The following is a 140,915-nucleotide window of genomic DNA, read 5'->3' as shown; positions in this document are numbered from 1 at the left end:
TGCTTTGTATCTCTTTAATGCCAATTCCAAATGTCATTTACTGTTTAGACTGTCTCACTCACAGTTTTCCTTTGTTATATACAGCAGCACAGACATTCAAGGTCTCATATCCAGGCTGGGCGATGGATGGCCATTTCCTCACTAACCCTCTTTTAATAGACTGATATATACTGGATCCAGTCTGTCAAATAATTTTGCTTTATTAATGACCTTCCTGATATTCTCTCTGAAAGTTGTGTTACATTTTACACTGTAACGCTTAATAGATGAGAGTACCAGCTAAATACATTGGTAGTAAATCCCAGACATTTCAAACCCGTTTTCCTACTGCAGCCAAGCCTATTGCCTTATTTCTTTACCCCTTAATCTGGTTAGAGAGAACACTTCCTCTCTCTAAAACTTTATTCTGTACATTTATTTTCTTACCACTGTGGGGAAGCAGGGGCAACTCTTGGCTCTTAGATTTAAAAGTTAGTTTATTTAGTAAGTGGAAGTTAACTCTGTCCCAATATCCTCATAATCTCCCCCTCCATCTCCAGTTTCCTCCCTCTCTGCTCCCTCTCTGCTCCCTCCCTGTCTCCCCCTCTCCTACCCCTGTTCCAAAGTACAGCCAGACAGGCCTAACCAAGCCTCCCACTGAATGGGTTTGACTCCTGACCCCGTCGCCAAGACAACTGGAGTGGCGAGGCGGAATGTCTTGTGAGACAAAAGTGCCGAGCTGAGCTGACATTGTATCCCACTTCAGACTGTTTGTCCAAGGGCCCTAAACTTTGACCCAGAACCCTAGAGAGAGAGACAGAGAATGTACACACACACCATAGGCTGTGATGTATCTAAGGCTGTACACTCAGGGTAAAGTACCCTCAAAGCAGACCCCTTGACACAGATAAACATACAAAAATTGTTGCTGAGTCATTGAGCTTTGGAGGGGGACTCTGAGAGTAGTGTTTTATGGCATAACAGGGGAGGATATATGGATTCTCATACTGATATCTGTGTCATTGAGGAGTAGGATAAGTAGTGCATTTATAGCCCAGTAGATTGTGGATGCGTCCATACGCTTAACAACCTGTCCTGTTTGATTCAGTGGAGAACGTCAGCTCACATCCTCTGAATCATCACACACACACTCAATTCCCTGCCCATCCAGACTTGTGCTCAAACAGAAGTTGTGTGCGTGGGTGTGTGCGTGCTAGGTGAACAAGCCCTTGACGGTAAATAAGCTGAATGGTCAAATAAAACACCGGGACTCTGGTTCCTCTTAGACACAAGTCTGTTAAACCCACCTGACCTTCAGCAGCTGTGGCCAACGTGTAGTGTAGAAACTCAGCCTTTCACAACCTTGTTTATACCAGTGAGCTACGATCCCCTCTCTTAGGAGGACTGCTTAGACTGAAACTAGAACATGAAATCTGACTACATGACAGAGAGTGTGTGGGTCAAATCAAATCAAATGTTATCGCAGGTGCAGCGAAATGCTTATGTGTCTAGCTCCAACATTGCAGTAATATCTAGCAATACAAAACAATACACACAAATCCCCCAAAATAAAACGAAAGGAATTAAGAAATAACAGAACGAGCAATGTCAGAGTCCGGAATATAAATATATATGATGGTGTGTATAGGCAGTATGGACAGTATATGAATAGAAAAGGTGTGTACAGCAGTAGTTATATAGGATGAGCCTTGACTAGAATACAGAATATACATATGAAGTGGCTGAAACAGTATGTAAACATGATTAACGTGACCAGTGTTCCATGACTATGTACATGGGGCAGCAGCCTCTAAGGTGCAGGGTAGAGTACCGGGTGGTAGCCAGCTAGTAACAGTGACTATGTACATAGGGCAGCAGCCTCTAAGGTGCAGGGTAGAGTACCGGGTGGTAGCCGGCTAGTAACAGTGACTATGTACATGGGGCAGCAGCCTCTAAGGTGCAGGGTAGAGTACCGGGTGGTAGCCGGCTAGTAACAGTGACTATGTACATAGGGCAGCAGCCTCTAAGGTGCAGGGTAGAGTACCGGGTGGTAGCCGGCTAGTAACAGTGACTATGTACATAGGGCAGCAGCCTCTAAGGTGCAGGGTAGAGTACCGGGTGGTAGCCGGCTAGTAACAGTGACTATGTACATGGGGCAGCAGCCTCTAAGGTGCAGGGTAGAGTACCGGGTGGTAGCCAGCTAGTAACAGTGACTATGTACATAGGGCAGCAGCCTCTAAGGTGCAGGGTAGAGTACCGGGTGGTAGCCGGCTAGTAACAGTGACTATGTACATGGGGCAGCAGCCTCTAAGGTGCAGGGTAGAGTACCGGGTGGTAGCCAGCTAGTAACAGTGACTATGTACATAGGGCAGCAGCCTCTAAGGTGCAGGGTAGAGTACCGGGTGGTAGCCGGCTAGTAACAGTGACTATGTACATGGGGCAGCAGCCTCTAAGGTGCAGGGTAGAGTACCGGGTGGTAGCCGGCTAGTAACAGTGACTATGTACATGGGGCAGCAGCCTCTAAGGTGCAGAGTAGAGTACCGGGTGGTAGCCGGCTAGTAACAGTGACTATGTACATGGGGCAGCAGCCTCTAAGGTGCAGGGTAGAGTACCGGGTGGTAGCCGGCTAGTAACAGTGACTAAGTTCAGGGCAGGATACTGGGCAGAGGCCGGCTAGTGGTGACTATTTAACAGTTGGATGGCCTGGAGATAGAAGCTGCTTTTCAGTCTGTACTGTCTCCACCTTCTAGAGTTAATTAAACGGCTACCCGGACTTTCTGCTTTTCATCCCGTATCTCATGTACATATTACCTCAATCAATCAATCACCTAACCAAACCTACATGTACATATTAAGTCAATCAATCAATCAATCACCTAACCAAACCTGCATGTACATATTAACTCAATCAATCAATCACCTAACCAAACCTGCATGCACATATTAACTCAATCAATCTCCCCAACGACCTCGTACCCCAGTATACGGACTCTGTATCTTATATATAGCCTGTATATAGCCTTGTTATTGTTATTTTATTGTGTTACTATTTTCTTTTATCTATTTGTTAATTTTCTTACTTTTTAACTGCATTGTTGGAAAGGGCTCGTAAGTAAGCATTTCATGGTAAAGTTGTCTTCGGCGCATGTGACAAATAACATTTGATTTGATTGATTTTAGATGGTAGCAGGGTGAACAGGCCGTGGCTCTAGTGGCTGTTGTGTCGTCTGCAAATTTGATGATTGATTTGGAGACGTACATGGCCTCGTAATCATGGTGAATAGGGAGTACAGGAGAGGGCTGAGCATGCAACCATGTGGGGCCCCCGTGTTGAGGATCAGTGGAGTTGTTGTTGCCTAACTTCACAGCCTGGGGTTGGCCTGTCAGGAAGTCCAGGACCCAGTTCCACAAGGCGGGGTTCAGACCCAGGGCCCCGAGCATAGTGATGGGCTTGGAGGGCACTATGGTGTTGAATGCTGAGCTGTCGTCGATGAACAGCATTCTTACATAGGTATTACTCTTGTCCAGATGGGATAGGGCAGTGTGCAGTGCGATGGCGATTGCATCATCTGCGGATCTGTTAGGGCGGTATGCCAATTTTTGTGGGTGTTGGGTAAGGTAGAGGTGATATGATCCTTAACTAGCCTCTCAAAACACTTCATTATGACAGAAGTGAGTGCTACGGGGTGATAGTCATTTAGTTCAGAAACCCTCACTTTCTTGGGTACAGGAACAATGGTGGTCATCGTGAAGCAAGTGGGGACAACAGACTGGGATAGGGAGAGATTGAATATGCCTGTAAACACTCCAGCCAGCTGGTCTGCACATGCTCTGAAGACGCACGCGGCTTAGGATGTTTTGTGCGAATTCTGCCATCTATCCATGGTTTTTCGTTTGGATAAATTGTAATTGTCACAGTGGGAACAATTGCACTTCCTGATGAACTCAGTCACCGAGTCAGTGTATACTTCAATACATATCCCAGTCTGCGTGATCAAAACAATCTTGAAGCATAGATTCCCATTGGTCAGACCAATGTTGAACAGTCCTTATCACGGGTGCTTCCTGTTTAAGTTTCTGCTTATAGGAGGGAAGGAGCAGAATGGAGGCGTGATCTGATTTGCCGAAGGGAGGGTGGGGGAGGGCCTTGTAGCCATCCCGGAAGGGGGAGTAGCGATGGTCAGAGTGCTCGATGAATGAGTAGCACAGGAGATGTGTTGATAAAACTTCGGTAGCGTTTTCCTAAGATTTCCAGTAAATGCAGCCTCAGGATATGCGGTTTCCAGTTTGCACAAAGACAGTATGTGTGAGGGTGAAGGTGGCACAGGTGTGAGCTGGCATTCTGCCACTCTTCAGGTTGTATTGTACCAGACAGCCAGTCTGTACCACCTCCGGAAGCTGTGGTGTAGGGGTGTGTAGGGGTGCACTGTGGCATCTACATCCGGGACAGGCCACACACACACACCCACACACCCACACCCACACACACACACACACACACACACACACACACACACACACACACACACACACACACACACACACACACACACACTGACACACACACACACACACACACACACACACACACACACACACACACACACACACACACACACACACACACACACACACACACACACACACACACACACACACACACACACACACACACACACACACACACCATTAGAACAACAGCTGTAATGTGACCCTTGATAAGGTCGGAGGATGTTTGAATCAAAATGGATGGCTGCTAGATATCATCTCTTTCAACAATAGATCGTCAGAATCAACCACAAGTCATGACTGAAGGTACTTATGATAGAGACTGGAGACAGAAGCCTCTTTTAGTCTGCTGGCCTGTTCTAAGGTTACTTTAATTGGTTCCTGCCAGTATCATTGTCTCTTGCGAGGGAATAGTCTTCTGTTATTATGTCCATTAAAGTGCCTAGTTTAGAATACACTGAGGACAGTAATGACTACTAGTGAAATCAGTGAGAAACAGAATCTCTTATGTTTAAGTTGAAACTGATTTGTTCCCACTAGCGTTAAGTGTCTTGTGACAACAGTATGCTGGATGGAAGTGCCTCAGTTGATTTAAGAAGAACTTCTAGTTGAATATGTGCTGTTCCTGTATCTCTCACCACAGCTCAGCACCAGGAGGTCTAGAATCTAGACAGACATACTTTTGGTGTTTAGACGTCCCACATAGTTTAGGAGTGACAGTCGGTCAGACACCCTCTCCATTGAGACATTAAAACAACACAGACCTCCCTGATGGCACACGAGATTTATCATCCTATATGCTTACCCCTCCCAGCCCCTCCTCCTCTCTAACTCCTCCTCCCCAGCCCCTCCTCCTCCCCAACTCCTCCTCCTACCCTCACTCCCAAAGCTGACCTGGCCTGTTTATCTGCCTTTTATCCGTCTTCCTCTGCTCCTTCAAATTTAGACAGCATATCCCACCTCCCTCACTCCCTCCCATATCCCATCTACCTCTTCCCTCCCACTGGACCCCAAAGTTGGGCTTTATCGCCCACCCTCCTGCCCACCCCTCTCTCCCTCTTTCTCCTTCCCTAAATCTCTCCATCTCTCTCCCCCTCTCCATCCATCCCATCTCATCCCTCCATCTCTTTGGCTCTCCTCTCTTTCATCCTAGTTCATGGGTAAATGTCAGATCTCTTCATTAGCATCTGATACATATCAATGTGTTCCCCCAAAGGTCACCACTTAGCTTGACATCACAGCAATAAAGTCCCTGAGGCTGATATCTGCTCAATATTCAGGAGCTTTGAATGAGAATGTAGTCTGCCCAACAAACATATTTCCACTTTCTATTTTGTTCTTTGTTCGTCTCTGCCTGTATCAGTGGCTAGTTTCCTGTCTCTGTTATATTAAGTTTGTAACCATGTAGTTTCAATTCTTTTTCCACATCCCCCTCTTTCCTCTATTCTCTCTCTCTCTCTCTCTCTCTCTCTCTCTCTCTCTCTCTGTCTGTCTGTCTGTGCCTCCCTTTGTAAGCTAGCGTGTTTGTGTGTGTCTGCGTGTGTGTGTGTGTGTGTGTGCCAGCAGCTGTTGTTCCTGAGCTGCACCTGTTTTTGTCTCATCATGGTAGTGTTGACGGACGCCAGGTCTTACAAAGACCCACCCTGACACTGGCAGCCTGACCCACTCCACCACCACACACACACACACACACACACACACACACACACACACACACACACACACACACACACACACACACACACACACACACACACACACACACACACACACACACACACACACACACACACTGGGAGCCCACATAGCCCACCAGGCTTCTTATGCACTCAGCTATTCCAAATATGAGCGTGCCCAGTGAAAAGAGCCGGCTGGTTGATATGCAGTACAGGATACTACAGTTGACACTAGTGCTACTAATATTGTTCCACAGGCATTGTTGTGGTACATTTTCTACAAATAGTAGAATAATGATAGATAAATAGTTGAGTTCTTTTCAGAGTGAATCCCCATCTCTATGGAGGTTTGACTGTTTACTGTGTCAGTGTAAATGTCACGGGGAACACTGCCACACCCCTGTCATAGACATCCCATAATGATGACCCCCATGGGTCAGTAACACCATCACCATGGCGATAGTTTCCATCACAACAACAGAGCGTGGCGATCATTGTATATGGTCCTGCTGCCTTGTGAAATCATTTCTCCTGCACTAGAATATATACTGCCTGAGGTTGAGGTGCTGACATTTCAATGTGATTTGTGTGTGTGCATGTGTGTGTGTACACGTGTGTGAGTGTGTGTCTCAAGGATGTGTGTGTGTGTGTGTGCGTGTGTCTCAATGATGTGTGTGTGCGCAAGTGTGTGTGTGTGAGTGTGTGTCTCAATGATGTGTGTGTGTGTCATTGAGGCTGTGAGACAGTGTTTGTTTTGCCTACCCAACGGCAAAGCACAACACAACTAATCCTGTTAGTGTCAAGGATTGACTGACACGCATACACGCACAAACACACACACACACACACACACACACACACACACACACACACACACACACACACACACACACACACACACACACACACACACACACACACACACACACACACACACACACACACACACACACACACACACACACACATACATCAGCGACACAAAATCTCAATTGAATGAATTTTAAATTCAGGATGTAACACAAGAAAATTGCAAAAAAGTAAAGTGAAGACACTGTTTGGATGAAGTGGGACAGACAGTAATGCCACATTAACGGTTATCAGTGAGTAGGTCCATTTTGGAGCCAATGAGAGAGAGAGGCCTTATGAATAGTGACTGAGAAACACATGCAGGCACACTCATACACACGTTCACACATAGGGAGAGATAGTAGAGACAGGATGCCCTGTGGGTGTTCACATGCTGTTTGAGAGAGAGGGATGAAAGCAGGAAAGTCCGAGCAGTAGGCAGGCAGGGGAATGAAAAACTCAGTTTGATGTCCAGAATACGACAGTAGGTATGGAGACAACAAGGGAGAGAGAGAAAAATAAAAAGAAACAAGAGAAGAAAAGAAAGGGTTGAGGAGGGGATCCTGCTGGTTCCTTTCATAATGAGGGGCTCCCGCTCCTGCTGTGTGTGTGTGTGCGGTGTTTGTGCGTGTGTGTTGGTGTGTGTGCGCGTGTGTGTGTGCATGTGTGTGCGTAAGCCAGTGCTATGTTAGAAGGATTTAGTCAGATGTACTCCCATTAACTGTTTAACACAGTATGTATGAGGGACTGTACCATGGAAAGCTTAAAACACTAAGCTCAATTGAGCTCCTGTACCATTGTGCAGTATTTAACTAGGGGATTTGTTTTATCAATGTGACTTCCAGTATGGGCCTATGTCTTTGTGGAAGCTCTACTCTAGTTGTTCTAGCGCCACTCGTGTAGCTTATGTTGCGCATCAATACTGCATGCTTAGTGTGTGTGTGTGTGTGTGTGTGTGTGTGTGTGTGTGTGTGTGTGTGTGTGTGTGTGTGTGTGTGTGTGTGTGTGTGTGTGTGTGTGTGTGTGTGTGTGTGTGTGTGTGTGTGTGTGTGTGTGTGCTCCATGTCAGTCAGTGTGTCTGTGGGCCACAGTCGGAGCGTCTAGTTCCCATCTGTCCACCCCCCCACACACACACCACACACACACTTTCTCTTTGTTTTCTGTAAATCGGATTATCTTCCCCACGTCAGTTAATGGGACCCCCATGCAGCTACCCCTCCCACTTCCCCTCCCACATACACACCCCACCCACTCACACAGACAGACCCCACTCCCCTCGCACACACACTAAAAAACACCCACCCACCCACCCACACACACACACACACACGCACGCACGCACGCACACACACACACACACACACACACACACACACACACACACACACACACACACACACACACACACACACACACACACACACACACACACTCTTTTGAGCTCCTGCTGTGGGATCAGATTGGTTCATGGAGTAACTAATTACTCCATAATTGCCCCTCTCTGTCTGCCCAGCTGCCTCATGGGTAAAACACAAGGGTTAAGCTACATTGATCAGACCGGACTGTATTTGGCCTGGCAGAGAGAGAGAATCCACTGGGTACAGATGTCAGTTCAACAATCTAGTTTTGATTTACATTTGGTTGAGTTATCAACTAACATGAATTCAATGTGAAATCAACAACAAATGTCACCCTGTCATTGGATTTAGGTGAAAAGTTGAAAAAAAGAAAAAGATCCCTTATATCAATGACTTTTTGCAAATACAATCAGTTTTCCACGTTGATTCAAAGTCATCAAATATATATATATATTTTTGTTGTTGTTGCTAAAACGAAGTGTAAACAATGTTCAACCAGTTTTTTCCCAGTGGGAAGGAGAGGTAATAGGGATGGAGGGACTTGGGGGTGGGGTTGGAGAAGGCCATAAAGACAGAGAGTAAAGAGAGAAGCGAGACAGGAGAGAGGAAGACACCGCCAGACATGCTGGCTAGGTGTGACAGTCCCAAGCCCACATAGACACTACCTGTGGATTCTTCCCATGACAATCAATCCCACTCTTCTAGACACTAATAGCTACTGAAGAGCATAGCGTAAGGGTTCCTGACGTATCTACTTCATGTGCTCATTCATTCTCTCTCGCTTCTTCGGGAGCATTGTTGGTGTTGGCTCATACATAGCGTTATTTTAGTCTACTTCTCCCTTCAAACCCTTGTCATAGCATGAAACCAGGGTTGCCAAATAAGTTTTTGTCTACTTCTACACTCTTCAGCCAACAACATACCACTTTAGACAGGGTCACGCTTCCCAGTTAGACATGCAGAGAGAGAGGGAGAGAGAGAGAGAGGGAGGGAGGGGAGTGAGAGAGAGAGAAAGAGAAAGACGGGAGCGAGAGAGAGGGAAGGAGAGAGGGAGGTAGGGGAGCGAGAGAGAGGGAGGTAGGGGAGCAAGAGAGATGGAGGGATTGACCACTGACCTCTATCTGCAGTGTGTGTGTCACATTGGGTCTTGGTGACTGACCCTGGAGGAATCTCTCACACACACTGCAACGTAACTCTCTCCCTCTCTCTCTCTCTCTCTCTCTCTCTCTCTCTCTCTCTCTCTCTCTCTCTCTCTCTCTCTCTCTCTCTCTCTCTCTCTCTCTCTCTCTATATCTCTCTTCTCTCTCTCTCTCTCTCTCTCTCTCTCTCTCTCTCTCTCTCTCTCTCTCTCTCTCTCTCTCTCTCTCTCTATATATATATATATATATATATCTCTCTTTCTCTCTCTTTCTCTCTCTCTCTCTCTCTCTCACACACACACACACAATGTTTTTTTTCTTTATGTTATGTCGTATTTGTGCATTTCTGAGCGATATTCTATCCATTCCAGGGGTTATTTCAAGTTCTGGGTGTATTTTCCTTTAATTTAAACCTCTCTCTGTCTCTCTAAAACACCAACACCATCCTTTCATCCCCATCTCTCTCCTTATTACCACTACCAAACAGGAGCCATATTCCCAACACTCCACCCACACACCCAACTAGCTTTTCCCACAGGCTAATTCTTATATGAATTGAAAATAGTATGCCCAAATCTGGTCCTGTCCAAGTTCACTGCACACTACACTACATCAGCAGTGTTCCTGCATTATTTATCTCTCTAGTGTATTCTCTCTTTCCACACACACACACACACACACACACACACACACACACACACACACACACACACACACACACACACACACACACACACACACACACACACACACACACACACACACACACACACACACACACACACACACACACACACACACACACACACATTGTCGGTGATCAGGCCTACCACTGTTGTGTCGTCTGCAAACTTAATGATGGTGTTGGAGTCGTGCCTGGCCATGCAGTTGTGGGTGAACAGGGAGTACAGGAGGGGACTGAGCACGCACCCCTGGGGAGCTCCAGTGTTGAGGATCAGCATGGCAGATGTGTTGCTACCTACCCTCACCACCTGGGGGCAGCCCGTAAGGAAGTCCAAGATCCAGTTGCAGAGGGAGGTGTTTAGTCCCAGGATCCTTAGCTTAGTGATGAGCTTTGAGGGTACTATGGTGTTGAACGCTGAGCTGTAGTCAATGACTAGCATTCTCACATAAGTGTTTGTTTTGTCCAGGTGGGATAGGGCAGTGTGGAGTACAATAGAGATTGCGTCATCTGTGGATCTATCGGGGCGGTATGCAAATTGGAGTTGGTCTAGGGTTTCTGGGATAATAATGTTGATGTGAGCCTTGACCAGCCTTCCAAAGCACTTCATGGCTACGGACGTGAGTGCTACGGGACTGTAGTCATTTAGGCAGGTTGCCTTTGTGTTCTTGGGCACAGGGACTATGGTGGTCTGCTTGAAACATGTTGGCATTACAGACTCAATCAGGGACATGTTGAAAATGTAAGTGAAGACACTTGCCAGTTGGTCAGCACATGCCCGGAGCACACGTCCTGGTAATCCGTCTGGCCCCGCAGCCATGTGTATGTTGACCTGTTTAAAGGTCTTACTCACGTCAGCTACGGAGAGTGTGATCACACAGTCGTCTGGAACAGCCGATGCTCTCATGCATGCCTCAGTGTTGCTTGCCTCGAAGCGGGCATAGAAGTGATTTAGCTCGTCTGGTAGGCTCGTATCACTGGGCAGCTTGCGGCTGTGCTTCCCTTTGTAGTCTGTAATAGTTTGCAAGCCCTGCCACATAAGACGAGTGTCGGAGCCGGTGTAGTATTATTCAATCTTAGCCCTGTATTGACGCTTTGCCTGTTTGATGGTTCGTCGGAGGGCATAGCAGGATTTCTTGTAAGCTTCCGGGTTAGAGTCCCGCACCTTGAAAGTGGCAGCTCTACCCTTTAGCTCAGTGCGAATGTTGCCTGTAATCCATGGCTTCTGGTTGGGGTATGTACTTACAGTCACTGTGGGGACGACGTCCTCGGCGCACTTATTGATAAAGCCAGTGACTGATGTGGTGTATTCCTCAATGCCATCGGAAGAATCTCGGAACATGTTCCAGTCTGTGCTAGTAAAACAGTTTTGTTGTTTAGCATCTCCTTCATCTGACCACTTTTTAATAGACCGAGTCACTGGTGCTTCCTGCTTTCATTTTTGGTTGTAAGCAGGAATCAGGAGGATAGAGTTGTGGTCGGATTTACCAAATGGAGGGCGAGGGAGAGCTTTGTATGTGTCTCTGTGTGTGGAGTACAGGTGATCTAGAATGTTTTACCCCTCTGGTTGCACATTTAACATGTTGATAGAAATTTGGTAGAACTTATTTAAGTTTCCCTGCATTAAAGTCTCCGGCCACTAGGAGCGCCGCCTCTGGGTGAGTGGTTTCCTGTTTGCTTATTTCCTTATACAGTTGACTGAGTGCGGTCTTAGTGCCAGCATCTGTCTGTGGTGGTAAATAAACAGCCACGAAAAGTATAGCTGAAAACTCTCTAGGCAAGTAGTGTGGCCTGCAATTTATCACAATGTACTCTACTTCAGGCGAGCAAAATCTAGAGACTTCCTTAGATTTCGTGCACCAGCTGTTGTTTACAAATATGCACAGACCGCCCCCCCTCGTCTTACCGGAGTGTGCTGTTCTATCTTGCCGGTGCAGCGTCATTCAATCACGACGCCGTGAAACATAGGATATAACAGTTTTTGATGTCCTGTTGGTAGGATATTCGTGATCGTACCTCATCTAAGTGTGTACATGTACATATTACCTCAATTACCTTGACTAACCTGTAACCCCGCACGTTGACTCTGTACAGGTTTATTTAGTAAATACTTAAACACTTACTTTTCTTAAAAATGCATTGTTGGTTAAGGGCTTGTAAGTAAGCATTTTACTGTAAGGTCTGTTGTCTGTTGTATTCGGCGCATGTGACAAATACAATTTGATTTGATTTGATGACATGATATTTTGCAGTCATGTGTGTAAGTGTATCCAGTAAAGATCTCCCCTGGCCTATTATGTAAGGCTGTCAGTGTGTGTATGTCTTCTACATAGTATGGAATACTACAGCGTAGGGTCAACTGTACCATACTGAACAGGCCTGATCCTGTTAGCACACAGTCTACATGTCATTAGAAATAGTAGCAGATTCATTGTAGTGATACTTGTCACTTTAGCTAGTGACCACAACATCATACACAGCTATGAAGGCCAAGGCCTAATTGTATATGGAGATTTTTATTAGACACAAACGGCACTGAATGAATTGCAAAATGGATATGAATGTAGCCTCTTCTATTGTATTCTGATCTCCCACACTACTGTTACTGCCTGCTGGGGAGCAGAGTGGAGAATGGTAGCAGTGAGAGACCTCCCCACTGTTACTGCCTGCTGGGGAGCAGAGTGGAGAATGGTAGCAGTGAGAGATCTCCCCACTGTTACTGCCTGCTGGGGAGCAGAGTGGAGAATGGTAGCAGTGAGAGACCTCCCCACTTTTACTGCCTGCTGGGGAGCAGAGTGGAGAATGGTAGCAGGGAGAGACCTCCCCACTTTTACTGCCTGCTGGGGAGCAGAGTGGAGAATGGTAGCAGGGAGAGACCTCCCCACTTTTACTGCCTGCTGGGGAGCAGAGTGGAGAATGGTAGCAGGGAGAGACCTCCCCACTTTTACTGCCTGCTGGGGAGCAGAGTGGAGAATGGTAGCAGGGAGAGACCTCCCCACTTTTACTGCCTGCTGGGGAGCAGAGTGGAGAATGGTAGCAGGGAAAGACCTCCCCACTGTTACTGCCTGCTGGGGAGCAGAGTGGAGAATGGTAGCAGTGAGAGACCTCCCCACTTTTACTGCCTGCTGGGGAGCATAGTGGAGAATGGTAGCAGGGAGAGACCTCCCCACTTTTACTGCCTGCTGGGGAGCAGAGTGGAGAATGGTAGCAGGGAGAGACCTCCCCACTTTTACTGCCTGCTGGGGAGCAGAGTGGAGAATGGTAGCAGTGAGAGACCTCCCCACTGTTACTGCCTGCTGGGGAGCAGAGTGGAGAATGGTAGCAGTGAGAGATCTCCCCACTGTTACTGCCTGCTGGGGAGCAGAGTGGAGAATGGTAGCAGTGAGAGACCTCCCCACTTTTACTGCCTGCTGGGGAGCAGAGTGGAGAATGGTAGCAGGGAGAGACCTCCCCACTTTTACTGCCTGCTGGGGAGCAGAGTGGAGAATGGTAGCAGGGAGAGACCTCCCCACTTTTACTGCCTGCTGGGGAGCAGAGTGGAGAATGGTAGCAGGGAGAGACCTCCCCACTGTTACTGCCTGCTGGGGAGCAGAGTGGAGAATGGTAGCAGTGAGAGACCTCCCCACTTTTACTGCCTGCTGGGGAGCATAGTGGAGAATGGTAGCAGGGAGAGACCTCCCCACTTTTACTGCCTGCTGGGGAGCAGAGTGGAGAATGGTAGCAGGGAGAGACCTCCCCACTTTTACTGCCTGCTGGGGAGCAGAGTGGAGAATGGTAGCAGGGAGAGACCTCCCCACTTTTACTGCCTGCTGGGGAGCAGAGTGGAGAATGGTAGCAGGGAGAGACCTCCCCACTGTTACTGCCTGCTGGGGAGCAGAGTGGAGAATGGTAGCAGGGAGAGACCTCCCCACTTTTACTGCCTGCTGGGGAGCATAGTGGAGAATGGTAGCAGGGAGAGACCTCCCCACTTTTACTGCCTGCTGGGGAGCAGAGTGGAGAATGGTAGCAGGGAGAGACCACCCCACTGTTACTGCCTGCTGGGGAGCAGAGTGGAGAATGGTAGCAGTGAGAGATCTCCCCACTGTTACTGCCTGCTGTGGAGCAGAGTGGAGAATGGTAGCAGTGAGAGACCACCCCACTGTTACTGCCTGCTGGGGAGCAGAGTGGAGAATGGTAGGAGTGAGAGACCACCCCACTGTTACTGCCTGCTGGGGAGCAGAGTGGAGAATGGTAGCAGTGAGAGATCTCCCCACTGTTACTGCCTGCTGTGGAGCAGAGTGGAGAATGGTAGCAGTGAGAGATCTCCCCACTGTTACTGCCTGCTGTGGAGCAGAGTGGAGAATGGTAGCAGTGAGAGATCTCCCCACTGTTACTGCCTGCTGGAGAGCAGAGTGGAGAATGGTAGCAGTGAGAGATCTCCCCACTGTTACTGCCTGCTGGGGAGCAGAGTGGAGAATGGTAGCAGTGAGAGATCTCCCCACTGTTACTGCCTGCTGGAGAGCAGAGTGGAGAATGGTAGCAGTGAGAGATCTCCCCACTGTTACTGCCTGCTGTGGAGCAGAGTGGAGAATGGTAGCAGTGAGAGATCTCCCCACTGTTACTGCCTGCTGGGGAGCAGAGTGGAGAATGGTAGCAGTGAGAGATCTCCCCACTGTTACTGCCTGCTGGGGAGCAGAGTGGAGAATGGTAGCAGGGAGAGGGGTGAGACCTCCCCACTGTCACTATCCCCCCAGGAACCATTCTCTGTCCATCTACCTCTCTCTCTCTCTCTCTCTCTCTCTCTCTCTCTCTCTCTCTCTCTCTCTCTCTCTCTCTCTCCCCTCCTCTCATTGATATCTAAGACACTGTGTGCATCCTAATGTTCCAGTTGAATGTAGTCTCCACTGAGCTGCCAGCCAGAAAGGACACTCTGTTCTTTCTGACTGAGTGTCCTTCTATATTCTACCCATTGTGTTCTACTCTGTCCTCAATAAACCGTCTGTCAGGCTGTTTGTTCATTACTATGAAAATGGCCAATCTTCATTTCATACACGACAGTACAGTGGTTTTCATACATTTTCTCTCAGTGTGTGATTTTGTGTCTCAGTGAGTGATTTTGTGTCTCTCAGTGAGTATAAGGTGTGTTTGGGGTTAGTCACAGACTGCTGCCTCTTGCTGTTGTCTGTCTATTGGTTTATCTGTGTGTGTTATCTGTCTGGGGCATCACAGCAAAAGGTGTGCTCCAGCACTGATAAAGACCTGCCTAGGCGTCACTCAGCTGTCTTAGCTTTTTTACCTTTCTTTTGAAACAATCAGAAGCTCGGGGCTTTATGCAAACACACACACACGCACACACACACATCTGTAGGCTTCATTTAATTACAGGAGCTGGTAGGTTCAGTTAAAGGATGGACAATCTGGACTCAACTCCACAGCTGGAATCCACACCCATCTATTTACCTGCCTCCATCCTTGTGTGTGTGTGTGTGTTTATGTTTATGTTTATTACGTAACATGCCACACACATCTTTGGTATGGAGCGTTGAACAGTGTGTGGCATGTGTGTGTAACGTTACACCCTTGCCTTTTCCATCAGCAAACATTCTCTGATCTTATCTTATGCTGTTCTTTGAACTTTCCAATTTTGTTTTAGACTCGTTTTTATATAATAATAGGTGTTTGTCATAAAAACGTGTGTATTTAAACTCAACATAATAATGTGAAAGTGGCTCAATAACTAATCATCACCTCCCTCTCTCCCCCTCTCTTTCCCTCTCCCTCTCCCTCTATCTCTCTCTGCAGTGTGCTGGGCTGTCGTGACAGTGACAGTGACTCCCAAGGTGGAGGTGATCAAGGGAGAGTCAGCCATTCTGCCCTGCATCTTCAAAATCCCTCGCTCCCCAAACAACATTGTAGAGTGGTTCATTGTAAGTCTCCTACTACTTTACTCCTGGCTTCCCACATTTAAAAAACACTACAGTTTACTATATAATACTACAGTGCTTACTATAGAATTCAGTAGTAAACTGTAGTATACTGTAGAATACTAAATACCCAAATCAAATCAAATTGTATTTGTCACATGCGCCAAATATAACAGGTATAGACTTACTATGAAATGCTTGCTTACAAGCCCTCAACCAACAATGCAGTTCAATAAATAAAGTTAAGAAAATATTGACTAAATAAACTAAAGTAACAAATAAAATAAAATAAAAAGTAACACAATAAAATTACATAACAATAACGAGGCTATATACAGGGGGTGTAAAGGCAGTCAATGTTGTTCTCCTCCTCAAACGAGGAGGAGCATGGATAGGACCAAGATGCGGATTGAGGGAAATAAGCCATCTTTTAATGAAAACAGCAAACAAGACACTACAAAACAACAAACGTGACTAACCTTCAACCGTCCATGTGTGGACACAGGAACAAACACCCACCAAAAACCCCAGTGAAACCCTGTCTGCCTTAGTATGACTCTCAATTAGAGACAAACGATACACACCTGTCTCTAATTGAGAATCACACCAGGCCGAACACAAAAACCAACCTAGAAATACAAAACATAGACTACCCACCCAACACTCACGCCCTGACCAATAAAGACATACAAAACAAGAGAAAACAGGTCAGGAACGTGACAGAACCCCCCCCTTAAGGTGCGAACTCCGGGCGCACCAGCACAAAGTCTAGGGAAGGGTCTGGGTGGGCGTCTCTCCACGGTGGTGGCTCAGGCTGAGGGCGAGGTCCCCACCCCACCATAATCAATCCCCGCTTCTTTATCCCCCTCCCAATGACCACCCTCCCACTAACACCACCTAAATGAAGGGGCAGCACCGGGATAAGGGGCAGCACCGGGATAAGGGGCAGCACCGGGATAAGGGGCAGCACCGGGCTGAGGGACTCCGGCAGGTCCGGGCTGAGGGACTCCGGCAGGTCCGGGCTGAGGGACTCCGGCAGGTCCGGGCTGAGGGACTCCGGCAGGTCCGGGCTGAGGGACTCCGGCAGGTCCGGGCTGAGGGACTCCGGCAGGTCCGGGCTGAGGGACTCCGGCAGGTCCGGCTGGACGGCTCTGGCAGGTCCTGGCTGGACGGCTCTGGCAGGTCCTGGCTGGACGGCTCTGGCAGGTCCTGGCTGGACGGCTCTGGCAGGTCCTGGCTGGACGGCTCTGGCAGGTCATGGCAGGACGGCTCTGGCAGGTCATGGCAGGACGGCTCTGGCTGGTCATGGCAGGACGGCTCTGGCTGGTCATGGCAGGACGGCTCTGGCTGACTGAGACGCACTATAGGCCTGGTGCGTGGTACCGGAACTGGAGGTACCGGGCTGAGGGCACGCACCTCAGGGCGAGTGCGGGGAACAGGAACTGGGCACACTGGACTCTCGTGGCGCACTCTAGGCCTGGTGCGTGGTACCGGAACTGGAGGTACCGGGCTGGAGACACGCACCATAGGGAGAGTGCGTGGAAGAGGAACAGGGCTCTGGAGATGCACTGGAAGCCTGGTGCGTGGTGTAGGCACTGGTGGTACTGAGCTGGGGTGGGAAGGTGGCGCCGGATATACCGGACCGTGAAGGAGGACACGTGCTCTTGAGCACCGAGCCTCCCCAACCTTACCAGGTTGAATGGTCCCCGTAGCCCTGCCAGTGCGGCGAGGTGGAATAGCCCGCACTGGGCTATGCAGGCGAACCGGGGACACCACCTGTAAGGCTGGTACCATGTACGCCGGCCCGAGGAGACGTACTGGAGACCAGATACGTTGGGCCGGCTTCATGGCACTCGGCTCGATGCCCAACCTAGCCCTCCCAGTGCGGCAAGGTGGAATAGCCCGCACTGGGCTAAGCACGCGTACTGGGGACACCGTGCGCTTTACCGCATAACACGGTGTCTGACCAGTACGACGCCCTCTTACTCCACGGCAAGCCCGGGGAGTTGGCTCAGGTATCCAACCCGGCTTCGCCACACTCCCCTTTAGCCCCCCCCCCAAGAAATTTTTGGGTGAGCCTCTCGGGCTTCCAGCCTCTCCTATGTGCTGCCTCCTCATACCAGCGCTCCTGGGCTGTGGCTGCCTTCCTCTCCTCCCGAGAGCGGCGATTCTCTCCAACCCTTCCCCAGGGTCCCTTTCCGTCCATGATCTCCCAAGACCATTCCTCCTGTGTCCAGTGCTTTAGTTCCTTTTCTCTCTCCTCAATCCGCTTGGTCCTGTTATGGTGGGTGTTTCTGTAAAGGCAGTCAATGTTGTTCTCCTCCTCAAACGAGGAGGAGCATGGATAGGACCAAGATGCGGATTGAGGGAAATAAGCCATCTTTTAATGAAAACAGCAAACAAGACACTACAAAACAACAAACGTGACTAACCTTCAACCGTCCATGTGTGGACACAGGAACAAACACCCACCAAAAACCCCAGTGAAACCCTGGCTGCCTTAGTATGACTCTCAATTAGAGACAAACGATACACACCTGTCTCTAATTGAGAATCACACCAGGCCGAACACAAAAACCAACCTAGAAATACAAAACATAGACTACCCACCCAACACTCACGCCCTGACCAATAAAGACATACAAAACAAGAGAAAACAGGTCAGGAACGTGACAGGGGGTACCTGTACCAAGTCAATGTGCGGGGTTAGTACAGGTTAGTCGAGGTCATTTGTACATGTAGGTAGGGGTAATGTGATACACTGTAGTATCCCTTGATAATTTATAGTACTTACTATAGATGTTGTACTATACTGTAGAATACTATAGTAAATACTACAGTATTATCTGCAAAGAAGCACTGTAGTAAATACTACAGTAATATCCACAAAAACACTACAGTAAATACTACAGTATTTAATTTCCATATACCCTGCCCATTCCCCTCCACATATCCCAATTTGTGCCACCCTTAATTGAGAAACCTACATGCCAAGTATGGACCGTAGTTTTGTGTTCCATGCAAAGAGAAAGCCTCCACTTCTATGTCAAAGATAATAAAACTAAAACGCTATAATAAACACCACAGTAATGTCCGTAAAAACACTACAGTAAATACTACAGTATACTACAATCTGCAAAACACTACATTAATTACTATAGTATATACTACAGTTTTATTTTACTACAGTATTTATACTATAGCAAAAACACTATACTGTAGGGAATGCTACATTAAATACTGCAAAAACACTGCAGTGAATACTATAGTATTTATACAGTATTTTTTGTTGTATTTTTTCATGTGGAGTTGGTGCACTTTGGCCTAATATCTTTTGACTCCCTGTATTCAGCAGAACCACTGAAAAACGTTTCCCTCATCAATCTACACACAATAACCCATAATGACAAAGCGAAAACTGTTTTTTAGACATTTTTGCTAATTTGCTAAAAAACTAAAATAACTTATTTGCCTAAGTATTCAGACTCTTTGCTATGAGACTCCAAATTTTGCTCAGGTGCATTCTGTTTCCATTGATAATCCTTGAGATGTTTCTACAACTTGATTGGAGTCCACGTGTGGTAAATTCAAGTGATTGGACATGATGTAACGGCGTTCCTCTCTCTCTTCATAAGAAGAGGTGGAGTAGTGATCGAGCCAAGGCGCAGCGGGTTGTGAATACATGATGATTTATTAAATAAACAAAACAGACAAAGACGAAAACGAACTATACTTGATATAACTAACAAAATAACAAAACGATGTAGACAGACCTGAACAAACGAACTTACAAATACACGAAGCACGCTGACACAGGAACAGACTACATAAACGCACAAACAAACCGAAACATTCCCGTATGGTGTAACATCGACACAGACACAGGAGACAATCACCCAACAAACAAACAGTGAGAACACCCTACCTAAATATGACTCTTAATTAGAGGAGAATGCAAAACACCTGCCTCTAATTAAGAGCCATACCAGGCAACCAAAACCAACATAGAAACAGATAACATAGACTGCCCACCCAAAACACATGCCCTGACCTAAACACATACAAAAAACAACATAAAACAGGTCAGGACCGTTACACATGATTTGGAAAGACACACACCTGTCTATGTAAGGTTCCACAGTTGACAGTGCATATCAGAGCAAAAACCAAGCCATGAGGTCGAAGGAATTGTCCGTAGAGCTCCGAGGCAGGATTTTGTAAAGTCATAGACCTGGGGAAGTGTACCAAAAATGTTCTGCAGCATTGAAGGTCCCCAAGAACACAGTGGCCTCCATCATTCTTAAATGGAAGAATTTTGGAACCACCAAGAACCTTCCTACAGCTGGCCGCCCAGCCAAACTGAGCAATCTGGGGAGAAGGGCCTTGGTCAGGGAGGTGACGAAGAACCCGATGATCACTCTGACAGAGCTCCAGAGTTTCTCTGTGGAGATGGGAGAACCTTCCAGAAGAACAACCATCTCTGCAGCACTCCACCAATCAGGACTTTATGGTAGAGTGGCCAGATGGAAGCCACTCTGCTTTGAGTTTGCCAAAGGGCACCTAAAGAACTCTAAGACCATGAGAAACAAGATTCTCTGGTCTGATGAAACCAAGAAGTGTGAAGTGTGGTGGTGGCAGCATCATGCCTTTGGGACTGAGAGACTAGTCAGGATCAAGGGAAAGATGAACGGAGCAAAGTACAAAGATATCCTTGATTAAAACCTCAGACTGGGGCGAAGGTTCACCTTCCAACAGGACAATGACCCTAAGCCCACAGTCAAGACATTGCAGGAGTGGTTTCGTGTCACAACTTCCGCCGAAGTTGGTGCCTCTCCTTGTTCGGGTGGCGGTCGGCGTTGCCGGTCTACTAGCCATCGCGATCCACTTTGCTTTTTCCTTTGGTTTTGTCTTTGTTTTCACTCACCTGTTTTCCATTTCACAATGATTTGTTCCTGTATTTAAACCCTCTGTTTCCCCCATTGTGTTGTGCGGGATTATTACCTGTTCAGTTAGGTTTATTTTGATGGCTGGTTTTTTGACGGGTGCCCGTGCGCTATCTTTACCGTCTTGTTTTGGTCAAGTGTAATTGTTACCTTGTGCCTTGTTGAGTAAAGTACGTTACTCACTCATTCTGCTCTCCTGCGCCTGACTTTATGCACCAGCTACACTCACCTTCTGACATTTCGAGTCAAGTCTCTGAATGTCTTTGAGTGGCCCAGCCAGAGCCCGGACTTGAACCCGATCAAACATCTCTGGAGAGACCTGAAAATAGCTGTGCAGCGACGCTCCCCATCCAACCTGACAGAACTTGAGAGGATCTACAGAGAAGAATGGGAGAAACTCCCCATGTAATCGCTGCCAAAGGTGCTTCCACAAAGTACTGAGTAAACGGTCTGAATAATTGTAAATGTGATGTTTCAGGTTTTTTTTGTTAATACATTTGCAAAAAATTCAAAAAATCTGTTTTTGCTTTTTCGTTATGGGTTATTGTGTGTAGATTGATGAGGGGGAAAAACTATTAAATCCATTTTAGAATAAGGCTGTAAGGTAACAAAATGCGGAAAAGGGTCAAGTGGTCTGAATACTTTCTGAAGGCGCTGTACATATCTCTGTGAAGTGTCTCTGTTGTTTATTGAACTTGTGAAAAACATTTCCTCTCTGGCCATCTACCACTTCCCCTCTCTCCTCTTCCCCTCTCTCCACCCTGATTGTCTTTCATCTTATTTCTCTACTTCACTCTCTCTCTAATCTCCCTCCTCTCTCTCCCTCCCCTCTCTCTTTCCCTCTCCTTCCTCTCCCCCTCTCCCCCTCTCTCCTCTTCCCCTCACCAGGAGGAGGGTGGCACCAGGAAGCGTGTTGCGTTCCGCTCCGTGTCCGGCGGCGAGGGGAAGACTGATGAGGGGACACGTCTGTCCGACAGAGTGACCATGGGAAAGGACTTCTCTCTGACCATCTCCCCCGTGGCGGTGGAGGACCAGCTGCCCTTCTACTGCCAGGTCACTGCTGGCCCTGCTGGAGTCGGAGAGGCCATCACACAGCTCAAAGTCTTCTGTGAGTTACTGACCACTGACCTTTAGAGTGACCCTACTGTGACCTTTAGAGTGATCCTACTGTGACCTTTAGTAACTGATGCGGTCTTCGCTGTATGGGATGCCGGCTGGATTTTGACTGTCGGGATGAGAGTGTGTGTGTTGTGTGTGCTGGAGGAGAGTGTGTATGTTGTGTGTGATTGTGAGTGTGAGCATCTAAATCAACGATTAACGTACAAACTTAGTTAATGAACAATATTATTTTTGCATTGCAGAGTGTAGTCAATAATAAGCATTATACATGAACTAAATAGTGAGTAGAACAACGTAAAATGATTGAGATAATAAATGGTTGTGAAAGTAAGACTCTTTCTTGCACCTTAACATCATCTTTGTAAGAAAGCTATGTCTAATAAGCTGCCCAGAGGTCAATTAGTCCTATGAACATCACACTTGACACAATTTGTTAATAGTTCAATTGCATCTGTCATGTCTAATAGATGTCATCTTAATGACCGTCCAGAATTCTCCTGATTTATCACCATGGCGATGAGAGCTGACCCCAGACCAGGTCGTTGTGTCCTTGTCACCCTCTGCAACCCCAACATATTAGCAATCATATTCCTAGTGTTAAAATACACCAGGAAGTAAAATGTTTGGGGTTGGCCCAATATCAATAAATATCATTATTTTGGGTTGGGCCAATGGGGGTAGAGGGTGAATGGTGTTGGTTAGAGAATTGAGTGACACTTCAATAACCATTTAAGTTCTGTTTAAAAGGCTCTGTAAGTCATTCATTAACATGCATGTGCCCTATAGACATTCAAGTCTGAAGGAATTACTTAGGATGTAAATGGCTATTAGTTCACACATTGTTAAGTAGATGTCATATGTGCCATTATTATTATTATTATTATTATTATTATTTAACCTTTATTTAACTAGGCAAGTCAGTTAAGAACAAATTCTTATTTATACTGATGGCCTACACCGGCCAAACCTGGACGACGCTGGGCCAATTGTGTGCCGCCCAATGGGACTCTCAATCACGGCCGGTTGTGATACAGCCTGGATTATAAAGAGTACCTTAATGGAGCACTGATACAATTAATTAGGACAAGTCAAATACCTGACTATAGACTTTAACAGGCCACTCAGAACTGTTCCCTAAAGTACTGTATCTCCTCTTTGTCTGCCTTCCTCTCCCAACTGAATAGGAGCAGTTTTTAATGACTCCCTACAAGGGCTGAGGGATAGCCTGAGTGTTCTGAAACAATGGGCTTCCCAGGGGAGGTTTACACTACAGCAGCAGGTATAATGGTCTGAGCAGAAAGGGAAACAGTGATACACTCACTGACACCATACATCCTGCCTCCATTTCCCTCAGCTGTGTGTGTGTGTGTGTGTGTGTGTGTGTGTGTGTGTGTGTGTGTGTGTGTGTGTGTGTGTGTGTGTGTGTGTGTGTGTGTGTGTGTGTGTGTGTGTGTGTGTGTGTGTGTGTGTGTGTGTGTGTGTGTGTGTGTGTGTGTGTGCACATGTGTGTATGTGTCTGTACGTGCATCCATGCATGCTACTTCCCTCTCTATGGCGTCTTTCATTTCCATGTGGAAACTGACACCCATGTTAAACAATGTGTTACATTTCTGCCAGTTCTAGTCAGCAAACAGACACCTGGAAGAACAATGAGGAGCAAGACAGAGTAGAGAGAGTAATATAGAAAGAGAGGAGTGAAGGGAGAGGAATTAGGGAGAGTTAGGGAGGTGAGAGAGAGAAAGATGGAGGGAGCAAAGAGAGAGAGAACGATAGAGGGAGGAGAGAGAGAGAAAGAGGGAGGAGAGAGAGAGGGAGAAGAGAGAGAAATATGAAGGGAGGTGAGAGAGAGAAAGATAGAGGGAGGAGAGCGAGAGGGATGAGAGAGAGAGAGAAAGAAATATAGAGGGAGGTGAGAAAAATAGAGGGAGGTGAGAGAGAGAAAGATAGAGGGAGGAGAGAGAAAGATAGAGGGATGAGAGAGAGAGAAAGAAATATAGAGGGAGGTGAGAAAAATAGAGGGAGGTGAGATTGAGGGAGAGAAAGATAGAGGGAGGAGAGAGAGAGAAAGATAGAGGGAGGAGAGAGAGAGAAAGATAGAGGGAGGTGAGAGAGCGAGGGAGAAGAGATAGAAATATAGAGAGAAGGATAGAGGGAGGAGAGAGAGAGAAAGATAGAGGGAGGAGAGAGAGAGGGAGAAGAGATATAAATATATAGAGGGAGGAGAGAGAGAGAAAGATAGAGGGAGGAGAGAGAGAGAGAAAGAGATAGAAGGAGAAGAGAGAGAAATAGAGAGAAAGATAGACGGATGAGAGAGAGAGAAAGATAGAGGGAGGAGAGAGAGATAGATAGAGAGATAGATAGAGGGAGGAGAGAGATAGACAGAGATAGAGAGAGAGAGAAAGATAGAGGGAGGAGAGAGAGAGAGATAGATAGATAGAGGGAGGGGAGAGAGAGAGATAGAGGGAGAAGAGAGAGAGAAAGAAAAATGGAGGTGAGAGAGAGAGAGATAGAGGGAGAAGAGAGAGAAATATAAAGAGAAAGATAGAGGGAGAAGAGAGAGAGAAAGATAAAGGGAGGTGAGAGAGGGAAAGATAGAGGGAGGAGAGAGATAGAGGGAGAAGAGAGAGAGAAAGATAAAGGGAGGTGAGATAGAGATAGGAAGATCACACCAATGTTATTAAATGTCTGCTGTTTATTTTTATAGTCAGACGGCAGCTGTGGTCTCGCTGCGATACCATGACCTTGCATGTGAATGAGCGAGGGAGTGAGAGATACATAGATGACGGAGAGATAGAAACAGAGGGAACATACAGCACTGTGTGAGAGAGAGAATGAGGAGTGTGTCTCTTGTCTGTGACCCGTATCAGCCCACAGCAACCGAGGTCACAGTGGAATAATCCACACAGGGATGTTTACCATTGCCCTAATCGGAGGTGTGTGTGGTTGTGTGTGTGTGTGTGTGTGTGTGTGTGGTTGTGTGTGTGTGTGTGTGTGTGTGTGTGTGTGTGTGTGTGTGTGTGTGTGTGTGTGTGTGTGTGTGTGTGTACGTGCATTTATGTGCATGCACTGCATATGTGTGTGTGTGTCTGTTACAGTAAATAAATGGCACTTGTCTCTCTCAGGGTGACGTGAGCTTGGCACCTCGAGCTCACCCTGTCTGTGTCAAGGCCCTGAGTGTTTCCGTCCTGTGATTGGTTCAGGAAGGGGGTAGCAAAGTATTTCCAGTCAACCAAATACATGTGTATACCTAGAAATGCCTGTCTGACTGCACTGGAACTATATATATACTGTATATATACTGTGCATATATTCATGGAAACATCTATGCTATGTAAAGCTCTGATCTGAGAATATAACTCCCTCTTCCTCAGTCGCTCCAGAGATGCCAGAGGTCACTGGATCCAACCAGGCCCTATCTGTTGGTGACTCCTCCACACAGGTTGGTTTCAACTATTTGTCCTGTAAACTTCCATTGTCCTCCAATGTTCTTCCATTGTCCTCTAATGTTCTTCCATTGTCCTCCAATGTTCCTCCATTGTCCTCCAATGTCATTCCATTGTCCTCCAATGTTCTTCCATTGTCCTCTAATGTTATTCCATTGTCCTCCAATGTTATTCCATTGTCCTCTAATGTTATTCCATTGTCCTCTAATGTTATTCCATTGTCCTCCAATGTTCTTCCATTGTCCTCCAATGTTCTTCCATTGTCCTCCAATGTTCCTCCATTGTCCTCCAATGTTCTTCCATTGTCCTCTAATGTTATTCCATTGTCCTCCAATGTTCTTCCATTGTCCTCTAATGCTATTCCATTGTCCTCTAATGTTATTCCATTGTCCTCCAATGTTATTCCATTGTCCTCCAATGTTATTCCATTGTCCTCTAATGTTATTCCATTGTCCTCCAATGTTCTTCCATTGTCCTCCAATGTTCTTCCATTGTCCTCCAATGTTCTTCCATTGTCCTCTAATGTTATTCCCCTGTCCTCTAATGTTCTTCCATTGTCCTCTAATGTTCTTCCGTTGTCCTCTAATGTTCTTCCGTTGTCCTCTAATGTTCTTCCATTGTCCTCTAATGTTCTTCCGTTGTCCTTGTGTGTGTGTGTGTGTGTCAGGTGGGCCAGTGTGTGAGCCATAACGGTCACCCCCAGCCCAGGATCATCTGGTTCCAGGACTCCAAGCCTCTGCCTGAGGTCAAGGACAACAAAGAGAGTGAGTATACACTACCTCTACTTACTACTACTACTACTACTACTACACTGTAAACAAAAATATGCTAGTTGTTTCAACTAATTATTATTAAGTAACTGGTTCGACAGACTTTTTTTTTGTTTACTCAACTTTTCAGTCTAAAATATAATTGTTGACCCAAACTTAGCACCAATGTGAGAAAACGTAGGCAAAAACTTTGTCAACTTAAAATGATGTGTTTTCTCAACTTGTTTGGTGTGTTGATTCAACTAGAACTGGTTCTCTGTTCATCTTACCTAAAAAGTACCAGTTACACACACCGTGCTTTTAACATGTTTTCAATTTACATATTTGACACATGTTGACATGATTACATTATGCATGTTCATGTATACAGTAATTATTATTCAATTTCCTTACCTGGGATTTGACCTCACAACCTCTTGGTTCAGGGCATTCCGATCTTCCTGCTGCGCCACCATGTAAAACAAAACCCAGCTATGGGACCTGTTACTTATTAATAATTAGTTGAAACAGCTAGATTTTTTTTACAGTGTCCTACAACCACCTGCCACTACAGTCTTACTACAGTCGGCCTCCGCACAGCACCCTGGCCTGAACTTTAGTGACTGTCACTAGCTGGCTACCTCCTGGTTACTCTACCCTGCACCTTAGAGGCTGCTGCGCTATGTACATAGACATGGAACCACTGGTCACTTTAATAATGTTTACATACTATTTTACCCACTTCATAATAATGTTTACATACTATTTTACCCACTTCATAATAATGTTTACATGCTATTTTACCCACTTCATAATAATGTTTACATACTATTTTACCCACTTCATAATAATGTTTACATACTATTTTACCCACTTCATAATAATGTTTACATACTATTTTTAACACTTCATAATAATGTTTACATACTATTTTACCCACTTCATAATAATGTTTACATGCTATTTTACCCACTTCATAATAATGTTAACATACTATTTTACCCACTTCATAATAGTGTTTACATACTATTTTACCCACTTCATAATAATGTTTACATACTATTTTACCCACTTCATAATTGTCACGATCGTCTTCTTGAGACAGATTGGACCAAGGCGCAGCGTGTGCAAAATACATCTTCTTTTATTGAGAAGAGAGAGAAAACACAAAACGAACACTATATACAAACTAACAAAACAACAAACGACCGTGAAGCTAAATAACGTAAGTGCACAGACAAGCAACAAACGTTCAACATAGACAACTACCCACAAAAGCCTACTGCCTATGGCTGCCTTAAATATGGCTCCCAATCAGAGACAATGAATGACAGCTGTCTCTGATTGAGACCCAATCTAGGCAGCCATAGACATAACTAGACAACCTCACTCTTCTCTACCCCATACACATACAACACCCCTAGACTAGACAAAACACACAAGACAACCCACCCCAACTCACGCCCTGACCAACTAAATAAACAGAAAAAGGAACAATAGGTCAGGAACGTGACATAACCCCCCCCTTAAGGTGCGAACTCCGGGCGCACCAGCATAAAGTCTAGGGGAGGGTCTGGGTGGGCGTCTGTCCACGGTGGCGGCTATGGCGCTGGTCGTGGTCCCCACCCAACCATAGTCACTACCCGCTTTCGTAGCCTCCTCCAAATGGCCACCCTCCAAATTAACCCCACTGGACTAAGGGGCAGCACCGGACTAAGGGGCAGCACCGGACTAAGGGGCAGCACCGGACTAAGGGGCAGCACCAGGATAAGGGGCAGCACCAGGATAAGGGGCAGCACCAGGATAAGGGGCAGCACCAGGATAAGGGGCAGCTCCGGACTGAGGGACAGCACCGGACTGGCTGGCGGATCCTGGCTGGCTGGCGGATCCTGGCTGGCTGGCGGATCCTGGCTGGCTGGCAGATCCTGGCTGGCTGACGGATCCTGGCTGGATGACGGATCCTCGCTGACGGCTCTGGCGGATCCTGGCTTGCTGACGGCTCTGGCGGATCCTGGCTCGCTGACGGCTCTGGCGGATCCTGGCTCGCTGACGGCTCTGGCTGGTCATGGCTCGCTGACGGCTCTGGCTGGTCATGGCTCGCTGACGGCTCTGGCTGGTCATGGCTCGCTGACGGCTCTGGCTGGTCATGGCTCGCTGACGGCTCTGGCTGGTCATGGCTCGCTGACGGCTCTGGCTGGTCATGGCTCGCTGACGGCTCTGGCTGGTCATGGCTCGCTGACAGCTCTGGCTGGTCATGGCTCGCTGACGGCTCTGGCTGATCCTGTCTGTCGGAAGGCTCTGGCTGATCCTGTCTGGCGGAAGGCTTTGGCGGCTCCTGTCGGGCGGAAGGCTCTGGCGGCTCCTGTCTGGCGGAAGGCTCTAGCGGCTCCTGTCTGGCGGACGGCTCTGTAGGCTCATGGCAGACGGGCGGCTTTGCAGGCTCATGGCAGACGGGCGGCTTTGCAGGCTCAGTACCGACGGGCGGCTTTGAAGGCTCAATACAGACGGGCAGTTCATGCGGCGCTTGGCAGACGGACAGTTCAGACGGCGTTGGGCAGACGGACAGTTCAGGCGCCGTTGGGCAGACGGGCAGTTCAGGCGCCGCTGGGCAGACGGCAGACTCTGGCCGGCTGAGACGCACTGTAGGCCTGGTGCGTGGTACCGGAACTGAAGGTACTGGGCTAAGGACACGCACCTTCAGGCTAGTGCGGGGAACAACAACAGGGCACACTGGACTCTCGATGCGCACTATAGGCCTGGTGCGTGGTATCGGAACTGGAGGTACCGGGCTGAGGGCACGCACCTCAGGGCGAGTACGGGGAGAAGGGACAGTGCGCACAGGGCTCTGGAGACGCACAGGAGGCTTGGTGCGTGGCGCCGGGACTGGAGGCACTGGGCTGGAGACACACACCATAGGGCTAGTGCGTGGAGGAGGAACAGGGCTCTGGATACGCACTGGAAGCCTGGTGCGTGGTGTAGGCACTGGTGGTACTGGGCTGGAGCGGGGAGGTGGCGCCGGAAATACCGGACCGTGCAGGCGTACTGGCTCCCTTGAGCACTGAGCCTGCCCAACCTTACCTGGTTGTATGCTCCCCGTAGCCCGACCAGTGCGGGGAGGTGGAATAACCCGCACCGGGCTATGTAGGCGAACCGGGGACACCATGCGTAAGGCTGGTGCCATGTAAGCCGGCCCGAGGAGACGCACTGGTGACCAGATATGTAGGGCCGGCTTCATGACATCCGGCTCAATACTCAATCTAGCCCTGCCAGTGCGGGGAGGTGGAATAACCCGCACCGGGCTATGCACACGTACAGGAGACACCGTGCGCTCTACTGCATAACACGGTGTCTGCCCGTACTCTCGCTCTCCACGGTAAGTACAGGGAGTAGGCGCAGGTTTCCTACCTGACTTCGCCACTCTCCCTTTAAGCCCCCCCCCCAAGAAATATTTGGGGTTTACTCACAGGCTTCCTTGCTAGTCGCGTACCCTCATAGCTCCGGTTCCTCTCTCCGGTTGCCTCTGCTCTCCTAATCGCCTCCAGCTGTTCCCATGGGAGGCGATCTCTTCCAGCTCGGATCTCCTCCCATGTGTAGCAACCCTTGCCGTCCAATACATCCTCCCATGTCCACGAGTCCTGGTTACTTTGCCGCTGTTGTTGGTTCCGCTCACGCTGCTTGATCCATGGTTGGTGGGTAGTTCTGTCACGATCGTCTTCTTGAGACAGATTGAACCAAGGCGCAGCGTGTGCAAAATACATCTTCTTTTATTGAGAAGAGAGAGAAAACACAAAACGAACACTATATACAAACTAACAAAACAACAAACGACCATGAAGCTAAATAACGTAAGTGCACAGACAAGCAACAAACGTTCAACATAGACAACTACCCACAAAAGCTTACTGCCTATGGCTGCCTTAAATATGGCTCCCAATAAGAGACAATGAATGACAGCTGTCTCTGACTGAGACCCAATCTAGGCAGCCATAGACATAACTATTTTTATTTTTATTTTACCGTTATTTTACCAGGTAAGTTGACTGAGAATACATTCTCATTTGCAGCAACGACCTGGGGAATAGTTACAGGGGAGAGGAGGGGGATGAATGAGCCAATTGTAAACTGGGGATTATTAGGTGACGATGATGGTTTGAGGGCCAGATTGGGAATTTAGCCAGGACACCGGGGTTAACACCCCTACTCTTACGATAAGTGCCATGGGATCTTTAATGACCTCAGAGAGTCAGGACACCCGTTTAACGTCCCATCCGAAAGACGGCACCCTACACAGGGCAGTGTCCCCAATCACTGCCCTGGGGCATTGGGGTATTTTTATTTTATTTTTTAGACCAGAGGAAAGAGTGCCTCCTACTGGCCCTCCAACACCACTTCCAGCAGCATCTGGTCTCCCATCCAGGGACTGACCAGGACCAATCCTGCTTAGCTTCAGAAGCAAGTCAGCAGTGGTATGCAGGGTGGTATGCTGCTGGCATGTACTCCACGGTGACTAGACAACCTCACTCTTCTCTACCCCATACACATACAACACCCCTAGACTAGACAAAACACACAAAGACAACCCACCCCAACTCACGCCCTGACCAACTAAATAAACAGAAAAAGGAACAATAGGTCAGGAACGTGACAATAATAATGTTTACATGCTATTTTACCCACTTCATAATAATGTTTACATACTATTTTACCCACTTCATAATAATGTTAACATACTATTTTACCCACTTCATAAAAGTGTTTACATACTATTTTACCCACTTCATGTGTATATACTTTATTGTAGTATTCTACAGACATATTACATATTCTGTCCATATACTGTCCATAATGTCTATACATACCGTCGTATATTCTATTCTTCTACTTTTTACATTTGTGTGTATTGTTAGATACTACTGCGCTGTTGGAGCTAGGAACACAAGCATCTCGCTACACCCGCGAAAACATCTGCTAAACACGTTTATGTGACCAATAACATCTGATTAGATTTCTGATTTGATTTACTACTACATTGTACAGTCAGAAGCATCAAGCATAAAATCAAGTCAATTCCTGACAACTGCATATCCCGAGAATTAATTCTGTCTCATTCCAGTCAACCCCTTCTGTTCTCCCTCTCTCACTCCCCCTCCAGAGGTGTACATGGTGCCGTCAGTGGTAAAGGAAGCATCAGGTCTGTTCACCATCACCAGCACCCTGATGATGCAGCCCCAGAAGGCTGACAAGGACAGCGTGTACCACTGCACCGTGGAGTACAGCATGCCCAACGACATGATCAAACAGATCGACTCTGACACCTTCTCCCTCACCCTCAACTGTGAGTGGCTGTCTGTCTGTCTGTATTTGTCTCCTCACTCTCTCTCATTCTTTCTCCCTCCTACTCTCTCTTTTTTTGTCTCTCTGTCTGTCTGCCCTACTCTTTGTTTTTCTCCCTGTGCTCTCTGTCCATCATCCTATTATTGTTGTCAGAAACTGCCGTCCTGAGACCAGCCTGTCATTCATCACCCTTTTCAACTCACCCTCTCCCTCTGCCTTCCTCCCTCTCTCTCTCTCTCCCTCTGCCTCCCTCCCTCCCTCTCGCTCTCCCTCTGCCTCCCGCCCTCTCTTTCTCTCTCTCTCTCTCTCTCTCTCTCTTTCTCTCTCTCTCCCTCCCTCTCCCTCTGCCTCCCTCTCTTTCTCTCTCTCTCTCTCTCCCTCCCTCTCCCTCTGCCTCCCTCCCTCTCTTTCTCTCTCTCTCTCTCTCTCTCTCTCTCTCTCTCTCTCTCTCTCTCTCTCTCTCTCTCCCTCCCTCTCCCCCTCTCTTATCCAGATCCCTCTGAGACAGCGACCTTTGTCCTGGTGAACACTGAGCCAATCAGAGAGGGTGACGAGGTGAAGATGATGTGTGAGACAGACGGAAACCCTCAGCCTGAGATTGAGTTCTTCAAGGATGTAAGGACCAGCACACATTTACTGCATTTCAGACAGTGCATTTCAGACAGTTTGTGTATAGCAGCAGTGCAGCTATACACAAACCCTACAGTACTGCCATAGTCCACCCTGTTCATCTCATAAATCATTGAATAATCTCTCTCTCTTTCAATCCCCCCCTCTTTTCACCTCTCTCTCGCTCCCTCTTTCTTGCTCTCTCTCATGCTCAGGGGATAAACATTAAGGAAGGAGTTGCAGGGGGACTTTTGACTCTGAAGTCCGTCAAGCGTTCGGATGCTGGGGTGTACAAGTGTACGGCCATCGACTTTGATAACCTGGATGCTGATCTTAATGGAGAAGTCACTCTCTCTGTCCACTGTGAGTATCTATCCATCCTCCTGTCTCCCCTGAGGTGGTACACTTTTGATCCCAGAACATAATCCATTTTAAAAGATCCTCTCTCTCTTCACCACCCTCTTTCTCTCTCCCTCCTCCCCCTCTTTCTTTGTATCCCTCTTTTCTCTGCCTCTCAGACATTGACCCAATGAGTGTGAGGCCTGCCGGTCCATTGTCGACAATGACGGGAGACATGGTGGAGCTGCAGTGTAAGACCAAGGCCTCAGACACACACACCGTCCAGTGGAAGAAGGCAAGTCCAGTCCACCTCTCCCTGCTTCCTCCCTGTGTTACTACCAGTCCACCTCTCCCTGCTTCCTCCCTGTGTTACTACCAGTTCATCACTCTCTGCTTCCCCTCTGTGTTACTACCAGTCCACCTCTCCCTGCTTCCTCCCTGTGTTACTACCAGTCCACCTCTCTCTGCTTCCCCTCTGTGTTACTACCAGTCCACCTCTCTCTGCTTCCTCCCTGTGTTACTACCAGTCCACCTCTCCCTGCTTCCTCCCTGTGTTACTTCCAGTCCACCTCTCCCTGCTTCCTCCCTGTGTTACTACCAGTCCACCTCTCCCTGCTTCCTCCCTGTGTTACTACCAGTCCACCTCTCCCTGCTTCCTCCCTGTGTTACTACCAGTCCACCTCTCCCTGCTTCATCCCTGTGGTACTACCAGTCCACCTCTCCCTGCTTCCCCTCTGTGTTACTACCAGTCCACCTCTCCCTGCTTCCTCCCTGTGTTACTACCAGTCCATCTCTCTCTGCTTCCTCCCTGTGTTACTACCAGTCCACCTCTCCCTGCTTCCCCTCTGTGTTACTACCAGTCCACCTCTCCCTGCGTCCTCCCTGTGTTACTACCAGTCCACCTCTCTCTGCTTCCTCCCTGTGTTACCACCAGTCCACCTCTCCCTGCTTCCTCCCTGTGTTACTACCAGTCCACCTCTCCCTGCTTCCTCCCTGTGTTACTACCAGTCCACCTCACGCTGCTTCCTCCCTGTGTTTCTACCAGTCCACCTCTCTCTGCTTCATCCCTGTGTTACTACCAGTCCACCACTCCCTACTTCCTCCCTGTGTTACTACCAGTCCACCTCTCCCTGCTTCCTCCCTGTGTTACTACCAGTCCACCTCTCTCTGCTTCCTCCCTGTGTTACTACCAGTCCACCTCTCCCTGCTTCCTCCCTGTGTTACTACCAGTCCACCTCTCCCTGCTTCCTCCCTGTGTTACTACCAGTCCACCTCACCCTGCTTCCTCCCTGTGTTACTACCAGTCCACCTCTCCCTGCTTCCTCTCTGTGTTACTACCAGTCCACCTCACCCTGCTTCCTCCCTGTGTTACTACCAGTCCACCTCTCCCTGCTTCCTCCCTGTGTTACTACCAGTCCACCTCTCCCTGCTTCCTCCCTGTGTTACTACCAGTCCACCTCACCCTGCTTCCTCCCAGTGTTACTACCAGTCCACCTCTCCCTGCTTCCTCCCTGTGTTACTACCAGTCCACCTCTCCCTGCTTCCTCCCTGTGTTACTACCAGTCCACCTCTCCCTGCTTCCTCCCTGTGTTACTACCAGTCCACCTCTCCCTGCTTCCTCCCTGTGTTACTACCAGTCCACCTCTCCCTGCTTCCTCCCTGTGTTACTACCAGTCCACCTCTCCCTGCTTCCTCCCTGTGTTACTACCAGTCCACCTCTCCCTGCTTCCTTCCTGTGTTACTACCAGTCCACCACTCCCTGCTTCCTCCCTGTGTTACTACCAGTCCACCTCACCCTGCTTCCTCCCTGTGTTACTACCAGTCCACCTCACCCTGCTTCCTCCCTGTGTTACTACCACAACACCTCTCCCTGCTTCCTCCCTGTGTTACTACCAGTCCACCTCACCCTGCTTCCTCCCTGTGTTACTACCAGTCCACCTCTCCCTGATTCCTCCCTGTGTTACTACCAGTCCACCTCTCCCTGCTTCCTTCCTGTGTTACTACCAGTCCACCACTCCCTGCTTCCTCCCTGTGTTACTTCCAGTCCACCTCTCTCTGCTTCCTCCCTGTGTTACTACCAGTCCACCTCTCCCTGCTTCCTCCCTGTGTTACTACCAGTCCACCTCTCCCTGCTTCCTCCCTGTGTTACTACCAGTCCACCTCTCCCTGATTCCTCCCTGTGTTACTACCAGTCCACCTCTCTCTGCTTCATCCCTGTGTTACTACCAGTCCACAACTCCCTACTTCCTCCCTGTGTTACTACCAGTCCACCTCTCCCTGCTTCCTCCCTGTGTTACTACCAGTCCACCTCTCTCTGCTTCCTCCCTGTGTTACTACCAGTCCACCTCTCCCTGATTCCTCCCTGTGTTACTACCAGTCCACCTCTCTCTGCTTCATCCCTGTGTTACTACCAGTCCACAACTCCCTACTTCCTCCCTGTGTTACTACCAGTCCACCTCTCCCTGCTTCCTCCCTGTGTTACTACCAGTCCACCTCTCCCTGCTTCCTCCCTGTGTTACTACCAGTCCACCTCTCCCTGCTTCCTCCCTGTGTTACTACCAGTCCACCTCTCCCTGCTTCCTCCCTGTGGTACTACCAGTCCACCTCTCCCTACTTCCTCCCTGTGTTACTACCAGTCCACCTCTCCCTGCTTCCTCCCTGTGTTACTACCAGTCCACCTCTCCCTGCTTCCTCCCTGTGTTACTACCAGTCCACCTCTCCCTGTTGTGAACGTGTTACTGGGTAAGGAATGTGGTTGTACTGAGCAGGACTGAGTTTTTGTGAGAAACCGGAGAGGGCGTGGAAGAACAAGAGATATAGAAATTGAGTGTGTGTCCAACTGTCCCCTAACCTCATACCTGTGTGTGTTCAACAGGGCTCCACGGTGCTGTCCCAGACTGGTGTCTTGTCTCTGAAGTCAGTGACATTCGCTGAAGCTGGCGAGTACTCCTGTGTGGGCGCAGTGCCCTCTGTGCTCGGACTCACCTCCAAGGCCAGCGTCAATCTCACCGTCTCAGGTACACAGAAGCACAGCCACACACAAACACACACACACACCTACACACATGACTGTGAGTTAGTGACCCTGTGGTGGTTCTGAGATTGTTCAGATAGGACTACAGGGCTTCTTAATGTATAGATAGATAAGACTCAGATGCAGTAAAGGAAGTGGTGATGGAACAGTATATCATAAGACTCAGATGGAGTAAAGGAAGTGGTGATGGAACAGTATATCATAAGACTCAGATGGAGTAAAGGAAGTGGTGATGGAACAGTATATCATAAGACTCAGATGGAGTAAAGGAAGTGGTGATGGAACAGTATATCATAAGACTCAGATGGAGTAAAGGAAGTGGTGATGGTACAGTATATCATAAGACTCAGATGGAGTAAAGGAAGTGGTGATGGTACAGTATATCATAAGACTCAGATGGAGTAAAGGAAGTGGTGATGGAACAGTATATCATAAGACTCAGATGGCGTAAAGGAAGTGGTGATGGTACAGTATATCATAAGACTCAGATGGCGTAAAGGAAGTGGTGATGGAACAGTATATCATAAGACTCAGATGGCGTAAAGGAAGTGGTGATGGAACAGTATATCATAAGACTCAGATGGCGTAAAGGAAGTGGTGATGGAACAGTATATCATAAGACTCAGATGGAGTAAAGGAAGTGGTGATGGAACAGTATATCATAAGACTCAGATGGCGTAAAGGAAGTGGTGATGGAACAGTATATATCTTCCTGTGGTGGACTTTAATTGTTATTTTATTTCCTGCCATTCTCTCCCTCCTCTTTCTCTCTGTATCCATCCCTCTCTTTTTCCTCTCTCCCACTTTCTTCCCAATCTATATCTCTCTGCACCTCCCTACCCTCCTCCATCCCCCTTCTCTCTACCTCTCTCCCTCCTCCCTCTCTCTTCTCTCCCGTTACCTCTACCTTTCTCCCACCCCCTCCCTCTCTCTCTACCTCTCTCCCTCCTCCCTCTCTCCTCCCCCTCTACCTCTACCACTCTCCCTCCCTGTCTCTTTACCTCTCTCACCCTCCCCCTCTCTCTCCCTCCCTTTCTCTCTACCTCTTGCCCTCCTCCCTCTCTCTTCTCTCCCTTTACCTCTACCTTTCTCCCACCCCCTCCCTCTCTCTCTACCCCTCTCCCTTCTCCCTCTCTCCTCCCCCTCTTCCTCTACCACTCTCCGTCCCTGTCTCTTTACCTCTCCCCCCTCTCTCTCCTCTCTCCCTCCCTCTCTAGGTAAACCTGAGATAGATGCAGCTGTTGATGGAATGGTGGAGAAGGAGGGAGACATGGTGACTCTGTCCTGCTCTGCTCACGGACATCCTGCCCCACAGTTCACCTGGACACCCTCAGGAAAGGAGGTGAGTGTGCTTGTGTGTGTGTGTGCGTGCGCGCAGGTGTCTGTGTGTGTGCACAAGTGTGTGTGTGTGTGTGTGTGTGTGTGCGCACGTGTACATTGTGTGCGTTGACAAAGCTTCGTGGAGTTATGTTATGAGCTCTCAGAACAACTCCTCTAATTTATCTCTTAACCCATCTCTCTCTCTCCCCCCCTCCCTCCCCCCCTCTCTCACCCCTCCTCTCCCAGTCGGTGTCGGTGAAAGGTAACAAGGTGGTCAGTATGGTCATGCTGAAGGCCAGTGCTGCGGTCCTGAAGGACGGGGTCACCTGCGAGGCCAGTAACGACCACGGAGAAGCCTCTCAGGCCTTCAAAGTCACCATCAAACAAGGTCAGTATGGCCCTTCTCTTAACTTTCTTATCACTCAGTTTCTCTCTCTCTCTCTCTCTCTCTCTCTCTCTCTCTCTCTCTCTCTCTCTCTCTCTCTCTCTCTCTCTCTCTCCTCCATTGTGTTGTAACAGTAAACTGTAGTCTAACCCTGTTCTTCTCCTCTCTTTTCCCTGCAGCCGTCGATCCCAACGCAGCCAATGATGCAGGCAGAGGTAGACACTTATCCGTCTTCTCCCTCCTCCTTTCTGCCCTGCTGTCAGGACTCTGTGTTGTATATAGCCTGTAGTACTTCACCCTTCCTCCCAGCACTCTACTGTACTGTACATTGTATATTTCTCTACTGAACTACTACTGAACACTGTGGATATTGTATATTGTGTTTTGTTTGTCATCTTTGTATGATGTCTCTCCTATATTTTGTGGATGCTGCGACTTTTCTCTCCCCTGGGGGGGTAATAAAGGATGATATTCTATTCTATCCTCTTCCACTCTCTTCTTTTCTCGGCGTGTCTTTGTCACTTCTTTTTCCCACTGCGTTCTTCTTTCACTCTTTTTCCTCCTTGTGCTGTGCTTTTCAGTTGCTGTGGGCTTGTGAGTAGTTGTAACTCTAGAATGTGTGTGTGTTTCTACACTAGTGTGTGTGCGTGTATGTTGTGGTGGCTGTGTTTGTACACTAGTATGTGTGTTGTTGGTTGTTAGTGGGTGCACATAGTGGTGCGATGTGTGTTGCTTTGCTATGCAGTGATTCTGAGGAACTGTCTTTCTTTCAAAATGCTGCTCAAAGGGAACCATGTGCTTAAAACAGGTCTGTACAAATACCTCTGTGTGTATGTGTGTTACACTATGTGTATGTGATACAGAGAGAAAAGGTGTGTTTGTGAAAATGTGTCTATGTAGGAGACTGTAGTGTGGTGTGTGTATGTCTGTGTCTGCCTGCGTGCATGTGTGTGTGTGTGTGTGTGTGTGTGTGTGTGTGTGTGTGTGTGTGTGTGTGTGTGTGTGTGTGTGTGTGTGTGTGTGTGTGTGTGTGTGTGTGTGTGTGTGTGTGTGTGTAGGCCCCCCTCTTAGCCCCACCACACTATTGTCATCTCAATCAAAGCTGAACAAACCTCCCCCTCCCCTTTCCCCATTTCCCCCTCTCCTCCTCTCCCCTCCACCCATCCATTGTTCTCCTCCCAACCTCACCCATCCCATTTCCGCCCCTCCACCCCCTCACCTCCCCTCTTCCATTACCCACCCCTACCCCTCCACTCCATCCCCTCTCTTGCCTCCATCGCTGTCTCTTCTTCTTCAACCCTTCTCCCCCTTATCCCTCCTCACCTCCCACCAACTCCTTCTCCCATCCCTCCTCCCTACCTCGTTCTCCTCTCACCTCACCCCATCCATCCCCTCTAACTTCACTTTCCATCCAATCTCTCCCTTCTCCACCTCTCCCCCCATGCCTTCATCTCTCCCTCCATCTCTCCATGCCCCTAGCTGATAAGCAGCAGGGTGGCTCCAGTGGCGTGGTGATAGCCGTGGTGGTGTGTGTCCTAATGCTGCTGCTGCTGGTGGCACTCCTCTACTTCCTCAACAAGAAGGGCAAGCTGCCCTGCAGCAAGAAGGACAATAAGGAAGTGTGAGTAACAGGAGGGAGGGAGGGAGGGAGGGAGGGAGGGTGGGAGGGAGGGGGAGAGCTGAGGGGATGGAGGGAGGGAGGGAGGGAGGGAGGGGGGGGGGGGCTGAGGGGATGGGAGGAGGGGTTTTGAAACTGTTTCTAAAGAAAGGCGTTGTGATCATTGGAGTACAGACTCCGGTACCTTTTCTCTCGCCGTCTGTCTGTTCATGTTCTCTCCTTCTATCAACCTATCTCTCTCTCTCGCTATGCTACCTCTCCCTCTCTCTCTCTATGTTGTCCCTCTCTCTCTCTGCCTCCTCTATGTGTCTCTCCTGCAGGGCAAGTGGGGATGTGAATAATGACATTGTGGTGGAGATGAAGACAGAAAAGGCCAATGAAGAAGCTGGCCTCCTGAACAAGCCAGCAGCACAGCAGGTCAGAGGGCAGGGATCACTGGCGGGACGGTAGTGGTAGGAGAAGGGGGGATTGGTTTATATGTTTATATGCACAGTTCTTACATCGGAATAGGGTGATTCCTTACTAAACTACTAAACTAGAACAAAACAATTTTCACGGAATGAAATCCATAGAAGTGTCCTTTGGAGGAAGGATTGCTGTCATACTGTATATTTGACATTTGTATCTTAAAACTTATTACGGCTGAGATCCCGTTAACGGGATCGATATGACAACAGCCAGTGAAAGTGCAGGGCGCCAAATTCAAAACAACAGAAATCTCATTAAAATTCCTCAGACATACAAGTATTTTACACCATTTTAAAGATACACTTCTTGTTAATCTAACCACAGTGTCCGATTTCAAATAGGCTTTTCGGCGAAAGCACCACAAAACGATTATGTTAGGTCAGTACCTATTCACAGAAAAACACAGCCATTTTTCCAGCCAAAGAGAGGAGTCACAAAAATCAGAAATAGAGGTAGAATTAATCACTAACCTTTGATGATCTTCATCAGAAGACACTCATAGGACTTCATGTTACACAATACATGTGTGTTTTGTTCGGTAAAGTTCATATTTATATAAAAAAATCTCAGTTTACATCCGGTGATTTTGCAGAGCCACATCAATTTACAGAAATACTCATAATAAACATTAATAAAAGATACAAGTATTAAACATGGAACTTTAGATAAACCTTTCCTTAATGCAACCGCTGTGTCAGATTTCAAAAAAACTTTACGGAAAAAGCACACCATGCTATAATCTGAGTACAGCGCTCAGAGCCCAAATAAGCCATAAAGATATTCGCCATTTTTTGGAGTCAACAGAAGTCAGAAATAGTATTATAAATATTCACTTACCTTTGATGATCTTCATCAGAATGCACTCCCAGGAATCCCAGTTCCACAATAAATGTTTGTTTTGTTCGATAATGTCCATCATTTATGTCCAAATTCCTCCTTGTTGTTCGCGCGTTCAGTTCACAATCTAAACTCACGACGCGCGTTTAAGTCCAGCGGAAAGTACGGACGAAAAGTCCAAAAAGTCCTGTTACAGTCCGTAGAAACATGTCAAACGATGTATAGAATCAATCTTTAGGATGTTTTTAACATAAATCTTCAATAATGTTTCAACCGGAGAATTCCTTTGTCTTCAGAAATGCGATGGAAAGCAGGTCGCTCTCACGTGACCTCGCATGTTCAGCTCGTGCCAGACACCTGACTCAAAGAGCTCTCCTTCCCTCATTCCTCACAGTAGAAGCATCAAACAAGGTTTTAAAGACTGTTGACATCTAATGGAAGCCTTAGGAAGTGCAAAATGACCAATATCGCACTGTATATTGGATAGCCAAACCTACAAACCTCAGATTTCCCACTTCCTGGTTGGATTTTTCCCCAATTTTTGCCTGCCATATGAGTTCTGTTATACTCACAGACATCATTCAAATAGTTTTAGAAACTTCTGAGTGTTTTCTATCCAAATCCACTAATAATATGCATACCTTAGCCTCTGAGCCTGAGTAGCAGGCAGTTTACTCTGGGCACCTTTTCATCCAAGCTACTCAATACTGCCACCCAGCCATAAGAAGTTAATGCATAATTGAGACATAATTAATTGAAGTTGGAATACTTGTGACATTTTGACCTCACCCAGGCCTCCTTTAAGACTCCATGATGTTTCATCTGTAGCGTCTACAAACCTAAAGTTGGTGTTATATAAAGTTTTACCGCTTGCTCTGTAAGATGAGTAGTATTTTGATTTCAAAAACAATTTTCTTACATTAATTTATTCATATACAAAAATATAAACATGAATGTAGAAATATAGAAATATCACAACTCTAAAAGTAACAGAGATCCCACTCTAGAACTTTGATATGCCGTAGATTATATTATGTTCAACGATATATTGAACAATGTGCCAAATCTAATATACACTGCTCAAAACAATAAACATCTAAAACACTAAAATAACACATCCTAGATCTGAATGAATGAAATATTCTTATTAAATACTTTTTTCTTTACATAGTTGAATGTGATGACAACAAAATCACACAAAAATGATCAATGGAAATCAAATTTATCAACCCATGGAGGTCTGGATTTGGAGTCACACTCAAAATTAAAGTGGAAAACCACACTACAGGCTGATCCAACTTTGATGTAATGTCCTTAGAACAAGTCAAAATGAGGCTCAGTAGTGTGTGTGGCCTCCACGTGCCTGTATGACCTCCCTACATCGCATGGGCATGCTCCTGATGAGGTGGCGGATGGTCTCCTGAGGGATCTCCTCCCAGACCTGGACTAAAGCATCCGCCAACTCCTGGACAGTCTGTGGTGCAACGTGGCGTTGGTGGATGGAGCGAGACATGATGTCCCAGATGTGCTCAATTGGATTCAGGTCTGAGGAACGGGCGGGCCAGTCCATAGCATCAATGCCTTCCTCTTGCAGGAACTGCTGACACACTCCAGCCACATGAGGTCTAGCATTGTCTTGCATTAGGAGGAACCCAGGGCCAACCGCACCAGCATATGGTCTCAGAAGGGGTCTGAGGATCTCATCTCGGTACCTAATGGCAGTCAAGCTACCTCTGGCGAGCACATGGAGGGCTGTGCGGCCCCCCCAAAGAAATGCCACCCCACACCATGACTGACCCACCGCCAAACCGGTCATGCCGGAGGATGTTGCAGGCAGCAGAACGTTCTCCACGGCGTCTCCAGACTCTGTCACGTCTGTCACATGTGCGTGTGAACCTGCTTTCATCTGTGAAGAGCACAGGGCGCCAGTGGCGAATTTGCCAATCTTGGTGTTCTCTGGCAAATGCCAAACGTCCTGCACGGTGTTGGTCTGTAAGCACAACCCCCACCTGTGGACGTCGGGCCCTCATACCACCCTCATGGAGTCTGTTTCTGACCGTTTGAGCAGACACATGCACATTTGTGGCCTGCTGGAGGTCATTTTGCAGGACTCTGGCAGTGCTCCTCCTTGCACAAAGGCGGAGGTAGCGGTCCTGCTGCTGGGTTGTTGCCCTCCTACGGTCTCCTCTACGTCTCCTGATGTACTGGCCTGTCTCCTGGTAGCGCCTCCATGCTCTGGACACTACGCTGACAGACACAGCAAACCTTTTTGCCACAGCTCGCATTGATGTGCCATCCTGGATGAGCTGCACTACCTGAGCCACTTGTGTGGGTTGTAGACTCTGTCTCATGCTACCACTAGAGTGAAAGCACCGCCAGCATTCAAAAGTGACCAAAACATCAGCCAGGAAGCATAGGAACTGAGAAGTGGTCTGTGGTCACCACCTGCAGAACCACTCCTTTATTGGGGGTGTTTTGCTAATTGCCTATAATTTCCACCTTTTGTCTATTCCATTTGCACAACAGCATGTGAAATGTATTGTCAATCAGTGTTGATTCCTAAGTGGACAGTTTGATTTCACAGAAGTGTGATTGACTTGGAGTTACATTGTGTTGTTTAAGTGTTCCCTTTATTTTTTTGAGCAGTGTATATATTTTCCATAGTCATGTTTGTATTTTTCAATATTCATACACTTATGTAAGAAATGTGTTATTAAAATAAAAATACTACTCATAATACAGGGCAAGTAGTAAAGCTTTATATAACACCAACTTTAGATTTGTAGATCCTACAGATGAAACATCATGGAGTCTTAAAGGAGGCCTGGGTGAGGTCAAAATGTTGCAAATATTATACATTAATGAGTTATTTCTCAATTATGCTTTTGTAACTGATGTGAAATGGCTAGCGGTGGTGCGCACTAATAGCATTTCAATCGGTGACGTCACTCGCCCTGAGACCTTGAAGTAGTTGTTCCCCTTGCTCAGCAATCATTCCTCCAAATGACCCTTCTATGGATTAAATGTTGTGAAAAGTTTTGTTTAGTTCTAGTTTCATGAGTACTCACCCAATAACTATTCATGAGGAGAGAAGATCAGGAAACCAAAGCATTGGCCTAGAATAACATCTGAGTTTGGCTGGAATCGTTACAGCTACAGTGTCATCATGAATATGACCTACAATGTAGAAAATAGTACAAATAAAGAAAAACCCTTGAATGAGTAGTTGTGTCCAAACTTTTGACTGGTACTCTCTCTTTCTCTCCTCTCTCTCTCTCTCTCTCTCTCTCTCTCTCTCTCTCTCTCTCTCCTCTCTCTCTCCTCTCTCTCTCCTCTCTCTCTCCTCTCTCTCTTCTCTCTCTCTTCTCTCTCTCTCTCCTCTCTCTCTTCTCTCTCTCTCTCTCTCTATAGAGAGATATATATATATATAACTGTATATACTGTGTGCATATACTGTTGAAGTCGGAAGTTTACATACACTTAGGTTGGAGTCATTAAAACTTGTTTTTCAACCACTCCACAAATTTCTTGTCAACAAACTATAGTTTTGTCAAGTCGGTTAGGACATCTACTTTGGATATGACACAAGTAATTTTTCCAACAATTGTTTACAGACAGATTATTTAATTTATAATTTACTGCACAGGTGTCAAACTCATTCCACGGGGGGCCGAGTGTCTGCGGGTTTTCGCTCCTCCCTTGTACTTGATTGATTAATTAACATCACTAATTAGTTAGGAACTCCCCACACCTGGTTGTCTAGGGCTTTATTGAAAGGAAAAACCAAAAACCTGCAGACACTAGGCCCTCCGTGGAATGAGTTTGACACCCCTGATTTACTGTATCACAATTCCAGTGGGTCAGAAGTTTACATACACTAAGTTGACTGTGCCTTTAAACAGCTTGGAAAATTCCAGAAAATTATGTCATGGCTTTAGAAGCTTCTGATAGGCTAATTGACATAATTTGAGTCAATTGGAAGTGTATCCGTGGATGTACTTCAAGGCCTACCTTCAAACTCAGTGCCTCTTTGCTTGACATCATGGGAAAATCAAAAGAACTCAGCCAGACCTCATAAAAAAATTGTAGACCTCCACAAGTGTGGTTCATCCTTGGGAGCAATTTCCAAACGCCTGAAGGTACCACGTTCATCTGTACAAACAATAGTACGCAAGTACAAACACCATGGGACCACACAGCCGTCATACCGCTCAGGAAGGAGACGTGTTCTGTTTCCTAGAGATGAACGTACTTTGGTGCGAAAAGTGCAAATCAATCCCAGAACAACAGCAAAGGACCTTGTGAAGAGGCTGGAGAAAATAGGTACAAAAGTGTCTATATCCACAGTAAAACTAGTCCTATATCGACATAACCTGAAAGGACCCTCAGCAAGGAGGAAGCCATTGCTCCAAAACTACAATAAAAAAAGCCAGACTACGGTTTGCAACTGCACATGGGGACAAAGATCGTACTTTTTGGAGAAATGTCCTCTATTCTGATGAAACAAAAATAGAACTGGCCAAAATGACCATTGTTATGTTTTGAGGAAAAAGGGGGAGGCTTGCAAGCCGAAGAACACCATCCCAACCGTGAAGCACACCATCCCAACCGTGAAGGACGGGGGTGGCAGCATCATGTTGTGGGGGTGCTTTGTTGCAGGAGGGACTGGTGCACTTCACAAAATAGATGGCATCATGAGGGAAGAAAATGATGTGGATATATTGAAGCAACATCTCAAGGCATCAGTCAGGAAGTTAAAGCTTGGTTGCAAATGGGTCTTCCAAATGGACAATGACCCCAAGCATACTTCCAAAGTTGTGGCAAAATGGCTTAAGGACAACAAAGTCAAGGTATTGGAGTGGCCTTCACAAAGCCCTGACCTCAGTCCTATAGAAAATTTGTGGGCAGAACTGAAAAAGCGTGTGCGAGCAAGGAGGCCTACAAACCTCACTCAGTTACACCAGCTCTGTCAGGAGGAATGGGCCAAAGTTCACCCAACTTATTGTGGAAAGCTTGTGGAAGGCTACCTGAAACGTTTGACCCAAGTTAAACAATTTTAAAGGCAATGCTACCAAATACTAATTGAGTGTATGTAAACTTATGACCCACTGGGAATGTGATGAAAGAAATAAAAGCTGAAATAAATCATTCTCTCTACTATTATTCTGACATTTCACATCCTTAAAATAAAGTGGTGATCCTAACTGACCTAAGACAGGGAATTTTTACTAGGATTAAATCTCAGGAATTGTGAAAAACTGAGTTTAAATGTATTTGGCTGAGGTGTATGTAAACTTCCGACTTCAACTGTATATATGTATTTAAATATTATATTATATATAAAAAGACTGGAAAAACACCAGGAAATCAGCTCCAAGTCATTTTTATTGAAGAAGTGTTCCCAAGTATTCCCACGCATAATAGAGAGACACGTGATCGTATACAAATGTATGAAAGGTTTGAAATGATTATGTTTTAGTCAAACATTATATCTGTTTGGGCTTATTGAGGTGAAAATGCAGTCTACAAATGATTTGTAATTACGTTCCAGCCCGCCGACCATCCGCTCAATAAAAAATCAGCCAGTTGGTTGAATCTAGTTGATGATCCCTGACTTATATAATATCACATGATGTTGTATTGACTCAAAGGATTTACTAGTGCTTTGTGTTGTCTTCCACAGTGAGGAACAGAGGAGAATTTGACGCAAGAAGACAGAAAGAGAGGGATGAAGGGATGGATAGAAAACGACAGCAGGGCTTGTTTTATTTTTGATAGAGGGAGGAATCGGACTGAGGGAGGAAAGACGGTGTAATGGGAGTGTGTTTTTGTAGGGATGGGGGGTAACCATGGGGGGGGGGGGGGGGGGGTATTTAAACATGAGACCTAATACATCACTGGACATCAACTGACTTCATCATGACATTATCAGATCGTAATCCCTGTCCACCAATCACAACTCTTGGTTGACCGTGTAGAATAGAGCTGTACAGTAAACGTGTCCAACATGACTCTAGCCACAGTAACTCTTTTCTACCCCAATCCAAACACAAAATGCCATTAAGTCACTGTGTGTTGCAGGAGTGTGTGTGCGTGTGAGTGTGTGTTTGTGTGTGCTGTATTGCATTGTGTATCTGAGCTGTGGGTTGTTCTTCGTTCAGTCAGTGTAGTGGATGTGTCTGTTCTGTGTGGAGTCTGCATCTAGCCCATTCTGGTGGACATGGGAAAAACACAAACTGTCATCCTACTCTATTTATCCCTACGCTGATTATTGTGTCACTCTGAATTCTATCCCGTAACATAGAGATTGACCGTGCCTACTGTTATATCAAACTTAATGATCATATTCTTTGCCCAAGACGATGACCAGCAGCATATTAGGCACAATACTTCAGATGTACTTTCTGAAAAACCTTTTCAGTCAAACAAGGCAAGCCAGGTCCACTTATACAAGTCAAAAGTCATTCCAGCCTAAATCCACTCCGGCCTTGGTTTGGTCCTGGCCAGAGTCCTCTCTTTACAGGATGACAGGAAATAGAAGACTCTAGTCCCTGTGTATCAATTCATTGTTTAGTTTTTCATTTCAAATCTAGAATGTTTATTCATTTATTCAAATTCCTTTCAGCTGTTACCTTAGCAACAGCCGAGACAATTTGTAACTTCCTGATCCCTTCCTGTGTAAATGTATTTTTCCTCAAACCAAAAAGCAACAAAAATGACAAGCTATTCGGTGTACAAATTAGTTCCAAAATGTTGACGAAATGTATATTATGTATCTGGTCATTTGTTTTCTTCTTTTTGTTGCTCTGTCTCTGCAAACGGAATACTGTATAACCTGTCAATCAAATGGAGGCTTACTGTATACGTGAGGTGAATCTGAATGAATCTATGTGTGTTTACTGCGTCGTTAGAGTCCTGACCCTGCTACAGCTCTCGCCGTATTTCATAGCCTACTGTCCTTCTCTGAGCAAAGCCATTTTCAGAAACACAACACTCCCTGTTACGCTCAGCTTACCCAATTATCATCCCCTAGCTCTGGAAAATTGGAGTAATCTGGCAAAATGGGGAACGTTTTTGTCCTCCGTTGACAATCTGAAATCTCTGCCAGCTGCACTACCATTTCCTTCAGCACAGATTGGCTTTGCAGGCTGGATGGGTTAGCAACACAGTGAGCACAGATTCACCTACGAACGTCACAGACACAGGTTAGTCACAGCTTGATAAGGGAGAGAAGGAGGGGAGCAGGGGAGGCGAGAGGGGGTAGAGTGTGGGGGTGAGGTGGGAGGGGAGAAGGTGTAGAGTGTGGGGGTGAGGTGGGAGGGTGTAGAGTTTAGGGGTGAGGTGGGAGGGTGTAGAGTGGGGATGAGGTGGGAGGGTGTAGAGTGTGGGGGTGAGGTGGGAGGGGAGAAGGTGTAGAGTGTGGGGGTGAGGTGGGAGGGTGTAGAGTGTAGGGGTGAGGTGGGAGGGGAGAGAGGGAGGCAAGAGGTGGTAGAGTGGGGGTGAGGTGGGAGGGGAGAGGGTATATGTGATGTTATTTTTTTTTACCAAAATAAGTTGAGTAATTGAGTGTCTTAGTGGGGTGTTCCAATGTTTTGGTGCGCATTTGGTGTCTGTCTCTCTCTGCCTCACACGCTTTTTGATACTACCTGTATTGGCAGCACAAAGATATATGATAGCTGGTTGCAGTGTCCTCTATCATTGGTATACACTGGAAAAAATTGCCTTGTGAACAGGTCACTATAACCACTATCGCTGTTTCTGGGAATCATTTGTTTTTTCCAATGATGTTTATATGTCTAGTGATTTAAGAAATCTATATTTCCATAACTTAATGACTGTTCTGACTCCTGTGAAGTTAGGGGGAGACCAACAGGTGCATACCTTCAACTTTGGAATGCTTGGTTTTATTTGTCCCAAAAAATATAAAGTGATATATATAAAAAAATGTGTTTTCTTTTCTTTAAAGAAAAGGGTGATTCTTGTACTTCAGAACTACTGAGTTGTGACTTGTGTTGTTTTGTGGTTTGTCCACTGGTTCTAAGAGAAGAGAGAAAGGTTTTAATTAGGATTCTTGTCTTGTTATACATATGGAACAATGTGAGTGCTTTTTTTCTCTTCCTGCTATACTGTATATTTGGTGGTACGCTGTTCTGTTGTGAGCTCTGTACTGTGTTCTTGTGTCTTCTTATTGAACTGTGTAGAATTTATAACAAATGAAAACCCAAGAAAAAACAACCACACTCCCACAATCTCTGTGTGCGTTTCATTTCTGTGTGTGTCTGTGTGTGTTGACTGTTAGTGTAGAGGTATAGGCCACCTCGGCTGGATTCTGTGAGCTCTGGCAGGTTGCCGTTGTACTGTGAGCTTCTGGCTCTCTGGTTCTATCAGCAGGGATGTTGTCTCTAATTCCATCTGCCAAGCATCCATTAGGAAATTACACTGACCTGCAGAAAGGGAAGGATTCGTGTTCAGAACATTAAGAGAGAGAATGAGGGAGGAAGGACTGAGATGAGGCTCCAAAATGTGTGTGTGTGTGTGTGTGTTTGTGTGTTTGTGTGTGTGTGTGTGTGTGTGTGTGTGTGTGTGTGTGTGTGTGTGTGTGTGTGTGTGTGTGTGTGTGTGTGTGTGTGTGTGTGTGTGTGTGTGTGTGTGTGAGAGAGAGAGAGAGCCAATCAATCAAATTGAATTAGCTTTTTATATATTTACTGTGGTTTACAGTGTGTGTCCACATCTAGTGCTTTTTGCTTCAGTATTGTCACCAATGTTATTGTGTATGATCTGTGTAACCATGCCTACCCTGGCCCTAAGGCTCTAATACTGTCTGAGTTTAGCTACAGTGGCACTAATCTGATTTAGCCATTTACCATCAGCCTATTGAGAAATAACAGCCACTGTCCCTAGCTCATAGCCTAGCCACTACAGCCTCTCAGTAATGGTTGGCTAACGGCCAGTCCACACATACACTCACACACACACATACACACTGTGCTGGGACACCACCGCCAGAGCAAACTAGAAACGGAGATGATTAGGGATATATAGAATGATAGAGAGACAGAAGGAGGGTGAAGGGGATGGAGGAGAGAGAGAACGGGACAGAGAAGGTTATGGATGAGGGCGGGAGAAGTTATGGAAATTGACAGAAGAATCAGGAACTGTCATGAGAGGAAATGAAGGAGAAGAGTGATTGGCCATCCAATGGATAAAGAAGCTGTGTTGTTTAAGGATGTCATAAATTAGCATTGAGTCTGCTGTCTACTCTGTTGCAATCAGCTGAATTCAATAAATAAAGCGAGAGGGAGGGAGGGAGAAGAGGAGGAAGGGAAGGGAAAATCAAATAAAAATAATGAAATGAAGGGCAGTAAATTTTCTGGTATCTCCTTCACCTCCAAGGTTTCATATCCTGTGTGACCTGATTTTGAGTGTGTGTGTTTTCTGTTGGTGTGTATACGTGTCAGTAGTGGTGTGTGTTTTCTGTTGGTGTGTATACGTGTCAGTAGTGGTGTGGGTTTTCTGTTGGTGTGTATACATGTCAGTAGTGGTGTGGGTTTTCTGTTGGTGTGTATACGTGTCAGTAGTGGTGTGTGTTTTCTGTTGGTGTGTATACGTGTCAGTAGTGGTGTGGTTTTTCTGTTGGTGTGTATACGTGTCAGTAGTGGTGTGGGTTTTCTGTTGGTGTGTCTACGTGTCAGTAGTGGTGTGTGTTTTCTGTTGGTGTGTATACGTGTCAGTAGTGGTGTGTGTTTGTGTTGGTGTGTATACGTGTCAGTAGTGGTGTGTGTTTGTGTTGGTGTGTATACGTGTCAGTAGTGGTGTGTTTTCTGTTGGTGTGTATACGTGTCAGTAGTGGTGTGTGTTTGTGTTGGTGTGTATACGTGTCAGTAGTGGTGTGTGTTTTCTGTTGGTGTGTATACGTGTCAGTAGTAGTGTGTGCTTGTGTTGGTGTGTATACGTGTCAGTAGTGGTGTGTGTTTGTGTTGGTGTATATACGTGTCAGTAGTGGTGTGTGTTTGTGTTGGTGTGTATACGCGTCTGTAGTGGGGTGTGTTTGTGTTGGTGTGTATACGTGTCAGTAGTGGTGTGTGTTTGGGTTGGTGTGTATACGTGTCAGTAGTGGTGTGTGTTTTTGTTGGTGTGTATACGTGTCAGTAGTGGTGTGTGTTTTCTGTTGGTGTGTATACGTGTCAGTAGTGGTGTGTGTTTTCTGTTGGTGTGAATACGTGTCAGTAGTGGTGTGTGTTGTCTGTTGGTGTGTATGCGTGTCAGTAGTGGTGTGTGTTTGTGTTTGTGTGTATACATGTCAGTAGTGGTGTGTGTTTGTGTTGGTGTGTACGTGTCAGTAGTGGTTTGCGTTGGTGTGTATTCGTGTCAGTAGTGGTGTGTGTTTGTGTTGGTGTGTACGTGTCAGTAGTGGTGTGTGTTTGTGTTGGTGTGTATACGTGTCAGTAGTGGTGTGTGTTTGTTTTGGTGTGTATACGTTTAAGTAGTGGTGTGTGTTTGTGTTGGTGTGTGTACGTGTCAGTAGTGGTGTGTGTACGTGTGTACGTGTCAGTAGTGGTGTGTGTTCGTGTTGGTGTGTATACGTGTCAGTAGTGGTGTGTGTTTGTGTTGGTGTGTCTACGTGTCAGTAGTGGTGTGTGTTTTCTGTTGGTGTGTATATGTGTCAGTAGTGGTGTGTGTTTTCTGTTGGTGTGTATACGTGTCAGTAGTGGTGTGTGTTTTCTGTTGGTGTGTATACGTGTCAGTAGTGGTGTGTGTTTTCTATTGGTGTGTTTACGTGCCAGTAGTGTTGTGTGTTTTCTGTTGGTGTGTCTACGTGTCAGTAGTGGTGTGTGTTTTCTGTTGGTGTGTATACGTGTCAGTAGTGGTGTGTGTTTTCTGTTGGTGTGTATACGTGTCAGTAGTGGTGTGTGTTTGTGTTGGTGTGTATACGTGTCAGTAGTGGTTTGTGTTTTCTGTTGGTGTGTATACGTGGCAGTAGTGGTGTGTGTTTGTGTTGGTGTGTATACATGTCAGTAGTGGTGTGTGTTTTCTGTTGTTGTGTATACGTGTCAGTAGTGGTGTGTGTTTGTGTTGGTGTGTATACGTGTCAGTAGTGGTGTGTGTTTGTGTTGGTGTGTATACGTGTCAGTAGTGGTGTGTGTTGGTGTGTATACGTGTCAGTAGTGGTGTGTGTTTTCTGTTGGTGTGTATACGTGTCAGTATTGGTGTGTGTTTGTGTTGGTGTGTATACGTGTCAGTAGTGGTTTGTGTTTTCTGTTGGTGTGTATACGTGGCAGTAGTGGTGTGTGTTTGTGTTGGTGTGTATACATGTCAGTAGTGGTGTGTGTTTTCTGTTGTTGTGTATACGTGTCAGTAGTGGTGTGTGTTTGTGTTGGTGTGTATACGTGTCAGTAGTGGTGTGTGTTTGTGTTGGTGTGTATACGTGTCAGTAGTGGTGTGTGTTTGTGTTGGTGTGTATACGCGTCTGTAGTGGGGTGTGTTTGTGTTGGTGTGTATACGTGTCAGTAGTGGTGTGTGTTTGTGTTGGTGTGTATACGTGTCAGTAGTGGTGTGTGTTTTCTGTTGGTGTGTATATGTGTCAGTAGTGGTGTGTGTTTTCTGTTGGTGTGTATTTGTGTCAGTAGTGGTTTGCGTTGGTGTGTATTCGTGTCAGTAGTGGTGTGTGTTTGTGTTGGTGTGTATATGTGTCAGTAGTGGTTTGCGTTGGTGTGTATTCGTGTCAGTAGTGGTGTGTGTTTGTGTTGGTGTGTACGTGTCAGTAGTGGTGTGTGTTTGTGTTGGTGTGTATACGTGTCAGTAGTGGTGTGTGTTTGTGTTGGTGTGTATACGTTTAAGTAGTGGTGTGTGTTTGTGTTGGTGTGTGTACGTGTCAGTAGTGGTGTGTGTACGTGTGTACGTGTCAGTAGTGGTGTGTGTTTGTGTTGGTGTGTATACGTGTCAGTAGTGGTGTGTGTTTGTGTTGGTGTGTCTACGTGTCAGTAGTGGTGTGTGTTTTCTGTTGGTGTGTATACGTGTCAGTAGTGGTGTGTGTTTTCTGTTGGTGTGTCTACGTGTCAGTAGTGGTGTGTGTTTTCTGTTGGTGTGTATACGTGTCAGTAGTGGTGTGTGTTTTCTGTTGGTGTGTATACGTGTCAGTAGTGGTTTGTGTTGGTGTATATACGTGTCAGTAGTGGTGTGTGTTTTCTGTTGGTGTGTATATGTGTCAGTAGTGGTGTGTGTTTGTGTTGGTGTGTATACGTGTCAGTAGTGGTGTGTGTTTTCTGTTGTTGTGTATACGTGTCAGTAGTGGTGTGTGTTGGTGTTGGTGTGTATACGTGTCAGTAGTGGTGTGTGTTTTCTGTTGGTGTGTATACGTGTCAGTAGTGGTTTGTGTTGGTGTATATACGTGTCAGTAGTGGTGTGTGTTTTCTGTTGGTGTGTATATGTGTCAGTAGTGGTGTGTGTTTTCTGTTGGTGTGTATTCGTGTCAGTAGTGGTGTGTGTTGGTGTGTATACGTGTCAGTAGTGGTGTGTGTTTGTGTTGGTGTGTTTACGTGTCAGTAGTGGTGTGTGTTTGTGTTGATGTGTCTACGTGTCAGTAGTGGTGTGTGTTTGTGTTGGTGTGTATACGTGTCAGTAGTGGTGTGTGCTTTCTGTTGGTGTGTATACATGTCAGTAGTGGGGTGTTTTCTGTTGGTGTGTTTACGAGTCAGTAGTGGTGTGTGTTTTTGTTGCTGTGTATACGTGTCAGTAGTGGTGTGGGTTTTCTGTTGGTGTGTATACGTGTCAGTAGTGGTGTGTGTTTCTGTTGGTGTGTATACGTGTCAGTAGTGGTGTGGGTTTTCTGTTGGTGTGTATACGTGTCAGTAGTGGTGTGTGTTTGTGTTGGTGTGTATACGTGTCAGTAGTGGTGTGTGTTTGTGTCAGTAGTGGTGTGTGTTGGTGTGTATATGTGTCATTAGTGGTGTGTGTTTGTGTTGGTGTGTATACGTGTCAGTAGTTGTGTGTGTTTTCTGTTGGTGTGCATACGTGTCAGTAGTGGTGTGTGTTTGTGTTGCTGTGTATACGTGTCAGTAGTGGTGTGCGTTTTCTGTTGGTGTGTGTACGTGTCAGTAGTGGTGTGTGTTTGTGTTGGTGTGTATACGTGTCAGTAGTGGTGTGTGTTTGTGTTGGTGTTTATACGTGTCAGTAGTTGTGTGTTTCGGTGTTGGTGTGTATACGTGTCAGTAGGTGTGTGTGTTTTCTGTTGGTGTGTATACGTGTCAGTAGTGGTGTGTGTTTGTGTTGGTGTGTATGCGTGTCAGTAGTGGTGTGTGTTTTCTGTTGGTGGGTATACGTGTCAGTAGTGGTGTGTGTTTGTGTTGCTGTGTATACGTTTCAGTAGTGGTGTGTGTTTTCTGTTGGTGTGTATACGTGTCAGTAGTGGTGTGTGTTTGTGTTGGTGTGTATACGTGTCAGTAGTGGTGTGGGTTTTCTGTTGGTGTGTTTACGTGTCAGTAGTGGTGTGTGTTTTTGTTGGTGTGTTTACGTGTCAGTAGTGGTGTGTGTTTGTGTTGATGTGTCTACGTGTCAGTAGTGGTGTGTGCTTTCTGTTGGTGTGTATACATGTCAGTAGTGGTGTGTGTTTTCTGTTGGTGTGTATACGAGTCAGTAGTGGTGTGTGTTTTCTGTTGGTGTGTATATGTGTCATTAGTGGTGTGTGTTTGTGTTGGTGTGTATACGTGTCAGTAGTTGTGTGTGTTTTCTGTTGGTGTGCATACGTGTCAGTAGTGGTGTGTGTTTGTGTTGCTGTGTATACGTGTCAGTAGTGGTGTGTGTTTTCTGTTGGTGTGTATACGTGTCAGTAGTGGTGTGTGTTTCTGTTGGTGTGTATACGTGTCAGTAGTAGTGTGTGTTTGTGTTGGTGTGTATACGTGTCAGTAGTGGTGTGTGTTTTCTGTTGGTGTGTATACGTGTCAGTAGTGGTGTGTGTTTGTGTTGGTGTGTATACGTGTCAGTAGTGGTGTGTGTTTTCTGTTGGTGTGTATATGTGTCAGTAGTGGTGTGTGTTTTCTGTTGGTGTGTATTCGTGTCAGTAGTGGTTTGCGTTGGTGTGTATTCGTGTCAGTAGTGGTGTGTGTTTGTGTTGGTGTGTATATGTGTCAGTAGTGGTTTGCGTTGGTGTGTATTCGTGTCAGTAGTGTCAGTAGTGGTGTGTGTTTGTGTTGGTGTGTACGTGTCAGTAGTGGTGTGTGTTTGTGTTGGTGTGTATACGTGTCAGTAGTGGTGTGTGTTTGTGTTGGTGTGTATACGTTTAAGTAGTGGTGTGTGTTTGTGTTGGTGTGTGTACGTGTCAGTAGTGGTGTGTGTACGTGTGTACGTGTCAGTAGTGGTGTGTGTTTGTGTTGGTGTGTATACGTGTCAGTAGTGGTGTGTGTTTGTGTTGGTGTGTCTACGTGTCAGTAGTGGTGTGTGTTTTCTGTTGGTGTGTATACGTGTCAGTAGTGGTGTGTGTTTTCTGTTGGTGTGTCTACGTGTCAGTAGTGGTGTGTGTTTTTTCTGTTGGTGTGTATACGTGTCAGTAGTGGTGTGTGTTTTCTGTTGGTGTGTATACGTGTCAGTAGTGGTTTGTGTTGGTGTATATACGTGTCAGTAGTGGTGTGTGTTTTCTGTTGGTGTGTATACGTGTCAGTAGTGGTGTGTGTTTGTGTTGGTGTGTATACGTGTCAGTAGTGGTGTGTGTTTTCTGTTGTTGTGTATACGTGTCAGTAGTGGTGTGTGTTTGTGTTGGTGTGTATACGTGTCAGTAGTGGTGTGGGTTTTCTGTTGGTGTGTATATGTGTCAGTAGTGGTGTGTGTTTTCTGTTGGTGTGTATTCGTGTCAGTAGTGGTGTGTGTTGGTGTGTATACGTGTCAGTAGTGGTGTGTGTTTGTGTTGGTGTGTTTACGTGTCAGTAGTGGTGTGTGTTTGTGTTGATGTGTCTACGTGTCAGTAGTGGTGTGTGTTTGTGTTGGTGTGTATACGTGTCAGTAGTGGTGTGTGCTTTCTGTTGGTGTGTATACATGTCAGTAGTGGTGTGTGTTTTCTGTTGGTGTGTTTACGAGTCAGTAGTGGTGTGTGTTTTTGTTGCTGTGTATACGTGTCAGTAGTGGTGTGGGTTTTCTGTTGGTGTGTATACGTGTCAGTAGTGGTGTGTGTTTCTGTTGGTGTGTATACGTGTCAGTAGTGGTGTGGGTTTTCTGTTGGTGTGTATACGTGTCAGTAGTGGTGTGTGTTTGTGTTGGTGTGTATACGTGTCAGTAGTGGTGTGTGTTTGTGTCAGTAGTGGTGTGTGTTGGTGTGTATATGTGTCATTAGTGGTGTGTGTTTGTGTTGGTGTGTATACGTGTCAGTAGTTGTGTGTGTTTTCTGTTGGTGTGCATACGTGTCAGTAGTGGTGTGTGTTTGTGTTGCTGTGTATACGTGTCAGTAGTGGTGTGTGTTTTCTGTTGGTGTGTGTACGTGTCAGTAGTGGTGTGTGTTTGTGTTGGTGTGTATACGTGTCAGTAGTGGTGTGTGTTTGTGTTGGTGTGTATACGTGTCAGTAGTTGTGTGTTTCGGTGTTGGTGTGTATACGTGTCAGTAGGTGTGTGTGTTTTCTGTTGGTGTGTATACGTGTCAGTAGTGGTGTGTGTTTGTGTTGGTGTGTATGCGTGTCAGTAGTGGTGTGTGTTTTCTGTTGGTGGGTATACGTGTCAGTAGTGGTGTGTGTTTGTGTTGCTGTGTATACGTGTCAGTAGTGGTGTGTGTTTTCTGTTGGTGTGTATACGTGTCAGTAGTGGTGTGTGTTTGTGTTGGTGTGTATACGTGTCAGTAGTGGTGTGGGTTTTCTGTTGGTGTGTTTACGTGTCAGTAGTGGTGTGTGTTTGTGTTGATGTGTCTACGTGTCAGTAGTGGTGTGTGCTTTCTGTTGGTGTGTATACATGTCAGTAGTGGTGTGTGTTTTCTGTTGGTGTGTTTACGAGTCAGTAGTGGTGTGTGTTTTCTGTTGGTGTGTATATGTGTCATTAGTGGTGTGTGTTTGTGTTGGTGTGTATACGTGTCAGTAGTTGTGTGTGTTTTCTGTTGGTGTGCATACGTGTCAGTAGTGGTGTGTGTTTGTGTTGCTGTGTATACGTGTCAGTAGTGGTGTGTGTTTTCTGTTGGTGTGTATACGTGTCAGTAGTGGTGTGTGTTTCTGTTGGTGTGTATACGTGTCAGTAGTGGTGTGTGTTTGTGTTGGTGTGTACAGTAATCCCTCGTTTATCGCGGGGGTTACGTTCCGAAAATGACCCGCGATAAGTGAAATCCGCGAAATAGAAAACTTTTATTTTTTTTACAATTAGCAACTATTACATGTATACAAATACAGTGACTCACGTGTAGGCCGTTTCACTGCTCTTCAGACTGGGCCGCTGCATCCTGACTGCGCTCTGCAGTGTTCTCTTCTTCTGAAGCCCGCGGTGCAGGTGTGTTTGTTCGGGAGAAGAACATAGTGATAGGCAGCTGTTGTCGCTCTTTTTTCTTCTTTGCAAAAAGATCCTTGTACACCGACATGCCACCATCGATTACGTTGGAGAACTGTAATGAACGGCTCATCAAAGGGTCCCATTCCTCAGCTACTCGCTTAAGTTCAGTGGCCATTCGCACCATGGTTGCTAAGCGACCAAGCGTTAGTCCTTCCTTCCTTCCTGGCCAACTTAATGTAAATTTGCCAAGCTGTTTTATGTACGTACACATAACTGCACGAGACGACAAAATGATAGCACAATTCGTAGCATGTTTTGATACAAGAAGCGGGAGTGAGTTTTTAGCGAATCAGAATGCAGAGCACAATGCACAAAAAAAAAAAAAAAAATGCATTATGAAAATCCGCGAAATAGCGAATCCGCGATAAGTGAACCGCGAAGTGGCGAGGGATCACTGTATACGTGTCAGTAGTGGTGTGTGTTTTCTGTTGGTGTGTATACGTGTCAGTAGTGGTGTGTGTTTCTGTTGGTGTGTATACGTGTCAGTAGTGGTGTGTGTTTGTGTTGGTGTGTATACATGTCAGTAGTGGTGTGGGTTTTCTGTTGGTATGTATACGTGTCAGTAGTGGTGTGTGTTTGTGTTGGTGTGTATACGTGTCAGTAGTGGTGTGGGTTTTCTGTTGGTGTGTATACGTGTCAGTAGTGGTGTGTGTTTGTGTTGGTGTGTATACATGTCAGTAGTGGTGTGTGTTTGTGTCAGTAGTGGTGTGTGTTGGTGTGTATACGTGTCAGTAGTGGTGTGTGTTTGTGTTAGTGTGTATACGTGTCAGTAGTGATGTGTGTTTGTGTTGGTGTGTATATGTGTCAGTAGTGGTGTGTGTTTGTGTTGGTGTGTATACGTGTCAGTAGTGGTGAGTGTTTGTGTTGGTGTGTATACGTGTCAGTAGTTGTGTGTTTCGGTGTTGGTGTGTATACGTGTCAGTAGGTGTGTGTGTTTTCTGTTGGTGTGTATACGTGTCAGTAGTGGTGTGTGTTTGTGTATGGGTAGTAGTGATGGTTCATCTGTGCATCCAGCCAAGCTTATGCGGTGCCCTTTGAAGATCAATTAGACATGAAAGCAGCCTGTGTGTTAGTGATGTTCAAGCCTGTAAAGACATGCACTCCGGGTACCAGACCTTCATCACTGACATGTATTGACAAGCAAGCCAACAAGCACTCCCCTTTGAGAAGAAAAGTGGATCCATAGCATTAAGCTGTAGGCATGTTTAACAGGTCAGATTCCTGCTGACAACTGAGCTTCCCCCACTGTCCGACTGCCTCATACTGGGCTCCAACAACTGTTCCCCTTCTTCACAACACACGTGACCGCCCTCCATGACAACGTTTCAACCATTTGAGCTTCTCAAAAGGTACCAATTGTATAGCTTGTATAGCTCGGCGACATTTCAAGCTAGCTGTGGAGTGAGTTTACGGTACGCTCCGTAAACTCCGTTACACATGCAACACATATACATCCAGGGTAAAGGCAGGCCATGACCGGGGCATCCCACACAGGGCTCACCTTAAACAGGTTGAAGAGCGATGAAGGCCCCCTGGGTGTCTGAGTCAGCTAGTCCGTTAGCGCTAGAGAAGAGAGTGAGAGGTGGAAGGGAGGAGCTGGAGAGAGGGGGAGAGATGGAGGCCTGGAGGAATAGGAGCAGCTGTGTTGTGTGTACCTCTGTGAGCTCCTGTACACGCTGCAGGCTGCCTCCCACTGTCTGACTGTACCACAGCAGAGCAGCTATCTGGAGAGCTATTACACAGAGACACACACACACACACACACACACAAACACACACATATGCACACATATACACACAGAATCATACTTGAAGGAATTTGTGTTGGTATTCACACGCACTCTCACACACACACTGTCAATTACTCTAAGGCACACTGCTACACTGTCAGAGTGTGATTATTAGTATGTGTTTGTTCAGACACGGCCTGTAAAATGTGTAGGGAAATGAAATGGCTGACATTCCTTGGGGCTTGTTCAGCACAGAGCTGTAATGAGGGGCTTCTGAGCCCTATGTTTTAGGGCTCCATTCAACCTGTTGTGCTGAAGATGTGCACTACAGCGGGATAGAAATATAAGAGCCAAGTTCCCTGTGTCAGCGGAGACTACATTCACGCTAAACGCTGCATGTGTCAGCTCAATCAGAAATGACCTTTCAATTTAAATAGCGCTATAGCGCTGAACTTTGGCGATACGGATTGAATCGAGCCCTTATTCTAATACTCTCTGTTGCCTAGCTGCTAACTCTCCCACCCAGTAAAACACCCAGTAAAACAGTCAGAGGTGGATCACGGCGTCAGACACACACACACAACACACAACATACATACTGGTGATGGGGATTGAAGGTACTGGTATTTCTCCTGTAAATATCCTCTGAGCCTCTGCTGCTATTAGCCTTATCAGACCTGTCTACTTTAGTTGATCATTTACATTTACATTTAAGTCATTTAGCAGACGCTCTTATCCAGAGCGACTTACAAATTGGTGCATTCACCTAATGACATCCAGTGGAACAGCCACTTTACAATAGTGCATCTACATCTTTTAAGGGGGGGGGGGGGGCAGAAGGATTGCTTTATCCTATCCTAGGTATTCCTTGAAGAGGTGGGGTTTCAGGTGTCTCCGGAAGGTGGTGATTGACTCCGCTGTCCTGGCGTCGTGAGGGAGTTTGTTCCACCATTGGGGTGCCAGAGCAGCGAACAGTTTTGATTGGGCTGAGCGGGAACTGTACTTCCTCAGTGGTAGGGAGGCGAGCAGGCCAGAGGTGGATGAACGCAGTGCCCTTGTTTGGGTGTAGGGCCTGATCAGAGCCTGAAGGTACTGAGGTGCCGTTCCCCTCACAGCTCCGTAGGCAAGCACCATGGTCTTGTAGCGGATGCGAGCTTCAACTGGAAGCCAGTGGAGAGAGCGGAGGAGCGGGGTGACGTGAGAGAACTTGGGAAGGTTGAACACCAGACGGGCTGCGGCGTTCTGGATGAGTTGTAGGGGTTTGATGGCACAGGCAGGGAGCCCAGCCAACAGCGAGTTGCAGTAATCCAGACGGGAGATGACAAGTGCCTGGATTAGGACCTGCGCCGCTTCCTGTGTGAGGCAGGGTCGTACTCTGCGGATGTTGTAGAGCATGAACCTACAGGAACGGGCCACCGCCTTGATGTTAGTTGAGAACGACAGGGTGTTGTCCAGGATCACGCCAAGGTTCTTAGCGCTCTGGGAGGAGGACACAATGGAGTTGTCAACCGTGATGGCGAGATCATGGAACGGGCAGTCCTTCCCCGGGAGGAAGAGCAGCTCCGTCTTGCCGAGGTTCAGCTTGAGGTGGTGATCCGTCATCCACACTGATATGTCTGCCAGACATGCAGAGATGCGATTCGCCACCTGGTCATCAGAAGGGGGAAAGGAGAAGATTAGTTGTGTGTCGTCTGCATAGCAATGATAGGAGAGACCATGTGAGGTTATGACAGAGCCAAGTGACTTGGTGTATAGCGAGAATAGGAGAGGGCCTAGAACAGAGCCCTGGGGGACACCAGTGGTGAGAGCGCGTGGTGAGGAGACAGATTCTCGCCACGCCACCTGGTAGGAGCGACCTGTCAGGTAGGACGCAATCCAAGCGTGGGCCGCGCCGGAGATGCCCAACTCGGAGAGGGTGGAGAGGAGGATCTGATGGTTCACAGTATCGAAGGCAGCCGATAGGTCTAGAAGGATGAGAGCAGAGGAAAGAGAGTTAGCTTTAGCAGTGCGGAGCGCCTCCGTGATACAGAGAAGAGCAGTCTCAGTTGAGTGACTAGTCTTGAAACCTGACTGATTTGGATCAAGAAGGTCATTCTGAGAGAGATAGCAGGAGAGCTGGCCAAGGACGGCACGTTCAAGAGTTTTGGAGAGAAAAGAAAGAAGGGATACTGGTCTGTAGTTGTTGACATCGGAGGGATCGAGTGTAGGTTTTTTCAGAAGGGGTGCAACTCTCGCTCTCTTGAAGACGGAAGGGACGTAGCCAGCGGTCAGGGATGAGTTGATGAGCGAGGTGAGGTAAGGGAGAAGGTCTCCGGAAATGGTCTGGAGAAGAGAGGAGGGGATAGGGTCAAGCGGGCAGGTTGTTGGGCGGCCGGCCGTCACAAGACGCGAGATTTCATCTGGAGAGAGGGGAGAGAAAGAGGTCAAAGCACAGGGTAGGGCAGTGTGAGCAGAACCAGCGGTGTCGTTTGACTTAGCAAACGAGGATCGGATGTCGTCGACCTTCTTTTCAAAATGGTTGACGAAGTCGTCTGCAGAGAGGGAGGAGGGGGGGGGGAGGGGGAGGAGGATTCAGGAGGGAGGAGAAGGTGGCAAAGAGCTTCCTAGGGTTAGAGGCAGATGCTTGGAATTTAGAGTGGTAGAAAGTGGCTTTAGCAGCAGAGACAGAAGAGGAAAATGTAGAGAGGAGGGAGTGAAAGGATGCCAGGTCCGCAGGGAGGCGAGTTTTCCTCCATTTCCGCTCGGCTGCCCGGAGCCCTGTTCTGTGAGCTCGCAATGAGTCGTCGAGCCACGGAGCGGGAGGGGAGGACCGAGCCGGCCTGGAGGATAGGGGACATAGAGAGTCAAAGGATGCAGAAAGGGAGGAGAGGAGGGTTGAGGAGGCAGAATCAGGAGATAGGTTGGAGAAGGTTTGGGCAGAGGGAAGAGATGATAGGATGGAAGAGGAGAGAGTAGCGGGGGAGAGAGAGCGAAGGTTGGGACGGCGCGATACCATCCGAGTAGGGGCAGTGTGGGAAGTGTTGGACGAGAGCGAGAGGGAAAAGGATACAAGGTAGTGGTCGGAGACTTGGAGGGGAGTTGCAATGAGGTTAGTGGAAGAACAGCATCTAGTAAAGATGAGGTCAAGCGTATTGCCTGCCTTGTGAGTAGGGGGGGAAGGTGAGAGGGTGAGGTCAAAAGAGGAGAGGAGTGGAAAGAAGGAGGCAGAGAGGAATGAGTCAAAGGTAGACATGGGGAGGTTAAAGTCACCCAGAACTGTGAGAGGTGAGCCGTCCTCAGGAAAGGAGCTTATCAAGGCATCAAGCTCATTGATGAACTCTCCAAGGGAACCTGGAGGGCGATAAATGATAAGGATGTTAAGCTTGAAAGGGCTGGTAACTGTGACAGCATGGAATTCAAAGGAGGCGATAGACAGATGGGTAAGGGGAGAAAGAGAGAATGACCACTTGGGAGAGATGAGGATCCCGGTGCCACCACCCCGCTGACCAGAAGCTCTCGGGGTGTGCGAGAACACGTGGGCAGACGAAGAGAGAGCAGTAGGAGTAGCAGTGTTATCTGTGGTGAGCCATGTTTCCGTCAGTGCCAAGAAGTCGAGGGACTGGAGGGAGGCATAGGCTGAGATGAGCTCTGCCTTGTTGGCCGCGGATCGGCAGTTCCAGAGGCTACCGGAGACCTGGAACTCCACGTGGGTCGTGCGGGCTGGGACCACCAGGTTAGGGTGGGCGCGGCCACGCGGTGTGAGGCGTTTGTATGGTCTGTGCAGAGAGGAGAGAACAGGGATAGACAGACACATATTTGACAGGCTACAGAAGAGGCTACGCTAAAGCAAAGGAGATTAGAATGACAAGTGGGCTACACGTCTCGAATGTTCAGAAAGTTAAGCTTACGTAGCAAAAAATCAATAAAATTACAAATCTTATTGACTAAAATGATATAGTACTGCTGGCTGGTGAAGTAGCCTGGCTAGCAGTAGCTGCGTTGTTGAAAGTGAAGCTGGCTAGGTGACCTCGACAGTTTCTCTAAATTTCTCTAAACTACACAATTATCATGGATACAAGGACAGCAAAGACATGATTGATGGTGGATGTCTGGTCCTGGTCCTGGTCCTGGTCCTGATTCTGGCTCTTCCTCTGCATCTGGGGAGTCTCACACACCAGAACCTGCAGTGTGTCTGGAAGATGAAGCATGACCTCTGAGTGTGTTTATGTGCTGTACATGATTAACTCCCCCCTCCTCTACCCTGGCACTGCTGGTCTGTGTCTGCCTCCCATACTGCCCTGCCATGCATCAGTCTGCTCTGCAGGTCCACGCACGCACGCACGCACACACACACACACACACACGACTCTGGCAACTTTGAGTGAGAGGTAGTCAGAGTTTCGGTAATGTTTTATGTTGCAGTAGCGTTGCTATCTGTTCAGATACTGGATACAATGCTGGGCTCATGGCCAGGTGTTCACAACACTGCCTGTTTGTTATGCTGCTGTTGTACTGTTCTGTTGTTTTTATCTCGCTGTGGGAACGTGTGGCCCCAGGTACAGTATAGCTTCCTCACGGCATCCCTCTGAGCAGTATAGCTACACACTCTGTCACACAGCCAGATTGGAAAAAAACAGGGAAATAGACAATTCAAATTTTACAGAAATAAAGAGTATTGTGTAGTCCAGGCAACAGAGGGGTGTAAGTGTTTATCCCAGTGTGGGATGATTGCAGTAGGACGGGGAATGGCCTCCCCATGAGGTTTCAGTCTTTGTAGTGATGTTCTCTCTCTCTCTGAGCTCTAGCACCACAGCCATATCTGTGATCTCCCCAACACACTGCTATCAATACTAATGCATTATCACTGGCAATACCCATGTGATGTTCCTCTCTCACACAAACACACAAACGCATGCATACACACACACAGCCTCACACACAAATACACTTGATAATAGTCAAAACAAATCCATTACTACTGAATGCGTAAGTCTGACCTCAAATACACATCAATACAAATTACAAATGTATAATTATGAACACACGTGTACCATCTATCTCACTCACTCACTCACTCACTCACTCACTCACTCACTCACATGTGCACTATCCCATACATACTGTACACTATTTACCACAGACACATCCAGTCAGGGTTCTCCATCACTCCCTCTGATTAAAAGCAGTTGGAGGGGGCTACATTAGAGGGATGATGAGAGGGGCTGGAGCACCCACTTCCTGCACTCTCTAACCATGATGGCGAGAGGGAGAGAAAAGAGAGAGAGACAGAAACAGAGGTTATTACTCAGAGTTAATTTACTTTGTTAATTCCTCCAATAGATGCATTATCCCCCCCCACACACACACACCCCTCCCCCTCTCTCTGTTTGCTGTTAGCTATTAGGTTGGTATCATTAGAGCACTTGAAAGTCATTTACCCCACTGATGAGTCTTGTGTCTCTACTAGGCAATGGGGACAGATTTGGAGAGATTGAGTTTTTATTCTCAGTTGTCTCTTATAAATGAGTAAAGCCTTTACACAGACACACTGGTGAGACACACACTGGTTTCAGTTAGGTTAGGTTAGGGTGTGAGATACACACTGGCTTCAGTTAGGTTAGGTTAGGGTGTGAGATACACACTGGGGCACACATGTCGGCACATAGCGAGTCACAGATTAAATCCCACGTATAGAGTTACTATGACATTATTGTGATTTTTCTTATCGCAGTATTGAGTCCTTCGTTCATTTATCTATACCAGCATACTCTGAGACTTCTCTGTGTGTACTTTTAACCTCTCTCTCTCTCTCTCTCTCTCTCTCTCTCTCTCTCTCTCTCTCTCTCTCTCTCTCTCTCTCTCTCTCTCTCTCTCTCTCTCTCTCTGTCTCTCTCTCTCGCTCTGTCTCTGTCTCTGTCTCTGTCTCTGTCTCTCTCTCTCTCTCTCTCTCTCTCTCTCTCTCTCTCTCTCTCTCTCTCTCTCTCTCTCTCTCTCTCTCTCTCTCTCTCTCTGTCTCTCTCTCTCTCTCAATTCAATTTCAATTCAATTCAAGGGGCTTTATTGGCATGGGAAACATGTGTTAACATTGCCAAAGCAAGTGAGGTAGATATTATACAAAAGTGAAATAAACAATACAAATTAACAGTAAACATTACACATACAGAAGTTTCAAAACAATAAAGACATTACAAATGTTATATTATATATATACAGTGTTGTAACAATGTACAAATGGTTAAAGCACACAAGTTAAAATAAATAAGCATAAATATGGGTTGTATTTACAATGGTGTTTGTTCTTTTTTTTTTTATTCTTTAAAAAAAAATTTTTATCCCATTTTCTCCCCAATTTTCGTGGTATCCAATCGCTAGTAATTACTACCTTGTCTCATCGCTACAACTCCTGTACGGGCTCGGGGGAGACGAAGGTCGAAAGCCATGCGTCCTCCGAAGCACAACCCAACCAGCCGTACTGCTTCTTAGCACAGCGCGCCTCCAACCCGGAAGCCAGCCGCACCAATGTGTCGGAGGAAACACCGTGTACCTGGTCCCCTTGGTTGCCGCGCACTGCGCCCGGCCCGCCACAGGAGTCGCTGGAGCGCGATGAGACAAGGATATCCCTACCGGCCAAACCCTCCCTACCCCGGACGACGCTATGCCAATTGTGCGTCGCCCCACGGACCTCCCGGTCGCGGCCGGCTGCGATAGAGCCTGGGCGCGAACCCAGAGACTCTGGTGGCGCAGTTAGCACTGCGATGCAGTGCCCTAGACCACTGCGCCACCCGGGAGGCCATATGGTGTTTTGTTCTTCACTGGTTGCCCTTTTCTTGTGGCAACAGGTCACAAATCTTGCTGCTGTGATGGCACACTGTGGAATTTCTCCCAGTAGATATGGGAGTTTATCAAAATTGAATTTGTTTTCAAATTCTTTGTGGATCTGTGTAATCTGAGGGAAATATGTCTCTCTAATATGGTCATACATTGGGCAGGAGGTTAGGAAGTGCAGCTCAGTTTCCACCTTATTTTGTGGGCAGTGTGCACATAGCCTGTCTTCACTTGAGAGCCATGTCTGCCTACGGCGGCCTTTCTCAATAGCAAGGCTATGCTCACTGAATCTGTACATAGTCAAAGCTTTCCTTAAGTTTGGGTCAGTCACAGTGGTCAGGTATTATGCCACTGTGTACTCTCTGTTTAGGGCCAAATAGCATTCTAGTTTGCTCTGTTTTTTTGTTAATTCTTTCCAATGTGTCAAGTAATTATCTTTTTGTTTTCTCATGATTTGGTTGGGTCTAATTGTGCTGTTGTCCTGGGGCTCTGTGGGGTGTGTTTGTGTTTGTGAACAGAGCTCTAGGACCAGCTTGCTTAGGGGACTCTTCTCCAGGTTCATCTCTCTGTAGGTGATGGCTTTGTTATGGAAGGTTTGGGAATCGCTTCCTTTTAGGTGGTTGTAGAATTTAACGGCTCTTTTCTGGATTTTGATAATTAGTGGGTATCGGCCTAATTCTGCTCTGCATGCATTATTTGGTGTTCTACGTTGTACACGGAGGATATTTTTGCAGAATTCTGCATGCAGAGTCTCAATTTGGTGTTTGTCCCATTTTGTGAAATCTTGGTTGGTGAGCGGACCCCAGACCTCACAACCATAAAGGGCAATGGGCTCTGACTGATTCAAGTATTTTTAGCCAGATCCTAATTGGTATGTTGAAATTTATGTTCCTTTTGATGGCATAGAAGGCCCTTCTTGCCTTGTCTCTCAGATCGTTCACAGCTTTGTGGAAGTTACCTGTGGTGCTGATGTTTAGGCCGAGGTATGTATAGTTTTTTGTGTGCTCTAGGGCAACGGTGTCTAGATGGAATTTGTGGTCCTGGTGACTGGACTTTTTTTGGAACACCATTATTTTGGTCTTACTGAGATTTACTGTCAGGGCCCAGTTCTGACAGAATCTGTGCAGAAGATCTAGGTGCTGCTGTAGGCCCTCCTTGGTTGGTGACAGAAGCACCAGATCATCAGCAAACAGTAGACATTTGACTTCGGATTCTAGTAGGGTGAGACCGGGTGCTGCAGACTGTTCTAGTGCGCGCGCCAATTCGTTGATATATATGTTGAAGAGGGTGGGGCTTAAGCTGCATCCCTGTCTCACCCCACGACCCTGTGTGAAGAAATGTGTGTGTTTTTTGCCAAAAAAAAAAAAAAAAAAAAAATTCAAATAAATTTTATCCCCTTTTCTCGTGGTATCCAATCGCTAGTAATTACTATCTTATCTCATCGCTACAACTCCCGTACGGGCTCGGGAGAGACGAAGGTCGAAAGCCATGCGTCCTCCGAGGCACAACCCAACCAAGCCGCACTGCTTCTTTAACACAGCGCGCCTCCAACCCGGAAGCCAGCCGCACCAATGTGTCGGAGGAAACACCGTGCACCTGGCCCCCTTGGTTAGCGCGCACTGCGCCCAGCCCGCCACAGGAGTCGCTGGAGCGCGATGAGACAAGGAAATCCCTTCCGGCCAAACCCTCCCTAACCCGGACGACGCTAGCCCAATTGTGCGTCGCCCCACGGACCTCCCGGTCGCGGCCGGCTGCGACAGAGCCTGGGGGCGAACCCAGAGACTCTGGTGGCGCAGTTAGCACTGCTATGCAGTGCCCTAGACCACTGCGCCACCCGGGAGGCTCGTTTTTTGCCAATTTTAACCGCACACTTGTTGTTTGTGTACATGGATTTTATAATGTCGTATGTTTTACCCCCAACACCACTTTCCATCAATTTGTATAGCAGACCCTCATGCCAAATTGAGTCGAATGCTTTTTTGAAATCAACAAAGCATGAGAAGACTTTGCCTTTGTTTTGGTTTGTTTGGTTGTCAATTAGGGTGTGTAGGGTGAATACATGGTCTGTTGTACGGTATTTTGGTAAAAAGCCAATTTGACATTTGCTCAGTACATTGTTTTCATTGAGGAAATGTACGAGTCTGCTGTTAATGATAATGCAGAGGATTTTCCCAAGGTTACTGTTGACGCATATTCCACGGTAGTTATTGGGGTCAAATTTGTCTCCACTTTTGTGGATTGGGGTGATCATTCCTTGGTTCCAAATATTGGGGAAGATGCCAGAGCTAAGGACGATGTTAAAGAGTTTTAGTATAGCCAATTGGAATTTGTTGTCTGTATATTTGATCATTTCATTAAGGATACCATCAACACCACAGGCCTTTTTGGGTTGGAGGGTTTTTATTTTGTCCTGTAACTCATTCAAGGTAATTGGTATCAAGGTAATCTCTCTCTCTCTCTCTCTCTCTCTCTCTCTCTCTCTCTCTCTCTCTCTCTCTCTCTCTCTCTCTCTCTCTCTGTGACTTCCTCTCTCTCTCTCTCTCTCTCTCTCTCTCTCTTTCTCTCTCTCTCTCTCTCTCTCTCTCTCTCTCTCTCTCTCTCTCTCTCTCTCTCTCTCTCTCTCTCTCTCTGTGACTTCCTCTCCTTCTTCTTCCAGGACCATGAGTCTGTCAGGTGTCATAGGAGAATATTGGGAACGTAAGCCTCTGATGAGCGATAGGAACAGTTTGCCAGGGAGAGGGAGATGAATAAGTGTAGATGAATGGGATATGGTAGTAGAGGCCAGGCGCATCAGTTTCCAGTGTCTCAAGAAGTGCAACGCTGATAGGTTTTTCACACTCAACATTTTCCTGTGTGTATGAAGAAAGGTCCACCACTCAAAGAACATCCAGCCAACTTGACACAATTGTAGGAAGCATTGGCGTCAACATGGGTCAGCATCCCTGTCAAACACTTTCGACAACTTGTAGAGTCCATGCCCCGGGAAATTTAGGCTGTTCTGAGGGCAAAAGGTGCTGCAACTCAATATTAGGAAAGTTTTCTTAATGTTTTGTACACTCAGATTATATCTGCTCATATTTCATATTACCTTATCTTTACTATAAACATCTCTCTGTTTAGCTAGTGCAGGAACAATGCTTACCAACAGCACTGAAAGGAGTGAGGGAGGAAGAGAGGACAGATTAATTGGGAGAATTTATAGTATGATGGAAGAAAAGGAGGGAGGAATAGAGGGTAAATTAGTGTGGGGGGGTGATAGGGGGAGTGGGCACATGGATACAGACAGAAGGGCAAAGTATATTGTACTGTAAACAGAGTAAGAGATGCTTCTATCGGTTGTTTTCTCAGTGTATTAGAGACGGAGCAGGAGAGTGGAATGGGGTGTAGGAAAGACAAAAAAAATGGAAAGAGTCAGAGATCTCTGAAAGCTAGAGGAAAGCAGGAGGGAAAGGGTAGGGGAAGGAGGAGGGGGACCTGAAAGGGGGAACATGGAGGAAAGAGGGGAAAGGAGGGGGAAAGTGTGGAGAACAGATGGTGAAGTGGCTCCGGTGTTAGACTGAGTGTCAGTGGGCACAGCTGTCAGTCATACAGTGTGTGTGTGTGTGTGTGTGTGTGTGTGTGTGTGTGTGTGTGTGTGTGTGTGTGTGTGTGTGTGTGTGTGTGTGTGTGTGTGTGTGTGTCAGAGTGTGATATTTAGCTTGCACGCAGATCTAGACACACTCATTAAAAACCTTGCAAAGAATGGCAGTCTCATTTCACCTGCTCTCATATCATCTCTCTCTCTCTCTCTCTCTCGCTCTGAAAATCCTCTATCTCCTATTTTCATTCGGTGTCTACATTGATTGTGTGGCGCTTTAGTGCTCAAATGGACTATTATTAGTCTACATTGCCGTCTGCTGGTGATCAAAATAACTGCATATCCCAGGACAAACGACTGCATGTTTGGAGGATTTATCTTCAGGAAAGACACTTTGGGGTGTCCACTTCCAATTGTTCGGAGAAGTAAACTAAGTAATTGAGAAATGAAACTTCCTGCAGACTTTAGTATTTTTCTACATGGTAAAATATGTATGTGTTAATGTGTGACATGTTATAGCCAAGAAATCTCTCAGAGGTTTGTGATAGGCCAGTATTATTAGTCTATGTTGCCCTCTGCTGGGGAATTGAAACAACGCATGCCAGATATGATGGAATCAATGGGGCAGGTGAACAGAACATTTCAGTACATATCACTTTATTGTTTTTCTTTTCAATCACCATGTTGTAGCTGCTGCTGCGGTGGTCCACGCAGGTTCAGGTGTAGGATCAGGGGTGTTCATGATGTCACTGATCCAGTCAAGGTACAGGCACAGGCGGGTGTACAAACCAACGTCAGAAGAACTGGACCAGAACAACCCCTGTAGCTCACCCCCACACACCACAGTACTGCCCTGGTCAGACTGAGAAAGAGAAAGAGAGAAAGAGAGAGAGGTTAAAAGTACACATAGAGAACTCTCAGAATATGGTGGCACAGTGAAATTAAAGTACAAAGGAAAATCTTGATTAGCTCGTTGATCATAATATTCTCTTACACATTTCCAATGCAATTGCCAGAGATAAAAATCTAAATGTTTGCAAAGCACTGTTGTGTTGATGTACTGACCAGGCAGTTGTCTGTTGAGATGATGGTTTTAGCACAGAATGCATGTTCAATCCAATAAAGAGGAAAGGCTGTCTGGCACATCTTGTCATCAATGACCCGCTGTGTTTCACACTTCAGGATTAGTTTGGGCTCGTCTGTATGGAGGGACAAACATAGGGACTCATGGGAGTTTATTTGGTGCTTATCTATTCCATTAATTTGGGTTGAGGCATATAGCCCTCCCCTGGCTTTATGGTCCACTCACCCTGTCCCGGTACGGTGGAGCCCCAGCCGCTGACCAAACACTTCTCATGGAGCTGAGTGCAGCGTGTGGGTAGGGCTACGGGCATGACATGCTGAGTGAACCGGGCAGGCTCTGCCAGCTTCACCATTGCCAGGCTGTGTGAGGGGCCTCGTGTGTACGGCCCGTGCTGCACATATCTGGCCACCCAGATGTGTTGCTCTGTCCCTTCCTCCACTGTCAGGTCATGCTCCCCCAGAGAAACCATAGTGTGGCCAGGTCTGAGGAGGAGGAGGAGGAGGAGGAGGAGGAGGAGGAGGAGGAGGAGGAGGAGTAGAGTAGTAGAGTAGAATAGAGTAGAGTGGAGTTTAACAAAAATATTTGTTTGTTTTCGGTGAACATATGGGCTGCATGCATTTTACACTGATTTCAAGAAAGAAAAAAAGGGGGAATGCCTACTCGACAAAGCAGTTCCAGGCGGTAAGCACCCACCACTCGTTGATGAGGGCACCACTACATCTTTCCTCCCCATACCAGCCCACCTTAGTGTTCCACAGGTAGACCTGCCAGGGTCTGGAGTGGGGTTGGCAAACTTCCTGCAACACCGCTCCATCCTCCTTCACTGGAACCTTCGCTATATAAGAGAGAGAGAAATGGTCGTAGTATAGATGAGTGTAAAGACTGAGTGTACAACACATTAAGAACACATCCTAATATTGAGATACACCCGGTCAGTCTATGTCATGGAAAGAGCATAATGTTCAGTACACTCAGTGTATTTTATTTTACTTGGCAAGTCAGTTAAGAACAAATTCTTATTTTCAATGACGGCCTAGGAACAGTGGGTTAACTGCATTGTTCAGTGGCAGAACTACAGATTTGTACCTTGTCAGCTCGGGGATTTGATCTTGCAATCTTTACGATTACTAGTCCAACGCACTAGGCTACGCTGCCGTATATATCTCCCTCCCTAACCTGTCCCTAAAAGAAGGTATCATTCTGCATAACTGTCTCATGATGCTGTAGATACTGTGTATTACAGTCTTACCTGCACATCCCAAAGCCAAGGCCAGCAGTAGCAGCTTCATCATGTCTTGGTCTCTGTATGAGACTGGGTTTAGTCTGTGGTTCCTTTATACCTGTGTATCTGTGCCTCTAGCCTTTAGATCTCTGGGAGTTGACTGCCTGGGCTGCACCTGTGCTTTCTTTTCCTGGCACTTCTCTCATGTCTGTGACTGGATAGGTATGCTGTGACTGGATAGGTATGCTGTGACTGGATAGGTATGCTGTGACTGGATAGGTATGCTGTGACTATAGGCCCCCATTCAGTCAATTACAGATGTGTTTGTAATATACTTTTATTTTATTGGACATACAGATGTAGGATCTTAATTTCAGCCAGTTTTCTAAAGCAAGAAAACAATCCTGCAGCAACAGAACATGTGGATTATTATGTGCATTATAATCAATGGACATTTTTGTAAAGGTTGATACTGGGAAAATCAAGTCTGAAATTTCTAGGTGGAGATTAAATACTTCAGGAGCCTTTTTAAACCTCAAATACACAACAAGCTCTCCTGCAGCAAGGTGATGAAATGAAGAGCCTACATCTGTATAAGAGCATACAATTTGCCATTTTTGACGTAAGTACAAATATACTGTACATTTGTACTTACGTCAAAAATGGCAAATTGTATTATATTTTTTACATTATTAAAACAACAAACAACAAAGCAAAAACAAACAAACTGAACAAAAAAACTTAAGGCCCTTTAATTTAAAACACGTTGGCCCTTCAGTATGAGACACATGTGTTGTTCTTTGTAGTACAGGTGCCATGTCCTTTTACTGTCACCATTGGAAAAAAAACAAACAAACAAGAGAGATAAGGCTACTCATATAATTCCTAGCATTTAGAGTTAATATTTCACTGTGATGAAAGTACTCAGTGGGATCTACTATTATGTAACCCCTTGTATCAATGTGCAGTGCCCTCATTTAGTAATATCAAGTGAAGCTATTCATTAACTGTGGTTTGATTACTAAGAGAAGGCAACAATGTGGCCTTGTGAGACAGATAAAGTTGTGAGAGAATTGGGAAATCATGATGGGGAAATGATGTGGAAATGTAGGTACTCAGAAGAAACCTTTAGTTTGAATACATTTTGAGTCAGTTTGAATGAATCTTAGACTGAGGCTACATCAGATTGGCCATATCCCTGCTAGTGTATCACAACCCTATAAAGAGGTTAACTAACAGTTCAAGATGTTCTTCTCTGTGGTCTTGTAGCTCCAGGCTCTTACATCTTCAGTGAACATGGTCATATTTAAGGTAAAATGTATTATTTCTGTCTGTTATCATTGCAGCTTCAAAAGGATCATGAATAGCTCACTTTGAACCTTTCTGAGATCAGAAACCCAAAGGACACCCTTTATTTCCACTCATGTAGAAACTCAAGCTCTGGTTGAGAATGTGTCTGTCAGAAACAGTCACAGGAATCAGTGTTTTCTTTTTCCTCTATATTCAGAGGAGAGGCAGTTGACTCAGTGTTAGGTGATAGTTATGTACAGTAGGCATTGTGAGACTCCATATTGTCCATATTGTAAACTCTGAGACATGATGTACACACAACCATATTGACATCACAAACCTGTGGGAGATATGCATGAACATATCCTACGTCTCTCAACTTTGTCTGATAATAAAACACTAAGTACAATGATCGTACTGACTCATATGAATAATGCCCCTGAAGAAACACATAGGGTTTACTGGTTTTCTACAAACGCATGTTTTATTTCAAGATACGTTGACATTAAAAATAACATTTAAAAAAGTATTTCCCTACTTTCACTGACCTTGCTGATAGCTACTTTACTATAAAATGTTTTAACTTCCTACGACTGTGATATGTGGTTGTCTCACCTAGCTATCTTTAGATGAATGCACTAACTGTAAGTTGTTCTGGATAAGAGCGTCTGCTAAATGATTGAAACGTAAAATGTTGACATAAAATAATACTGTATTTCAATCTACACAGACTCCAGGGGGACGTCACGAGGGTTGGAGGTCTGGTGAAGCTGATCAGAGGCTCCAGGATGAGAGAGTAGAGGCCCACAGCTGCGACACTCTCCTCACCAAGGCATTTTGAGGACGTTGGGGACACAGAGGGAAACAAGGAAGGGTCTTTACTGTTGGTATAAGATGTGGTAGACCTGGTCCTGCAGGATGCCAGCGTAAGTGATCACCGCCACGGTGGTGTCACTGAGGGCATTCCTGATGGACACAGACACATGGACAGTGCATTAACTGTCAGCCTGCTATCTTGACCTGCTGTTCTGTTCTTGTGTGTGTGTGTGTGTGCGTGTCTGTCTTACTTGGCCTTCTCCTTCAGCTTCAGGCCATCGATGCTGTCCAGCCAGCTAGAGGCGGTGCTGATGGATGTTTCGTAGTAGCTCTTGGCGGCGCTGGTCAGCTTTTCCAGGGTTCCCTGCTCTCCATCAGCCTCGGCAACATCTGCAACCGGTTCCTCAGGCGTACCCTCAGCTTGTCTAGGCAGACGGAGGCCCTGAGCACCTAGAAGGGGAGGGTTAGGGTTAGAGGGTCAAAATGGTTGGTTGGTCAGTCTGTCAGTCAGTCATTATTGCCGCTCGAGGTGCTCTTATCTGGAGTGTTTAATGTTTCAAATAAAATACAATTTTATTGGTCGCATACACAAAATTAGCAGATGTTATTGTAGGTGTAGCGAAATGCTATTATGATAAAGCAACCTTCTGGGATGCCCAGTGAGACTGCATAAAAGACAACCTGGAACACCACCAGTATGTCAGTCAGTTAGTCAGACAGTTAGTCAGTCAGTCAGTTAGTCAGTCAGTCAGTCAATCAATCAGTCAGTTAGTTAGTTAGTCAGTCAGTCAGTCAGTCAGTCAGTTAGTCCGTTAGTCAGTTAGTCAGTTAGTCAGTTAGTTAGTCAGTCAGTCAGTTAGTCAGTCAGTTAGTCAGTCAGTCAGTCAGTCAGTTAGTTAGTCAGTCAGTCAGTTAGTCAGTCAGTTAGTCAGTCAGTTAGTCAGTCAGTCAGTCAGTTAGTCAGTCAGGTAGTCAGACAGTTAGTCAGTTAGTTAGTCAGTTAGTCAGTCAGTTAGTCAGTCAGTTAGTCAGTCAGTCAGTCAGTTAGTCAGTCAGTTAGTCAGTCAGTCAGTTAGTCAGTCAGTCAGTTAGTCAGTCAGTCAGTTAGTCAGTCAGTTAGTCAGTCAGTCAGTCAGTTAGTCAGTCAGGTAGTCAGACAGTTAGTCAGTCAGTCAGTTAGTCAGTCAGTCAGTCAGTCAGTCAGTTAGTTAGTTAGTTAGTCAGTCAGTTAGTCAGTCAGTTAGTCAGTCAGTTAGTCAGTCAGTCAGTCAGTCAGTCAGTTAGTCAGTCAGTTAGTCAGTCAGTTAGTCGGTCGGTCAGTCAGTCAGTCAGTCAGTCAGTTAGTCAGTCAGTTAGTCAGTCAGTCAGTCAGTCAGTCAGTCAGTCAGTTAGTCAGTCAGTCAGTCAGTCAGTTAGTCAGCCAGTTAGTCAGTCAGTCAGTCAGTCAGTTAGTCAGTCAGTCAGTCAGTTAGTCAGTCAGTTAGTCAGTCAGTTAGTCAGTCAGTCAGTCAGTCTGTCAGTCAGTCAGTTAGTAAGCCAGTTAGTCAGTCAGTCAGTCAGTCAGTTAGTCAGTCAGTCAGTCAGTCAGTCAGTCAGTTAGTCAGTCAGTCAGTCAGTCAGTTAGTCAGTCAGTCAGTCAGTCAGTCAGTCAGTCAGTTAGTTAGTCAGTCAGTCAGTCAGTCAGTCAGTCAGTCAGTCAGTTAGTCAGTTAGTCAGTCAGTCAGTCAGTCAGTTAGTCGGTCAGTCGGTCAGTCAGTCAGTCAGTCAGTCAGTCAGTCAGTCAGTCGGTCAGTCGGTCAGTCAGTTAGTCACTCAGTCAGTCAGTCAGTCAGTCAGTTAGTTAGTCAGTTAGTCAGTTAGTCAGTCAGTCAGTTAGTCAGTCAGTCAGTCAGTCAGTTAGTCAGTCAGTTAGTTAGTTAGTCAGTCAGTCAGTCAGTCGGTCAGTCAGTCAGTCAGTTAGTCAGTCAGTTAGTCAGTCAGTTAGTCAGTCAATCAGTCAGTCAGGGTCTTGACTGTGTACTTACTGAGGCCCAGAAGAGTGACAAGCACAGTGATGATCAGAAGCTTGTTCATGATGTCACTCAGATCTGTGTGCAAAGCAAACATCTTGGTGAGGATCAGACAAACCATTCATCAACTTGTCCACTAGTCGGCATAATTTCCTCTTCCTTTTCAGCCTTGCTCTTAGCCTTATCTCATCTCAGGCTGATCTAATCTCTTCTATTTTATCTCAAACATGTCTTTTAACATGTGCCCAATGACTATGGTAAGGCTATTCTGGGGTTGGCAATGTTTTTAATGACAATGAAACTATCATTTTTCTGGGTTTGTGTCACACTATGATGCAGCAGACCACATACAGATGCAGGATCTTACTTTGACCAGTTTCTCACAGCAGGAAAATAATCCTGGAGAAACAGGAAATAATAATTATAATATTATTATAATTAATGGCCATTTTTGTAGGGGGTTGATACATTTTTGGTTAGCAAATCAAGTCTGAAATGTTAAATTGCAAACTTTAGAAGCCTTTTTAAATCTTGAATATACTACAAGTTTGCATTTCCTGCTCTTTCCTGCTCATTTCCTGGATCAAATTAAGGTCCTACATCTGTATAGACATGCTATAATTTATTTAGTTATTCCGTTCAGTTGAAACCCCTCTCAATACCCTCTACTTGATCTCTCCCAGAGAGTGTTTTGTCCAACAGTCTGGAGACAGACGTGTAATACCCATCTTACCCACCCAATACCCATCTACAACACCTTATAACAGTGATATTATCATGACGTGCACCCTTTTCTTTTTCTCCATACAGATGTGTGAACCTAAAGAAGATGGTGAAGTAAAAGATGGTGAACTAAAAAATGGCAAACCAAAAGAGGGTGAACCAAAAGATGGTGAACCAAAACAGGGTGAACCAAACGAACATGGCTGTACTCACTGTTTCTCCTCTCCGTACTGGGTGACAGTAATGAATAGCAGGCAGTAGCTGAGAGGCGGCGGTGAGCTAGCCTGTATATATATGAGTGGGGATGTGTTGACTTGTCGTTCTCTGAGCCAAAGTGCACTCCTCTGAGATAAACACCCACTGTTCAGGTGTTTGTGTATGTGATAAAGAAAGTGAGAGGACAGACAGGGTCAAAGATGGAGATGCTATGACAGTAACATGTTCATAATTTGTTGATTTAGTATCATTTGAGTTTAGTGTAGGGGATTCTGTGTATTTGCCAATCCAGATAGGTGTACTAAAATGTAACAGGACAAGTTATCCTGATTGATGATTGGTTTTCATTGGAGACTGGTTGATTTTTATTGGTCTTTATTAAGTCAGTAGAGTTCATATTACAACCCCCCCCTCCCATGCCTAAGCACACAGTCCTAAGTCTAGATCACCATTGACACGTCCGTCGGTCTGGTTACTACAGGTTAGCACAGACCCCACTGCACTCAAATGGTACTGGTAAACTAAGACAAAGATTCACCAAGTGGTGCTGGTAAACTATCGGTCAATGACTCACTACCAGTGAAAGTGAATGGTGGGGCAGCATGATCTGTATCACTGAATATCTAATGTGAAGCCCAGTGCTGTAGCTGTGAGCTGTTTAAACTGCATCATTCAAATCTTCAGGTGTATTGTGATGAATCTGCCATGATCTTTTAGCTAAGAAATCCTCTTAATAACCTGTCCTGGCTGTGTGTGTGAGGTCAAGTGATTTTACAATAAAGTATGATTGCACATTTCCAGTATTACGTTACATTTCCCGTGTTAGACTTGATTGGTACAATGAGGGAGTTCAGTATTTATTTCCAACTTGTTGTTAGATGTTTCCTCTATGGGCCAGAAGAAACTGTCATCCGTGCTTCAGTTCTTTTAACTGACACTGCAAACTCAACATTAAGTTGTGAAATACTGAACTTTGTCTTAGTATTGAAAGATTTTTTTCCCTTCTTTGTTTAATAAATTTAGTGCTGTGTAAACACTCCAGTCACCTGATTCCCTGTCACACGTCAGGTTGTTTTGTGTCCTGTCACTATGACAGGTTGTTTTGTGCCCTGTCAATATGACCAGGTCTCTGGTAGGTGGTGGTGGTGATAAACTGAAGGGACAGGCTGGTATGCATCTAATGTCTTGACATTTGTCAATCACTTTGAGATCTGTCGGGTAAAAGCGTTGACTGAATAGAAGGTATCAATAAATGAGTTGACATAGCAAGGGAACAGACAAGGACAGAGTAATGCACGTTTTCTTAGATTATCTGTAGCACTAAAGCAAAAACCTCCTGACCATATCCCTTCTCACTGATCATTGGTTGAATAGGGAGGGTTGTGCCCTTGATCATTATCCAATCTGTTTGGCACGGAATTAGCTTTTGGAGTGAGATTGAAGATCGAACTCATTAAACATATTTTAATTGGTGTATATGTCTTATTTATTTAATTATTAATTGAGGCCCTTTATTTAGCCAAGTAGGTTATGAAGAACATATTCAGCTACGTAGCGACCTGGCAAGAGGGTGCAGTGAAACAGGGCAGCAAAAGCAGACATGTAATATTTGCACTTTGTGATTGACCACCCACACTGTATGTCTGCTGTATTTCTCTCTGGTAGTGGGAAAAACGTGTTGGACTTGTGTGACTAAGTTGCCCAGTTCAGGAAACATATTGTTATATCCCTCTTCTGTACTCTACTCTACTATTCTGTACTGTTCTGGACTGTTCTGTTCGGTTCTGGACTTTTCTGTTCTGGACTGTTTTGGACTGTACTATTCTGTTCTGGACTATTCTGTTCTTGACTGTTCTGTTCTGTTCTGGACTGTTTTGTTCTGGACTGTTATGTACTATTCTGTTCTGGACTGGACTGTTCTGTACTATTCTGTTCTGGACTGTTCTGTTCTGTACTGGACTGTTCTGGACTGTCCTGTTCTGGACTGGACTGTTCTGTACTATTCTGTTCTGGACTGTTCTGTTCTGTACTATTCTGTACTGGCCTGTAATGTTCATCATACAAATCTGGGAGATATGCATGAACATATCCTACATTACACAACTTTGTCTAATAATACACAACTGAACAAACAGGTCATACAGACTCATACAACTGAATCATGCTCCTCAAGAAACACATAGGGTCTACTGTTTTCCTGCTATTCATGTTTTTATTTCAAGATACTTTGTTGACATAAAATAACACAGTATTTCAAACTGTTCCAGATGTGCCTGAAGTCTGACGTCACAGTCATTTGAGTTGACTGCACCACTGGGTGCCACTATAATTGGACATGTGTTTCTGGCCAACTGGGTTTCCTGTGGTGAAACACTAGGGCTCTTTCCTTCATTCATAATGGTAAGGTTCTGTGTGCAGTCTGAGGTGAGCCTAAAGAGAGTAGGGGCCCACAGCTACGACAGTCTCCTCACCAAGGGACTTTGAAGATGCAGAGGTAAGCAAGGAATTATATTTACTGTTGGTGTAAGATATGGTAAACCTGTTCCTGCAGGATGCCAGAGTAGGTGCTCACCGCCATGGTGGTGTCAATGTAGGCATTCCTGATGGACACACAGACACATGGAAAATAAATGAGCAACATCAGCCACCGGGGCCGGTTCCTCAACCACAGCCTCCTCAGCCGCACGCTCCTCAGCTACCTCTTCTGGAGCCTCACGCTCCTCAGCTACCTCTTCTGGAGCCTCACGCTCCTCAGCTACCTCTTCTGGAGCCTCACGCTCCTCAGCTACCTCTTCTGGAGCCTCACGCTCCTCAGCTACCTCTTCTGGAGCCTCACGCTCCTCAGCTACCTCTTCTGGAGCCTCACGTTCCTCAGCTACATCTTCTGGAGCCTCACGTTCCTCAGCTACCTCTTCTGGAGCCTCACGCTCCTCAGCTACCTCTTCTGGAGCCTCACGCTCCTCAGCTACCTCTTCTGGAGCCTCACGCTCCTCAGCTACCTCTTCTCGAGCCTCACGCTCCTCAGCTACCTCTTCTGGAGCCTCACGCTCCTCAGCTACCTCTTCTCGAGCCTCACGCTCCTCAGCTACCTCTTCTGGAGCCTGACGCTCCTCAGCTACCTCTTCTGGAGCCTCACGCTCCTCAGCTACCTCTTCTGGAGCCTCACGCTCCTCAGCTACCTCTTCTGGAGCCTCACGCTCCTCAGCTACCTCTTCTGGAGCCTCACGCTCCTCAGCTACCTCTTCTGGAGCCTCACGCTCCTCAGCTACCTCTTCTGGAGCCTCACGCTCCTCAGCTACCTCTTCTGGAGCCTCACGCTCCTCAGCTACCTCTTCTGGAGCCTCACCTTCCTCAGCTTGCCTCGGCAAACGGATGCCCTGAGCATCCGTGGAAGAGAGGGGAGGGTTAGAGATTCAAAGTGTGTGTGAAAGTCTACATTTAGCCGGCTCAAATTGGTTGGTTGGTCAGACTGTCAGTCAGTCGATGGTGCCGCTCCAGGTGGTATTTCTTTCAGACTGGAGAAGTTTTTACGTTTCAGGAACCACACTAATATGACATTGAAACCTTCTGGAATGCACAGTGAGACTGCAAAAAAAGACAACCTGGAACACCACCAGTAAGTCAGTCTGTCTGTAAGGATCTTGACTGTGTACAGTCGTAGCCAAAAGTTTTGAGAATGACACAAATATTCATTTTCACGAAGTCTGTTGCCTCAGTGTCTTTAGATATTTTTGTCAGATGTTACTATGGAATACTGAAGTATAATTACAAGCATTTCATAAGTGTCAAAGGCTTTTATTGACAATTACATGAAGTTGATGCAAAGAGTCAATATTTGCAGTGTTGACCCTTCTTTTTCAAGACCTCTGCAATCCTCCCTGGCATGCTGTCAATCAACTTCTGGGCCACATCCTGACTGATGGCAGCCCATTCTTGCATAATCAATGCTTGGAGTTTGTCAGAATTTGTGGGGTTTTGTTTGTCCACCCGCCTTTTGAGGATTGACCACAAGTTCTCAATGTGATTAAGGTCTGGGGAGTTTCCTGACCATGGATCCAAAATATCGATGTTTTGTTCCCCTAGCCACTTAGTTATCACTTTTGCCTTATGGCAAGGTGCTCCATCATGCTGGAAAAGGCATTGTTCGTCACCAAACTGTTCCTGGATGGTTGGGAGAAGTTGCTCTCGGAGGATGTGTTGGTACCATTCTTTATTCATGACTGTGTTCTTAGGCCAAAATGTGAGTGAGCCCACTCCCTTGGCTGAGAAGCAACCCCACACATGAATGGTCTCAGGATGCTTTACTGTTGGCATGACACAGGACTGACGGTAGCACTCACCTTGTCTTCTCCGGACAAACTTTTATCCAGGATGCCTCAAACAATCGGAAAGGGGATTCATCAGAGAAAATGACTTTACCCCAGTCCTCAGCAGTCCAATCCCTGTACCTTTTGCAGAATATCAGTCTGTCCCTGATGTTTTTCCTGGAGAGAAGTGGCTTCTTTGCTGCCCTTCTTGACACCAGGCCATCCTCCAAAGTCTTTGCCTCACTGTGCGTGCAGATGCACTCACACCTGCCTGCTGCCATTCCTGAGCAACTCTGTACTGGTGGTGCCCCGATCCCGCAGCTGAATCAACTTTAGGAGACGGTCCTGGCGCTTGCTGGACTTTCTTGGGCGCCCTGAAGCCTTCTTCACAACAATTGAACCACTCTCCTTGAAGTTCTTGATGATCCAATAAATGGTTGATTTAGGTGCAATCTTACTGGCAGCAATATCCTTGCCTGCGAAGCCCTTTTTGTGCAAAGCAATGATGATGGCACGTGTTTCCTTGCATGTAACCATGATAGACAGAGGAAGAACAATGATTCCAAGCACCACCCTCCTTTTGAAGCTTCTAGTCTGTTATTCAAACTCAATCAGCATGACAGAGTGATCTCCAGCCTTGTCCTCGTCAACACTCACACTTGTGTTAACGTGAGAATCACTGACATGATGTCAGCTGGTCTTTTTGTGGCAGGGCTGAAATGCAGTGGAAATGTTTTTTGGGGATTCAGTTCATTTGCATGGCAAAGAGGGACTTTGCAATTAATTGCAATTCATCTGATCACTCTTCATAACATTCTGGAGTATATGCAAATTTACCAAAACATGGTGAACCAAAATATGGGGAACTAAAAGATGGTGTACCAACAGATGGATAACCAACGAATATGGCTGTTCTCACTGTTTCTCCTCTCCGTACTGGGTGACAGGAATGAATAGCAGGCAGTAGCTGAGAGGAAGCAGTGAGCTAGCATGTATGTACACTACAGTTCAAAAGTTTGGGGTCAAATAGAAATGTCCATGTTTTTGAAAGAAAAGCAAAAAATAAATGTCCATTAAAATAACATACAATTGATCTGAAATACAGTGTAGACATTGTTAATGTTGTAAATGACTATTGTGGCTGGAAACGGCAGATTTTTTATGGAATATCTACATAGACGTACAGAGGCCCATTATCAGCAACCATCATTCCTGTGTTCCAATGGCACGTTGTGTTAGCTAATCTAAGTTTATAATTTTAAAAGGCTAATTGATCATTAGAAAACCCTTTTGCAATTATGTCAGCACAGCTGATAACTGTTGTTCTGATTAAAGAAGCAATAAAACTGGCCTTCTTTAGACTAGTTGAGTATCTGGAGCATTAGCATTTGTGGGTTCGATTACAGGCTCAAAATGTCCAGAAACAAAGATCTTTCTTCTGAAACTCATCAGTCTATTCTTCTTCTGAGAAATGAAGGCTATTCCATTCTAGAAATTGTCAAGAAACTGAAGATCTCGTACAACGCTGTGTACTACTCCCTTCACAGAACAGCGCGAACTGACTCTAACCAGAATAGAAAGAGGAGTGGGAGGCCCTGGTGCACAACTGAGCAAGAGGACAAGTACATTAGAGTGTCTAGTTTGAGAAACAGACACCTCAACTGGCAGCTTCATTAAATAGTACCCATAAAACACCAGTCTCAACGTCAACAGTGAAGAGGCGACTCCGGGATGTTGCTCTTCTAAGCAGAGTTCCTCTGTCCAGTGTCTGTGTTCTTTTGCCCATCTTAATCTTTTCTTTTTATTGGCCAGTCTGAGATATGGTTGCTAATAATAGGCCTCTGTACGCCTATGTAGTTATTCCATTAAAAATCTGCCATTTCCAGCTACAATAGTCATTTCCAACATTGACAATGTCTACACTGTATTTCTGATCAATTAGATGTTATTTTAATGGACAAAAAATGTGCTTTTCTTTCAAAAACAAGGACATTTCTAAGTGACCACAAACTTTTGAATGGTAGTGTATATTTGAGTGGGGATGTGTCGACTGAGTCAAAGTCAAAGTTCACTCCTCCGTTCAGGTGTTGATGAAGAGAGCTGTAACAATTGTCGTCGGGAGAAGGAGAAGAGGACCAAGGTGCAGCGTGGTAAGTATTCATAAATACGTTTCTTTAATAAATATGAACACGAACAAAACGACAAACGAACACTTCTGAAAGGTGACGACAAACACTAAACAGAAAATAATCACCCACAACTCAAAGTGGGAGAACAGGCTACGTAAATATGGTTCTCAATCAGAGACAATGATAGACAGCTGCCTCTGATTGAGAACCACACACGGCCAAACACAAAGAAATAGACAACATAGAACACCAGACATAGAATGCCCACCCAAACTCACGCCCTGACCAATCAAAATAGAGACATAAAAAGGATCTCTACGGTCAGGGCGTGACAAGAGCAAGAGAGAGTGGGTCAAAATGGAGATGCTATCCCCACATCATTTCGTTAATCAATGAAATTACAACCTATTTTCACCGACTAAAAATACAGCAAAATGTTTGCTGAAATCCCAATGTGTTTTCACTGTGATATCAACAATCTAAAAGCACAACCAAATTCCGACGGAAAATCAATGTGAGATTTTTGGTTTAGTTGTCACCTAAATGTGTTATCACTGTGCATTCAACCATTTAAAAGCACAACGAAGTTCAAATTTGTATACAATGTCAGATATTTTATACAGCAACTTAAAGGTGATACACATAGGATTTTCTATTTAATATTTGCATTGTAATTTCAGAAAATGTCCATAATATATCTGCAGTAATAGTGGAGTGATAATGTTTCAAAGGGAGATTTGTTTTGAATGCAGCCTAGTGCTAGATGAATTGTAACAGCACTAGGCTACATTCAAAACAAATCTCCCTTCCCCTCATCCCATGGCGGAGACTTGCGCTTGAGCCTTTAACTTTCAGTTTTGGTCCACCAGCTTTAAACAGCTGTAAAAAATATTTTTTTGTTATTGAAAATATATTTCACAGTGTCTGTTACTTCAACTCTATGAAGCATTTATTTGGGCTGCAATTTCTGAAGCTGGTAACTCTAATGAACTTACCCTCTGCAGCAGAGGTAACTCTGGGTCTTCCTTTCCTGTGACGGTCCTCATGAGAGCCAGTTTCATCATAGTGCTTGATGGTTTTTGCAACTGCCCTTGAGGAAACATTCAAAATTATTGTCTTAAAATAATGATGGACTGTCATTTCTCTTTGCTTATTTTAGCTTTTCTTGCCATAATATGGACCAAATAGGGATATCTTCTGTATACCAACCCTACCTTATTTAACCTTTATTTAACTAGGCAAGTCAGTTAAGAACAAATTCTTATTTTCAATGACAGCCTAGGAACAGTGGGTTAACTGCCTTGTTCAGGGGCAGAACGATAGATTTGTACCTTATCCGCTTGGGGATTTGATCTTGCAATCTTTCGGTTTCTAGTCCAACACTCTAACCACTAGGCTACGCTGCCGCTAACTTGTCACAACACAACTGATTGGCTCAAATACATTAAGAAGGAAAGAAATATCACAAGTTAACTTTTAAGAACACATACCTGTTAATTACACCATGCCTAAACCGGACGCGTTGCGTGTGCGAGCGTTGCAAAATAAATATACACATACAGTGGCTTGCGAAAGTATTAACCCCCTTGGCATTTTTCCTATTTTGTTGCCTTACAACCTGGAATTTAAATTGATTTTTTGGGGGTTTGTATCATTTGATTTACACAACATGCCTACCAATTTGAAAATGCAAAATATTTTTTATTGTGAAACAAACAAGAAATAAGACAAAGAAACAGAAAACTTGAGCGTGTATAACTATTCACCCCCTCAAAGTAAATACTTTGTAGAGCCACCTTTTGCAGCAATTACAGCTGCAAGTCTCTTGGGGTATGTCTCTATAAGTTTGGCACATCTAGCCACTGGGATTTTTGCCCATTCTTCAAGACAAAACTGCTTCAGCTCCTTCAAGTTGGATGGGTTCCGCTGGTGTACAGCCATCTTTAAGTCATACCACAGATTCTGAAATGGGTTGAGTTCTGTTTCCCCTTATACCACTCGAATGTTGCTTTAGCAGTATGCTTAGGGTCATTGTCCTGCTGGAAGGTGAACCTCCCTCCCAGTCTCAAATCTCTGGAAGACTGAAACAGGTTTCCCTCAAGAATTTCCCTGTATTTAGCACCATCCATCATTCCTTCAATTCTGACCAGTTTCCCCGTCCCTGCCGATGAAAAACATCCCCACAGCATTATGCTGCCCCCACCAGGCTCCACTACCATGCTTTGCCTGTTTGGCAGTTCTTCAGTTACAGGCCAAATAATTAATGTGAGCCAGCAGACCTGACCGGTCACTTGCAGAGTATGCAAAAAGATAATCAGGGCAAAGTATGGACAAACCTCTGTCAACATTTACAAGTCCATCATCTTGCTGAGTTCGCTGTTCTGGATGAACATAATGGTGTTCCTTACTAGAAACCTTCACATAGGCCTAACACATGGTAAAAAAAAATACACTACCTGATGGTTCCTCATTGCACTTTATTTTAAATGTAATTTTATATTGTAGCCTAAATTCAAATCAAGACTCATTTTGTTCGAAATAAAAAAAATATTCTGGCAAACCTTGAATGACCTATTCACACAGGTTTTTTTGCATTCATTTAGGTCATTTTTATATTTATTTTGTTTAGGATACCTTATATATTTTCAAACTTTAAGGCCAATATTTAGGATTTGTACAGTTCTATAGGTTAAAGGCATATTCTGATAGGCCTATTCATTTATTCGTTTTTAAGTGTTATAAAGAATGTTATAAATATTAATTTGTTTTATCTGATTGTATATTTAGTATTTTTACAGTTCGATAGTTTACAAGTTGAACTTGATCAAAGTAACATTTACTGCAACTTTTATTGACAGTGGCCTATGTGTAGGCCTATATTACTGGCTGTTTGGTTTGCAAGGAGGGATTTTCCGACCTAACAATTTATTTTGCCTATACTTTGGTCAAGTAAAGCAGAAACGTACCAGGTTTGTTTCATTTATATATTTGATTAGTCTATCTTTTAATTGTTTGTTCTATCTCTAGTCAACTTTCTGAGCTCAAACTCCGTCAAGCCTATACAGTGCCTTCAGAAAGTATTCACACTCCTTGACTTTTTCCACATTTTGTTATGTTACAGCCTGAATTCGAAATGTATTCAATTAGATGTTGTGTCATTGGCCTACACAATTTACTCCTGAACTTATTTTGTCTTGCATAACAAAGGGTTTGAATGCTTAAGATATTTCAGCTTTTCATTTTTTATTCATTTGTAAAAATGTTTACAAACCTAACTCCACTTTTGACATTATGTGGTATTGTGTGTATCTACATTGGTCTCTTGCATTATGTTAATAGTCTACCTATCGCATATGTATTGAAATGTATTTTGCCATGGCAAATAGGGAATGGGCCATTTGGCATGTCACCCTGCTGTGTGCTCACTCCACTGCGCTGTTGTCAGCTGCCGGACTCTGGAGGTGCAGTCAAATTTAAAAATGCTAATCGTTTGTGACATTACGATGTCGTCACCATCGTCAATGGTTGTCAAATATCGTCAATAGAAGATGCAATCTTAAAATCTCCCAACCCTACTGTCAGTATGGATCACACATTGGCACACAAGTCTCTGGTAGGCATGGTAGTGGTGGTAAACTGAGGGAACATTTGTAAATCACTTTGACATTAAAAAAATGTTATTTTTTTTACAAAAATCTCAAAGTATGTAGTATACCCTCTGTTACTATGGGTATTATCATCTGTCCTGTCAAGTTCTGTCCTGTTCTCATCTGTCCTGTTTACATCTGTCCTTTTCTCATCTGTCCTGTTCTCCTCTGTTCTGTCCTGTTCTCATCTGTCCTGTTCACATCTGTCCCTTTTCATCTGTCCTGTTCTCATCTGTCCTGTTCTCCTCTGTTCTGTCCTGTTCTCATCTGTCCTGTTCTCATCTGTCCTGTTGTCATCTGTCCTGTTCTCATCTGTCCTGTTCTCATCTGTCCTGTTCTCCTCTGTTCTGTCCTGTTCTCATCTGTCCTGTTGTCATCTGTCCTGTTTTCATCTGTCCTGTTGTCATCTGTCCTGTTGCATCTGTCCTGTTGTCATCTGTCCTGTTGTCACCTGTCCTGTTGTCATCTGTCCTGTTGTCATCTGTCCTGTTCTCATCTGTCTGGTTGTCATCTGTCCTGTTGTCATCTGTCCTGTTGTCATCTGTCCTGTTGTCATCTGTCCTGTTGTCATCTGTCCTGTTGTCATCTGTCCTTTTCTCATCTGTCCTGTTCTCCTCTGTTCTGTCCTGTTCTCATCTGTCCTGTTGTCATCTGTCCTGTTGTCATCTGTCCTGTTGTCATCTGTCCTGTTCTCATCTGTCCTGTTCACATCTGTCCTTTTCTCATCTGTCCTGTTCACATCTGTCCTTTTCTCATCTGTCCTGTTGTCATCTGTCCTGTTGTCATCTGTCCTGTTGTCATCTGTCCTGTTGTCATCTGTCCTGTTCTCATCTGTCCTGTTCACATCTGTCCTTTTCTCATCTGTCCTGTTCTCCTCTGTTCTGTCCTGTTCTCATCTGTCCTGTTTACATCTGTCCTTTTCTCATCTGTCCTGTTCTCCTCTGATCTGTCCTGTTCCCATCTGTCCTGTTCACATCTGTCCTTTTCTCATCTGTCCTGTTCACATCTGTCCTTTTCTCATCTGTCCTGTTCACATCTGTCCTTTTCTCATCTGTCCTGTTCACATCTGTCCTGTTCACATCTGTCCTTTTCTCATCTGTCCTGTTCTCATCTGTCCTGTTCACATCTGTCCTTTTCTCATCTGTCCTGTTCACATCTGTCCTTTTACCATCTGTCCTGTTCTCCTCTGTTCTGTCATGTTCTGTCCTGTTTTAATCTGTCCTGTTTACATCTGTCCTTTTCCCATCTGTCCTGTTGTCATCTGTCCTTTTCGCATCTGTCCTGTTGTCATCTGTCCTTTTCGCATCTGTCCTGTTCACATCTGTCCTTTTCTCATCTGTCCTGTTCACATCTGTTCTGTCATGTTCTGTCCTGTTTTAATCTGTCCTGTTTACATCTGTCCTTTTCCATCTGTCCTGTTCTCATCTGTTCTGTCCTGTTGACATCTGTCCTGTTCTCATCTGTTCTGGCCTGTTCTGTCCTGTTCTCAACTGTTCTGTCATGTTCTGTCCTGTTCTCATCTGTTCTGGCCTGTTCTGTCCTGTTCTCAACTGTTCTGTCATGTTCTGTCCTGTTCTCATCTGTTCTGGCCTGTTCTGTCCTGTTCTCAACTGTTCTGTCATGTTCTGTCCTGTTCTCATCTGTTCTGGCCTGTTCTGTTCTGCTCTCCTCTGTTCTGTTCTGTTCTGTTCTCAATCAAAACAAGTGACGGGCTACAGTTTTGTTGTGTGTGTTAAAATCTCAAAATGCAGCTTTAACCACTTTGTACCAAAATGGTGCTTGTTTTAATGAATTCCAAAGAAACATATGTTTTGATAGGTTGTTATTGTGTATTTACCATGTAACTCTTAAATAATGAATCATAATAATAAGTACATAATTTCTTTACCCTAAAATAAAGTGCTATCCATAACTTCTTAATAATTAAACAATTAAGCAGTTTGATCAACATTTCTCACTTGTGGTATTTATAGAAAAATCTGGTTCATGATATTATTATTCATATGGATGAGTGAAAATGTTTCTGCACCAAATACCCTAATTAAACATGATGCACAAGTATCAGTCGAGAGTTTCAACTTTCAGATCTTTATTGAACACAAACACACACACACACACAAACTCCCGTTAGAGTATCAAACACGTAGTTATATACATGCACAATGTTGAATGAATGTTAAATCTCTTTCGAGATGTCAATCTTCCTATCTACCATGCTTTGACCTTTCTTTCACTTGAACAGTCATGTCTAGGAATGTGTTGACATAGAAAACGGGAGGGATGTGTTTTGCATTGTGCATTTCTCTTCTCAATCACCTTCAGGTATTTCCCCCCTCTAGCATTTAATACATGTATCAGAAACACAGCTAAAACGGAGCCCTGTGTGGAAAGGTACAAGCGTGTGGGGTGGTCCGATGCGACGGAGGCTATCTAGGGCTCATTCCTCGGCGGGTAGGACTTTGTCGAGGTAAACCTTGATGGAGGTGATGGCCTCGTCCAGGTAGGTGCCGACATGGGGGCGCACATAGTGTCCGTACAGACCCAGGCCGGCCATACGGGCCTTGTCCACCAAGGGTGCTGCTTCCTGGGCCAGACCACTGGACAACACACACACAGAGACAGGAGGAGATGTCAGTGTGTCATAGGTTAACAGCCATCCTATGTGTCCCAGACTTGGGTTCAAATACATGTGTATTTTAGTAGTATTATTTTTATATCTGTGTATTGAGTATTCTGAAATACTCAGCCCAAAACAAGTACTTTTATTTGAGTATTTGAATGGATATTTGAGAAAACTAAAACAAATAGTCTTCCAAATTGTATTTGAAAGTATTTCAAATACCTGGGTTAAATGCATGGGAGTGTATCTGAGCCAGTGTATTTCAGTCATTTCAAATACTTTCCAAGTGTATTTCCAACTACTTGTTTTTTTAAATAAAGATGATCTGAATACTTGTTTTGAAATGTAATGAAATGTAATTGAAATACCTTAAATTGTATTTTAAGTTCTGATGTGTCCAGTGGTTAACGTCCAATAAAGAATGGTAAAATATCTAGGTAACATGTTGATAGGCATGAGGGGCCAGCATCTAAGATCCTATAATCATTTGAAATCCTATTTCAAAGTTATGGACAGATAGACAGAAGAACAGAAGGACATCGACAGACTGACTCAATGCAGGGTCTGGATCGATGCGTCAAGTTAACTTGGTTGTGTCGCGGTGGGGCACTCACGTTCCGATCTTGACAACGCTCAGGAATTTCGGGTTACCCTGCAGCTCCTCGATGTAGTCTTTGGCAGCCTGGCCCTGGCCCTGGCCCAGGCTCTCAGTCATGGGCCCCACAGCAGCCTGCACCTTGCTGTAGGCGTTCATCAGCCTCTTGTAGAACACAGACTTCATGGTCTCATACTTCTCCACCAGCTCCTTGTCTGGCTCTGGTACTTGACACAGGCACACAGAGACTGGAGGGGAGACGGAAGAGATAGTTTTTATTAATTCATTGCACTTGCTTGACTTGATTGACTGCTGTTATAGAGTATCTAAAACCACTGGACTAACTATAGCCACAAAATAGCCCTAATATATTAAAATGCTTCGCATAACCATGCAGTGTGTGTGAGTAAGGTTGATTTAGTGTCTGTGTAATGGAGATAGTTTGGTCACTTGGTTTGATCGCTCTCATGATGAGTAAACTCGGCTGAAATAATCAAAGGCCATTTCAACCTGACGTCTGAGGTCTCTCTTACCCCTGCAGATTGTGTAGCAGTGGTGTCTGATGCCCATAGTGTCACTGCTCAACGTAGTCGGTCTATCACCTCCACAAGTCCATCACAGTTCAAGGCCTTTCACCTCTCAGATAAACATACAACTAACTGTGCCATGGATTCCTGTTGCTGACATATTCTCTCACTGTCACTGACATGTTCACCGCTGCAGGTCAAAGGTAGCTGTTACCTTCTGTTGTATGAATGGCTGGAATGAACGCTATATATCCATTTTCATAAATGTTGGTAAATTTGCCTTTATTGTTTAAAGACATTATGGAAGAGATAGTTTTTGTCACTATGTAATCATGGCATGGGGTTGTTCAATGACAGCCATGTCTTTGTTTAAAATATCACAAGGGTTTCATTTCAGAGACAATTAATCACGTTTTTTTTTTAGCAAAATGCTATATATCCGCCTCTCTCACAGAAAGAAGTTGTATTACAGCTAGGTTTTACACAGTCAAATGTGCCAAATAGCTACATTGTTTATAAAGAACTGTAGAAATTATACATTTGTGACATCAATATACGGTAATTATTTTTTTACAAAACAATATTCAACACAGTAATATGAGATCTGTATGTAAAACGTTTATATTTTACATTTCTGTCATTTACCAGATGCTCTTATCCATCTTAAGCTAACTAGGTGAGACAACCACATATCACAGTAAAATATACAGGATACGAACCTTCCATTCCATCTAAACAATGGATAAACAGCGTTTTTGCCAAAAAACGAACATTTTCATACACATCTAAAATCTATGAATGAATCATCTGAGAACAGTAAACGATATGTTACACGCACATGAAGGTACCTATAAGCATTCATTTCTGATGAAAAAACACAAATCTGGTTTGAGTTCTGCAGGGTGTGTGTTGCAGGTTCTAGGTCTTACCTTGGAGTGCAAGCACTAAGGCTAATGCCAATTTTCCGTTCATTTCTGAAAGAAAAAGACAAACACTAGGAATTTATATGCATTATTTAGATGAAGTTAAATGCAATGCCTGTCTATTTATTAGACTCAAAATCACACCTTTCTGATCAGGCATCAATGAAACTGTTGACCTGTTTATATCTGATAGGAAAGGAAGATGCTTAAAATGCATGAGAAAATAAATGTATACATTAATACATTTATATTTTTAGAGATACTAGAGCATTGAAATAATATATCTATAAAAGTTGAGAAGAGAGAGAGAAAAAGATGACCTCCTGTTGTAGTGGGTGTACAGATCCCAGTGAATTAAATGACAGTCTCCTTTGGTGGCTGAGTTGTCTGTAAAGCAATCTGGACAAGTAGACACCATGATATAGTGAGGAGAGTAAACAAACGTCATCTAATGAGTATGCACACAGGTACGCAGGCACACAAACACCTACAGGAACACACGCACGCACGCACACACACCCACGCACCAGACACACCAGAACCCACTGTACCTATAGGACAAACATCCACACACTTGTTCGCCTACACAAAGTCCATTGCACTTGAGACAGGTGATGCAATGCATCCAGATTATCACTTGGATTGCTTTCTGAAAATGATTTATGCTGCAATGCCCTATTCTGCATACGAGTGAAAGTATAAATTCTCCTCAAAAACGTTTGCATATCAGTGCATGAAGTAGATTTTTGTTTGAATGAAGGATCTTGTTAAGCATTATAACTGTGTCTGAAAGTTTTCCATCATTTATTTGTCAACATTTGTGTGGAACATAAACCAGTATGTTTGACTGCCTCTATGTAACTCATTGAAAATCTGTATTCATGCACACATTCAGAATTCACGAACTCAACAACAAAACACTCTTCACAATGTCTAACAAAAAATCCTCTCAATGGTTTATTCACGCTAAGGTCCATTCTCACTGTCTATTTGAACGTGTTTCATGTATCCCAGTTAGTCAGACTATGGTTTTGATTGAATGAAACAGGGCCCTGAGTGTGTTGACTGTGTTCCAGGATCGATGTCTGCAGTCCACACAGTGAGAGCTGAGAGAAACGTCCTGCAGGTCACACACATCTCCCCTCCAGCCAGACACACCTGCTGGACCTTGTAACTCAACTGTCAACTCTCACCTAGATAACTCTCCCATTTCAGCACAGTCTGTAGCTGTCACTCCCATCGCTGATGTCTCTGTCCGTCTGTCCGTCTGTCCGTCCGTCCGTCCGTCCGTCCGTCCGTCCGTCCGTCCGTCCGTCTGTCTGTCTGTCTGTCTCTTTCTTTCTGTCTGTTTCTTTCTGTCTCATTCTTTCTCTCCCTCTTTGTCATTCCCTGTTGCTTTCTCTACCTTTCTAAAATCTATTCTCAGTCTCTCTCAGCTATCTACTTCATTCAGTTCAGAGATGGATGAATGTGAGGAGTGTAGACCGTGTCAAGGGAAAGTTTATGAAAAGGCACAACACTATAATGGTACAATTAAATGTTTTTTATTTGATTTACGTTGAATTAATTTTGGTGGTTCACAATAGTTAATTGACTCACTCAGATGCAATATGTGAGCCATGACGGTATGATTACTAATACACTCTATGGCAGGTTTAATACTATCACAACCCTTGTGCTGAGGTTAGTGAAACACCAGTAAAGGGGTGTCCTCATTCACCGGCCAAATCATACAGCACTGTTTACGCGCTCTTCTAAAACATTGTAACACAAATGTCCTAGTTGTAATCCCTAGTGCACATGAACATAGAATCAGCCCTAGTATCACCTTGCATGAGCATATGTGCTGGCAGTGAGCTGGGTGGGTGTTCGTCTGCCTTAGATTCAGGTGCCATTAGATGGGTCTGTACTGCTCCATCTTCTCCTTGACTCTGTCCCAGAAGGAACTGGTGGATGCTGAGGCCCAGTCCATGTAGGGATCAGCCACTGGTTTGATGTGGTCCTCGTAGTACGCACCAGCAAAGGCCTGCACCACCTCTCTTATTCTCTGGGCTTTAACTTTGGCTGCCCTGTAAGACACACACAAAATAATAAATCAGTTGGAAGCAGCATCCACTGAGTGCACGCCTTTTACCCTTATTCTTAAAACGGCAAGGTCGGCCATGGTGACTGTGTGTCTGTTTGTACCTGTATGCCTCTGTTGCCCGCTGCAGAACCCCCTCAGAGTCAGAGTCCCCTGAGGCTGGCATCTGGGCCACTATGGACACACATGCTATGGAGGAGAGAAGTTACAGTAGGTTACAGTAGGTAACAGTAGGTAACAGACTACCAGTCCATGTCAACAGTTCAATGGAGGATAGACTAGATAGGGAGTTTAAAAAAAAAATGAAATGCACGGCCACACCTTGAAGGAGCAAGACGAGAGCAATCAGCATCAGTTTCCCTTGCATCTGTCATAGAAACAGAATGAGAGGGAAGACTTGGCTAAAATACACATCTCACTTATAAAATTGATATTACATATAATGAAATTATTCAATAAACAGTACATTACATTTTTCATCACCCCAAACAAAAATAATCATACATTCAAATGATACATCACTGATATGTATATATATTTCTGTAATCAACAGTATCACTCATAACAGCTGGCCTCCAGTATAAAAACAGCTAGAAACTACACAATTCAAAGTAAGTGAAAGAGCATTTTAGGGAGCACTTTACCTTAGTGTTTGTTCTCAGTATTGTCCAATCTGTTTGGTGGAATCAAGTCACTTTATTTGAATTAGGGGACTTCTCACAGCGCTTTTTCTTGGTTGCATGTGTACATTGTTCTTGTTTTGGTGACCACTGACCGATGGTCTGTTTTTGGGTGGGAAGTGGTGGACTGATTGGATTGGCTTAGATGATCAGTGAGTCAGTCATAAGTAGTCCAGTGGTTCGATAGTCTTTATTTATTTAAGTTCTGAGAAAAGATTTTTCAGGTTATACTGCAAAAACCAAAACGTAAGCAATCGGAAATATCTAATATTTCGTGATAATTCCCTTTAGACTATATTTTTTTTTTTACCAAGCTAAATTATCTAACGTCATTGGCAGATAATTTATTTTAACCTAAAAAAAAAAAGTTAACACAAAATATCATGAATAATATTGTGAAATAAGATACATGACTTGTGTCAGCTGCTGCAGTATGCAGTAGCCCAAAGTTCCTTTAATAAAGACGAGTGGACATGTTGGCTTGTAAGTATTCAGACCAGGTCTTTATATCACTGTGCTCCAGATAGATTTTTTAAGAAGAGCAGGTCAATGAAATAGAGTACTGTTTTGGACTAGACCCAATGTCTCAGTCAATAGAACTCAAGAGAGGAGTCCACTTCACAATACCTATCTCTCTCTCTCTCTCTCTCTCTCTCTCTCTCTCTCTCTCTCTCTCTCTCTCTCTCTCTCTCTCTCTCTCTCTCTCTCTCTCTCTCGCTCTCTCTCTCTCTCTCTCTCTCTCTCGCTCTCTCTCTCTCTCTCTCTCTCTCTGCAACACATCAGTTTCAGGCATATTGCTGAATGTCACACTGATACATGACCAACTGTGGATGTCATTTTCAAATCTTGTTTTCCTGCTATTGCTCTTCACCTCTGTTCCTGTCGACAGACACAGCACAATAGTTGGTTGTTGTGGGAGAAGAGGGTACAGAGAGCAGATTAAAGCTGCCCACTTATGACACTCCACCAGAAAATATGGTGAAAATATGAGTATTCCCTGGTGGGGTGCACAACCCTCTTGCCCCCTGGACCCCCTCTAACCCTCCTACGTCTGACCCTTGACCTCTGGTCAAACACAGGAGCAGATTCCAGTAAACAGGGACAGCATAGTAATCATTAACTCAGGATAAACATTGACTTTAGCATGGGCCTTGTGAAATGGAGGTAGTGCTCCCAATTGCCCTTTGGTGTCTGCTATTGAAATAGATGGATAGACCACTATCTCTCACAGAACACTCTCTGCTATTAATTCATTCTGCTTATTTGACCGGGTTAGTATCTCTCAGTAAAGCTATTGACGAGTGGATATCCAGAGTGATACAAGATATCCAGAGCATCAAAGTATGTCTGTTGTATTGCTTTACAGAGTGTTCATTGTTAATGAGAGCTCAATAACAGCATCAATCCAGAGTCCATTTGTGATTGTGACACAAGTTTGTATCTGTTTTTAGGGTAAACATATCTTAGCACAGGAACATGAAGTTTCAAGAGATTGAACATTGTTCATAGAGATACTTTTCAAGGCTGCACACAACCAACATGTTCAATGGAAGAAAGGGGCCATTGACAGACACTTGTCTTACTGTTGAATCTCAGTTAGAGAAGTGTCTGGGCAAAATGTGAAATTACATGTGTTGCAGACTGCTTTTAAGTATAGTATCTTTCAGTCAGAATGCACTAATTCTTTCTCTGGCCACCATGGTGTTTTTAACCCATGTGACATACTGGTCAGCTGACCATTCACGTTGACCACATTAACATCCTACACCTATCCCACAATGCATCATAAACAGAGACGAAGTGAATGTTTGGTCTTTGTGCAGTTTTTTTATACATGTTATGCATACTGTCTGTATTATGTGTACAGGTCTTCATGTCTTTATATCCTTATAAAACCGTGCTTCTACATCTGCATTGCTTGCTGTTTGGGGTTTTAGGCTGGGTATTTGTATAGCACTTTGTGACATCAGTCTGATGTAAATAGAGCTTTATAAATACATTTGATTGATTGATGTGCCCCCCATATATTAGTTGAAGAGACACTTGTCAAATAAAAATCATTGCCTGGACTGATTGGTCTCTTTAAAAATGAACAGGTTGACTTCTTACTGTAGCAAATCAAATGCATAATATAACAACCCACAAATATAGTTTTATCACAAAGGTGTCTTTATTGTTCAGGTTATTAAAGCAAGCCATGTTTATTAAAGCAAGCCATAACAATTACACAGAGATGACATCAGTCTCTTCACAGAGGGGGAATATAACCTTGGTGTCAGCGTCACGGCAACCGCGTCACCAGGCAAGAAGCGTGATGGGGGCGTGGGGGGGTCTTAGACAGGCAGGGTCAGAGGTGTACAGGCTTACTACTGCTTGGGGAAGTTCTCGTCGACCTTGGCCTTCATCTTGTCAAACTGCTCAGTGAACCAGTTCCTGGAGACGGGGAGACAGAGACACAGTGAGTAATTTCAGTCTTTAATTATTTCAGAGTACTAATGTAGATCTCCAATTAATGAAATGTTGGGTTATGTTTTGGGGGGTGTGTGTGTGCGTGTACTTGGTCTTGGAGGCGAACTCGCTGTCCCCGATCTTTTCAAACATGTCCTTGGTCTTGACGCTCAGGTCATCAGTTAGTTCCTTCATCTGATTGCCGAAGGTGGCGAAATGCTCCTCAATGGTCTTCTCAGCCTCCTGAGCCTCTGTAGAGAGAGAGAAAGGAGGCAGGGTTAGAACTATGAACAGAAGGGGAGAGTGTTAGAACTATGAACAGAAGGGGAGAGTGTTAGAACTATGAATAGAAGGGGAGAGTGTTAGAACTATGAACAGAAGGGGGGAGTGTTAGAACTATGAACAGAAGGGGAGAGTGTTAGAACTATGAATAGAAGGGGAGAGTGTTAGAACTATAAACAGAAGGACAGAGTGTTAGAACTATGAACAGAAGGGGAGTGTGTTAGAACTATGAATAGAAGGGGAGAGTGTTAGAACTATGAACAGAAGGACAGAGTGTTAGAACTATGAATAGAAGGGGAGAGTGTTAGAACTATAAACAGAAGGGGAGAGTGTCAGAACTATGAATAGAAGGGGAGAGTGTTAGAACTATGAACAGAAGGGGAGAGTGCTAGATCTATGAATAGAAGGGGAGAGTGTTAGAACTATGAACAGAAGGGGAGAGTGTTAGAACTATGAATAGAAGGGGAGAGTGTTAGAACTATGAACAGAAGGGGAGAGGGTTAGAACTATAAACAGAAGGACAGAGTGTTAGAACTATGAACAGAAGGGGCGAGTGTTAGAACTATGAATAGAAGGGGAGAGTGTTAGAACTATGAATAGAAGGGGAGAGTGTTAGAACTATGAACAGAAGGGGAGAGTGTTAGAACTATGAACAGAAGGGGAGAGTGTTAGAATTATGAACAGAAGGTGAGAGTGTTAGAGCTATGAACAGAAGGGGAGAGTGTTAGAACTATGAATAGAAGGACAGAGTGTTAGAACTATAAACAGAAGGACAGAGTGTTAGAACTATGAACAGAAGGGGAGAGTGTTAGAACTATGAACAGAAGGGGAAAGTGTTAGAACTATGAACAGAAGGGGAGAGTGTTAGAACTATGAATAGAATGGGAGAGTGTTAGAACTATGAATAGAAGGGGAGAGTGTTAGAGCTATGAACAGAAGGGGAGAGTGTTAGAACTATGAATAGAAAGGGAGAGTGTTAGAACTATAAACAGAAGGGGAGAGTGTTAGAATTATGAATAGAAGGGGAGAGTGTTAGAATTATGAATAGAAGAGGAGAGTGTTAGAACTATGAACAGAAGGACAGAGTGTTAGAACTATGAACAGAAGGACAGAGTGTTAGAACTATGAATAGAATGGGAGAGTGTTAGAACTATGAACAGAAGGGGAGAGTGTTAGAACTATGAACAGAAGGACAGAGTGTTAGAACTATGAATAGAATGGGAGAGTGTTAGAATTATGAACAGAAGGACAGAGTGTTAGAACTATGAATAGAAGGGGAGAGTGTTAGAGCTATGAACAGAAGGGGAGAGTGTTAGAACTATGAATAGAAGGGGAGAGTGTTAGAACTATGAATAGAATGGGAGAGTGTTAGAACTATGAATAGAAGGGGAGAGTGTTAGAGCTATGAACAGAAGGGGAGAGTGTTAGAACTATGAATAGAAGGAGAGCGTGTTAGAACTATAAACAGAAGGGGAGAGTGTTAGAATTATGAATAGAAGGGGAGAGTGTTAGAATTATGAATTGAAGGGGAGAGTGTTAGAATTATGAACAGAAGGGGAGAGTGTTAGAACTATGAATAGAAGGGGAGAATGTTAGAACTATGAACAGAAGGGGAGAGTGTTAGAATTATGAACAGAAGGGGAGAGTGTTAGAATTATGAACCGAAGAGGAGAGTGTTAGAACTATGAACAGAAGGACAGAGTGTTAGAATTATGAATAGAAGGGGAGAGTGTTAGAACTATGAACAGAAGGGGAGAGTGTTAGAATTATGAACAGAAGGGGAGAGTGTTAGAATTATGAACAGAAGGGGAGAGTGTTAGAACTATGAACAGAAGGACAGAGTGTTAGAATTATGAATAGAATGGGAGAGTGTTAGAATTATGAACAGAAGGGGAGAGTGTTAGAACTATGAATAGAAGGGGAGAGTGTTAGAACTATGAACAGAAGGACAGAGTGCTAGAACTATGAACAGAAGGGGAGAGTGTTAGAACTATAAATAGAAGGGGAGAGTGTTAGAACAATGAATAGAAGGGGAGAGTGTTAGAACTATGAATAGAAGGGGAGAGTGTTAGAACTATGAATAGAAGGGGAGAGTGTTAGAACTATGAATAGAAGGGGAGAGTGTTAGAACAATGAACAGAAGGGGAGAGTGTTAGAACTATGAACAGAAGGACAGAGTGCTAGAACTATGAACAGAAGGGGAGAGTGTTAGAACTATGAACAGAAGGGGAGAGTGTTAGAATTATGAACAGAAGGGGAGAGTGTTAGAATTATGAATAGAAGGGGAGAGTGTTAGAATTATGAACAGAAGGGGAGAGTGTTAGAATTATGAATAGAAGGGGAGAGTTTTAGAACTATGAACAGAAGGGGAGAGTGTTAGAACTATGAATAGAAGGGGAGAGTGTTAGAACTATGAACAGAAGGGGAGAGTGATAGAACTATGAATAGAAGGGGAGAGTGTTAGAACTATGAACAGAAGGGGAGAGTGTTAGAACTATGAATAGAAGGGGAGAGTGTTAGAACTATGAACAGAAGGGGAGAGTGTTAGAATTATGAACAGAAGGGGAGAGTGTTAGAATTATGAACAGAAGGGGAGAGTGTTAGAACTATGAACAGAAGGGGAGAGTGTTAGAACTATGAACAGAAGGGGAGAGTGTTAGAGCTATGAACAGAAGGGGAGAGTGTTAGAACTATGAATAGAAGGGGAGAGTGTTAGAACTATGAACAGAAGGGGAGAGTGTTAGAATTATGAATAGAAGGGGAGAGTGTTAGAACTATGAATAGAAGGGGAGAGTGTTAGAACTATGAATAGAAGGGGAGAGTGTTAGAACTATGAACAGAAGGGGAGAGTGTTAGAACTATGAACAGAAGGGGAGAGTGTTAGAACTATGAATAGAAGGGGAGAGTGTTAGAACTATGAACAGAAGGACAGAGTGCTAGAACTATGAACAGAAGGGGAGAGTGTTAGAACTATAAATAGACGGGGAGAGTGTTAGAACTATGAATAGAAGGGGAGAGTGTTAGAACTATGAATAGAAGGGGAGAGTGTTAGAACTATGAATAGAAGGGGAGAGTGTTAGAACTATGAATAGAAGGGGAGAGTGTTAGAACTATGAACAGAAGGGGAGAGTGTTAGAACTATGAATAGAAGGGGAGAGTGTTAGAACTATGAATAGAAGGGGAGAGTGTTAGAACTATGAACAGAAGGGGAGAGTGTTAGAACTATGAACAGAAGGGGAGAGTGTTAGAACTATGAACAGAAGGGGAGAGTGTTAGAACTATGAACAGAAGGGGAGAGTGATAGAACTATGAATAGAAGGGGAGAGTGTTAGAACTATGAACAGAATGGGAGAGTGTTAGAACTATGAATAGAAGGGGAGAGTGTTAGAACTATGAACAGAAGGGGAGAGTGTTAGAACTATGAATAGAAGGGGAGAGTGTTAGAACTATGAATAGAAGGGGAGAGTGTTAGAACTATGAATAGAAGGGGAGAGTGTTAAAACTGTGAATAGAAGGGGAGAGTGTTAGAACTATGAACAGAAGGGGAGAGTGTTAGAACTATGAACAGAAGGGGAGAGTGTTAGAACTATGAATAGAAGGGGAGAGTGTTAGAACTATGAACAGAAGGGGAGTGTTAGAATTATGAATAGAAGGGGAGAGTGTTAGAACTATGAACAGAAGGGGAGAGTGTTAGAATTATGAATAGAAGGGGAGAGTGTTAGAACTATGAATAGAAGGGGAGAGTGTTAGAACTATGAACAGAAGGGGAGAGTGTTAGAATTATGAACAGAAGGGGAGAGTGTTAGAACTATGAACAGAAGGGGAGAGTGTTAGAACTATGAACAGAAGGGGAGAGTGTTAGAGCTATGGACAGAAGGGGAGAGTGTTAGAACTATGAATCGAAGGGGAGAGTGTTAGAACTATGAACAGAAGGGGAGAGTGTTAGAATTATGAATAGAAGGGGAGAGTGTTAGAACTATGAATAGAAGGGGAGAGTGTTAGAACTATGAATAGAAGGGGAGAGTGTTAGAACTATGAATAGAAGGGGAGAGTGTTAAAACTATGAATAGAAGGGGAGAGTGTTAGAACTATGAACAGAAGGGGAGAGTGTTAGAACTATGAATAGAAGGGGAGAGTGTTAGAACTATGAATAGAAGGGGAGAGTGTTAGAACTATGAACAGAAGGGGAGAGTGTTAGAACTATGAATAGAAGGGGAGAGTGTTAGAACTATGAACAGAAGGGGAGAGTGTTAGAACTATGAATAGAAGGGGAGAGTGTTAGAACTATGAATAGAAGGGGAGAGTGTTAGAACTATGAACAGAAGGGGAGAGTGTTAGAATTATGAACAGAAGGGGAGAGTGTTAGAACTATGAACAGAAGGGGAGAGTGTTAGAACTATGAACAGAAGGGGAGAGTGTTAGAGCTATGAACAGAAGGGGAGAGTGTTAGAACTATGAACAGAAGGGGAGAGTGTTAGAACTATAAACAGAAGGGGAGAGTGTTAGAACTATGAATAGAAGGGGAGAGTGTTAGAACTATGAACAGAAGGACAGAGTGTTAGAACTATGAATAGAAGGGGAGAGTGTTAGAACTATGAACAGAAGGGGAGAGTGTTAGAACTATGAACAGAAGGGGAGACTGTTAGAGCTATGAACAGAAGGGGAAATAGTCAGGAAAATGAGTAGACTGAGGGTTTCATCATGAAGAGAGAAAGGTGGAGAGAGAGAGAGAGATATGGTACATGTGTGTTCATAATAATACATTTGTATTGATGTGTATTTGAGGTCAGACTCACGCATTCAGTAGTAATGGATTTGTATAGAGTAGTATCAAGTGTATTTGTGTGTATGTGAAGCTGTGTGTTTGTGTACATGCATGTGTGTATGCATGCGTTTGTGTGTTTATGTGAGAGAGAAACATCACATACGTGTCACCAGTGATAATGCATTAGTATTGACGCCAGTATTGAGGGAGGTGAATGAGCAATAAAATGATTAGATAGAGTGAGAGTGTAATTGCTGCCTAATAGGGCAGGGCTTCATACCTGTGTGTGCGGCGAACACAAGCATCAACACGGCAATGGCAATGGAAAGTTTCATCTTGACTGTTGGCTGCAAGGGAAGGACAAATTTAGTAACAACACCCTGCCTTTAATATCCTCCATCATAAAAAGGTTTGCATGCTGTGAGTTAGTTGTGAGTTAAAACAAAATCGTAGCATTATGCCGTCAGGGTTTCATCAGGAGCTGTGCTAAACAAGTGAAATGTAAGCCATCCTAAACAATTATCATTGATCAACAGCTGTTATGTTAGTGCATTCAGAACAGTGGACAGCTCCCTTGGCGTTCTCTAGCCTACACACAACTTAGATTGCTGACTTTACATGAGCAAGACAAAAAAACTTTGATAGCCTTATATTTTAGATTTTAAACTCGACCTGCATTTGATCAAATTAGTAAACTAACATAACAATTGTTTCTATTAATATCTGTCCTGAGCATTGGATGGCGCTCAGAAACAGAAGGTAGGCTGGATGTCTTTCCCACTGTATAAACTACACCTAGATGTCGCCACAATACCGCAAACGGATTTTGAGAGGCTGGTATAGATTTATGGAAAGTTTGGGGTATAAAATAAACAACTGCATTGACGGCATTCACGTGCATTTATTTTGAGTAAATAAACTGATGAACAAAAGTTATTCCGGCCTATGTGTTTGCTCAGATAAGAACAAAAACATACAAAGATAGACATTTGAAGTAATAACAATGAAAAGAAGTCTCTAGAAATGCAAGTGAAAAGTAGGTTAATCTTACCTGTTTTCCCGTCTCAGAGAGAAAATAACCAGAGTGTGTCTGACAGACTGACGGAGTCCCTCTATATATCCCAGGACACTGACGTAATCAGTAGTCACCACTTCTGACCTATGGTGACCCCACATCGCACAATGAAGCATGCGCCAAGAGTGGCCTACTCCCACCTTCTCCTCCAGATTAACCAACCCTCCCCCATCTCCCTTTTTCGGAGAGCCCAGCTGAGGTATGGTCCATGTCCTGTCTTGTGTCAAACTACACATGATCATGTATTTAATCAGATTTTGTGGGAATGTATTTATTTGACTGGATCTGTAATTCACAGTCTGATTTGGCGTGGGGGGTTTGGGGGGGTTCAACCTGCCTTAGGTTTTATAATGTGATATTAATTTGTCATAAAATATCCATTGTAAATCATCAGACTGTGAGTGCACAGAGATACAGACCTAAAGTGGACTATGACCATTAAACTAGGTCACAAGATACTTATACTAGGTAAGATATTGATACAGTTCTGCAGTGGCATCACTAACCAGCACTGCATTGACTCTGGTGCTCAGTGCAGGTCTGTCTCTGAGTCCACCAGACCAGTCCATTTAGGGCTCTATTCAATCCATAGCACTGAAGATTTGCGACCAATAATTAAAAGCTGTGTTCCCACCGTTGCGTTGACTGCATTCAATGACCTTTGCATTTTAATGCAGATCTTCTGCGATACGGATTGAATCCAGCCCTTAGTCTTTTTGACAAGGCAAGTATTTGGGCCCCATTCCATCCTTCCCTCCTCCCTTCCCTGAAGTCATCTCTGTTCTGACTTCTCGGAATAAATGAAAGCTGTGTGATGAAATCCTTGTTGACACCTATCAATTTCATAATATAAAATATAAAAATCAGGCCTATAACATGTGCGCTTCTTCCCCTCTGATCTACTTTCAGTCTCATTACCTTTCACTGACCTCACACACACATCTGTGTTATCAGTGTTATCATGTGATACAGCATGCACAGCATCATATTTGTCCACTGTTATGTAAATCTGATAGAAGTCCATTTTATTAGTGCTCCTCCGTGCTGTCTCCAACAGAAAGAAGCTGGGCTCAACAAACCTCTACTGTCCTGGAATAGCCAGTACGTAACTCCACGTCCAAGAACTACAAAATCTGGCAAAGTCTTATGACTTTATTTGCAATATTCTTAAAATAGTAAGTCTAGAAGGTCATTCTCTGTGTTGGAGCATACAGGGGTAGTGGACTACAGTTTGTTGAACTATAGTAACCTCTCATTAGTGCTGGAGGGGTATGTTTTCCTCATTGCAGCACTTCCCTCTTTACACCCAGCCCCTTGCTGCCCACTGCAGGGTGCCCATTTGGTGCTGATGGCTTTAGCCATATGAAACCCTATTATGATGCACAGATGACCATTGTCTTGCACCTCTTAATCACACAGTACCCATTCCTCACCTGTGGCAGAGTGTGTGAGTCTTTGTGTGAGGCATGGACGTGCATGTCTCGCTCGCTCATGAATTGCAATAACAAGCCGTCTGATAAAAGACTGTTTTTCCCCCTTCTTTTGCCAAAGGGCTCCTGTGGTGAATGGTTTGTGTTCCAGCACCAAGATGGGGGAAGAGGGGGGAGGAAGGGTAGTAAGAGGTAAAATCTCTGTGGGGGAGTTGTCGGGGGTTACTGTCGGTTTTGCTATGCCAACACCTGCTAGCTGGAGCCCTTTGTTGCTTCAGCCGGAGCCAGAGACTCCCAGGAGCTGCAGTATAGTACGTGAGAAAAAGTACTGACTGGCAGAATGCTTGTGGTTTTCCTGTTTTCTCCTTGGCCAGACCACTACAAATACATACAGGGTTTACTATAGTGTAGGACACTTCACCCAAACACGGCCTTCCAGTAAAGGAGGAACAGAAACAAACTGTGACTCAATAACAATGCACTTCAACACAGAGGTTGTTATTAGGAGTGTGACCTGATTTAGGGGAGAGGTCATTGTAGTCATTGTTGCTCTTCTTGTCTTTTCATTGAAAACAAGGTCACATACTTGAAATGGTATGCTACTTTTTATGCTTAGGGTTGAGTAGAGGTGGTTTACTAGACACAGTTAATGCTTGCATGGAGTATTTTTTCTACCGTTTTTTTCCTGGTTAAAAAAGGATGTGTGAGCACATTTTAATGAATATCATCAAGAAGCTTGTGTTCATATTTATAGCCTTAATCACGAAACAGTGCTTCAACTTCAAAAATAAAGATGCCCATAGTGCTATTGTATACAGTGAAAATGAACTTTGTTTAGTTTATTAAAACTACCATGAACAACAACACTAAAGTACTGTAGGTGTACAGTAGAAGTCGGAAGTTAACATACACTTAGGTTGGAGTCATTAAAACTCGTTTTTCAACCACTCCACAAAGTTCTTGTTAACAAACTATAGTTTTTGCAAGTCGGTTAGGCCATCTACTTTGTGCATGACACAAGTAATTTTTCCAACAATTGTTTACAGACAGATTATTTAACTTGTAATTCACTGTATCACAATTCCAGTGGATCAGAAGTTTACATACACTAAGTTGACTGTGCCTTTAAACAACTTGGAAAATTCCAGAAGATGATGTCATGGCTTTAGAAGCTTCTGATAGGCTAATTGACATCATTTGAGTCAATTGAAGGTGTACCTGTGGATGTATTTCAAGGCCTACCTTCAAACTCAGTGCCTATTTGCTTGCCATCATGGGAAAATCAAAAGAAGAGCAATTTCCAAACACCTGAAGGTACCACGTTCATCTGTACAAACAATAGTACGCAAGTATAAACACCATGGGACCACGTAGCCGTCATACCACTCAGAAAGGAGACGTGTTCTGTCTCCTAAAGATTAACGTACTTTGGTGCGAAAAGTGCAAATCAATCCCAGAACAGCAGCCAATGACCTTGTGAAGACGTTGGAGGAAACAGGTACAAAAGTGTCTATATCCACAGTAAAACGAGTCCCATATCGACATAACCTGAAAGGCCGCTCAGAAAGGAAGAAGCCACTGCTCCAAAACCGCCATAAAGAAGCCAGACTATGGTTTGCAACTGCACATGGGGACAAAGATCATACTTTTTGGAGAAATGTTCACTGGTCGGATGAAACAAAAATAGAACTGTTTGGCCATAATGATCATCGTTATGTTCGGAGGAAAAAGGGGGACGCTTGCAAGCCGAAGAACACCATCCCAACCGTGAAGCACGGGTGTGGCAGCATCAAGTTGTGGGGGTGCTTTGCTGCAGGAGGGACTGGTGGACTTCACAAAATAGATGGCATCATGAGGAAGAACAATTATGTTGATATATTGAAGCAACATCTCAAGACATCAGTCAGGAAGTTAAAGCTTGGTCGCAAATGGGTCTTCCAAATGGACAATGACCCCAAGCATACTTCCAAAGTTGTGTCAAAATGGCTTAAGGACAACAAAGTCAAGATATTTAAGTGGCCATCACAACACCCTGACCTCCATCCCATAGAAAATTTGTGGTCAGAACTGAAAAAGCCGGTGCAAGCAAGGAGGCCTACAAACCTGACGCAGTTACACCAGCTCTGTCAGGAGGAATGGGCCAAAATTCACCCAACTTATTGTCGGAAGCTTGTGGAAGGCTACCCGAAACATTTGACCCAAGTTAAACAATTTAAAGGCAATGTTACCAAATACTAATTGAGTGTATGTAAACTTCTGACCCACTGGGAATGTGATAAAATAAATTAACTTCTTCTGGCTGCAAGCCCGAGGCCGGCCACAATATGACAACAGCCACTTCAAGTGCAGGTGTTACCCTTGCTCTAAATATGTTTAAAAAGGGATCCTATCTATTGTTTTTTATTTGTGTGTCTTATGAGGGTTTTGAAATTCAAAATATATTTTTTATAAATATTTAACTTTCACACATTAACAAGTCCAATACAGCAAATGAAAGGTACACATCTTGTGAATCCAGCCAACATGTCCGATTTTTAAAATGTTTTACAGCGAAAACAGCACGTATATTTATGTTAGCTCACCACCAAATACAAAAAAGGACAGACATTTTTCACAGCACTGTCACGATCGTAAAAGGGTGTGAAAAGAATCAGACGCAGAGAGAGAGCCGCTTGGGGGAAAAATATTCCTTTTACTGCTTAACCAAAATATAAAGCCCGAACATACAGGGCGCAGAAAAACACTTGACACAACCCAACATACAACGCACGTAACAAAAAACAATCCCGCACAAAACAAGGGCGGGTCAAACTCCTAAATATAGGGAAGCTCATTACGTAATAAAGAAAACCCCACAGGTGCAAATAATCAGAACACACAAACAGATAAACGAAAAAGGGATCGGTAGCGGCTAGTAGGACGGTGACGACGACCGCCGAGCACCGCCCGAACAGGCAGGGGAGCCAACCTCGGCGGAAGTCGTGACAAGCACAGGTAGCATGCACAAAGCCAACCGAACTAACCAAGAACCAACCAAACTAACCAACAAACAACTTCATCAGATGACAGTCTTATAACATGTTATTCAATAAATCTATGTTTTGTTCGAAAAATTTGCATATTTCAGGTATAAATCATAGTTTACATTGCAGCTACAATCAGAAATTGCACCGAAAGCAGCCAAAATAATTACAGACACCAACGTCAAATACCTATACACTCACCATAAAACATTTCTGAAAAATACATAGTGTACAGCAAATGAAAGACAGGCATCTTGTGATTCCAGCCAATATTTCCGATTTCTTAAGTGTTTTACAGCGAAAACACAATATAGCGTTATATTAGCTTACCACAATAGCCAGAAACACAAGCCATTTCCCAGTAGCAAAAGTTAGCGATCGTAACAAACCAGCAAAAGATATATAATTTTTGACTAACCTTGATAAGCTTCATCAGATGACAGTCCTATAACATCAGGTTATACATACACTTATGTTTTGTTCGAAAATGTGCATATTTAGAGCTGAAATCAGTGGTTATACATTGTGCTAACATAGCATCTTTTTCCCACAACGTCCGGATATTTTTCTGACACTTTTTCTGACACACATATTCTAACCAAATAGCTATTCATAAACACAACTAAAAAATACATGTTGAATAGGAAATGATAGATACACTAGTTCTTAATGCAATCGCCGTGTTAGAATTCTAAAAATAACTTCATTACGACATCCAGCTTAGGTATAGCGAGAGAGTACCCAAAAGCTGGGCGCAAACGACCATTTCACATGTTCGACAGATATATGAAATAGCATCATAAAATGGGTCCTACTTTTGCTGATCTTTCATCTGAATGTTGTACAAGGGGTCCTTTGTCGGGAACAATCATTGCTTGGATTTAGAACGGCCTTTTTCCCTCTCGATTTAGCAAGCACACTTGCCAAGTGGCGCAAATCTCTCCATGTCAACAAACGGAAGAGAACGGAACACGGCAAAACTCCCGAAAAAATACGACAGCTTATCAGAAGGCAAATCCAGCTCCCTTGACGCGCTCTCCAGAAAACAGGAAACTGGTGACACGTCATACAAAGAGCATTTATACGAGCACAGATCAAGTTATTCACTCCATTTCTTCTCTCACTCCTTGTCGACATCTAGTGGAAGACCTATAAAGTGCATCTAAACGAATAAATATCAAGGACTTTAATAGGCAGCCCCTAGAAGAGAGCATTGATTTCAGATTTTCCACTTCCAGTCAGGAAGTTTGCTGCAAAAGGAGTTCTGTTTTACTCACAGATATAATTCAAACGGTTTTAGAAACTAGAGAGTGTTTTCTATCCAATAGTAATAATAATATGCATATTGTACGAGCAAGAATTGAGTACGAGGCCGTTTGAAATGGGCACCTTTTATCCAGGCTACTCAATACTGCCCCTGCAGCCCAAAGAGGTTAAAGATGAACTAAGTCATTCTCTTTACTATTATTCTGACATTTCACATTCTTAAAATAAAATGGTGATCCTAACTGACCTAAGCCATGGAATTTTTACTAGGATTAAATATCAGGAATTGGGAAAAACTGAGTTGAAATGTATTTGTATAAGGTGTATGTAAACTTCCGGCTTCGACTGTAAGTGCTTTTTTCAGTAGGGGATTGGTGGAGCAGAGAGGAGGGATAAGTGGTGGCCTTCACTGCCTGGCTTCCAGCCTAAATGTTTACTTGCTGGCCACTATCCTACGCTTCAGAGGCAAACTTTGTGACTCACACTTTCTGTTAACTACACAAAAAAAACTCCATGTTTTGTTTGGTCTGCCAGAATGCCTTACTATTACTGTGTGTTTCTGGTGTTTACGTGTTCTTTTAAACCTGATTTATCCAGGTTAAACCTAAAATCTCTTGGATAAAATCTGTTTTGCAACACAGACTGGGTCCAAGATCAGCGATATTACAAGTCAAATTGCAAATGTGAAAAACTAACTGTAGATCCATCAAAAGCAATTATCATAGCATTTGTGTACCTACAGTATGTGTGTGTGTGTATGTATGTGTGTGTACCGTCGTGCACATCTATGTATCTTAGACAGGAGAGGAGGGTTGAATAACTATAAACATAGTAGATGAAAACACAAACATGGTTCTTGAAACCTGCTGGGATAACGAGAAAGGAATGTGAGAGCAGATCCCGACAAGCCAGGACCGGGGAAGCAGGGAGAGAGGGAGGTACGGAAGGAGGGAGGAAAGGGGACAAAAGAGAAAGAAAGACCTGCAGGGCAGGAGGGGGCGGAATGCCCTTTAGTGTTTGGTCAATCAAGCACCATCTGTACAGATTAGAAGATGAATTGACAGTGTGTGTTGAGAGGGGGGTATGGGTGGTGGGGGAGGGTCCTAAAAGAAAGGTGAAAGGGGGATGTGGGTTAGGGAGAAGGATAGGTACCCTGAAAGAAGGCCTTACTGAAAATCGTCAGACATATCCGTATAAACGTACGTAACAACAGCCTGAAGAAAGTGTATTATAAGGAACATGTGTGTGTTTATGAGTGTACAGGTAGTAGAGAACTGCCTACAGGGGGTTTAGGGTTGGTATTTCGGGGTTAAAGAAATGGGATCTGGAGGTGGGAAAAGATGATAGAAAAGAAGATAGAGCATAACATGACGAGGACATTCTGTCCAACCTATTTCTGGAGCCTCCAGATGTGATGTTACGTGACATTATAACCTAACGTAGATCTCAATTCAACTTACATTGTTTGTGGTTTATAAAGACCAACACTGAATTACTGTATGTCAGGGGTCTCCAACCCTGTTCCCGGAGAGCTACCCTCCTGTAGGTTTTCTCTCCATCCCCAGCTGTAACTAACCTGGTTCAGCTTATCATTGTTATCAGAACATGATGCATGATAGAGGGAATTTATAAGCATAGGAATGTCTTGATTTTATGTGCTCATCAACCATAGATTTTAAGATGAAGATCCATCTATTCAGCTATATTAACTACCTAATTTGTCATTGTAACTAAAAATAAAGAAATGTCAAAGTTGAAAAAAGTTGATAAAGGTTTGACAAGAAAAGAACACACTGACAATTGAGCAACTCTTTCCATATTTTATTTACGCAGCGCTGGGTAACACACTGCAGTCAGCCAGACAGCCAGACAAACAGTGTGCTATGGTGAGCAGCAGGGCGTGTTACATTGTGAAGTGGAAGAGACACTCTGGCCAAACTGAAATAATACAGACAGGTAGTATATGGACCCTGTGAAGTATACCTTTTAGTTTCATTGTCATATTCGCGTCATATCACAGTCATAGTAAATACACTTCTATATGAATCACAACAAATACAGAGCCTACAGAGCAGGTGTAGATACAGCATCATAGACAAGCAAGGCATGGAGTGGTTCTGCTCCTTTGGTTCTGGACAGACTGATGCTAGTGCTGGAGATAAGCCCAGTCTTAGTTCAGTGCAGTTATTGAAATGAAGGACAGGGACAGCGCTGGAATGGGCCGGAGACAATTTGGCTCACGATTGTTAGATACTGTTTCAACCCCCTTTGTATCCCATATAGCAGCCTTAGAAACCTGATGCAAATTAGTAGAACAATTTGGAGAAGACATCTAGAGCACTTATAATGAGGAAGACAAGCGAAGCAGGTTAAAAACAATGGCCTCTTGTGTGTTTAAGAAAGGCAGTATTGAGTGTGGCTCTTGTGTTCTTAGATGAGGAGATAATACAGCGAGAGAGTGATTGAAGTGATTTAAATGCCTTTCTGAGGCCTGAACAGACATAAAGAACTGTGTTTGTCTGCTCAAGACCACTTCAAAGCTCTGTCATCCTCACCCATCTCTCTCTCTATCAACCCCCCTCAACCAAAACACACAGTGCCAACACAGTGAAAACAGCATCAGTAACACTTAACTCCCTCCTCTCTGTGGTAGCTAGGTGAATGGTGGCACAGTGCTTCACAACCGCCACCCCTACTTAAACAGGGGTGCAGTGGCGGGACACCGGTCCTCCGACCCCCTCCCTCCCCTGGGTCCATTTAGACAGCGGTCTCCTTGACCTTGTCCATGGCGGTCTGGAGCTGCTCACGGATCTTGGCGGCGTAGGGGGCGATCAGGCTGCTGAGCTCATCGATCTTGCCCTCCAGGGTGATGCGCAGGTCCTCGGCGGTGGCCTCCAGCTTCTCGCGCATGCCTTCGGCCTGGGTGGAGACCTGCTGGCTCAGGTCCTGGGCCTGGTTCTTCAGAAGGTCAGTGAAGCTGCCCAGCCTCTGGGCGGCGGTGTCGTGGGCCTGACTCACGAAGGGCTCCACGCGCTCCTTCACGAGATCCATGTTCTGGGAAGTACGGGACTGGATCTCACCCAGGTAGGTGGCCACGGTCCTGAGGGAGGGAGAGGCAGAGGGAGTTTGCATCACTTGGAAGATATTAAAACTGTATTTAGAAATTCTATGTTGGAAATCAAGCTGTTACAGTACATTAGCTGTTGCCATCTATACTCACTTGCGGATCTCCTCGGTGTCCTTGTTAAGGCGTTTCTTCAGTTTGCGGGTGTAGGTGTTGGCACGGTTGTGGACATCATCAGCATTCTGCTCCATCATAGTCTTGAGCTCTCCCAGGTACTGTGTGCTGCGCTCCTTGGCGTCAACCATGTCGGTCTCGAGCTTGGTGGTCAGAAGCTGCAGGTCCTGGCCCAGCAGGGCGGCTGTGTCCTGGGAGTAGGGCCCCAACTTGGTCTGGATGTCCTCCCTGTACACGGTCAGCTCAGCCATGGTGTCAGTGATCAGGGTGCTGCGGAGAGGGAGGCATGGTTAGAGATGGTCATAAACTGGGTAGAGGGAGACATGGCCAGTGACGTAAGGGGACACAGGGGTACAGGGGGGAGGATGGAGGAGAGAGGGGAGACATCGTCTGGGAAATCGGGAGACACAGGGGTACAGGGGGGAGGAAAGGGGAGGCATGGTCAGGGACATAGGAGGACACAGGGGTACAGGAGGGAGGACAGGGGAGAGAGGGGAGACATCGTCTGGGAAATCGGGAGACACAGGGGTACAGGGGGGAGGACGAGGGAGAGAGGAGAAAGAGGGGAGGCATGGTCAGGGACATAGGGGGACACAGGGTACAGAGGGGAGGCATGGTCAGAGACACGGGGGGGAGGATGGGGAGAGAGGGGAAAGCAGGGAGGCATGGTCAGAGACAGTCACACAGCACAAGGTGATAATGGAGAGTGATGAAGCAAAGTATATGAGCCTATATCACTTCAGAATGAAATAGTGTTACAATGTGCCACTCACTCGAGTTCTCTGCTGAGCTGGGAGGCCTTGAGGTTTTCCACCAGTCCGTCGGCTCTGCTGTTGATCTCAGACACGTAGGTCCAGAAGCGCTCAACGTTCTCCTCCCAGTGGTTCTGGAGGGCCTCTGCCTGGCGCACAGCGCGGGCATGGCAGCCTGCAGGGGGACACAGAGAGCTCTGATGTGAGGTTTCCATAATATACACCATCAGGGGGGTTAAATCCAGTCTGGTAATGAGAGAGTGTGGAGCCTTGGTACAGTATGAAGCCTAATTATACAAGTGTTACAGTATTGTAAGAGTTGATCTTAAAGACTGATCTCAGAAAGGAGTCAGTAAATGCATTCATGCACATACAGTTGACTAATACTATATATATATACTGTATATACAGTTGACTAATACTAAATATATATACTGTATATACAGTTGAGTAATACTAAATATATATACTGTATATACAGTTGACTAATACTAAATATATATACTGTATATACAGTTGACTAATACTAAATATATATACTGTAAATACAGTTGACTAATACTAAATATATATACTGTATATACAGTTGACTAATACTAAATATATATACTGTATATACAGTTGACTAATACTAAATATATATACTGTATATACAGTTGACTAATACTAAATATATATACTGTATATACAGTGCCTTGCACTGGATTTCTTCACATTTTATTGTGTTACAACGTGGCATTAATGTATTTCATTTTCATTTTTTTTGTCAACAATCTACTCAAAATACTCTGTAATGTCAAAGTGGAAGAAAAATTCTAATTTTTAAAAAAAGAGTAAGAAAACATTTATAACTAAAATATAGTCATTAATTGTAATGAATTACAATTAAAATCCATTTTAATCCCACTTTCTAACACAATAAAATGTGAAGAATTCCAAGGGGTATGAATACTTTTGCAAGGAACTGTATATATTGATAACAGTGCCAAAAGGGAACAGTGTAAACCCAGGTTTACCAGAGATAACTGCCAGAGCAAGGATTATTGCCACAGCCTTCATGATTGATTGACAGACAGATACACCTATGAAAACAGACATAGACCCAAGTCAGACAGTGGTTGTCTATCAAAGCTATAGAAAACAAATACAACAATATACAAAGATACAATGTTACATCATTGGAATAATTGGCAGAATATTTTTTTGAATAAAGTAGAATACTACTCTGAGCCAATAGAATAAATAGGAAAAATTACCTTTCATGGACGCTAAATGTCCATAACTGTACTCACTGAGCTCTTTTAGAATAGCAACTAAACTAGTTCTATGCAATCAAACGTTTCAGATTAAACTTTAAATCCAGTCATTATGCTATAAACTAATAAGGTATTGTAGTTTCCACTGCAATGCATCTCTTCTTAACAGTTTTACCATACATTTGGTCTGGTTAATCTGCACACTACAGTAAAAAGATGAATGACTTGCTTTTCATTGCCTAATGTGAAGGCTACAGTAGCCTAACCTAATGCAATAATTTATAAGTAGTCTCTATCTCGGTATCAAATCAGGTCTACTTTAACAGATGCTTTATATTTCTACTAAAAATAAGGTATTTCACTCATGACTAAAGCACGTTTGTAGCCTATATGGTGCCCATTAGTTGTCCCCATTCCTCACTCACCTAAGAAATCCAGTTCTTTCCGTGCTCTAGGGACAGTTCGCGGGGCTTTTTATACTGTCCTGGGACGGCCGCGCGCCTGTAGCTGGGAGAACGCGCGCATGTGATGATGTGTGGCTCAGCTCATGGTTCGTTCCACGCGATGTGCCACTTCGCGTTCGAAGTTCTCATCTCTTTGCGTTGTTGTTGGATATATGGTGATTGTGCAATATATAGTTTATGATGTACGTCAACGAAAATAGTTTGTGCTTCTATGAAAAAACTGTAGGCTATTTGAAACAAGGAAACTCGTTTAAAGAACTCTTAGATGTGATTGTGGCTCACTCAGATTGTTTATACATTTCCTTCTTGGTCTTTGGCTTTTCCAGGTGTGTTTTATGTAATCCGTTTTGCAAATACAATTAAATGTTAAATGTCTCAGAGAACAATTATTTTGCCAACAATAATCTACTGCTGGCGCCAGGAATCTGTAAATAGGCTATCCTTGTCAGGCAGCTCCAATGGTCTTCAATGTATTTGAATCAGTTTATTTTTAATCATGAAACTACAGTATCAACTGACTACCCCTACCACTGTATGGCACCCCTCCACTCCCCATCAGTCTTCATTCATTTACACTGGGCTATTTGAATGCATGATGGTCACATGATGGTATGAATACTTTCTGAAGGCACTGTAACTGTTAACATCTGTTATTTCCTCAAAACAATAACTCCCCAGGCTAACAGATCAGTGCAAAACAAGATAGGAGTGGGAGATACTGCTGTTCCCAGAGACATGTCAGGGCTTGGGGATAGAGCTGGGGTGCAGTAGGAAGGATTATGAGTGGGCGGTAGAGAGAGTGGCGTGAGGGGCAACGAAGGCAGTTCATACATCACATAAATAGACTGCGGTTAGTTGGGATAGGCATGTCCAATGAGGAAAATGTTTTTGAGGTAAAAGGAGTTACTGTAGAAAATGTAACCTCAATATAACTCTCAAGATAAGGATTTGACAGAGCTAGCTTTATTGTTCATAGCCTGTAAGGAACTGAGACAATGACAAAAAAAAAAAAAAAAGAGAAAGTGCTGACTCCAACTGAGCCATATGAGTTCAACTCACACACCCAAATGTAGCTCTAATTCTCCTTTTTGTTAGGTCTAGTCACAGTTTATGCATTGTTGGACATCAAGGTTAAAGCTTTGGGCAATAACCGAAAAGTTGCTGGTTGGAATACCAGAGCCAACAAGGTGACACATCTCGCTGTGCCCTTGAGCAAGGCACTTAACCCTAATTGCTCCAGAGGCGCTGTACAATAGAGTGCAGGGAGTGTGGCCGTGACCACACGCCCTGCAGGTGTCTCGTGGGAGTTGGGATATGCAACAAAGAATTCCATTACACTTGTTTATAACATGACAAATATAAGCATCCCCCAAATTATATTCTTAGGATTCAAGCAAAGGTCAGAACTGATGTTATTTGTGAGAGGATTGTCATTCCGTCTGCATTTGCAGATTACTCTCCTTGATCAAAAGAAGTCAATATGTGTACCAGTGGAGGAAAAAGTAACAAATTGTCATACTTTAATAGAAAATTACTCAATGTAACGTAGATGCAGGGAGTCAGGAAGCAAGTGCAGTTAGTGTCAAGTTTATCATTTTAAAAGGCTAATTGATCATTAGAAAACCCTTTTGCAATTATGTTAGCACAGCTGAAAACTGTTGTTCTGATTAAAGAAGCAATACAACTGGCCTTCTTTAGACTAGTTGAGTATCCGGAGCATCAGCATTTGTGGGTTCGATTACAGGCTCAAAATGGCCAAAAACAAAGACTTTCTTCTGAAACTCGTCAGTCTATTCTTCTTCTGAGAAATGAAGGCTATTCCATGCGAGAAATTGCCAAGAAACTGAAGATCTCGTACAACGCTGTGTACTACTCCCTTAAAGGAACAGCGCAAACTGGCTCTAGCCAGAATAGAAAGAGGAGTGGGAGGCCCCGGTGCACAACTGAGCAAGAGGACAAGTACATTAGAGTGTCTTGGTGGAGAAAAAGACACCTCACAAGTCCTCAACTGGCAGCTTCATTAAATAGTACCCGCAAAACACCAGTCTCAACGTCAACAGTGAAGAGGCGACTCCGGAATGCGTGCCTTCTAAGCAGATTTGTCCAGTGTCTGTGTTCTTTTGCCCATCTTAATCTTTTCTTCCTATTGGCCAGTCTGAGATATGGCTTTTTCTTTGCAACTCTGCCTAGAAGGCCAGCATCCCAGAGTCGCATCTTCACTGTTGACATTGAGACTGGTGTTTTGCAGGTTCTACAGTGCCTTGCAAAAGTATTCACCCCCCTTGGCGCTTTTCTTATTTTGTTGCATTACAACTTGTAATTTAAATTGATTTTTATTTGGATTTAATATAATGGACATACACAAAATAGTCCAAATCGGTGAAGTGAAACATTTTTTAAACATGTTTTTAATGGAAAAGTGGTGTGCGCATATGTTTTCACCCCCTCTGCTATGAAGCCCCTAAATAAGATCTGGCTCAACCAATTACATTCAGAAGTCACATAATTAGTTAATTAAAGTCCACCTGTGTGCAATCTAAGTGTCACATGATCTGTCACATGATCTCAGTATATATGCACCTGTTCTGAAAGGCCCCAGAGTCTGCAACACCACTAAGCAAGGGGCACCACCAAGCAAGCAGCAATATGAAGATCAAGGAGCTCTCCAAACAGGTCAGGGACAAAGTTGTGGAGAAGTACAGAACAGAGTTGGGTTTTTAAAAAATATCAGAAACTTTGAACATCCCACGGAGCACCATTAAATCCATTATTTAAAAAATGGAAAGAATATGGCACCACAACAAACCTGCCAAGAGAGGGTTGCCCACCAAAACTCACGGACCAGGCAAGGAGGGCATTAATCAGAGAAGCAACAAAGAGACCAAAGATAACCCTGAAGGAGTTGCAAAGCTCCACAGCGGAGATTGGAGTATCTGTCCGTAGGACCACTTTAAGAGAGCTCCACACTCCACAGAGCTGGGATTTACGGAAGAGTGGCCCAAAAAAAATAAGCAAACATGTTTGGTGTTCGCCAAAAGGCATGTGGGAGACTCCCCAAACATATGGAAGAAGGTCTTCTGGTCAGATGAGAAATAATTGAGCTTTTGGCCATCAAAGAAAATGCTATGTCGGGCGCAAACCCAACACCTCTCATCACCCCGAGAACACCATCCTCACAGCGAAGCATGGTGGTGGCAGCATCATGCTGTGAATATGTTTTTCATCAGCAGGGACTGGGAAACTGGTCAGAATTGAAGGAATGATGGATGGCTCTAAATACAGGGAAATTCTTGAGGGAACCTGTTTCAGTCTTCCAGAAATTTGCGACTAGGACGTCACCTACCAGCAGGACAATGACCCTAAGCATACTGCTAAAGCAACACTAGAGTGGTTTAAGGGGAAACATTTAAATGTCTTGGAATGGCCTAGTCAAAGCCCAGAACTCAAACCAATTGAGAATCTGTGGTATGACTTAAAGATTGCTGTACATCAGTGGAACCCATCCAACTTGAAGGAGCTGGAGCAGTTTTGCATTGAAGAATGGGCAAAAATCCCAGTGGCTAGATGTGCCAAGCTTATAGAGACATACCCCAAAAGACTTGCAGATGTAATTGCTGCAAAAGGTGGCTCTACAAATTATTGACTTTGGGTTAGTTTTCATTTATTTTGTCTTATTTCTTGTTTGTTTCACAATAAATAAAAATGTGCAACTTGAAAGTAGTAGGCATGTTGTGTCAATCAAATGATACAAACCCCCTAAAAATCTATTTTAATTCCACGTTGTAAGGCAACAAAATAGGAAAAATGTCAAGGGGGGGAATACCTTCGCAAGCCATTGTATTTTATGAAGCTGCCAGTTGAGGACTTGGGAGGTGTCTGTTTCTCAAACTTGTAACGGCTGTCCTCGCTGACAGAAGGAGAGGACCAAAACGCAGAGTGGTTAGTGTTCATTATTTACTGAAAGTCAACAAAACACTTCAAAATACAAAACAACCAACAAATGTGACAAAACCGAAACAGTCCTGTGTGGCAAAAAACCTGACACAGGAACAAACACCCACAAAACACACGTGAAACCCAGGCTGCCTAAGTATGATTCTCAATCAGGGACAACGATTGACAGCTGCCTCTGATTGAGAATCATACCCGGCCGAACACAAACATCCCAACATAGAAAATCACACATAGACAAACCCACCCAACTCACGCCCTGACCAACTAAATAAATACAAAACAAAAGAAAACAGGTCAGGAACGTGACAAAACTAGACACTCTAATGTGCTTGTCCTCTTGCTCAGTTGTGCACCGGGGCCTCCCACTCCTCTTTCTATTCTGGTTAGAGTCAGTTTGCGCTGTTCTGTGAAGGGAGTAGTCCACAGCGTAGTACGAGATCTTCAGTTTCTTGGCAATTTCTCACATGGAATAGCCTTCATTTCTCAGAACAAGAATAGACTGATGAGTTTCAGAAGAAAGTTATTTGAACCCACAAATGCTGATGCTCCAGACACTCAACTAGTCTAAAGAAGGCCAGTTGTATTGCTTCTTTAATCAGAACAACAGTTTTCAGCTGTGCTAACATAATTGCAAAAGGGTTTTCTAATGATCAATTAGCCTTTTAAATGATAAACTTGGATTAGTTAACACAACGTGCCTTTGGAACACAGGAGTGATGGTTGCTGATAATGGGCCTCTGTAGGCCTATGTAGATATTCCATAAAAAATCTGCCGTTTCAAGCTACAATAGTCATTTGGAACATTAACAATGTCTACACTGTATTTCGGATCAATTTGATGTTATTTTAATGGACTTTTTTTTCTATCAAAAACATGGACATTTCTAAGTGACCCCAAACTTTTGAACGGTAGTGTACATATCTAGCCAGCTAGCATATCTTGAGATGTACAGCCACTGCAGTGCATGTGCTCTCTTCTGACTACAAGCAATTTGAGGACACATTTAAAAAAAAACTTTTTTACCATCTTAGTTTACACATTACTTGACTGAATAAAAAATATGTGACATAAAATCAAATGACCCATCAGGTGTTTACAATGTCTCTTAGTTTGATGCATAGAACTCCACATGCTTCCTCTACTCTATGTCACAGTATGGGTGTGTCACATGGGAAAGTGGGCATTCAGCAGCATGACAAGTCCAGTCCTGTTCAGCACACAGTCAGAGGATTACTGAAGTAATTGAATCCAAACAACCTCACAATCTGTTGTCACACAATCCTTTTGTGATATCTGACCGGCCTCTGTTATTAGTTATTTTTCTCCCACATTTAATGTGGGAACAGCATTGAATTGGGGTTTTATAGTTGTTCCTACAGGTTCCTAAGGTTGATGGATTACAAAGGAAAACCCAGCCACGAGCTGCTCAGTGACTCGAGCTTACCAGACCAGCTAAATTCCTTCTACGCCTGCTTTGAGGCAAGCAACGCTGAACCATGCATGAGAGCACCAGCTGTTCCGGACGACTGTGTGATCTTGCTCTCGTAGCCAATCTGAGTAAGACCTTTTTAACAGGTTAACATTTATGAGGGTCAGACGAATTACCGGGACATGTACTCAGAGTATGCACTGAACAGCTGGCAAGTATCTTCACTGACATTTTTTAACCTCTCTCTGACCCATTATCTAATACCTACATGTTTCAAGCAGACCACCATAGTCCCTGTGCCCAAGAATGCCAAGGTAACCTGTCTAACTGTCTATTGCCCAGTAGCACTCACTTCTGTAAGCCATGAAATGCTTTGAAAGGCTGGTCATGGCTCACATCAACACCGTAATCCCAGACACCCTGGACCCACTCCAATTCTCATACCGCCCCAACAGATCCACAGATGACACAATCTCTATTGTAACTTGATCTGGATCCTGGACTTCCTGATGGGCCGCCGCCAGGTGGTGAGTGTAGGCAACATCACATCTGCCATGCTGACCCTCAACACGGGGACCCCTCAGGGGTACGGGCTTAGTCCCCTCCTGTTCTCCCTGTTCACCCATGACTGCATTGCCACGCACGACTCCAACACCATCATTAAGTTTGCTGACGACACAACAGTGGTTGGCCTGATCACCGACGACGACAATAAGACTGCCTGTAGGGAGGAGGTCAGTGGCAGTGTGGTGCCAGGACAACAACCTCTTCCTCAATGTCTGAAAGACAAAGTAGCTGAGCGTGGGCTACAGGAAATGGAGGGCCGAGCACGCCCCCATCCACATCGATGGGAGCTGTTTTGGAGCGGGTCGAGAGCTTCTAGTTCCTCGGTGTCCACATCACTAAGGAATTGTCATGGTCCACACACACCAAGACAGTTGTAAAGAAAGCCTTTCCCCCCTCACGAGGCTGAAAAGATTTGGCATGGGCCCTCAGATCCTCAAAAAGTTCTACAGCTGCACCATTGAGAGCATCTTGACTGGCTGCATCACCGCTTGATATGGCAACTGCTTGGCATCTGACCCCAAGGCGATACAGAGGGTAGTGCGGACGCCCCAATATCATTGGGGCCGATCTCCCTGCCATCCAGGACCTCAATACCAGGCGGTGTCAGAGGAAGGCCCTAGAAATTGTCAAAGACTCCAGCTACCCAAGTCATAGCCTGTTCTCTCTGCTAAATAGTTAAATAGTTAACCAAATAGCTACCCAGACTATCTGCATTGAACTCTTTTGACTCATCACATACGCTGCTGCTACTGTTTATTATCTGTCCTGTTGACTAACTTTATCCCTACCTATATGTACATATCTACCTTAATTACCTGCTACCCTTGCACATTGTTACTCATTGTGTATTTATTCCTTGTGTTGTTATTTTTCTATAATGTTTTCTATTTTTTTTCTCTCTGCATTGTTGGGAAAGGCCCATACGCATTTCCCTGTTAGACTACACCTGTTGTTTATGAAGCATGTGACAAATACAATTTGATTTGATTGTAATTTGGTTCACTTTTTTTATTTAAACGCCTCAGCCTGAGCTGAACTCAATACCCTACCCACTGCTGCTCTCCCTGCTGGGACAGACAGACATGTCCTACTAAAGCTGGGACCACGAGGGACAGGGATTGCAGCACAGCTGTTATGAACAGTAGTGCAGTAGAGCTTTTGTAATGGCTTTCAAGGCATGAACATTGGGGTCATAGAAACAGTGAGAGAGAACGAGAGGGAAGTGAGAGAGAGAATAAGAAGAATGATGATACGGTATAACTAGCTGTAGACAGACAGACCGACAGACTTCTACAGAGTTCTGTAACAGAAGACACTTCCTCTTGTCCTAAAAATATATACTTCTTTGTTCCCTCTCATTGTAAGGATGGGTGATGTGGTAATATGCGTCTACCAGGGCAGTGTGTGAGAAGTTGTCGGTTAGCAGTGAACTCTCATAACCCCAGCCAGCTCATCTTGGAGTCAGGAGTGGTGTGACGGGAGCTGGAGGACTGTGGTCTGTGGTTAGTTGGTCACCTCTGGTCAGAGTGAGACCTCTCACCTCTAACTTCACATGAGTCTGTGATGTCACCACAACTGGCTGTGCCTGGGCCAAAGGGCGCTTAGCTGGGCCCAGTTTTAAAACTCGGTTTGATTCTATTCTCCGTGTGTGTGTGGTCAGTCATCTGCTTCTGACTTACTGATTTTGCTTACGTAGCTGACTGGTGGCAACTTGCACCGAACAATAGGTTGACCTCACCTCCAATGCCCTTTTTACATAGAAATACAGTGTCTGTTCACTAGCAATTAACAAGGACCATAAATCAAACACAGTTCACTATGTAAAAATGCTGCTCCAAGGAACATAAGGAACACTGTAAGGACCATATCCGTACTTGTCTCTTGTTCTTATCTATTGACCTTTTGCCAGTTCATTATAGGCTTAGATGTGGGCCCTTTATTTAGTCTATCATTACAGAACCCCTGTGGCATAAGGCAGATCTCAGAGATTTGTTTTACAGTCTTACTACCAGGCAAAGATATAAATCAATATCCACTTTTGGTTTATGTTGAGTTGTCCTGTTCCCTGTTCTCACAGAGTTGTTTTATGGACATACGTTCTGCTACCCAATACAGGTAACAGTAAACAAATAGTATGCTTGTCTAACAGTGTTTGGAGGGTTAACAGTATGGCCAGTAGAACGTGTTTGACAGGTCATTTATATTAGCTTGATAATGTAATGATGTTGAACAAAGGAAGTACATGGCTAACCCAGCAGGGTTAACGGTTACTGGTGCCAGTGGCAGTTTGGGGCAGATCCAAAGAATTTTGTTTACCTCTGGGTGAGGCAGCATGGGAGAGCCCTGGTAGAGCCGGAGGGGGAGAGGGGGAGGATACAGGTACATCATCAGACATGCAGAGACAGCTCTGAACATGCTCCATACCTACCTCTGGAGGGGGTTTGGGATTGTGGGGTGTGATAGGATTTCAGATAGTGTTACAGGACTGTATTGTTCTTACAAGTAATTCAGAGAGAGAGGGAGAGAGAGGGTGGGGGGGGGGGGGGGGTAGAGAGAGTTGTACATGACTGTTTGTCAGGTCATTGTATATATGGTTATTTTCTGATTTCTGTGAAGAGGTCAGTAAATCACCATCATTGCACAGGGCTTTATAATTCCCTGAATTGACAATGAACTGCCACTAGATGGCATTCATTCTAAAACTATGTTGAAGGAGAAAGCAAGCTATTGCTAGTGGTGTGTATTCATGGATGCCAAGGGAAGCCAGGCTTCCCCCCAAAATGTACCAATAAAAAAGAATAAGACATATACAATAATTTATATATTTTGAGCTAAACTGAGTGAACTCAACTGTCAATGGTCTTGGTGCACCAAAAAAAAGTGTTTATTGAAGCCAGTTTTGATTTTTGGATTCACACCAACCACATCACATCAAAATAAACAAAAAACTTGAATTGTTGCATCTCGTTGTGTTGTTGTCCTCCGGTGGCCTTATCCAAAATTAGCCATGGATGGAGATAGGGATTTGGATCCAAATGTTAATTCATACATTGTGCCCCTGGCCTCAGAGGATGGAAGTTCAATATGTAGCTACAGTAGATGTTTTTATTTTTTGACATTTTTTTTTTACCTTCATTTAACTAGTCAAGTCAGTTAATAAGAACAAATTGTTATTTACAATGACGGCCTACCCCGGTCAAACCCGGTGACACTGGGCCAATTGTGCACCGCCCTATGGGACTCCCAATCACGGCCGGATGTGATACAGCCTGGAATCGAACCAGGGACTGTAGTGACGCCTCTTACACTGAGATGTAGTGCCTTAGAACGCTGCGCCATTCAGGAGATGACAGCTGCACCACTCAGGAGATGTAGTAGATTAATGTTAACTAACTGGCTAATCGTTGCCTATGAAAGAAAGTTAGGCTAGCGATCAAGCATTTTAGCCCAGTAGCCTAGGACAACAAAAACTAAAAGCGTGTACTGTATGACAGTCATAGACCGTTTCGTCAACATGAGAGGAGGATGACATTGGCGTTTCTCTTCAAGTAGGGTGAGTCAACATGTTTTTTTCTACTTTTTCTACACACACACCAACACACACACAGAAATCAGTACCATGGACAGCCACATGATATTTAGCTTACGTTGATTGGACTAAATTGCTCAGAGAATCTTTTAGTTGTAACTGTATTAGATTAAGCAGAGGTGATTTGATGATGTTGAAATGTGTAAGTTGAAATGGTGCTGGAATAGTGGAGGCAGTTCCTGTTTTCTTTGGGACCTGCAGTAAGTCTCCGGTGTTCTAAATCCATAGTTGTTCAGTAGTTCGAAAATGTCCGAAATATTAACTTGATTGACCATGCTGTAGGTCATGCAACTGTTTGTTTAAGGTAATATTTACATTTACATTTACATTTAAGTCATTTAGCAGACGCTCTTATCCAGAGCGACTTACAAATTGGTGCATTCACCTTATGACATCCAGTGGAACATGAGAGAACTTGGGAAGGTTGAACACCAGACGGGCTGCGGCGTTCTGGATGAGTTGTAGGGTTTTAATGGCACAGGCAGGGAGCCCAGCCAACAGCGAGTTGCAGTAATCCAGACGGGAGATGACAAGTGCCTGGATTAGGACCTGCGCCGCTTCCTGTGTGAGGCAGGGTCGTACTCTGCGGATGTTGTAGAGTATGAACCTACAGGAACGGGCCACCGCCTTGATGTTAGTTGAGAACGACAGGGTGTTGTCCAGGATCACGCCAAGGTTCTTAGCGCTCTGGGAGGAGGACACAATGGAGTTGTCAACCGTGATGGCGAGATCATGGAACGGGCAGTCCTTCCCCGGGAGGAAGAGCAGCTCCGTCTTGCCGAGGTTCAGCTTGAGGTGGTGATCCGTCATCCACACTGATATGTCTGCCAGACATGCAGAGATGCGATTCGCCACCTGGTCATCAGAAGGGGGAAAGGAGAAGATTAATTGTGTGTCGTCTGCATAGCAATGATAGGAGAGACCATGTGAGGTTATGACAGAGCCAAGTGACTTGGTGTATAGCGAGAATAGGAGAGGGCCTAGAACAGAGCCCTGGGGGACACCAGTGGTGAGAGCGCGTGGTGAGGAGACAGATTCTCGCCACGCCACCTGGTAGGAGCGACCTGTCAGGTAGGACGCAATCCAAGCGTGGGCCGCGCCGGAGATGCCCAACTCGGAGAGGGTGGAGAGGAGGATCTGATGGTTCACAGTATCGAAGGCAGCCGATAGGTCTAGAAGGATGAGAGCAGAGGAGAGAGAGTTAGCTTTAGCAGTGCGGAGCGCCTCTGTGATACAGAGAAGAGCAGTCTCAGTTGAGTGACTAGTCTTGAAACCTGACTGATTTGGATCAAGAAGGTCATTCTGAGAGAGATAGCAGGAGAGCTGGCCAAGGACGGCACGTTCAAGAGTTTTGGAGAGAAAAGAAAGAAGGGATACTGGTCTGTAGTTGTTGACATCGGAGGGATCGAGTGTAGGTTTTTTCAGAAGGGGTGCAACTCTCGCTCTCTTGAAGACGGAAGGGACGTAGCCAGCGGTCAAGGATGAGTTGATGAGCGAGGTGAGGTAAGGGAGAAGGTCTCCGGAAATGGTCTGGAGAAGAGAGGAGGGGATAGGGTCAAGCGGGCAGGTTGTTGGGCGGCTGGCCGTCACAAGACGCGAGATTTCATCTGGAGAGAGAGGGGAGAAAGAGGTCAGAGCACAGGGTAGGGCAGTGTGAGCAGAACCAGCGGTGTCGTTTGACTTAGCAAACGAGGATCGGATGTCGTCGACCTTCTTTTCGAAATGGTTGACGAAGTCGTCTGCAGAGAGGGAGGAGGGGGGGGGGAGGGGGAGGAGGATTCAGGAGGGAGGAGAAGGTGGCAAAGAGCTTCCTAGGGTTAGAGGCAGATGCTTGGAATTTAGAGTGGTAGAAAGTGGCTTTAGCAGCAGAGACAGAAGAGGAAAATGTAGAGAGGAGGGAGTGAAAGGATGCCAGGTCCGCAGGGAGGCGAGTTTTCCTCCATTTCCGCTCGGCTGCCCGGAGCCCTGTTCTGTGAGCTCGCAATGAGTCGTCGAGCCACGGAGCGGGAGGGGAGGACCGAGCCGGCCTGGAGGATAGGGGACATAGAGAGTCAAAGGATGCAGAAAGGGAGGAGAGGAGGGTTGAGGAGGCAGAATCAGGAGATAGGTTGGAGAAGGTTTGGGCAGAGGGAAGAGATGATAGGATGGAAGAGGAGAGAGTAGCGGGGGAGAGAGAGCGAAGGTTGGGACGGCGCGATACCATCCGAGTAGGGGCAGTGTGGGAAGTGTTGGATGAGAGCGAGAGGGAAAAGGATACAAGGTAGTGGTCGGAGACTTGGAGGGGAGTTGCAATGAGGTTAGTGGAAGAACAGCATCTAGTAAAGATGAGGTCAAGCGTATTGCCTGCCTTGTGAGTAGGGGGGGAAGGTGAGAGGGTGAGGTCAAAAGAGGAGAGGAGTGGAAAGAAGGAGGCAGAGAGGAATGAGTCAAAGGTAGACGTGGGGAGGTTAAGGTCACCCAGAACTGTGAGAGGTGAGCCGTCCTCAGGAAAGGAGCTTATCAAGGCATCAAGCTCATTGATGAACTCTCCGAGGGAACCTGGAGGGCGATAAATGATAAGGATGTTAAGCTTGAAAGGGCTGGTAACTGTGACAGCATGGAATTCAAAGGAGGCGATAGACAGATGGGTAAGGGGAGAAAGAGAGAATGACCACTTGGGAGAGATGAGGATCCCGGTGCCACCACCCCGCTGACCAGAAGCTCTCGGGGTGTGCGAGAACACGTGGGCAGACGAAGAGAGAGCAGTAGGAGTAGCAGTGTTATCTGTGGTGAGCCATGTTTCCGTCAGTGCCAAGAAGTCGAGGGACTGGAGGGACGCATAGGCTGAGATGAGCTCTGCCTTGTTGGCCGCAGATCGGCAGTTCCAGAGGCTACCGGAGACCTGGAACTCCACGTGGGTCGTGCGGGCTGGGACCACCAGGTTAGGGTGGCCGCGGCCACGCGGTGTGAAGCGTTTGTATGGTCTGTGCAGAGAGGAGAGAACAGGGATAGACAGACACATAGTTGACAGGCTACAGAAGAGGCTACGCTAATGCAAAGGAGATTAGAATGACAAGTGGACTACACGTCTCGAATGTTCAGAAAGTTAAGCTTACGTTGCAAAAAAATAAAATAAAAGATCTTATTGACTAAAATGATATAGTACTGCTGGCTGGTGAAGTAGGCTGGCTAGCAGTGGCTGCGTTGTTGAAAGTGAAGCTGGCTAGGTAACCTCGACAATTTCTCTAAATTTCTCTAAACTACACAATTATCTTGGATACAAGAACAGCAAAGACAACTAGCTAATACTACGCTAATCAAGTCGTTCCGTTAGTAATGTAAGTTTCTACAGTGCTGCTATTCGGTAGAAGTTGTCTAGCTAGCAGTGTTAGCTAGCAGTGTTGGCTAGGTAGGAGGACGGCAGCGCGGCAGGCGAAAATAGCTGGCTAGCTAACCGATAATTACTCAAGCTACACAATTATCTTAGATACAAAGATAGCAAAGACAACTATGTAGCTAGCTAACACTACACTAATCAAGTCGTTCCGTTGTAATGTAATCGTTTCTACAGTGCTGCTAATCGGTGGCTAGCTGGCTAACTAGCAGGGTTGACTACGTTACGTTACGTTACGTTAGGACGAGAATACCTGGCTAGCGAACCTCAGCGAACCTCAATAACTACACAATTATCTTTGATACAAAGACGGCTTTGTAGCCAGCTAAGTAGCTAGCTAAGATCAAACAAATCAAAGATAGCAAAGACAACTGTGTAGCCAGCTAACACTACACTAATCAAGTCGTTCCGTTGTAATGCACTCGTTTCTACAATGCTGCTATTCGGTGGCTAGCTGGCTAGCTAGCAGTGTTGGCTACGTTGCGTTACGTTAGGACGAAAATAGCTGGCTAGCGAACCTCAATAACTACACAATTATGTTTGATACAAAGACGGCTATGTAGCTAGCTAAGATCAAACAAATCAAACCGTTGTACTGTAATGAAAATGAAAATGAAATGGTAATACTACCTGTGGAGCGAAGCGGAATGCGACTACTCCCTCCAACCCGGAAATAGAAATATGCTTTGTGGACTACACCGGACATATGTGGCGCTCCGGTTTTGTGATGAAACAAAGGTGTGGTTGAATTTATTGGTTGGTTCGGTTGGTATTGGTGGTTGAATTTATTCTGCCATTGTGTGTTCTATTGTCTCGGACTTAGGCCTATATTGTATATCACGGTGTCAAGGCATAGGAACTAACAGGTTATAGAGCAAACAACACAATTTTCACCACACAGATATTGTAATTATGGCTCCCACTTTGAAGACAAACAATGCAGGCTATAATTCCAATAGCTTTTAGTCTCCCTTTGAGTAAGATATTTAGCTACTTTAATGAGAAGAAATGTACTTACTATGACTGAGATACGTGGTTGTCCCACCTAGCTATCTTAAGATGAATGCACTAATTGTAAATCGCTCTGGATAAGATCGTCTGCTAAATGACTAAAAGGTGAATGTAATATTTAAACATCTTCAAGATTTGTTTATGCTGTGATACACACTTATTTCTGATGGTATATAAGGCTATACTTGTACCTCTTTTTAACCAGCAGGGGCATATCCATATTTTGAGGAGAGATGACTGGATCAGCGGCATACAGTAGTCCTACATGCAACCAGTCTTATTGGACAATGTTTATGTACTAATATGACTTTCCACCTCATACTCTTGTCACCACATAATTTGTGGAAGCAGCTTAAATTATTTAAATTAGCATCATAGACACGATACATCAGACACAATACATTTAAGTTATGTTTAGTTTTGCTTTTTATTTCTATAAATTAAGAATACAACACCAATATGGCACAGTCACTGAGCAACCTTCAGATAACAAACAAACAAAATACAAAGATGTCATTGACTCATCAGAGCCAATTCAGTTCATACAAAATTTAGAATGGACCTCATCTGCATTACCAAGTTCATCTTTGTAAACTCTCCCTCATTCTATTGACCATGGTGGCATGTTCTAAGGCTTTGAAGGGAGAATACAGTCGTCAAAAGGGAAAGAGTAGTCAGTTGGAGGAAAGGGTTTGTGATTTAGTTGGTGTTGGTGAAGGCCTGGTAGAGGGCGGTGAGCTGGGCCTTCAGGTCCTGGGCGTAGGGGTCCAGCTTGTCCTTCAGGTCCTCAGCATAGGGGGCCAGGCTCTTCTGCACCATCTGAGCTCTGGTGGTCAGCTGGCTCTGGAGGTTCTCGGCCAGGGGGGCCATACTCTTCTGGAAGTCCTGAAGGCGCAGGTCCACTTTCTGCTTCAGCTCATCTGTGTAGGGACCCAGCTGGGACTGCATCTCCTTCACACTCTGCTCCAGACTCCCCTTCAGCTCCTCACTCTTCTGGAGCAGGGTGGCCCTCAGGGCCTCAGAGTCCAGGGACTCTGCATAGGGGGCCAGATCCTGTTTCAGCTGCTCCACTCTCTGCTGGACTTGTGTCTTGATCTCCTCTGCGTATGGCTCCAGTTTCCCCTTGACGCTGCCCAGGTCCTGCTCCAGACGCTCTCTCAGCACCTCAGCCTCCTGTGTAATCTTGGTCATCAGGTCCTTGGCTGCAGGAGGAAGCTGCTCCTGAAGGGAGACTGCGTATTGGCTGGCCACATCAGCACTCTCTGTGATGCGGTCACTGCAGGAGAGGAGAGGAGAGGGGGTCATGTTCAGGTCCCCATCCTAGTAATCTGAGCGATTCGACTATAGACATTCCACACGTTATAACAACTACATCACAGATCACATAACTTACTTGACATCCTGTCCCAGTTGAGACTTCCTGATCATCTGGACGGTGTCGTCGGCCGTTTGCGTTGCCTTGGCGACATAGTCCCAGAAGGCATCTGTCAGCTGCTCCAGCTGTGGCTTAGGCTCATCAGCGTAGAACAGGTTAGCGTGGCAGCCTGTTGGGGCGTAGCTGAAGTGTTAGTTGTTGTGAAACAACTGGTTAGGCATGGCAGCCTGTTGGCGGCATTAAGGTAACTAGAAAATTATACTCCCTCTGCTATGGTTGTTATTATTGACTATTGACTTAAAATTAATTTGGTAGATTGATGGAATGTATTATGTTGCTGTACTTCAGCTCTATAAATTTCACTTATAATCTGAATATTCTTGTATCCCACTCACCAGTGAATACAGCCAGAGCGAGCACCACAAGGACCTTCATGACTCTCAATCAGATTCTGTGAAATAAAGCAACAATCACTTAAAACATTGTAATCCACCAGAAAAAAAAACATAATGGAATGCTATCAAATAATACCATGGACTTGTAGAATCCAGCTTACCGTCTTTGTGTATGAGTGTGTTGGTGTATCTCTGAGTCCAGTCTGCAGTGACTAGTTTCAGCCGTGTCCTGACCTGTATATATAGTGAGCAGGGCAGTAAGGAACACAAAGTCCAGGAGCCAGTGCCTCGCTGTCAGCAGTGCTCCAAATCATAAACCCTCAGACCGCAGTGCACCACTCAGCACCTGTCTACCTGACCCAGCCCAGTTCTGTTCTGACAACTCACCCTGGACCTGTCCCAATGAACCCCTGGACCCAGAATGCACAGGAGAGCACTGAGTTATCATCACCTCTGGGTAAAGTGTCACAAACAGAGTTTGGGACACACAATAGTGGTCAGAGATACGCAGTGAAGACCAATCTCCAGGGACTGCATGCTGATAAACACATCTCCATTCAATCCCATTGTCTATAGTTTTTCAATGATATCCAGTAGTGATACATGTGCAGCAGGACACTGTTGGCCTTGCAGTTATACAGGTCTGTTACTGTTAATATCATCTGAGGGTAGATGTATTGTGTTGTATTGAGGCTTATGCACTTTTACATACACTAGCCTGTTACTTTCTCTCAACCATAATGTATCTTTGTCTTTATATATGATGCTACAACTCTACAATGCTGATAGTGAGTATCTGGTTCACACCAGGTCAGTTTCATGGATTTTTCCTTGATGGCACAGAAAGTCTCAGATCGAATCAGCCATTCTCTGAGCCAATCACAGCCATTTCTCAGACATAAATAGCACTTTGTCCAGACAACACCTTCCTTCCAAACTTCATGAGATATCACAGTGATCAGATATGGTATTGATTTATAGTCAGTTTAAGTTTGATGTCCAGCCAGCTGGCATTGACTCCCAGAATATATTCTATGATATGGTTTTCAGTTTCACTGTGAGGTCATGTGTTCAAGCACTTCCATGTGTCAGTTCTCTGACCAAAGTTCATTTGACCCCGGCCCATGCACACTGTGATAGGGTCTAGGGTTAGGGGTCGCATGGGCCAAGTCCATTCATTAGATGTGATTTCACAATAGCTAGTAGATAACGTATGGTGTCTAGGAATATGCTGGTAGTTATACTGGTAGTTGACCTTGTCATAACATCGCCCCCGGGTTATTGTGCAAAGAAGTGTCTGGGAACAACATTACCATGTCAAAAAGGTGGATCAGTCTACCCAGAGAATGACCAGATTGAGAATCTTCACAGCACTCATTCTACATCACTTGAGTTATTCATGATGTCACATCCTGGTAACCTGGAGCTGTGAAGTCAGGAGTTGAGTTCTAAACCTCATATCTGCCCACTGTGCCTTATTACAAACCATCACAGTGCCACTCTATAGAGAGTAGAATAAGGAGAGGCAGTTGCCTGGAATCTACTATTCCCTATGTAAACGTTCAACACCTCAAATAACCTCTGACCCCAGTGATGACTAAAATGTGTGAAGGTTGACACTGCGCTATAGGTTTGCGTTGGCAGTTGAGGTGACACAACCGTTGGGATGCTACTGTTGATGGCTGAACAAATGCCAGGATGTCTATATATATTTTTTTTTTCACCTTTATTTAACCATGTAAACTAGTTGAGAACAAGTTCTCATTTACAACTGCGACCTGGCCAAGATAAAGCAAAGCAGGGCGACACAAACAACAACACAGAGTTACACATGGAATAAACAAGCGTACAGTCAATAACACAATAGAAAAAAAGAAAGTTTATATACAGGGTGTACAAATGGCGTGATGAGGTAAGGCAATAAATAGGCCATAGTAGCGAAGTAATTACAATTTAGCAGATTAACATTGGAGTGATAATTGAGCAGATGATTATGATATATACAGAGAACAGAGTCGGCCCGAGAATTGAACCCTGTGGTACACCCATAGAATGAAATCATGTCCTTGTCGAAAAGCACTAAATTGAAAAGTAAAATGTACTAATGCCAGCATCCGTAGAATCTAGTTAGTATTATATGTGGTTGTGGTCTCATTGCCTGACCTGATTACAAAGTGTCTTTGGTGTGGACATGTTTAAGGTTATCTGCCGGCCGTCAGCAGTGAAATACCTTTACCCATTAGTATTACCATAAGCAGGGGCGCATCTTTGGTTTTAGAAGTGGGGCGGGGGCATATTTTGGAAAATTATTTATATATTTTTTATCCAGTCGGATAAACACTCCAAACAGACTACCCAACCGCTCGGAGACGTCCGCATGGTCCTAAAGCACGCAGTTGCCTCTATTGTATCACATTCCAATGATAAAACTGTGGGCGACAAAAATGCAATTTCAGAATGTGGGGGGGGACATGTTCCCAGTGAAAGTTGCATCCCTGACTGTAAGTCTTCTCTAGAATGAGGCTTTCAGTAGAAGGGTCAAGGTCCATGCACAGTTGTCTAATTACAATATAACCAATAAAAAGGACCATGGTGGTGGTGGGGGAGATTCCCAAAGGAAACATATTGAAGTTCAATCAAAGCAAGCTTAATCAAGTCTAGTCTGTCTATGTTCAGTCTGTCAGGCTCAGAGACTGAATATGAACATAACAAAAGAATGTATTGTCATTGTGATTTGTGTGTGCGTGTGCATGTGTGTGTGTGTATGTGCATGTCGATATAGTAAGCGAACAGTCATGTGGTGACAGCCAGCAAGGAGTTGTAGTAGAAGCAGGAAGAGAGGTGACATGGCAGTGACTCCTGGACTTTGGGCTTTCAGCTACAGCTCTGGTTTCGACTATAAATACAGCATAGCACTGGCCTGATAGACACACAGACAGACTGAATACACAGAGATACACCAAGAAAGAAACAGGTGAGGCCAATGCTGAGATTCAAAACAAGGTGTTGAGAAACTGGGATTTTAGGGTTCTAAGATTCAAATGTAATTGAAGTGTAGTTGATTAATGATGTTTCTGTTTCAGTGAGAAACGCAAATATGAAGGTGTTGGTGGTGCTTGCAATTGCTATACTCTCTGGTAAGTAACATCTAATGTTACCACAAGCATAACTACTCTGTAAAAAAAAATATTTGAATGCAACAAGATTATTAGAATGATTATTATTTTAAACTTAGTCTAATTCAAGCTCCTTGAACAGTGTAAGGTTATAAAGCAGGTCAGGTTAAACTAGCAGTTTCACAGGAACTAACTCTCCTTCCATGCCCCAACAGGTTGCCATGCTAACTTATTCTATGCTGATGAGCCCAAGCCACAGTTGGAGCAGCTGACAGATGCCTTCTGGGACTATGTTGCCAAGGCAACAAAAACTGCCGACGACACCGTCCAGATGATCAGGAAGTCTCAGCTGGGACAGGATGTCAAGTAAGTCATTTGGCCTGTGATCTAGTTGTCATAACATGTTTGTAATGTCTGTAGTGGAAGCCCTCAGAGTACTAGTCACCCGAGTGGTGCAGCGGTCTAAGGCACTGCATTGCCGAATCCTGACCTGACCCCTCTCCTCTCCTGCAGTGACCGTATCACAGAGAGTGCTGATGTGGCCAGCCAATACGCAGTCTCCCTTCAGGAGCAGCTTCCTCCTGCAGCCAAGGACCTCATGGCCAAGATTACCCAGGAAGCTGAAGTGCTGAGAGAGCGTCTGGAGCAGGACCTGGGCAGCGTCAAGGGGAAACTGGAGCCATACGCAGAGGAGATCAAGACACAAGTCCAGCAGAGAGTGGAGCAGCTGAAACAGGATCTGGCCCCCTATGCAGAGTCCCTGGACTCTGAGGCCCTGAGGGCCACCCTGCTCCAGAAGAGTGAGGAGCTGAAGGGGAGTCTGGAAAAGAGTGTGAAGGAGATGCAGTCCCAGCTGGGTCCCTACACAGATGAGCTGAAGCAGAAAGTGGACCTGCGCCTGCAGGACTTCCAGAAGAGTGTGGCCCCCATGGCCGAGAACCTCCAGAGCCAGCTGACCACCAGAGCTCAGATGGTGCAGAAGAGCCTGGCCCCCTATGCTGAGGACCTGAAGGACAAGCTGGACCCCTACGCCCAGGACCTGAAGGCCCAGCTCACCGCCCTCTACCAGGCCTTCACCAACACCAACTAAATGGCCCAAACCAACACCACTCCTTGATCCTCTGAAACATTTTGAGTGATTCTGTCATACCCCGAACTGCACTGTAAAACATGGAAACTAAACTGGGCATATGCCCAGAGCGTCATATTTATTATTATTTAGTGCAGGGTGAGAAATATCAACCAAACATTCACACTCAAATATTTATGTGTTTGTTTTAACCTTGTTAAATGTTGAATAATGTCAACTTTTTATAATTTCATTAATTTTGAAAGAAAAATAAAGCTATTGCAGTTATGAACATATGCAAGATTGTTCCATCATTCATTCAAATGCTAATAGTCAATTATATTATATTCCCTTTAAGTTCATTACACTCCAATTACACATGCAATATGTCACTCAAGGACGCAGGAAAAGTCACAACTATGGCTGTCCCTGTCTCTGTGTGTCTCTGAGTGTCTCTCTCTGTGTGTATCTCCGTCTCTCTATGTCTCTGTGTCTGTCTCTCGACTTTCTCTCTGTCTCTCTCGCTCTATGTCTCTGTGTGTGTGTGTCTCTCTCTCTTTCTCTGTGTGTCTCTCTGTGTGTCACTCTCTGTGTGTGTGTGTCTCTCTCTCTCTCTGTGTCTCACTGTGTGTGTCTCACTGGGTGTGTCTCACTCTCTGTGTCGCTCTCTCTCTCTCTTGTAGCAACACAAATACTTGTGTTGAGTGTGTGAAATCAAATCAAAATGTATTTGTCACGTGCGCCGAATACAACAGGTGTAGACCTTACAGTGAAATGCTTACTTACAGGCTCTAACCAATAGTGCAAATAAAGGTATTAGGCGAACAATAGGTAGGTAAAGAAATAAAACAACAGTAAAAAGACAGGCTATATACAGTAGCGAGGCTATAAAAGTAGCGAGTCCGGGTAGCCATTTGATTACCTGTTCAGGAGTCTTATGGTTTGGGGGTAAAAACTGTTGAGAAGCCTTTTGTCCTAGACTTGGCACTCCGATACTGCTTGCCATGCGGTAGTATAGAGAACAGTCTATGACTGGGGTGGCTGGGGTTTTTGACAATTTTTAGGGCCTTCCTCTGACATTGCCTGGTGTAGAGGTCCTGGATGGCAGGCAGCTTAACCCCAGTGATGTACTGGGCCATACGCACTACCACATGTAGTGCCTTGCGGTCAGAGGCCGAGCAATTGCCGTACCAGGCTGTGATGCAACCAGTCAGAATGCTCTCGATGTTGCATGTCAAATCTTTTTAGTTTCCTGAGGGGGAATAGGCTTCGTCATGCCCTCTTCACGACTGTCTTGGTGTGTTTGGACCATTCTAGTTTGTTGTTGATGTGGACACCAAGGAACTTGAAGCTCTCAACATGCTCCACTACAGCCCTGTCGATGAGAATGGGGGCGTGCTCGGACCTCCTTTTACTGTAGTCCGCAATCATCTCCTTAGTCTTGGTTACGTTGAGGGATAGGTTGTTATTCTGGCACTACCCGGCCAGGTCTCTGACCTCCTCCCTATAGGCTGTCTCGTCGTTGTCAGTGATCAGGCCTACCACTGTCGTGTCGTCTGCAAACTTAATGATGGTGTTGGAGTCGTGCCTGCCCATGCAGTCGTGCGTGAACAGGGAGTACAGGAGGGGACTGAGCACGCACCCCTGGGGAGATCCAGTGTTGAGGATCAGCGTGGCAGATGTGTTGCTACTTACCCTCACCACCTGGGGACGGCCCGTCAGGAAGTCCAGGATCCAGCTGCAAAGGGAGGTGTTTAGTCCCAGGATCCTTAGCTTAGTGATGAGATTTGAGTGTACTATGGTGTTGAACGCTGAGCTGTAGTCAATGAATAGCATTCTCACATAAGTGTTCCCTTTGTCCAGGTGGGAAAGGGCAGTGTGGAGTGCAATAGAGATTGCATCATCTGTGGATCTGTTTGGGTGGTATGCGAATTGGAGTGGGTTTAGGGTTTCTGGGATAATGGTGTTGATGTGAGCCATGACCAACCTTTCAAAGCACTTCATGGCTACGGACGTGAGTGCTACGGGTGTGTAATCATTTAGGCACGTTGCCTTTGTGTTCTCGGGCACAGGGACTATGGTGGTTTGCTTGAAACATGTTGGTGTTACAGACTCAATCAGGGACATGCTGAAAATGTAAGTGAAGACACCTGCCAGTTGGTCAGCACATGCCCGGAGCACACGTCCTGGTAATCTGGCTGGCCCCGCAGCCTTGTGTATGTTGACCAGTTTAAAGGTCTTACTCACGTCGGCTACGGAGAGCGTGATCACACAGTCGTCCGGAACAGCTGATGTTCTCATGCATGCCTCAGTGTTGCTTGCCTCAAAGCGAGCATAGAAGTGATTTAGCTCGTCTGGTAGGCTTGTGTCACTGGGCAGCTCGCGGCTGTGCTTCCCTTTGTAGTCTGTGATAATTTGCAAGCCCTGCCACATAAGACGAGTGTCGGAGCCGGTGTAGTATGATTCAATCTTAGCCCTGTATTGACGCTTTGCCTGTTTGATGGTTCGTCGGAGGGCATAGCAGGATTTCTTGTAAGCTTCCGGGTTAGAGTCCCACACCTTGAAAGCGGCAGCTCTACCCTTTAGCTCAGTGAGAATGTTGCCTGTAAGCCATGGCTTCTGGTTGGGGTATGTACATACAGTCACTGTTGGGACGTCGTCCTCGATGCACTTATTAATAAAGCCAGTGACTGATGTGGTGTACTCCTCAATGCCATCGGAATCCCAGAACATGTTCCAGTCTGTGATAGCAAAACAGTCCTGTAGTTTAGCATCTGCTTCATCTGACCACTTTTTTATAGACCGAGTCACTGGTGCTTCCTGCTTTAATTTTTGCTTGTAAGCAGGAATCAGGAGGATAGAGTTGTGGTCGGATTTACCAAATGGAGGGTGAGGGAGAGCTTTGTACGCGTCTCCGTGTGTGGAGTACAGGTGATCAAAAAAAAAATCCCTCTGGTTGCACATTTAACATGTTGATAGAAATTTGGTAGAACTGATTTAAGTTTCCCTGCATTAAAGTCTCGGGTCACTAGGAGCGCCGCCTCTGGGTGAGTGGTTTCCTGTTTGCTTATTTTCTCATACAGCTGACTGAGAGCGGTCTTAGTGCCAGCATCTTTCTGTGGTGGTAAATAAACAGCCACGAAAAGTATAGCTGAAAACTCTCTAGGCAAGTAGTGTGGCCTGCAATTTATCACAATGTACTCTACTTCAGGTTAACAAAATCTAGAGACTTCCTTAGATTTCGTGCACCAGCTGTTGTTTACAAATATGCACAGACCGCCCCCCTCGTCTACCGGAGTGTGCTTTTCTATCTTGCCGGTGCAGCGCATATCCCGCTAGCTGAATATCCATGTTGTCATTCAGCCACGATGCCGTGAAACATAGGATATTACAGTTCTTGATGTCCCGTTGGTAGGATATTCGTGATCGTACCTCGTCTAGTTTACTGTCCAATGATTTCACTTTGGTGATTTCTCCCGCCTTTTCCGGTTCCTGACCAGGCATCCGGCTCTTTGTCCTCTGTACCTGCGTTGCTTCCTCTTGCAAATAACGGGGATGTCGGCCCTGTGGGGTGTTTGGAGAATGTCCTGTGCGTCTTGCTTGTTGAAGAAAAAATATTTGTCTAATCCGAGGTGAGTGATCGCTGTCCTGATATCCAGAAGCTCTTTTTTGTAAGATACGGTTGCAGAAATATTATGTACAAAATAAGTTACAAATAACACGAAAAAAAAATCATAATAGCACAATTAGCGCCCGTAAAACTGCTGCCATTTCCTCCGGCGCCATTTTTGCTTTACTTAATTAGAGACTGTTATTTCCTGGGCCTCCTAAGTCCAGACTGGCCCAGCTGACATTTGTATCTCTAGCTCATGTGTCAGCAACAGGTTTATCCAGTGATAAGTCTCTGTCCTTTTACATGTCAATACTTGTAATGCCAATGTAATGGCATGTGACATTCATACCCAGAAAACATGACTCCCATGTGGGTATATGGTGGGCAAGATGGGCACAGGCTAGCCCACACCAGCCCTAGCCTAGTGTTTAGAGTGTTGGACTAGTAACTGAAAGGTTGCAAGATCGAATCCCTGAGCTGACAAGGTAAAAATCTGTCGTTCTGCCCCTGAACAAGGCAGTTAACCCACCGTTCCTAGGCCGTCATTGAAAACAAGAATTTGTTCTTAACTGACTTGCCTCATTAAATATATATATATATATATATATATATATATATATATATATATATATATATATATATATATATATATATTTAATGAGGCAAGTCAGTTAAGAACAAATATATATATATAAAATACATTTGCTGGGTAAAATGGTCAGAGTTTCACTGGAATGTGCTACAGACAGGTGTGTATTACTCCTCCCTCTGGCTGGGTCCCCACTGTGTATGAGTGTCTGTCTGAGGACGCACACATACACACACACACACACACGTCACACCTCCATGTTCACGTCCCCTTCTCCATCCAACGTAGAGGGGCAGAGTCCACTGACAACAGGACACGCGGGCTTCACAGTCATTCCCCCGATACTGAGAAACAACTCACTCAAACATCAAGCAGACAGTACACAAACACACTGTGGAGGGACAAACAGACGTGTGAGGGGGACATGTGGAAGAGAAATCACAGCAGTGAAAATTATAATGAGTCATAGCAGGTTCAGATAGTGTACTCTGCTGATATGAAGCCATCTTAGACAAACCTGCTTAGTGCCTGTCTTCATTTTTTTGTAATCAATTTTTTTAAACTACCCAATTTCTTTGCTAAGCATAGAGGCAACCTTTCCTTGAATATATGCCCACATGATCTCTGACAAGTCAAAGCTCCCTGATTCAGGATGAGGGTCCGGCAGGGAAACAAATGCTGATTTCAGACGACACCCTCTCTTGAGCCCATGTGTCTCCTCCATATTGGTGCCAATATGGGCACCGAGGGGGGATCTGTCTGTTCACACACGCCCATCACTTAGGAGGACACACCACCACAGAGCCAAAAGGCATCGTTAAACCCTGATCAAATGGCCAACAGAAGAGCGTAGTTTAGAGTAATATACAGTATCTCCCTCATCTCATTGACTGTCTATTGAGGAAGACATGACAGCCTATTGAACCATATGATGGGAACTGAGAAGACATTGAGAGGTAGTCAATCAGTGGAAAGACACAAGACGGGAGTCTCTTTGAACAAGCTGCGTCTTGCAGCTTATCTCACTATGGTGGTGATGCACAGAATGAGATTAGACATTGTTTTGATGCAGATAAGAGGTTGTTCCAGACAGAATGGCTGTAGTCAGGGATGGTTTGGTTCTGGCATCAGAACAAGTGGAGATGAGGAGATACTGTGGATAACAAGCACATGTAGATGAGTCATTGTAAATCTCCAACCCTGAAGGCAGTGTTTGATTGTGTTGTTTAACCCCAGCATGCCCTTTGATATGACTTGGATCAGACCAGGTTTTTGTAATACAAGGGCCCTGTACAACAACATCCACATAGCTGGTGTCTTTTTGAATCCCTCCATTTATATGGGTGCTGTTTGTGAGGCATTTCCCTCTTCATAAATGTGTGTGCTAACCAGCTGTTGGGATATGAGGGAAATACCTTTTTTTATCTGATTAAACTCTGCAGTCTGACTTCAGTTCAGGGCTGTCTGGGATTTCCTTCAGAATAATAATAGTGGCAGTGCTAAGAGCAGCAGTAGGTTAGACTTTCCTGCCACCTGGTGTCAAAGCTGTGATACTGCAAGAGAGATGGAGCAAGAGAGAGAGATCTACATCATTACAACACTGTATATAGCCATAACATGACATTTGTAATGTCACTATTCCTTTGGAACTTTTGTAAGTGTAATGTTTACTGTACATTTTTTATTGTTTATTATCTATTTCACTTCCCCATCCAAATCCGTCTGTTTAAGGTAGAGATATGTTTTTTTTTTTTGCATGGGCTGCGTCTCAATCTACCACATCTACCGATATTGCTCTTCTGCATCTGCAGTGGAAGGTGGCAGAGCTAGAGTGGTGTTTGCCAACCATGAGACTTCCCGAAAATAGGTATTCTCACAAAAACGTCTGTAGTGTCCGAACGGTTTGGCCTACGAAGTATTCTGACCACTCTATTGAAAGACGAGACTCTCACTATTGTGTTCGTGACATGTCTGAAGTCTGTACAGCCTCTTCTGACAACTTCTGTCTGTAGCGTCCGAACGGTTTGGGCTACACACTAGTATGAGCACTCGGTGGACAGCTGAGACTCTCATGAACACTCTCACGATTAGTCTGAATGTCCCCAGTACCAGTTAAAGAAATGAATGGAAGGGAACGGGGGATACCTAGACAGCTGTCCAACTGAATGTATTCAACTGAAATGTGTCTTCCGCATTGAACCCAACCCTTCTGAATCAGAGAAGTATACAATACCGGTCAAACGTTTTAGAACACCTACTCATTCAAGGGTTTTTCTTTATCTTTACTATTTCTACACTGTAGAATAATTGTGAAGACATCAAGATTATGAAATAACACATATGGAATCATGTAGTAACCCAAAAAGTGTTGAACAAATCAAAATCTATTTTATATTTGAGATTTTTCAAATAGCCACCCTTTGCCTTGATGACAGCTTTGCACACTCTTGGCATTTCCTCAACCAGCTTCATGTAATGCATTTCAATTAACAGGTGTGCCTTCTTAAAAGTGAATTTGTGGAATTTCTTTCCTTCTTAATGCGTTTGAGCCAATCAGTTGTGTTGTGACAAGTTAGGAAAGGTATACAGAAGATAGACCTGCTGTATTATGGCAAGAACAGCTCAAGTAAGCAAAGAGAAACGACAGTACATCATTACTTTAAGACATGAAGGTGCGGAAAATGCGGAACATTTCAAGAACTTTGAAAGTTTCTTAAACTGCAGTCGCAAAAACCATCAAGCGCTATGATGAAACTGGCTCTCATGAGGACTGCCACAGGAATGGAAGACCCAGAGTTACCTCTGCTGCAGAGGATAAGTTCATTAGAGTTACCAGCCTCAGAAATTGCAGCCCAAATAAATGCTTCACAGAGTTCAAGTAACAGACACATCTCCTCAACATCAACTGTTCAGAGGAGACTGTGAATCAGGCCTTCATGGCCAAATTGCTGCAAAGAAACCACTACTAAAGGACACCAATAATAAAAAGAGACTTGCTTGGGCCAAGAAACACGAGCAATGGACAATATACCGGTGGAAATTTGTCATTTT

At 44.8% G+C, this 140,915-nt stretch overlaps 8 protein-coding genes across 9 annotated transcripts in view; 2 read left to right on the top strand and 6 right to left on the bottom strand.

Annotated features, from left to right (window-relative positions):
• The window catches only part of LOC129844704 (basal cell adhesion molecule-like), a 68,867-nt gene extending 22,718 nt beyond the window's left edge, over positions 1–46,149 (top strand). The window contains exons 2-17 of one of the 2 annotated variants that reach the window (XM_055912751.1): positions 15,974–16,098; positions 21,927–22,146; positions 25,529–25,596; positions 26,268–26,364; positions 31,502–31,684; positions 32,177–32,298; positions 32,508–32,655; positions 32,811–32,926; positions 35,507–35,648; positions 36,883–37,007; positions 37,232–37,373; positions 37,550–37,585; positions 38,158–38,178; positions 38,850–38,991; positions 39,309–39,405; positions 45,977–46,149. In XM_055912751.1, the coding sequence (XP_055768726.1) occupies positions 15,974–16,098; positions 21,927–22,146; positions 25,529–25,596; positions 26,268–26,364; positions 31,502–31,684; positions 32,177–32,298; positions 32,508–32,655; positions 32,811–32,926; positions 35,507–35,648; positions 36,883–37,007; positions 37,232–37,373; positions 37,550–37,585; positions 38,158–38,178; positions 38,850–38,991; positions 39,309–39,405; positions 45,977–45,979 (1,787 nt within the window). In that variant the 3' untranslated portion in view covers positions 45,980–46,149. The remainder of the gene's footprint in view (positions 1–15,973; positions 16,099–21,926; positions 22,147–25,528; positions 25,597–26,267; positions 26,365–31,501; positions 31,685–32,176; positions 32,299–32,507; positions 32,656–32,810; positions 32,927–35,506; positions 35,649–36,882; positions 37,008–37,231; positions 37,374–37,549; positions 37,586–38,157; positions 38,179–38,849; positions 38,992–39,308; positions 39,406–45,976) is intronic. The other variant, XM_055912752.1, reaches the window with a different exon arrangement.
• A 23,404-nt stretch (positions 46,150–69,553) lies between these two features.
• LOC129844691 (trypsinogen-like protein 3) lies at positions 69,554–71,349 on the bottom strand. Its single transcript, XM_055912736.1, has 5 exons — positions 71,247–71,349; positions 70,658–70,832; positions 70,223–70,479; positions 69,979–70,112; positions 69,554–69,775 (listed from the first exon to the last, which is right to left on the bottom strand). Exons 1-5 carry the CDS (start codon positions 71,287–71,289, stop codon positions 69,590–69,592), a joined length of 795 nt encoding a protein of 264 aa, XP_055768711.1. The 5' UTR covers positions 71,290–71,349; the 3' UTR covers positions 69,554–69,589.
• Positions 71,350–72,961: 1,612 nt separating this feature from the next.
• On the bottom strand, positions 72,962–76,327 carry apoc2 (apolipoprotein C-II). The gene is made up of 4 exons (XM_055912737.1): positions 76,271–76,327; positions 75,350–75,412; positions 73,577–73,775; positions 72,962–73,475 (listed from the first exon to the last, which is right to left on the bottom strand). Exons 2-4 carry the CDS (start codon positions 75,396–75,398, stop codon positions 73,388–73,390), a joined length of 336 nt encoding a protein of 111 aa, XP_055768712.1. The 5' UTR covers positions 75,399–75,412; positions 76,271–76,327; the 3' UTR covers positions 72,962–73,387.
• A 16,222-nt stretch (positions 76,328–92,549) lies between these two features.
• On the bottom strand, positions 92,550–94,052 carry apoc4 (apolipoprotein C-IV). The gene is made up of 4 exons (XM_055912749.1): positions 93,749–94,052; positions 93,426–93,471; positions 93,209–93,293; positions 92,550–93,090 (listed from the first exon to the last, which is right to left on the bottom strand). The coding sequence occupies exons 2-4, from the start codon at positions 93,469–93,471 to the stop codon at positions 92,916–92,918; spliced, it is 306 nt and encodes a 101-aa protein (XP_055768724.1). The 5' UTR covers positions 93,749–94,052; the 3' UTR covers positions 92,550–92,915.
• A 1,880-nt stretch (positions 94,053–95,932) lies between these two features.
• On the bottom strand, positions 95,933–102,435 carry apoc1 (apolipoprotein C-I). Its single transcript, XM_055912750.1, has 4 exons — positions 102,331–102,435; positions 101,560–101,626; positions 96,342–96,483; positions 95,933–96,217 (listed from the first exon to the last, which is right to left on the bottom strand). The coding sequence occupies exons 2-4, from the start codon at positions 101,612–101,614 to the stop codon at positions 96,151–96,153; spliced, it is 264 nt and encodes an 87-aa protein (XP_055768725.1). The 5' UTR covers positions 101,615–101,626; positions 102,331–102,435; the 3' UTR covers positions 95,933–96,150.
• Positions 102,436–109,879: 7,444 nt separating this feature from the next.
• Positions 109,880–113,784, bottom strand: apoeb (apolipoprotein Eb). The gene is made up of 5 exons (XM_055912738.1): positions 113,745–113,784; positions 113,080–113,145; positions 112,085–112,238; positions 111,294–111,581; positions 109,880–111,173 (listed from the first exon to the last, which is right to left on the bottom strand). The coding sequence occupies exons 2-5, from the start codon at positions 113,120–113,122 to the stop codon at positions 110,831–110,833; spliced, it is 828 nt and encodes a 275-aa protein (XP_055768713.1). The 5' UTR covers positions 113,123–113,145; positions 113,745–113,784; the 3' UTR covers positions 109,880–110,830.
• Positions 113,785–128,115: 14,331 nt separating this feature from the next.
• LOC129844697 (apolipoprotein A-IV-like) lies at positions 128,116–129,716 on the bottom strand. The gene is made up of 4 exons (XM_055912741.1): positions 129,639–129,716; positions 129,478–129,533; positions 129,101–129,251; positions 128,116–128,983 (listed from the first exon to the last, which is right to left on the bottom strand). The coding sequence occupies exons 2-4, from the start codon at positions 129,515–129,517 to the stop codon at positions 128,407–128,409; spliced, it is 768 nt and encodes a 255-aa protein (XP_055768716.1). The 5' UTR covers positions 129,518–129,533; positions 129,639–129,716; the 3' UTR covers positions 128,116–128,406.
• Positions 129,717–132,398: 2,682 nt separating this feature from the next.
• Positions 132,399–133,756, top strand: LOC129844695 (apolipoprotein A-I-like). The gene is made up of 4 exons (XM_055912739.1): positions 132,399–132,451; positions 132,561–132,614; positions 132,809–132,959; positions 133,107–133,756. Exons 2-4 carry the CDS (start codon positions 132,575–132,577, stop codon positions 133,681–133,683), a joined length of 768 nt encoding a protein of 255 aa, XP_055768714.1. The 5' UTR covers positions 132,399–132,451; positions 132,561–132,574; the 3' UTR covers positions 133,684–133,756.
• Positions 133,757–140,915: the final 7,159 nt, after the last annotated feature.

The sequence above is a fragment of the Salvelinus fontinalis genome, unplaced genomic scaffold (assembly GCF_029448725.1).
Source record: "Salvelinus fontinalis isolate EN_2023a unplaced genomic scaffold, ASM2944872v1 scaffold_0204, whole genome shotgun sequence".
Classification (NCBI taxonomy): Eukaryota; Metazoa; Chordata; class Actinopteri; order Salmoniformes; family Salmonidae; genus Salvelinus; species Salvelinus fontinalis.
The sequence above is the reverse complement of the archived record's forward strand: the minus strand, read 5'-3'. Positions and strand labels throughout refer to the sequence as shown.

Excerpts from the sequence above, each read along its gene's own strand:
- LOC129844691 (XM_055912736.1), bottom strand. The coding sequence starts at position 71,289 with ATGATGAAGCTGCTACTGCTGGCCTTGGCTTTGGGATGTGCAG. Across the intron at positions 70,833-71,246 it reads CTTGGCTTTGGGATGTGCAG|CGAAGGTTCCAGTGAAGGAG; the intron begins GTAAGACTGTAA and ends TCTCTTATATAG. Across the intron at positions 70,113-70,222 it reads CTCCACCGTACCGGGACAGG|ACGAGCCCAAACTAATCCTG; the intron begins GTGAGTGGACCA and ends CCCTCCATACAG.
- apoc2 (XM_055912737.1), bottom strand. The coding sequence starts at position 75,398 with ATGAACAAGCTTCTGATCATCACTGTGCTTGTCACTCTTCTGGGCCTC. Across the intron at positions 73,776-75,349 it reads TGTCACTCTTCTGGGCCTCA|GTGCTCAGGGCCTCCGTCTG; the intron begins GTAAGTACACAG and ends CTCCCCTTCTAG. Across the intron at positions 73,476-73,576 it reads AAGCTGAAGGAGAAGGCCAA|GAATGCCCTCAGTGACACCA; the intron begins GTAAGACAGACA and ends TGTGTCCATCAG.
- apoc4 (XM_055912749.1), bottom strand. The coding sequence starts at position 93,471 with ATGCAAGGGAAACTGATGCTGATTGCTCTCGTCTTGCTCCTTCAAG. Across the intron at positions 93,294-93,425 it reads TCTCGTCTTGCTCCTTCAAG|CATGTGTGTCCATAGTGGCC; the intron begins GTGTGGCCGTGC and ends TCTCCTCCATAG. Across the intron at positions 93,091-93,208 it reads CGGGCAACAGAGGCATACAG|GGCAGCCAAAGTTAAAGCCC; the intron begins GTACAAACAGAC and ends TGTGTCTTACAG.
- apoc1 (XM_055912750.1), bottom strand. The coding sequence starts at position 101,614 with ATGAAACTTTCCATTGCCATTGCCGTGTTGATGCTTGTGTTCGCCGCA. Across the intron at positions 96,484-101,559 it reads TGTGTTCGCCGCACACACAG|AGGCTCAGGAGGCTGAGAAG; the intron begins GTATGAAGCCCT and ends CTCTCTCTACAG. Across the intron at positions 96,218-96,341 it reads GAGTTCGCCTCCAAGACCAA|GAACTGGTTCACTGAGCAGT; the intron begins GTACACGCACAC and ends CCCCGTCTCCAG.
- apoeb (XM_055912738.1), bottom strand. The coding sequence starts at position 113,122 with ATGAAGGCTGTGGCAATAATCCTTGCTCTGGCAGTTATCTCTG. Across the intron at positions 111,582-112,084 it reads CAGCTCAGCAGAGAACTCGA|CACCCTGATCACTGACACCA; the intron begins GTGAGTGGCACA and ends CCCTCTCCGCAG. Across the intron at positions 111,174-111,293 it reads GACACCGAGGAGATCCGCAA|GACCGTGGCCACCTACCTGG; the intron begins GTGAGTATAGAT and ends TCCCTCCCTCAG.
- LOC129844697 (XM_055912741.1), bottom strand. The coding sequence starts at position 129,517 with ATGAAGGTCCTTGTGGTGCTCGCTCTGGCTGTATTCACTG. Across the intron at positions 129,252-129,477 it reads CGCTCTGGCTGTATTCACTG|GCTGCCACGCTAACCTGTTC; the intron begins GTGAGTGGGATA and ends ACGCCCCAACAG. Across the intron at positions 128,984-129,100 it reads CAACTGGGACAGGATGTCAA|TGACCGCATCACAGAGAGTG; the intron begins GTAAGTTATGTG and ends CCTCTCCTGCAG.
- LOC129844695 (XM_055912739.1), top strand. The coding sequence starts at position 132,575 with ATGAAGGTGTTGGTGGTGCTTGCAATTGCTATACTCTCTG. Across the intron at positions 132,615-132,808 it reads TGCAATTGCTATACTCTCTG|GTTGCCATGCTAACTTATTC; the intron begins GTAAGTAACATC and ends ATGCCCCAACAG. Across the intron at positions 132,960-133,106 it reads CAGCTGGGACAGGATGTCAA|TGACCGTATCACAGAGAGTG; the intron begins GTAAGTCATTTG and ends CCTCTCCTGCAG.